The sequence below is a fragment of the Nelumbo lutea genome, chromosome 4 (genome assembly GCF_056320005.1).
Source record: "Nelumbo lutea isolate HS-2025 chromosome 4, American lotus-T2T, whole genome shotgun sequence".
Taxonomy (NCBI): domain Eukaryota; kingdom Viridiplantae; phylum Streptophyta; class Magnoliopsida; order Proteales; family Nelumbonaceae; genus Nelumbo; species Nelumbo lutea.
Window position 1 is genome coordinate 47387034 of NC_142687.1, and position 144179 is coordinate 47531212.

General features: G+C 36.2%; 3 protein-coding genes across 11 annotated transcripts in view; 1 reads left to right on the forward strand and 2 right to left on the reverse strand.

Annotated features, from left to right (window-relative positions):
• Positions 1 to 4041, reverse strand: part of LOC148855611 (nucleoporin protein Ndc1-Nup protein) — a 15974-nt gene extending 11933 nt beyond the window's left edge. The window contains exon 1 of one of the 2 annotated variants that reach the window (XM_088982106.1): positions 3363 to 4041. In XM_088982106.1, the coding sequence (XP_088838232.1) occupies positions 3363 to 3902 (540 nt within the window). In that variant the 5' untranslated portion in view covers positions 3903 to 4041. The remainder of the gene's footprint in view (positions 1 to 3362) is intronic. The other variant, XM_088982105.1, reaches the window with a different exon arrangement.
• Positions 4042 to 25471: 21430 nt separating this feature from the next.
• On the forward strand, positions 25472 to 119294 carry LOC148855612 (uncharacterized). Of its 8 annotated transcripts, none has more exons than XM_088941635.1 (15): positions 25472 to 25670; positions 37322 to 37745; positions 37857 to 38001; positions 53199 to 53320; positions 58050 to 58589; positions 60147 to 60785; positions 60860 to 61187; positions 90131 to 90386; positions 90500 to 90716; positions 91637 to 91989; positions 92192 to 92701; positions 102983 to 104150; positions 104232 to 104582; positions 104666 to 104903; positions 114787 to 117259. In XM_088941635.1, the coding sequence occupies exons 5-15, from the start codon at positions 58296 to 58298 to the stop codon at positions 117093 to 117095; spliced, it is 6663 nt and encodes a 2220-aa protein (XP_088797761.1). In that variant the 5' UTR covers positions 25472 to 25670; positions 37322 to 37745; positions 37857 to 38001; positions 53199 to 53320; positions 58050 to 58295; the 3' UTR covers positions 117096 to 117259. The 8 variants fall into 8 exon arrangements, with proteins under 8 accessions (XP_088797761.1, XP_088797765.1, XP_088797760.1 ...); XM_088941634.1 differs by lacking the exon at positions 53199 to 53320 and having other exon boundaries at positions 25483 to 25670; positions 102983 to 103037; positions 103242 to 104150; XM_088941638.1 differs by lacking the exon at positions 53199 to 53320 and having other exon boundaries at positions 25483 to 25670; positions 60147 to 60245; positions 60717 to 60785.
• A 13022-nt stretch (positions 119295 to 132316) lies between these two features.
• The window catches only part of PFD6 (prefoldin 6), a 12237-nt gene continuing 374 nt past the window's right edge, over positions 132317 to 144179 (reverse strand). The window contains exons 3-5 of the mRNA XM_088982594.1: positions 144007 to 144131; positions 143821 to 143881; positions 132317 to 132673 (exon numbers count right to left, since the gene is read on the reverse strand). Of these exons, the coding sequence (XP_088838720.1) occupies positions 132617 to 132673; positions 143821 to 143881; positions 144007 to 144131 (243 nt within the window). The 3' untranslated portion in view covers positions 132317 to 132616. The remainder of the gene's footprint in view (positions 132674 to 143820; positions 143882 to 144006; positions 144132 to 144179) is intronic.

Genomic DNA, 144179 nt, shown 5'->3' on the forward strand with positions numbered 1-144179 from the left:
TTGCCATTTTTTCTTCGATTTATAGCAAATTTGTTTGGTCTGAGCAGTGTAGGTGAAATTGGTTTTGTTTGGGTGTAGGGTTTTTCTTTCTTCTCAAGAGTGATTTCTCGTTAGTCATACTCGTTACCTTTCTTGTAATTTTCTTTTTCTTTTAATAAGATTTATATTTTGCTAACAACAAAAATTACAACCTTCTTTAATTGATAATTTGATATGAAATTTTTCTATTATTAATAGTGTTAGTATTATTTTGAAACTATTGAAACTGATATATTTGAAATACTATTGTCTTAGATATGATGATTTCCAATATTTTGAGAGGAAAAATAATATTCATAATGAAGAGAAGTGCTATTTTTTAATAAAATAATATGCATGCTGAATGGTATATAAAACTAGGTAAGTAGAAAAAAAAATTGTTCTTAATTTAATGGGATTCTTTTTTTTTGATAAATTAATTTAATGAAATTCTTATCAAATAGGCATTGCTTAGGTGCTCCATTATTGCCTAGATGCCTTGACAACTGTCATAGATCAAGATATAATATAAGTTGAGATATGGTCTGATTGAACTCCACAAAGCCCCTATATCATCCCCAACAGTCTAGACATATCCATCAATCAAAAAAAAAAGTCTAGACATATCTTCAATGGCTCAACTAGATGTTTAAACAAGGATTTACAGCTCAATGAAAGAAGACACTTTTTCAACTTAGTCAATGAAATGGAGTTGCACTCAGGATCCATCTACTCCAATTTTAAATTGCTTGAATGCTTAATGACATGGATGCCAAGAATTCAGTTGTCTACAAGTATTCAGCATGTCAACCTCTAAAATCATGCCAAAAGAATACTCTAACAAATAATATTTAATTATAGATAATATAATAATACAGAAATTAAAAAAAAAAAAAACAAAGTGTTATATTCCTTATCTGACATATCTTTTCTCATAATATCTTATCCATAAATGCAAATTCCTGAGTTTTTTCTCTACTTTAACCACATTGAGAAGCCACAGGAAGCATTGTGCCAACTACCAAGTTCCAAGCATTGACAGAGTTCCAGGCTCAAGGCATCCTTGTAACACCAAGCCTTAGGATCAATTTTAGCAATCATCTCTAGAAATGAGTTTAAATAGAACAAATTTTTGTTGGATTGAAAAAAAAAGGAATGAGTCACCACTACTTTTGACCAGTTCAAAAGTCAATTCAAGGACAACAAATAACTTTAACAAAGCATGATTGCACACCCTCATGAATAATGAAAGGCAGATCTTAGGGTCCATTTGGTTCGCAGTTGGAATTGGAATCAAAATGCTTCAGAATTGGAACCAGAATGGTCTATTCCCATAGTCTGTTTGGTTCAGAAAGGAATGGGAATGAAAATTGGAATCAGCAGGAATGAGATTTCATTCCCAAGGGAGGGGGAAGGAATGGCCATTCCATCAAATGGGGGAATGTCATTCCACCAAGAATGGGAATGGGATTCCAATTCCGCCCAGCCAAACAGTTGGAATCGGAATAGCCCATTCCGATTCCGATTCCAATTCCAGACCCTTATTCCCACAAACCAAGCAGGGCCTTATTATTCAATTAGTAGTCCAAAAGAGAGCACTATTGATGCTTTAGATGTAAAGGAGAGGGCTATTTTTTGTTCTATTAGGGGGATATGGGTATGCTATCAATAGTTATTTCTTTTAAAATCTTGTTTGGGGTGAGGGTAGAGATGTGGGTGGAGGCTACTGTATACTAAAAGGTATATTGTGGTAAGAGATATATAGAGTTTTAGAGACATATAGAGAGAGGGAAAGATTAGAGTGGGTCTGATACTGTCAAAAAGATGGATGCCAGTGTGTTTTGACGAGTATGGATGATGTACGACGGAGTGAGGATCCTACAAATTTCAGATCTTGTGGTAGACTTTGTGGGGGTGCCGGGGTGGAGGGGGGCTCTGGGTGATTAAGGATGAAGAATGGGGGTGGAAAAGCAAATAGACAGTTTTATATCCATCAGTAAAAGAAGAAGAAAAAGGTGAGAGAGAGGGGAGGCGAGTAGCCCGTCCCCCCCTGAATACCTTCATTAAACATGATACTCTAACCAATGGAGCTTTAACATGCTTGTTGAAGCACTTTAGGTTTTTCTTATGTTTTCATTTTCAAAAGTGGCACCTCACATCATTCAAGCATGCATCTTACATTGTGCCTTCCATTTCAGGCTCTAGATCATTGCACTTTAGTTGTGTTTTTTTTTCTCTTTGCTTCATGGGGCTACACAACGGAGGGTAGTCCCCTTAACCCCGCAACCCTGGTGGCAGCGGGATTTGATCCCAGGTCTCTACACTGACGAGTCAGAGATCATACCAACTGAGCCACCATCAGTTGGTACTGTAGTATTTTTTAAATTTTAAAACATTGATTCTACCTAACTCTACATCCTTTACAAACTTCCTGTCCCTAAAATCCTAACTTCCTTCACTCTGTAATACTGTTTTAAGGTCTTATAAAGAATAGTTTCACAACAGTAGCTCATCATCATCATCTAAGCCATATCCCAAGTATATGGGTTTGGTTACAAGAATCCTGTTTCAGTTTCACAACAGTACCTGCATTCCTTGAAATTCCAGATCTAAACTTTTTTTCTTACTTAAATCTCATCAATTTGTACAAAAATTAAGAATTGATAAAACATAAAGATGGTTGCAAGACCAAAACAATGGGCTATCAGTCCCATTCCCTCCCCCCTTTTCCTTTTACTCTTACAGTAGCTAGCTTAACTTTGGATCCCCTACTATCCCCAATACAACTGTTGTCCATTAAACCTTTCTTTAGCCAGATCATCTGCCGTAGCATTTGCAGATCTTAGTATCCAACTGAAGATATGTGCAGAACCCTTTCCAATGCTCTCATCACCCTCAAGATATTCCAGCCCCCAAACTTGATATCATAGTAAAACTAAATCCTGCTAGTAAGACCCTAACTATTGAATCAATCAAAAACAAGAGTAGATATTGAATATTGATAGGGCCAGACCATAGAGTAGTTGCCCAACATCATTTACATCATGCACTTATTGGATAAAAATCTTTTTTTGTCAGTCTTATGGGATGAAATTCTCCCTTGGAACATTCTCTATAATTCCCTTCAAACCTCTATTGAAAGCAAGTCAGTAAGTGTAAATCAGTAGAACAACACTCAGGTGACAATATGTAGCGAAAATGTATTTGACAACCCTCAGCGGGAATGTGAGGGATAAACAAACTAAACGAGCATTTCTTCACAAAATGTACAGACTATAGTTCTAACAATGGTTCTACTTCTACAAACAAAACAAATTAACAGCCACTGCTAGAAAGGTTCTCACCTGAATAATTGGAAATCTTAAGAACCACCGCTGCTTATAAATATAAAAAACTCCATAAATAAATCCAAGAGCTAAACCTCTCAACCCTAACCCGAATAATGGCAGTTCACTAATCGCCTCTGAGTTCCCGCACAAACAAACCACCGACAGGAATCCCGATGCACTAGAGGCCATCACCAAGAGAATAAAACTTAGCCATGTTCTCACCCGGCGACGGAAACTGGGGGAAGAAAGCTCCGGCGACCCGCCGCCGACGACCCAGTTGAGAATGAAGCGGACGAGTCCAAGGCCAAGTTCGGGGAGCGAAACGGGGCGATCGGGTTGGGGAGAGGAGACGATGAAGAGAGATGAAGAGAAGAGGAGGAGAGAGAAGTGGAAGACGATGAAGAACAGAATGCTAAGGAAAGAGGGCGAGAAGGGGTTTCTAGTGAAAAGGGATAGGAGAAAGATCTTGCAGAAGAGAAAAATTAAGGTTGAGTGGATCGATTGCCATATCAGAAACCCTAGGAATCGATTCTTAACGATTTCCGAAGAAGACATAATTATCAGAAGAGATATAGAGTTCAGAGAGGGGGAGTGGGAAAGAAAATGAAAGAGGGTTTAATAGAGATTTTGGAGGAGGCGGGAATATGAACTGTTGAGTTGAGTTGAGTTGGAACGGAACGGAACGGACTGCCACATAAAGCATAAAAGGATAATTTCTATATTAACACCCTGCATTTTGGATGAATGACACTTTGCCCCCTCCGAGTTTTGTTATGGTTGGGTTGAGGCCAAGACAAGGTATCCGTTTGGGAGGGCTTCTTCGTTGGTCGATTGGACCGTGGTTGTTTTTGTTGAACACCTACACCTGTAATTTCGGACGAGTTATTTGGAGTAGCTTCAATTCGTTGTCGTTTTTTTTTTTGGGCCTTTGGAGCACACTAATATTAACTTTTTACATTTTCACCACACAACTTTTATGAATTCTGCATGGGGCCAGCTTCGAAATGCGAAAAGTTGTGTTCGTAAAGCCCTCCCAAATGGGCACACGGCTTCTGCTGTTCCGAGCTACGCTAGGCCTCCCATGAATATAATAAAGTTGTGTTTGGCACTGCATCGTAACTGTAACACAAATACGGTTGTCAACGGGTTGGGGTCTGGGATGGGACCAGTTAGAACCAGAACCAAATCGGAACTAATAGAGTCTCTGATATTTTCAGACCCATAACCGAATCGATCACTTCTCAGTACACTTGGGTCTGATCCGATCCGATTATAATATATATTATGTATATAGTTCGGGTCGAATTCAGGATAAGATTGAACCAGTTCCAAATCAATAATAATCAGGACACTCCATTTTGTGGGAATGGCCATTCCCTGCCCTTCTCTTAGGAATAGGGGTGGATTCGAGTCGAGCCGAGTCAGATAGTACTAGGCTTGAGCTCGGCTCGAGACTATTCTATAAGGCTCGAGCTTGGTTCGAGCCAAAACCTTGAACTTGAGTTTGAGTCAAGAGTTCATAAGCTAGAGCTCAGCTCCGCTCAGCTCGTTTTATATTTTATAAAAATATTTAAAAAATATTTTATAAAAATAAAAATTATACATAATTTTTTTTATATTTAAAAAATTAAGAATTATAATAATTAATAATTATAATTTTTTTAATATATATATATATATATATTCGAGTCGGCTCACGAGCCGAGCTCGGCTAAAATCCCATTTTTGCTTATTTTAATTTCCATTCTCATTCCTATTTGAACCAAACAAACTATAGGAATGAACCTTTCTAATTCCAATTCTCGAGGATTTTGATTCTGATTCCAACTGTAAACCAAACGGACCCTTATTTCCATCAATAGCCAATGCCATTTGCAGCTACGAGTGTGGAACTATAACCATTTAGCCACAACTGATCGTTCTTTTTCTTACACCACAGCTACACTCAATTATAACAAAGCTTTGCTACCCCGAACTACCTCCCTCCTCTACCACACTTCGTGTGAGACTCTTGTATGAATTTCTAAAATAACTCTCCATCTTTGACTTTGTTCAAGCCTTTTTGTTTCACTCGAATTGTAATTGACAACACATAAACTTCTCTAAATTGTTTTTGTCACCACTTCCATCTGGCATTTTGAAAAGAACGAGGGGATTGTAACCGTAGTTACTAGTTACAAAGCAAAAGGTGAAAACAGAGAAACAGAAATAAATAAATAGATAGGTCTTTAACCCTTTATTTCAAAAATGCATATATGCACTTCAAATGAAAATATCCTTGCTCCGATAAAATGGATTTCATCAACAAATTACATCCATGGATCTTCTTCCACTCATAACATCTTATAAAGTTAATTCACAAAGCTATATTCCATCTAAGGATTAAAGTATCGGTATTATGTATCATATTGAATAATTTGAATATGGATACATTTTGAAAACACATAAATATGGACAAACTATACAAACCCCTTGAAACATTAGGAAACAAAGAAAATCCCATAGATAAAATAAAGGTAAATTACTGAAACATCTCTTAAAGTTTACAGTCATTGCTAAAACCTCCCTTGATGTTTCATAATGGCAACCACCTCCCTAAGTTTTCTAACATAGTTGCAAGTAAACCCCTTTCATTAGAATCCTCTAACAAAGACACGAAAATGCCCAAAATACCCATACAATTACTTTTGATCACATATTTGTTTTTCAAATTTGCCTTTCACTTGCTGATGTGTCATTCACGCAACAACAACAATTAAACGAAATCAAGGGAGAAAATCACATTTGAGAATTTGTTTTTTTAAAAAAAAAAAAAAAACATTTTTGCAATGATTAACTCCAAGACTCAGACTCAGGAAAGGAGGGATTTATTGAATCATTAAATTGTTAAATTGGCAATTCTTGAATCACTAAGGTGGTGTGGCACATTGAAATTTGAAAAAAAGTTGACTTCTTTCTGAGATGTCATATAGTTGCATAGTTTGGTTTGCTAACCAAAATCAACAGATTTTGACAAATTTTTAGTTTTGGGAAAAACTGAAACCAGTCACCTGACCGGTTCCTGGTTTTCCAGTCCGGCTTTGAAAACCATGTATAGTTGTCATAAGCCAAATCCCTTCAAACGCCTAGCCATCTTGCATCTCTACCCAAAAAAACAGATGAAATGAAACACTTGTAGATCGAGGAACACATGTGAAATGAAATGCTTGTGAAACGCCATGGCATCAAACATCCACCTTTTTATCCTTTTCAAAATTGATTTATTTTTCAAGCTCGCCTTCCATAGCAATTAAATCCCAAATCCTTGTGATCTCTTTTAAAAACCTTGCCTCAATGTTTTTCAAATTTGTCATGTAACTTGAACTTGTACGCTACCCCCAACCTTGCCTTTTCATTGTGAAGAGTTGAAGACAAGCCTTTGCATCAAATGAATAAAAATAAAACTATGAGGAAGTATTCGTCAGACGCAAAACACCAACCCTTGGTTCTTTGAATGCCGAAAGGTAGCTACAACTTTAAATTCTTATTTTTTATTATCGTTCATAAAATTTGTATTATTTTCTCTATAAAAATTAGCCTCAAATTGGTTTGATGGGTGTACTTGCATATTGCAATAACTTTGAAAAATATAACATATTTTAATAGCCCCATAGAGTTATTAATGTTTGCATTGTCGCCAAACAGGGCCCTCTTATCTTCATTAATACAAGTGGCAATCCCCCACCTACCATGCGTTTGTTAATGGTTCCCTTTGATTCGGAGGCCCTCTTATCCCATTTCTGTATGAGATAGAGAAGAAAAGGAAGGAAAAAAACTACATTTCATTTTAAGCCACTACAACAAGGTAAAGGCAGAGTAAAATGTCATTGATTTTCTTTTTGAGGCTACTGCAATAAGGTAAAGGTAGAATAAAATATGCTTATGTTCCCCCTTCTGTTCAAAACCCCATATTTCTCATAAAGGGTAATTTTGGTAATTAGAGAAATTTAGCTACTGACAACAAGCCTATTTTTCATTTAAGGGAAATTTTGTCATTTAAAAACACATAATTAATGATAACAGCAAATTATATCAACTTTTAAATGCTGAACTAACAAAGGGGTCTACTTGCTGAACTTCAAGGGAGGTTTTAGCAATGATCCGAAACTTTGATGGAATGGGCCATGTCAGACCTAGGGTTTTAGGTCAATGGGCCGACACAACACAATATGACTGAGTGGGTTGTGTCGCCCTAGGTCCGCGTGCCAGTATGACCTCTCATATATAATTCTTTTTTATTTTATTATACTGATTTATTTAATTATTATATATATAAACAGTTGTATACATCAAAATTCATATAAAATAAAAAATTTATTGTATTTTCAATTTTTTTAAAAGACCACTTATAGTTTGGCTCGGTCCACGAACCGACCTAGCCCAAGCTTGGCCCATGGAATGAATCAGCATAGCACGGGGGCTATGGGTCGTGCTTGGCCAACCCCCCAAATTATCACAAGGGAAGGAGGCACAACCCATAGGCTAGTACAGTCATACCATGTCGGCCCAACATGGCCCGATTTACACCTCTATTTATAATAGTAATATTGATTACTAAGAATAGTAATATTTTATGGTATTTTTTTAATTATTCACACAAATAGTTCATAATTTTTTTTAAATTTTATAATTAATATTTAAAAACTATTAATAAATTTATAATTAGAGTTAATAATTCTTAAATTATGAATTAATAAATTTTATAATTCCTATTTTATAAAAATATTACAATTATTAATAGTTACAATAGTTAATTTAAAAAATCAATTTAATTATTCATGAAATAATTAATAATTTTTAAATTAAAATAATAATAATAATAATAATCAAATTAATTGTTATTGGTACTTAATTAATTTGTTGTTAATATATCACTAATTAATTAATCATGAATTATTATTATATCACTAAGATTAATTACTAAAAATAGTAATATATTTTGGTATTAAATTTTGGCTATTTTTAATAAATCAAGGATATAAATAATAGATTTTAAGTGAATTTTGGTATTTTTCAATTAGTTATGAAAATAATTAATTAATTTTGGTAAATTATTAGTAAATTTTCGACAATATTAGTAATTAATCCCACAAATATTACTAAAATGAAAATTATTAATTATTAAAAATAGTAATACTGTTTGGGAATTTTTAATTAATCACAAAAATAGTTAATTTATTTTGGAATGAGTTATAATGAAATTATTAATTACAAATAATAGGTGATATGCCATTTAAAGTAAATGGGTCTGATTAATAAAAACAAAAATATACCTCATCCAATAAACATCACCACTTTAGTTAAATTGATGGAATATGCCATTTTCAATTGCAAAACCTTATTTTGGATGTCTCCAATTGTAGGACCTTGCTAGTTAAGGATTTGAATGAACTTGGATCCATCTTATCTTTAAAGAATCCTAGTTTCCACTCTCTTCGTTCCTTAATAGCTTTTCCATTTTTTTTTTTTTTCATTTGAAATATATTAAAACCTACCAACTCCCTTCTTTCCATCCTTTTAGATAATCTTTGTTACTAGTAATGATTATCGGTGATAACAAGCTCTCTCTACCGCTGGAAGCCTCTCTAAGCATCATTTCCTTAAGAGTGAGTACCTCTACTTCTAGAAGACTACTCCTCATGATTTTCTTATCTAATCCAGCACCACCGAAAGAAGGGTTCCTTATTAGAAGAGTCTTCCTTGCTTACAAGCTATAAACATTGTCAAATCCTATATATATCATCAACTAAATACTGCTAAAATGAAGATGTCAACAAAAAGCCTTCTTACCTTCAATCGTAGTGGTGATGGGAGCAATCACTAGAGAGAGCATTGTTCCTATGCCTTTAGGGTCCAGTGGTCCTATGGATAAGGGAGAATGTAGAGGCAGATGGAAGATTGATTTAACATGGATGGAGGATGGTATAGAAGAAAGAGGCGAAGAGCAAAGTGGCTTGGAAAACAAAGAAAGATATTGATGATAGCCTGGTAGGGTTTAATCCTGGGAGAAAAGGTCCCTCTAGCAAGGTCCTATGATTCACATTTAAGGTTCTTTTAGGTTTCAATCAATCGCCATTGTTTCCAGAACCTCTTAAACGCTATGGGTGCTTTGATTCACATCCTTCTTGGTTTTGTCCATGGTCTCCTCCACTGAGATAGTAAAACAAGTGCTTGAGTTTGACTTTTCTACTCAAGTTTGTCTTTGTATAGTGGTTTTCTTGTCTACTTCCCATGTGTACTACATAGAGAAAGTCAGAGAGATAAAGGGATTGAAAGACCAATTTCAGGAATGCTGGGACAATGGAGAAAGAAAGAGCAAGAAGGAGTTGTTTCTTGTCTATGTCCCATAAACTGCATATCATGAAAACATAACAATACAAAATATTTGGTAGAGTTTTTTCCTCAAACCATGTGAAACCTATAAGAACAAAAAAATAGTTACTCCATAAGACAAAATGGAATGTTGATGCAAATTGCATTGCATTGCGTAAAAAAATCTACGTGTTATGAAAATATATTTCATTTTGTAAAGTTTGAATATTAATAGCAAATAGAAAATCTTAAAAAAAAAAGTAAAATAAGTTTGACTACAATATAAACATTTTTAATTTGAATTACATACGCAAACATCAATATTCCTCACATTATTCAAATTAAAACAATATGAATCCAGAATACTTTGAGAGGCAAAATAAATTAGTAGCAACAAACTTAAATCAACACTTGGTGCAAATAAGACACGTTACCAGAATTTAGTGAAATTAGGCATTTAACCAAATTCCTTAATAACCCAGATGCACTTATATCACATATCTCACATGCTATAACATACTAGTTCTAATGGTTTTGTATGTTTTGGCCATACACCTTTACCTAAATTTTCACAAGTACTCTAAAGAATTTGAATTCTCTAAAGTGTGCACTACAATTACATGTATCATCTAGAAGGGCTATGAATTCTCTAAAGCCTCATTCACTTTTAGAAAGTTGTATACTTGGGTAAGTATTTCCTAGTAAACAGTTACTCGGATAAGTGTATTTACTTACGTTATTTTATTTTCTAGGTAAAAGAGACTAAAGATTTTCTCCATAAAAGGACATTATTAAAAGGGGAAATTTTGTCCCAACCAGGTGTTGTCATCATTCCCTAAGGTGGGTACCACTTACCGAGCTAGGAGATGGGTACCACTTACTCGTAGACACCACATAAATCTAAAAAAAAAGAACATATGTTTCTTAGTCAATGGGAACCAAAATCTCATTAACCAACTTTCCTCCTCTCAAAATCCAAAAAACGAAAAACCCCCAACGCTATGCTTGGTTTGAAGAAAAAGTAGGGAAAGGAAGGTAAATGTAGGGAAACCTATACAATATATGTAAAGGTTTCCCTTTCTTTCCTTACTTTTTCCTTCAAACCAAACATAACCTAAGAGTAAAACCTCCATTCTTTTAGTGTTGCATTTAATGGTGTTTACATCATTGGGATACACACTAATAGAACATAAAACATGATAGTACTCTATCAAATTCATAATAATGGCTTGTTTTTAACCATTGGGTTACCTTTACTATTCATTTATTTATAAAGTTTGTAAAAAACATTTAGGCATATATCTAATATTTTATATTAATCACATCAAATAAAAATAGGTGTGATAAATAATAGTTATTGTTATTGACGTTGGAAATAAAATATAAAATTTAAAACTAATGGAAAAATTAAATTGTTTTCCTAGTGGTGTATCAACAATTCAACCTTTTGAGTTATATGTGTCAACCCTTGATTTCATAATAAAATATAAAAGTTTAAAAATCATAAAAACACAAAAAAAAATATGAAAAAAATAGAAACTTTATAGAAAACATTTGGACACATTTCCAATATTTTATATTAACCATATGAAAAACTAGAGACGAAAGCAACAATTGTTTTTAAGTTTTTGTTGATGATGGAAATAAAATACAAAATTTAAAACAAACTCAAATCTGAAGTTGTTTTCTTGTTTGGTGGTAGATCATCAATTCGACCTTTCACGTCATATGCATCAACTTGTAATGTCACAATTAAACAATAAGAATTAAAAAAACATAAAAATACTATATATATATTATGTAAGAAAATATGCATGTCAAAGAATAATTGTTTTTATTGAGGATGGAAATAAAATACAACTTTAAAACCAACCAAAATGGAGTTGTTTTCTTGTTTAGTGGTGAGTCAACAATTCAATCTTTTGGATTAAATGTGTCAACCCTTGATGTTATAATTAAATAATAAAAGTTAAAAAAAAAGATGAAAACACACAAAAGTATTAAAAATACAAAAAAAAAATGGTAGGAATTTGGTGCATCTTGAATATCATATATTCATTATATTGACCAAACATAATTGTAACAAATAAGATTAAGTTTTATAGACATGAAAAGAAATATATATATATAATAATTGTAGAACATTTTGGAAACACATTATCTACTATCATCATCATTGTCAAAAATTGTGACGTGCAAAGCACATGTACATTTACTACTAGTGTATTAAAAATGGGATCGGGTTATTTTAGATGCAATTAAATTATTCTAAGTGCAATATTAAATCCAACATAATGAAAAACTAATAGGAATATCAAGAAAATGATAGGAGGGTCATGGGCTTCTTGAAATGTTACTCCATCCTCATAGCACGTCTATACATGTTGCTCTTGAACCTTTTGAGCAATTCTTTAGGGTTCTTGCTAGTGGTTCTCCCAAATGCTTTATGCTATGCTAGCTCATGTTGGGGGTTACTTCCCATTTATAGTTTGTTGTAAATTCCTTTCCTGCAATCATGCGTTTGGGGTTAGATTGGACTCATCCTTTAGCTTTAAAACACATAGGAGGCCCTGCAAGTGGTTGGCAACAAATACACACACACACACACGCACACTAAAATAAGGATGTCTATCTTTTTTCTCCTTTTTTTTCGTTTTTCATTTTTTATTTCACGTCAATTTTGAAGCAACCAATTAAAGACTCCCCTTTTCTCCTTAAAAATCCTTTATCTTCCTCTCTCTCTTGCTCTCATTCCCAATAATCTAAATGATCCCCTCTCATAAATTTTATCCTAAACTATCTCCCCTACCTACAACCTTCTAAAATATCTATAGACCTGTCCCACATTGACATGCCCAATAAACTATATTATAGCATCTCTTTCCCATCCCTCTCTCTCTTATTCTCCAACTATTTATATCTCTATATCTCTCTACTTTCTAAATACATGCATTTAAGTTTTCACCAATGTATTAAAATATCAATGTTTAAATTAAATTGTTTTTGCAAAATAGTTTAAGTCAAAACTTAAACATTGAAGTAAGATGAGTAAAAAATATCTAAAATGCTAGTAAGAGAAAAAAAATAATCAAGAAAATAACAAAACTAAAGTAATAAAATTTAATAACTATAATTATAAATAATATTTTCATTTTGTCCTTATAGAATTTAATAATTAATTATAATAATTTTATAGTTATAAATTAATAAAATTTAATTTCAATTTAAAAATGGATAACATAAAAGAAAATTTAAAATAAATTATTATTTTTTAATTTAACAATAATAATTGATAAAATTAATTACAATAATATTATAATTAATTTATAATGACAAATTCTAACACTATTAAAATTTTTAAATAGTAATAAACTTAGAATAATATCATAACTTAAATTATGCATTAATAACAATTTACTAAATAAATTGAAATTTAATAAGAGTAAAATTATTAATTTAAATTCTATTTTAAAATTATAAAAAAAAAAACAAATATAAGAACATGGGCTCAGTATGGATTTGACTCCATCCTACCTAGGCCCCTCATTTTGCCATATCATCAGGATCTTAGTCTCTAGCCACGTTACCCTATCTCCAATTTTACTACTGTAACAAAGGCAAAAACTTTCTAAACATTAAATGTATAGGATAATGAAAATAAATAAAATAATCAATTTATTTAGATATTTATGTAACTAATTATTCATTAATACATAATTTTTTTAAATTAATTTATTCATATCAATAATTATTAAACAATCAATAATTAATGAAGCATTAATGACTAATGACATTTTACTTAAAATTTTGGATATTTAAATATTAATTATTATTATTATTATTATTATTATTATTATTATTATTATTATATGAAACTAATTATATAAATTTGATAGTTATTACCTAAAAATTTAGGTAATTTTCAGATAATTATTTACTTTTAAATTTTCAGAAAATTAATTTTTAGCAAGTTTTAGTAATTTCCAATAATTGTCATGTAATTTCAGAAAATTATTGATTTTGAAAATTAATTTTGGTAATAAAATTTATTTATTGATATTATCATTTAAATTGGCTTTTAGTAGTGATTAAATATTAGATTGAAAACTTATTTCGGACTTTTAACTATATTTATAATTTCATTAGCTTTATAAAAAAATTAATATTCTTGAAAATTATTAAATTAGAAAATTTTAGCAATTTCCATAATTAATTAGTGGTAATTTACATTGGTTTTGAGCAATTAATAAACTGCAAAATTATTAAGGAACTTTGATATTGATTATTTACATTTGGTAATTTTTAATAATTTCCATAGTTATTGGTAATTTCCATTGGTTTTTGGTATTTATTGGGAAATTTTGAGTTAGTGATTTCCATAAACTAATTTTCATATTTTTGGTTATTTAATTTAGTTAAATTTAATTAAAAAAATCTACTTTACTGATTCTTTATATGTTTAGTAATTAATTATTCATTAATTCATTTTTTTGAAAATTAATTTATTCATATCAATTAAGAAATTTATTCATAAATTTTTGAAAAGTAATTTATTCTTTTCAATATTTGTACTAAGGATGTTTACAATATTCAAGTTTTTCTTTCTATTTTTATTTTTCTATTGTGCAAACAATAATAAATAAATATTCTTTATTAATTTAATCATCCCCTACCAAAGTATCAACTAGTTGGTTGGCAAGGTCTCCCATTGGTTAAAGTGGAGACGTTGGATCGAGTTGAGATTGCACTAGGGTTGGGGGCTTTATGGGTTTGGGGGATGATCCCTTGGATGTATAGCCCCATATGGAACAATATTAAGCCTTTTGTATACTTTGACTCCTGCAAAATAAAGAAATTTGGAGACTGAATATTAATCGAGCTGAATATTAATAGCCCCATATGGAACAATATTAAGCCTTTTGTATAAACCACCTAGAGACTGAATAGAGTAAAACACTCCAAATTTGGAGAAACTTTAGTCTGGCCAAATATTAATCGGCCATGGTCAGCCACATTCTTACAAAAAGAAAGGGACTCTCTGTCCCTTACCTACTCCAAATTTGAATTTTTTACTTCAAATTGCATTATGAGGGTTGGGGTTGTATTAATTCAACACACCCAGCTTTGGGCCATTAAACTACAGGATTCCAACTTGAATTCTCTGATTGGTCTAACAGGTGTGCCCTCAGATTATATTGTCATAAAAAATATTGATCCTTATACCATTGTTCTTTGGTTAACTTGTCTATCCAACGACTTGGTTTTATTAAGTTGCCAGGTAAAAAAATTCTCTTCATTACTTGTCCACTACCATGATTAAATACTTACTATTTGAGAAGTACTTAGGGATGAAAAGAAAAATTTTAATTAACAAATTGCCCATATTCAAAAGAGAATACAAATTAAATGAAAATGTGTGCTTTATATTATTGTTGTTTTTTTTTTAATTAAAGGGAGAAAAATACTACAAAATAGAAAAAAATTAAAAAGGAGAAGAACCATCTCCTCAAGAAGAAGGGGGAGATTCATAAAATATGTGGTTATCCGCTTACATGATTCAGGGAGAATTTGATTAATGTGGACTTAAGGCTCAGTTTGGAAGGAGTATAAATGCAAATATGTACAGTGCAAATACCTTTGACATGTGAAGGCAAATGCTATATAGTTAGCATTTACATATATTAAAGAATTGGGAATTTTGGTCCATATGAATATTAAATTAAAAGTAAAACGAAATTAATGGAACCATCATATATATATATATATATATATATATATATATATATATATATATATATATATATATATTAATAGGAAATGGGTGCCCCTCTGTGCAAGAACTATAATTTATTCGTGCGAGTAGATCCCATGTGAGAAAAATCCAGATCCATAGTAAGAGCAGTATTTCCCTTTAACTACTGCCATTACCGATTATAAATAATTATTGTTATTTAATTCCTGTAATTTATTTTACTGATTATTACAGTAATTTAATAAGTACATCTATTTATTTTAATAATTTCTTATTATTACAGTAATTTAATAAATATATAATTAGTGAGTATAATTAATAATTACTGTTATTATAAATATTGTTAATAACTAGATATTTACTTTAACTTTACTTTAAATTAAAATTATAAATACTGTCAATAAATTTAGTAACCCATTTTTAATAATTAGTGATTGTTACAATAGTTTAATAAAGATTTAATTAGTGATTATAATTAATAATTACTGTTATTATAAATATTGTTAATAAATAGGCATTTACTTTAATTTTACTTTAAATTAAAATTACAAATACTATTATTAATAAATACTGTTAATAAATTTAGTAATTATTGTTATATTAAAAATAATTAAAAATATTTTTAAAAGTATTGTTATTGATTATTTTATAAAATATTATAATTATTGACTATTACTGATAAATACTATTAATTTAATTTAATTTTGGTAATTATTAATTTAATGAATATTGTCAATAAATCCTATTCATAAATTTAATAATTATTGTTATATTCAAAATAACTAAATAATATTATCAAAACTATCATTAATGATTATTTAATAAAATATTATAATTACTTACTATTATTAATAAATGTTGTTAATAACATTTTGACAACTGATGGTTCGACCGTTTGGTTCAAATGGATGGCCCATTTTGACAACAAAAATTACAAGAAAAAAATTACAAAACCAATATGGTCACCAGTTCTCAGGTTGACGATTCGATCATCTAGTTCGAATGGATGGTCCACTCTGACAACAAAAATTATAGGCAAAAAATTGAGTGTGTGAAATCCATTAAGTAGTATCATATGTGTTATGCCATTCGAACATGTGACTCATACAACCTGAAAATGGAACCGTTCTGGCCACCGACTTTTGGGTCAACGGTTCGATCGTTTGGTTCAAACAAACGACCTGCTTAGACAACAAAAAATTATAAGCAAAAATTACATAACCATTTTGGCCACCTGTTTTCGGTTCAATGGTTCGACCGTCCAGTTTGTTAGGATGACCCATTATGACAACAAAAATTGCAAGCAAAATATTGAGTGTGTGAGGTCTATTAAGCAGTATTAAATGTGTTACGTCATTCGAGTGTGTGATTATACGACCCAAAAATGGAATCGTTCTAGCCACCAGTTTTTGGATCAATAGTTCGATTGTCCAGTTCAAATGGATGGCCCATTTTAACAAAAAAAAAACAATAAAAAATGGCCAAAAACTATTGAACGGGTCAACGGGTTAATGGTTCAACCACTCAGGTCAATGGGTCATTGACTGATTCAACAATTTTTGGCTAATGACCGAGATTGGGGTAAAACCAAACTGGTTGCCTAGACGGTTCACAATTAAAAATAAAAAATAAATGGACATCTCATTCTAACAACAAAAATTACAAGCAAAAAAACTATTGAACCAGTCAACAGTTCGACTATCCGGGTCAATGGGTCATTGATCGATTCAACGATTTTTTGCCAGGGATTGAGATTAGGATAAAACGGAATCAGTTGCCTAGATGGTTCCCAATTAAAAAATAAAAAAAAAGAAATGGCCAAAAACTATTGAACATGTCAACGGGTTGATGATTCGATCGCTCGGGTCAATTGGCCATTGGCTGATTCAACGGTTTTTTGCCAAGGACCAGGATTGGGGTAAAACGGAACTGTTTTCCTGGATGATTCCCAGGCCAAAATGCCCATCTGTCTAGGTCAACGACGGTTTGAAAACCTTGGTTTTTATGCTTTTGGATTTTCACTATTCAAAGGTTTCTTCTACTATGGGCTTTATTCGAGTGTGTGCAGAACATTCCTTTTTTTTTCATTTTTTGCTTTTGTTTTTCTTTTTTGTGTTTGATATTCTTCTTCAAGATCCTCCAAAACGGTCTACGGTTTATCACCATTTTATTTCTTCCCTTTGTTTTTTTTAGGGTTTTCTTGTGCAATTTTTTTATTTATTTTTAATTTTCTTACAAGACAATCTACTTTGTCTCTTTCTTTGATTGCATGTATGTTTAACTCCGTCTCAAAGTGGAACTTTAGACTCGATTTTCTAGTTTTTTCCTTCGTTTTTCCAATTTGGTGAATTTACCGCCAAATTTTTTTATGTGTTTAAGGTCACTTTAGATTTATCTTTTAAGGTTTTGGAATCATTTGCAATGTCCACCCTTCCCGTAACTATGACTACAAAGTTATTTCATCTAATTATTAACACCTATGAGAAACGACCTTGAAACAGAACCATTCTAGTCACCAATTTCCAAGGCGATGGTTCGATTGTCCAATTCGAATGGATGGTCCATTCTGATAACAAAAATTAAAAATAATTAAAAATAAAAAATGGCCAAAAACTGTTGAATGGGTTAACGGGTCGACAGTTAAACTACCTAGGCCAATGGGTCGTTGACTGATTCAACGATTTTTGCCAGGGACCAGGTTTAGGGTAAAATGGAACCAGTTGCCTAAACAATCCTACCGTCCGGGTCAACTAGGAGTTCTTGGTATGAAACAAATGACAACTATGAAATAAAACTCAGAACTATCACTATATGATCCTATTCTTCTATATGAGATGCTTTGCTGAATCAAAATTTAAAAAACAAACACATGATGATCTCTTTCAAGTATTTATATGAGTTTCAAGACTTGAGTACTTATATATAATTGCAAGTTTCTTATTAAGAAACCATTGTATGTAGCAAATAACAAAATTACAATTCCATTTTAACCCCTACAAAGCAAGGCCCCTCCGCTAGTATATTATGATTTCAGTAAGAACTTTCATTCAATATCTAGTGACATGCTAATAGCAACTATTTGTGTATTACCATAAATGTGATATAGGAAATGTTCATGTGCAATTTGGAAGAACAAACAAAGAATTTGAGAAAAAGCTATATCAAACAAACATAATGTGGCAAAAAATCAACTAGTACATCTTCAAGTTTTTTAAGTCATTATTAAAAGATCAAATAGAAAAATTTGTGGGTGTGTGTGCATGTGTATGATATTAAGGGTCATTTATTAGAAGACCCCCAATATGTTGAGAGAGTAAAGCTCAAAATCCTCCCCCTAAAATTGAAGCTATGCCTTTTTGTTAATTTGAAACAAGATGTAGCAGAATAAGGCATAGTTAGTAGATTCAATAGTTGATTAAAAATATATTCTCAATGATTAACCTAACTATTAAATATAAATTTGTAACTATAAGATAAATAAACTATAACATAGCTAAGGCAATAGAGTTTAGCAATTAAATTAATATATAACAATAATAAGCACAAATAACTACTTAAGTAAATATCAATTGAAAATAAATGAAACAAAAAAATGAACAAGTTGTTGAGAGGTTGGTGGTAATGTAGTTAAATAAAGAAGGTAACTACAAAAAATAAATGGTAGGTGCGTGTAGATAAATAGAAATACAAATGGAATGATAGCTGCTGAAATGAATGTGCCTGAAAAGGTAGCTAAAGAGAGAGGACTAGGCATAAATGGAATAGTTGAGAAATGAACCAACTATTCAAAATCAACTTGAGATTCAAGTACTTATGAGTTGTTTCTAGAATATAAAGGACAAGTAACTACTTAAATGTAAATAACACAATTGAATAATAAATAGAACAACAAAAGTAAAAACTATATAAGGTAAAACAGTTACTAATATTGTTAACAATTGGGGAAGTTAGTAAGCAACTAAAGTTCAAACTATAGAACCACAAATTAGTGCAAATAATAAAAAAAATAAAACAACTCCATTTTGCAGATCAAGATGGCGTTTGGTATGTCTTTTGTTTATTTAAAAAACGGTGCCATCCCATCGTCATGTAGGCATTTGTCCCAAAGTGCTTTTGGTAAGTCTATTTATCAAATAAACATTTATCTTGGTTTTTATGTAAGTCAACTGTTAAAGGAAGCTTCATTTAATGTTTTCCCCAACACAAGGTGTTTATTTACTATTCTAATTATGTGGCACTTATTGGCATCTAATGGTGCCTAATTGTCAAACAACAATAGATAAACATTTATCAACCAAATGTTCTCGATTTTGAAGATAAATTAAGTACAAATGTTTTTCAAACAAACGGAATTCATACCAAATGTCACCTTAATATGGTTATTAGTTAGTAAGCAACTACTAATATGTTTCGCAATTACTATTATGGTTAGCAATTGCACTATGAAATTTGTATCTTGTAGATCTAAAGAAAAGAAAATAAAGTGCAAACTTGCAAAATAATTAGATGTAAAAGTTTTGTAGTTATCCAGAGATGTTAGTAAAATTAGCAACAAATAAACTACAAAGACTTGAAGCTAGATAAGAAAGATAAAGGAAATAACCACACACACACAGGACATACAAGATTTATAAAGGTTTGGTATAAACCCCTACCTATGTCCCCTACCTCATGCCATCCTTGAAGATTTCTATTAACTAGCTAAACTTTATGTGTCCTAGCAAAGCCCCTACAACCAACAAGACTTTCAAGTGCCTAAATTAACATTTCCAACAGGAATTGTAGACGCATGCAATACCCTACACAGCATGGCTTCTAGATGCTTGCAAATACCCTATGTAGCAGGGCTTACATATGCTTACCTTCACAGTTGGGCTTTACTTCGGTGCAAATAAAACCTTAATGATTGTCAATCTTGAACACGTACCTACACTTAAGACAAAATTGATATAACCCAAGGAAAGTTACAACAAAAAGCCTTTCAATAAGAAAAAATAGAAATACAATGCTCAAACTACTTAGTTACAAAAGCTTCCTTAGATGCTCAGCCTAGTAAAGAGATATATAATAAATGGATGAGACTCTACAAGCTCAATAATTTCTCATTTTTTTCACCTCTGGAATTATTGAAATTCAAGAATCTCTTCAAAAACGACTATTGCTAATTTGCTTTCTTTGAAAAACAACTAAGCATATGTATAAGGAAAGTACAATGGGTTTTTCTCACAATTCCTCTTGCTTGCTTTGAATCAAGTTAAACACCTCTAACACCTCTATTTATAGAAGATCTAAGAACAAGTGACCATTTTTGTCCATTCAAGGGTTTTCCATTATTGGAAATGATTCAAATTTTCACTAGCTTTGTAAAAAGCTTTCCAAATATGGCAATAGCCATTTGAGCCTTAAAATGGTTAAATTTTTTAAAATAGTCATTTTGGTAATCGGCTACATGATGAAGAAAGGAATTTTTTTCTCTTTCACTTAACTAGTTCCTTCAGTCAGTTAATTGATATCAATTGGAACTCGGTTTGTCTAGGTTAGTTGGCTATGTATTTTTTGGGCAATCTACTATCTCTCTTACATAAGGCATTTTTATGCCTTGACTATCTCCATTAGTCAACTTTGTCTTTCTAGGGCAATTGACTATGCCTTTTGGGGTTTTTGACTATGTGTCTCAATCCTTACAAGACATGTGTTTTAGACAGACCAATACTTAGAAACCTTGGAAATGATTATCCAAGAGTTTAAGTTTAGCAAAGCCAATGTACCATACCTATTCTAACCATTGGTCTCTAAGGATGCCCAACATGAGTCAATTTTGTTGGGCATCATAGCGAGTGCATCAAAATCCTAAAAGATTGACACAATTTGAATACAATTTAATGTAGTCTTCTTCCTTAATGAGTTGTTATAGTGGTTTTGCCATGCTTTAATGTTGTTACAAAAGCCTCATTTAGAGAAATTTGGTCATGATGATCAAGTAAAACTTCCACTTCTTCATCTTTGGTAGCATTCTTCTTTTACACAATTTAGGCTCAAAGAAGCTTATTTGATATAGTTGCACAATTAATCCCTCTATTAGTACTCTCAACAAGTTTGTTATCATAAAAACGCATAGGGTTAACACTTAGTTTCACAAATGGGAAGGAGTGGATTAGTTGGAGACAATGTTGTACACACCAGGCTAGGGTAACCTATCATAAGTGAATACACCAGTGCTCATTGTAAGCCCCACATGTACTGAATACCAGCGCATTCAGCCAAGACAGGTAGCCTAACCCTTTGTGTACAATCTTGTTTCCAACATAACCGGACTCAGATAGGAATGGCAATGGTGCGGGGCACCCCCTCTTTGTCCTCTCCCCATAGCCAAAATCCCCTACCTTGTCCCCAATGGTGGGACAGGTTCAGGTTTTGGCACCTTTCCCTTGTTAGGGATAAGGAATTCCCAAATTTTTCCCACCCCCAAAGAAACTACCTAAACAATACAACAAATTCTAGGGGTATTTTAGATAGGGTAAATTTCTTAAACTATCCTTATGGTTTAGCTAATTGACTAAGTATACCCCTACTATTTGACTTGTCTAATGTTACCCATACTGTTTTGGAAAATTACCATTGCCATTAAAATATTGATGGAATGGCTGAAATGTCAGTTTTGACCTTGAGTCAAATTAGAAGCTCCTCAGGTTCTTCTTCACCTTCCTCAATCTAGTTTTCGCCACCCAGGTAGGAATGGCAGTGGAGAAGGGTGGGGTTGGGTTTTGCTTGCCCCACACCTAACCTTGAATTCAAATTCCACACCCCGTACCTGCCTCGAACTCCAATGGGGCTAAAAATCCTAACCTCATTCCTATCCCCACGGGGAACGAGGATCCCTAATTTTGCCCCGCCCTGCCCCGGTAATTCTTACTTGCATACTTATTAACTTTTTTATTTTTATTTTTTTTAAACCTACCTAGAATTATTTTATATTGTGTAATATGATATAGTATAATATAATATATATTAGAATATACTAATAGTTATATGTTATATAATATTGTCAAGGTGGAGCCGGGGTCCGAGGTGGGGTGGACAAATACCATCCCCGACCCTAGAGTTTCAGGTTTTCTCCAAACCCAAATTAGCAATAAAAAACCCGCCTCCAATTTGAGGCGAGACGGGTCAAATTGCCATCTCTACGCCTAGTCTTCATTGATCAAAATCACTCCCGCCGCTGCAAATGGTAAATAGTGAATATATATACTAAGTAACAATAGTACCCTCTCTTCTACAGGCATCATCTCTGTTTTCCCTCGTTTTATTGGTGTGATGCATATAATACGTATGTGGCAGAGTAACTATATTTGGAAATATATTTTTTCTGCTCTTCTGCATCTTTGCATGACTCACTGGCTCCTCTGATAACACAAGCCCAAATGCGACAAAATGAAAACAAAATGGGATTAAATTTTGAAGCACCATTTCAAGGATGGTCACCGGTATGAACGCCCAGAAGTGCTAGTAATCTCTTTTGGGAATTCGCTATTCAGTCTTACTGAATCAATATTTGATGTGAGCTTTTGGCTTTTGATATTGATATATCTAGTTTTTGTCTATTGGTTGTTTTTTATCTCAATCGTCTTTGCTTTTTGTTATCAGAAGCTTGAAGAAATTGAGATAGAAGAAAAATATTGCTGAAAAGGTATGAAGGGCAAATGCTATTGAATGAGATCCCTCATGTGGCATCTCTCCATCTTAAGTCCAGCGCCTCTCTGGCATATCCACTCGGTGCCAGGCCACCGCTCTTCCTAGTAAAAAAGGGGAAATATCACGCCGTCTTCAAGCTCACGACATCAGACAAAGCCGGCGGCGAGCTTACTTTGAACTCCCCTCTGTCTCTCTCTTTCATATTGACAAAAATGGAGTCAATTCCTTCAACTACCTTCGGAAGAGAAATAAAATTTAGATCCTCATAAGTTTTTTTTGGTAGGATATTGAAGTTAAAAGATTTGCAGGCTTCTTCCCCTTCCTCTCACCCGTGTTACCAATTGTTTGTGGTGTGGAGTCTCCAATGGCTCCTTTCATTTGACCGGAGGTGGAGGGGTCCACTGTTGCAGCGGCGGTGATGAAACATGAGAGAGAGAGAGAGAGAGAGGTCTGGAGGTGGAGGGGGGCATCTGCGCCACTAGTTAAGGACTAAGCTAGTTTGGTTTTCTATTGTTAAAAGAAAGAATCGATAAGGGTAAAATTGGGCTTTAAAAAATTATACGTCACGTGTATACAAATTTTGATGGACTATTAACCAATGCTAACAATAAGGGTTGAGCTAGTCAATTATCAAAAACAATAGGGGTAACATTAGACAATAACTAAACGGTATTCAAGAAATTTACCCTTTTAGATATAGGATTATGGGATTTGAGGAGATTTTATAAATGTGATTATGGCATCCTAGGTTTTTTTGGAATTTGAAGGAAATTTATGAGTATTTTAAAAATTGATATTAAATCTATGAATATTTTAATAATTTACCACCGAGTTCAAGGAATTATATGCAAACCCCATCACCGCCTCATCCTCAATTTGGGGCAAAAATGTTTTCTTCGTCCCTATTTAAGATCGAGGAAAACCCATCCCGTTCAGAGTAAGGCAAGGTGGGGTCCCAGTTTTATAGGGAAAATTGCCATCCCTATTCGTAGATATATTTAAACATTGCCTATAATTTTTATGTTAATAAAACACCCCTATGATTTGCAACATATTTACTTAATCAACCTTTCATTAAGAAGTGTCTGTTTTTCCATTGAAAATAGTAACATGATCACCAAAATTAGTAAAAATGTTCTAAGGGCAATGGGCTTATGATTGTTTATTCCAAAATTTCCCCTAATATTTCTTTGTACAAAAAATAAAATTAACCTAATAAAATCAAATATAATGGTTACTTATGTCTTATTAGAAGAAAAAATGATATTTTGATTTTTATTTTCTTTTGATTAAATTATTCAAACGAATATTAAGGTCAAAACTGTCATTTTCCATTATGAAATGGGTTGGGCTACCTATCCTGAGTGAACATGCCAGTGTTTAGTACAGATGGGCCCAGAGTACATGTTCACCCGTGATTAGTAGCCCAGCCTTATGTGTACAACCTTGTGTCCAGCTCATCGGGCGCTTGATAAGGGGTGTTTTAAAGGATCCTATATTAATTATAATTTTATATTTTTAAAGTTTTCAACTTTTTGTCCTACTTCCATCCCAAGTCTTCCCTAACCCCTATCTAGGGCTGTTCACGAGTCAGGTTGGGTCGGTTTACTGGCATTTTTCCAACCGATCTGACCTAGTCGGTTTACCTAGAAATTGAACTGAAACCGACCCATTACTAAGTAAAACCGACCCGGTCGGTTTGAATTGGTTTGGGTCAATTTTGTGAATGATTCTCTTGGAGTGAACGATAAAGGATTCAAGTCTAACAAAGCAAAGGATGGATGCCTGAAAATTAAAAATGATTTGATGGATTAAAACTAATATTTTATATATCAGAAATTTTATATATAATATGTATATTTTTTAAATAAAGCTGAAATATATATATTTCCACAAATATATATCTGAAATATATCATATATATATAATATCTGAAATATATTATATATATAATATATATTTAAGTCGGTTTGGGTCGGTTTATATTTTTTTGTAACCCAAAACTGACCTATACTGAAGAAAAACCGACGAACTCAGGTTGAATCGGACCAGGTTGATCGGTTTAGTCGGTTTGGGTCTTGTTATGAACAGCCCTATCTCTATCAATGTATATTGTGATCTCTCTTATCTTCTTATCCTATATATTTTTTCATTAATTCATATATATGAAAAGATGAGCATATATGCTTGTTTATACAGAAGGTCAAAAGTTACTTTTTCTTTTGCACTTTATTTTTCCTTCTTTATTTCCTTATACATCAAAAGCTCTCTCTCTCTTTCTCTCTCCTCATTTTATTAAAGTGGTACTCGAGAAACTTTCGATTATATTCTTCCTTTTTAATTTCCTTGAACCTTAAGTTTTCCCTCTCTCTCTCTCTCTCATGTACAGTACCTACAGAGCCTTGTTTTCAGTTTAAATGATGTATGAAAGTGGAATTGGAGGTGTGTTTGACGTTTGATTTAGAAAGAAAAGAAGAAGAGTGCAGGATTAATCGCTTTAATGCTTCTCCTTCAAGATACTAAATCAGGTCTACTACCTTCACCTCTTTGCTCCTTGGTTATTGAGATATAGAGGAAAATTGTTATGATTAGCATCAATTTATTTATTTTCTTTCCCTCTTCTTCTTCTGATCGATCAAGTGTCTATAATATTATTGGGCGACATGATTAGTCCTTTTAAATCTACTACTGGTTGTTTGCTTTGATGAGATGAAAACTCTGATAGTCAGGAATAAGTTACAGTTCTATATACCTTGATAAAACTGATGAAAGCGAGAAAAAGCTAATAATCAAATGAGAACAGTCAGTGACTCCTTAGTGGTGTCGAGGCTAATTCTATTAAATGCTAATGCAAATTTCTTGGGAAATTGAATAGAAATGATAAAGAAGAAAACTTCTCAGCAATCAGCTAGTTCGAATTTCCTGACTTTAATTTCTCCGGTAGGAGGCACTGTGCTTTTAATTTTATTTCAGTGAGTTCTCAGTTCTTTAATTGTTGAATTGATTAATTATTATTATATTTTAAATGTTGTGTTACATATTATTTTATTTAACCTGCGTCTCAAGTTAAATAATTTTTTTGTTAGAAACCAAACATAGCCTAAAGGATAAAATAATAGGTCGTTTCATTCAACCACTTCAGCAGCTTATTGCTTGACTTGGTGAAATGGAGCGAGTCTAGTTCGAATCTACTAAAAAAATTCAGTTGCGTCGAGCTTAGATAGTTTGATTGTTAATTGTTTTGTTGAATTTTAAGCTATAATATTGCATGCGAAATTAAATGTTTTCAACCTAACCCGCGTGATCAAAACAATCCGAAGGTGACAATTTTAATCCCTTCCCAAACTCCATAGTCATTACGGGTGAGGAAAAAACTAAAAAACTGAACCGATCAAAAAAACCGACAAAATTGAATTGAAAAATCGGTTAACCGAATTAATTGGTTTGATTTTGGTTCAATGTTTTTAAAAATCAAAGGTATTGATTTGGTTTTAGTTAATCATTATAGAAAATCAGTGGTTAACTTAACCGACCAATATACATATATTTCTATATTATATATATATATATATTATATTTTTATATTTTTTAGATATTATAAATTAATAAATATGCATTATATAAATATATATAGTTCTAATATGTAATATATCATTTATTATTTAAAATATAATATTTTATAAATATTTATAATTTTTTATAATATATTGTAAAAATTATAAAATCAAAAAACGACAAACTGCATCGGTCAACCGATTAACCGATTGGCTTCGGTTCAGTTTCGATTACCAGTTTTCCAAAAACCGATAATACCAGTTCAATTATAAAAAAAAATGGCCCATGATTTGATTAACCAAAGCACCAATCAGTCAAAACTGTTGAGTTGATCAAACACGTCAACAAACTTGATTGGACGATGGGCGTTACAGGTTAAAAATTAGTTATACTTTTTTGGTAATATCTACGATGCTAAAAAGGCATGATGCCGCAAGAACTTTGATTAATCAAATCAATCCCCTACGAATTTTGATAAGTAACATCTGATTATTACCACTTTTACACTAATGGACATGTTTTCAACTTGTCATTAACTCAGCTAGTTGAACCATTTGAACTATCACCTTGTTAATATTTTACATTTGGTTTTAGTAAAATCTAGAGGACAATCAAAAATTGTTTAGCCTATATGGTTGGACCATTGACCCATTAGACCTTGTGACTGGGTTACAGGTTGCACACTAAATGTATATGCAAATTTTGGGAGGCCATAACTTTATACTCTAATGCCCGATTGAGATAATTTTTCTTCTGATTTTAGATAACTTTTCAAGATATATATGTGCCCCGTTATTTTTCTAAAATACCCCTATTTGGCCTCAAAATGTAATTTTTTATTTTTATAAATAAAAAATAAAAAATATAAAATAATACATGTACTACATATAAAACATAATTATACATTTTTTTTATTGATAAAATACATGTTTATAAAAACCTATACACACAAACACACACACATGACACAATCTAACCTAGACGGTCAAACCAATGATGACCCACGACCCAAAGGCAAAAATGGTTCGACCTCTGAATTGGTTTTTAAAACATTGCTTGTTGATTGGTTACAAGTTTCAAACATTACTTTTTTTATTTGCAGGTTTAATTCTCTTAAAAACACCTATATCCATGCACATGTATTCATGTATATCGGGATATCTATAAAATTATTATCTTATATATGTAATAATAATTGTATCTATCTCTACCTATAGAGTACACACTTCCATGCCCATCCCCTTTGGTTCAACTTTTTTATACCTATAATACCCTTTTTATTTACACAAATGCCCACTTTATCTTTATAATTTGTTAATGATAGGTTTATATTCAAACTTCTATAGATTTAAAATAAAATACACTCGCTCTTTTATCTAATTTTTTATTATGTCACTTGTTTATGTCCGAATTAAGCCATTGGTTTCGCACATTCATATGCCTATAATACCCCTTCTATTTAAACAATTTTCTATCTTATACTTATACAACCTATTAATTCATTAATAAATGTATGTTGAATTATTTATATGATTTCCTATTCCATTTTTTGTTCCTTATTTACGTCTCAATTTCAACCTGTGATGCAAGGTGTTGAAAGCACCTTGGACCAATAATTTTGCCAAAAATGTCTTTTTTTATCTTAAATCTCAATTTTTAGAAATTTTAATTTATAAAAAAACTAAAACTAAGTTGAAATATAAGTTTAGCCTTATACCATATTAATGATCATTTCAATCACCTTTCAAAAATAATAGTTTTCATAGTGTATCTGAATATATTCATATATCTCTTTCCACCATATCCATGCATATGCAAAGGATAGCCCTATCTCATCCCATATCCATATCCAAGAGTACATAATACCAATATTTTGAACATTGCATCAAACCCCATAAATCCCCTAACTTGCACTTTGCATGACATGATTAAAGCTTTTGGACTATTCAAATCATTCTAATATATATAAGTTCTTTTATCAACGAATATTACTTTTATGTAAATATCCATGAGCTACTAAACAGAACAAGAGAAAAATTTAGAAACTAATAGGTAGGACAAAAGTAAGAGAAAAGAAGGATAATATAGTAATAAGATATTGAACAGTGAAAAGCAATAGAAGATAAATAAAATTAGGGTAAATTATAGATAAATACCCTATACTTTGGGGATAGTGACAGATAGGTACCTTGAACTTTTAATTGCAATACTTGAGTACCTTGAACTTTCAAAAATAGACACTTGAGTCCATCTGCCGATTAAATATTATAAAATGCAAAAAATACCCTTCTCATGTATTTTTGAGATTATTTTTAGGTAATCGAACGTCTCCCCACGATGACGTTCTAACATGGACAGAAAATAACAAATTCAAGTTTTTTTATGACGACATTCTCTAGTGATGATTTTGCTACGTAAAATGATCTCCAAAATACATGAGAAAGGTATTTTTCGACATTATGTTATGTTTGACTAGCGGAATACTATAAAATGGACCCAAGTGTCTAGTTTTAAGATTTCAGGGTACTTAAGTGTTGCAATTGAATGTTCATGATAGCTATTTGTCACCACTCCCGAAGTACAAGATACCTATCAGTAATTTAACCATAAGATTAATAGGGCTTAGTGATGAAGCTTTATGCCTCCTTCCTTGTTTACTTGGCTAATACATGAAAAGATTTTAATTTTTTTTTAAAAGACTATTACATGAGAAGATGGACTATTCCTTGTCACTTGAAAATTCAATGTGTATGTGAGCAAGGACAAGTTCAAGTTTTCTTCTTCTTCTTCTTCTTCTTCTTCTTCTTCTTCTTCTTCTTCTTCTTCTTCTTCTTCTTGTTTTTTTTTTTTTTCCTAAAAGGGGTGGTGTTCACAAAAGCTGAAGAGAATGATAAAATTTGCAAGATAAAGTGGTTGCTAGGGTCATTTTGGTCTTAGAAAAATAAGAAGCCCAGGATTCCAATGAGACAAAAGATTTTTATTTGGCTGTGTTTGGTTGCAATGCAAATTTATTTGCACTGATTCAAAACCATGACAGTGCAAATGATTTTAGTGCAAAGTATGATTTATTTTTATTTGAAATTTATCTTATTTTGTTTGATTGGAGTAGAAATGAAGTAAAACAAGACTTCAAGGAAAATAAAACAAAACCCAAACCAAAAGTAAATCAGAATTTACATTCTTTTCATTTGCACTTCCATGTATTTGTATTAATGCAAATAAAGTTGCACTGCAATCAAACACAGCCTATGTTGAGTTAAAGTTACTTGAAATTACATAGGGGGATTATATAGTTTTTGAGTGAAGTAAAATAATTATCAATTTCTAGGTTATAAGATTGGATTATTATGGTACATACGTACCATTGGACTGTGTGTCCTATGGTACCAAAATTGCTGAAGGATATATTTTTTAAGTAGTTAAACACAGTTCCATGACTAATTTTAGTGGGAGGGTCTCCATTTAGTTGAAATGATTGTAGGTGGGACATAATATTTTTTTTCTAAATTTTGTTGGTCTTCATAATTATAAAATGGGTCAGATTTAACTCATAGTAAAATGCAATTGTATGGGCTTTTGAGTCCAAAGGTCGAAGAGGTATATACATATTTTATATATGTATATGACATTCTCTATATCCCAGTAGGTCCTTTGAGGCAAAAATTATTCTCTTACAAACCATCATAAGCAAAACAAATTAATCTCCAGCAAACTGTTTTAAGAAAAACAATTTAGGGTCCGTTTGATTTATAGTTGGAATTCGAACCATAATTGAAATCCTTTAGAATCGGAATTGGAATGGTCCATTCTCATAGTATATTTGGTTTAGACAGGAATGGGAATGAGAATTAAAATCAGCAGTAATGAGATTTCATCCCCAAGAGAGGGGGAATGTCATTCCAGCAAGAATGGGAATGGGACTCCGATTCTACCCAACCAAATAGTTGGAATTGGAATAGCCCATTCCAATTCCGTTTCCATACCCCTATTCCTGCAAATCAAGCAGACCTTTATTCTCAAAAAATTGTCTTGAGAAAAGCTGTTTTTACTTGCTAACACGACCTAATATAATATATAGAAATAATAACTTTCTCAAGTGCTTTTCAAAGTATCTGTCCTCTTTTTTAAAAAAAAGGGAGAATGACTATTCATCCCACCTCATAATTCTTAGCCCCACTATACAGGTGGGATGAATCCTGACCATGGATTGATGCCAAACCCACGAACAGGGTGCGGTTTATAGGGTGACCCATTCAGGGGCCGAGCTTTTACTCTTCATTAACAGAAAATTTCCAGGCCTGAGCCCGAGCCCAAGCCCGAAGCCCGACCTAGGAGTCTAAGCACTGGTGCTTTGAGTTCGCCTCTGACAGTGAGAGAATGGTGCCTGAGTTCGTCGGTTCCTAAGAGTTTGAGAGTGAGAATGAAAACTAAGAAAGTGAGAAGATGGAAGATGAAAATGGTGCCGACCGGAGAGAGAGAGAGAGAGAGAGAGAGAGAGAGAGAGAGAGAGAGAGAGAGAGAGAGAGAGAGAGAGAGAGATGACCTAGCTCTAGTGGTGCCGACCGCCAGTGTCTGAGTTCGCAGAATGAAAACGATACGTCTGGGTTTATCGGTTCTGAGAGTCTAAGAGTGAGAAACTGAGAATGAGAAGAAGCGTGAGGAGATAGAAGATGAAACTGTGTCGGCTAGAGAGAGAGAGAGAGAGCTCACTACTAGATAGAGAGAGACAACCTAGTTATGGTAGTGTCGGATGTCTATGTCTGAGTTCGTAGAGTGATAATGGTGCGCCTGAGTTCGCTATTTTTGAGAGTCTAAGAGTGAGAAACTGAGAATGAGAAGAAAAGTGAGAAGAATTTAGGGTTGGGGTTAGGCAGTTTAGGAATTCAAGGTTTGAATTATATAAAAGTCAGGTCGGGTTGGGCCTTTTTGACAAATCCCGAGCCTGGCCTGGAAAAAATCGGGTCGGGCTTTTAGGCCCAAGGTCAAGCCCGCTGGCTAAAACTCAGGTTCAAATCCATCCGGGGGCTAGGTTGGCATGTCGTGCTACTTGGCCCATGAACAGGTCTAGGGGCTACTACTAGTAGACTATGGGGGCCTGTAATTTTAGAATTCTAAAGTGGGATGAAATGTAATTCGAAAAAATAACTTTGTCATAGGGTTCGAATCTCATTTATGAGAGCATTGCAATCCTTTTGATATTGATGTTTTGTCAAGAAAAGGGGTAAATTGCTAAGACTTACCTTGTACTTTCTAATAGTTGTGGTTCAATACCCTATTTTATACTAAAAGTATTGTACCATCCTTTGAACTTTCAGACAATGTTGCATCAACACCCCTCTAATTATCTTGAGTAGTTGAGCTAACAAAAGTGGGAAAAAAATAATGAAATACCCAATTTTGACATTTTGAATGGTACATTGGCTTCTAAATTTGCCCTTCCCTATTACACTAACAATAGAATTATAAAGTTTGTGCTTTCTCTACAATTTTTTTTTGTATCTATACTATATTATAAAATGATTAGGTCCCACGTTAGCAGCCATTTCCTTCTCTCGTTCCCCCTTCCTAGACCTTCCATATAGCCACATGGCACCCCTCATGTTTTCAATCACTTAACCAATCCCTCCTAAACTATCCCTCCCATGTAAAATTATTCATAAAACACCTCTTAATCTATATTGCCACGTGGCAACCCTCTCTTCTTCACTAGAGTTCCACTCCAACTCTCTCTCTCTCTCTCTCTCTCTCTCTCTCTCTCTCTCTCTCTCTTCTCTCTCTCTCTCTCTCTCTCTCTCTCTCTCTCTCATGTTAGTTACCCAACAGCTAAAACCCCTCCTATACAATCTCTCCCATATAAAATTCTTCCTAAAACACCTCTTAATCTATATTATGAACCATCTAAAAACCAAAAACTTGGGTCAATTAATTAATTAAATTAAATTGGGTAGTTAAATTAATTTGTGAAATATTTTTTATATTTTCAATAATTACTAATATTATTGAATATTATTTAGAAAATATCAACACCAAAACTATGATTTTTTGTAATTTTGGTAAATTGAAAATTTTAATTACTAATAATTACTTGTTGAAAATTACTGATTTTGGTAATTTAATTTCAGAATTTTTTGAAAATTAATTATTGAAATAAATAATTACTAAAAATTAATAATTAATTAAAATATTAATAAGTACAAACTTAATAATTAAAAATTATTATTAATTTTTAGCAATAAGTAGTTGTTGATATTTTCAGTAATTTTTGGTCAAATTATTAATATTTATTGATTTTGTAAATAATAATTAAAAAATCTTAGTAATTTTTTTAGTTTAAAATTAATTTCAATAAATATAAAATATTTATTATATTTTTAGTAAATTCGATATTTACCATAATTTTTTATAAATAATTAGTGATTTTGTTAGTGAAACTTAAATTATAAAACTTCCAAATTTTCAAATAAATATTTGGAAATTTTCAATAATTCCCATAAGTATCGAATACTCCATTTGTAATTACTATGATTTATGGAACTATATTTATGGGTTTGGGGGGTGTTATAGGTTAAGGGGATGACCCTAGGGTAGGAATGGCAATGGGCAGGGATCATACTCCCCATCCCGACCTTGAGTTTTAAATTAATCCCTATAAAAAATTTTAGCCTACATCCCTGATCTTCAATAGAGAGGGCTTCCACATGGAGACCCGAATCCTTAAATTTTTTAATTAAAAGTTTGTCTTTAGAAAAAGGTATTTTTTTAAAAGAAAGGAAAAGTTAAAATGCAAATAATATTTTAAATGTATTTGATATATATAATATAAAAATGCAAATAATATTTTAAATATATTTGATATATATAATATAAAAATATTATAAATAACATAAATAATATTATATATTTACTAAATTACATATACACATATATGTAATATTTATAATCGGGGTTGGGGTGAATTGTGGACTTAACTCCCCATCCCCAATCAGGTATTCTATTAATTCCATCCCCACCCTATTCTTGCTAAGACAATCTCCATCCTATTCCCGCCAAATCGGGGAGGCAGAGTATTTGGTAGGGATGGAGAAAATTGCCATCCCTACCCCTTGGTTGCGTAGCTCTATAGAACAATAAGTTTTAAGTCCAATTCCGTGCATTGCATGGGCCTACTATATATATGTATGTATTTTTATATATTTTCTATATTTTTTTGTTTTTTTATTTGAGAATTTGACCTTTTGCTGTAAATTTTATATTATTTTCTTAAACTTTTTTTTTTTTGTGTTTAAAGAAAAATATTGAATGTGGTGAATTTTCAAATCAAAGCGGGTGGGTTGAGGTCAAGTTTGGTAATTGCAATCACCTCTCTTTAACTTTTTGACATAGTTGAAAGTAGACCCTCTTTGTTAGAATAATCTAAATAGAGGTATGAAATATCCAAAAATACTAATGGAGTTACTTTTCATCAAAATTTATTTTCCCAATGTTCTCCTCGTATGAATCGCTAGCTCAAACCCTTATAGTCTCTTTTTTTGAAATTGATTTATTTTCCAAACTCACCCTTCATATAAATCGTTTGAAGGTAAAGCTACAACTTAAATTCGGTGTTTTTTTTGTTTTTAATAAAGTTTGTATTTTTTTTTCCATATAAACCAGCCTCTTGCATGGGTATTTTAGACATTTTTCATGCCTCTTATGAAGGATCCTTCCAAAGGGGGTCTACTTGCAACTATATCAACAAAGTTAGGGTTAGGAATGGCAAATTTCCCCATCCCCCATGGGGAGCTAACTTCCCTAATCCCATTGGGTTGGGGATGGGGATTGCCTTGGCGGGGTGGGGACGGGGACGGGGATGGAGATTAATAGGGATCCCTGGTCGATGTGAGGGTTGGGGATGGGGATTGAAGTCCTTGCCCAGCCCCGACCCTGATTATATATATTAAATATATATTATTTATATATATCAAAACATATTTGAAACATTACTTATATTTTAAAATTTTTATTTATTTTTAAGGAAATTTGTTTTTCAAAAATACTGCTAACTAAAATCATTTTGGGGATTTGGGTCCCCAACGGGCCAGCCCGGCCCGACCTAATATTAAAATTAAAGTGAGTAATGTGATTATGTCCATTTGAATAATTTTTTTTTGATTTAACAATGTAAAAATGTGTTTTAAAATATAAAATAAAGGGGAAAAACCATCTTGTAGGCCCATTGTTCATTTAAATAGGAAAAAAAACTATCTGATTTTTTAATTCTAATTTGAATAGGGAAATTTGTTTTTTTTTCTTAGGTCGGGCTTCGGGCTCGGGCTTGGGCCTAGCATATTTCCCTTAATGACAAATGAAAGCCCGGCCCGACCCATGAATAGGTCTACCAGGGATCAAGGACAAAGACGGGGATTAGTTTCAAAATCGGGGTCGAGGACGGGGAATATGATCTCGACCACGCTGCATTCCTATTTAAGGGAGCTAATTAAAATCACCAAACTTTAGGGGAGGTTTCAACAATGGTCAAAAACTTCATGGGAGATTTCATCAATTTACCCTTAAAAATAACATCAACGATTTCTCTTGATTGCTGGTTATTTTTTGATAATCAATTATCTTTTTTCTAGTTATTTTTGACTTATCAATAAAAAATAATTGTATTGAAATGGAGATGTTCAATGATAGTTTGCTAGGATAAATAATTTACTTCAATTTAAAAGATCACTAGTTTTTATGTTAAGTAATTAAGAAATTTAGATTTTATAATAAATATTATTTAATTTACTCAACAAATAAATATTATTTAAAAATCGATTTTGAGGTTGAGTAGTTTTGGTAATAGGTCACAGGTCAGCGGTTCAACTGTCCAGCTTGGACAAATCAAATCATGGCACACAATCCATCTGTATATGTATAATATGATATAATATAATTACATTTTGTATGTATATATTATTTTAGGTTCAATTTATACATTTTTTTAGTTTTTATTAATAAAATAATAAGTAGTTAAAATTTGACACAAAAAATAGTTTTTTTTTTTGTATAATAAGGTTGCAAAGGCCATCGAAAGTCCCAAAATAAGAAAGATTACCCTATAAGACAATTAAGCACAAAATATCCTCTAGAAGTTTTAAATACATTTCATGTTTTAACCGATGACTTATAGACTATATCAAAGGGGTTAATGGTTCAACCTCCTATGTTGAACAAGCTTTGACCAAATCAATGATTTCTGATAAAATAATAAGTTTTAAGAAGCCCAAAATTAGAAATATGGCTGAGCTATAGTTCGAATGTTTTAATCGTTTGAGTTAATGGCGAATTGAAAACATTGAATAAAACATTATAAAAACTATAACCCTTTTACATTCCATTTGAAATAATAAAAATTAATTAACTATAATAAAAATAATTAATTATTATTATTTGCAAAAAATCTTTTTATTAATATGATAAAAACAAATAAATTAATAAAATGTAATAAGATAAATTAAAACTAATATCATTTAAGATTTATATACAACTAATACAAAACTATCTAACAATTATTAGTTTTATAATTATTTTTTTTGAATGAACTTAAATTTTGTTGAAATATAAAAATGTAGTATAATTAAATAAATTTAATAATGATTATTAGAAATTTATTAAACTTAAATATAGTTTAATTAATTTAGAATCAACTCTAAATTCTATTTAAAAATAGGGAGAATTATAAAAACCACATTGACAATCCTACGAAGCTATGCTATATTTATTTGTTTTTGCCTTATCAAAACCTCCATATTGTTTTGAAAAAAGGCGCAGGTATTTTCCTTATGTTAGCATTCGAAATAGAAAATATTGATGTAATGCATTATTTTTTTTTGAATACTAAATTTATCCTTAACTAACTTCATTAAAAAACAATTATAAACCAAATATTTTTTGATAAAAAATATTTTTACCTAAAAATGATAAAAAATTACAAATTATATAATAATAAAATTAACAAAAATTTAGCATATAGATTTATCTAGAACATTGAAAATTAGTAGTGAAACTTGAATCGTGGTCGAATAAGATAAGGTGATGTTTGGTTCCATGGGTGTTCATTGAAAAAATGTTACTACATCAAAGGGCCGGCCACATAGATGTTGGCGTTTGTTACATATGAAACTACTATTCTGTTTCACTATTTATCAAATAAACATTCAAACACTATGAATTTTGTGAATAGGGCATTGGGAGAAACGCCAAATTTTCATTTCTCCCAACACCAATGGGTTGAAACAAAATACTAATGTGACATATTTTTATGAATGCTAACTTGAGATGGAAAACAATTAACATTTAATGTAATGCCCAATCAAACAATAAAAAACAAAAAACATATAAAATGAAGTTGTGCAAATAAAAATAAACGCCCACGAAACTAAACATACGGTAAATACAAAAAAAAAAAAAAAAAAAGATTTATCTGGACTTAGGTACGATTAATAGTTTCAAAATTTCCTTCATAAAACCCGTAAATCGCACGGTTTCGACCAGCTGCCATATGAGTAGCAAAATGAACGGAAATTTACGCCTATTGAGATTGACATGACCTATGGAACTTATCGACAGCGGTTTTATTTATTGAGATGAACAGGTGGCGAAGATACAGTGGCCTAAATCCAGCGGAGGCGTCGTCTCTGGGCTCGACCAAAGTGTATAGACTAAAGACTCTATGATCTACGTTGCTGTTGATACGTGCACGAAGGCTTTCATGCACGCGTGGAACAATTTAAACAATGAGTGAAGAAGCGGGAAATTGAAAAGCTACCAACGTCTACTCATGGTCACCTCACACTCACGGTCACAGTCTCGGTAGTTGTACCTTTTCGTGTTCCTTCCTCAATCCACATCTCGAATTCTATGATTGCAGTCTGCCGTATTGCAGTCTGCATATCCTCTTCTGTTTGAACTTCTCTATGCGTTTTCTGGGTGTTTTTGGTGACGCCGGTTGAGTTAGTGTGCGACTTCTCATCCTTCCACCATTAAATAAACTTCTTCTCGACTTTGTTTGGCGCTTTGTAAGAAATCCTTTTTCTTTTTTGGCTTTAATAATCTTATGTGAGGGTTTTTATAGTAAGAAGAATTGGTTTCATGGCTTCTGTGTTGTTTCCCTGTTGTTTGTTTGGTAGGATCTTTTGATATCTGGCTCATCGGTTGGATTGTCAGATTGAAAAGCTGGAGATGGATCAGGTGAAAAAGAAGGCAGAGCTTGTTGATATTATACTGAGTTGGCAAATAGAAGATATCCTAAATGAGAATCTTTTGAAAGATAAGGTTTGATTGATTCCTACTTGCTTTGATCTATTCTCTTTCTTCTTTTCGTTTTCAATGCAATTATTTCCTTGACTACTGCTTAATCAAATTATAAACTGTTGATAAGCATTGTGGAAACTCTCGTAGTCTTATATATGCTCATGAGAATTCATTGCAACTACTTGTGTGTTTTCTGGTTTCTTCATTGTAGGCGGCAATGCTTAACATGCAGAGATGGTTTTCTACAGCTTCTTATGCTGCAGTTGGTTACCCAAGTAATATTTTGTAGTGGAAAATGTTTGATTGGAGAAACAAATTGTTCATAAAAACAGCTTTTCTTATTTTTCTATTGTTTGGTAGCTACCAAGAAAAAAAAACGAACTCAAAAGACGAGAGGTCATGGTGGTCATGGCTTGGTCTTACATCAAACTTCCAAGTTTCCTTGTAAACAGGAATCTGATTTCCATAGTCATCTCTCTTCTGTGATATATTGATGTGTGGATCTCTCCTTTATAGAATCCATGAACCGGTTACCCTCTTCCATGGGATGCAATTATCTAAACTGTATATATCCTCTGTTTTCTCCTTTCTAGAGTCTCCCAACATGGTCACTCTCTTCTACGGGATGGATCATTCAGGACTACATCCTCTGGTCTCTCTCCTTTACAGAATCTTAGTCAACGTACTAGTCTACTAGATGTGAATTCCTTAGTTTTGAACCCTCAACGTACTAGTCTACGGGATGTGAATTCCGTAGTCAACGTACTGGACTACATCCAATGGTACACACGTCCCTTCGTAATTTCGGCCACTAATATCGCCCTTTAACTGCTTTTACTGTTTTGTCCCTTCCCAAGTGTCTTGTTAATCCACCCCCATGCAAATCCCTAATGATCTTTTCGCGGAGGGAAGTGCAAGGGATACATAGCTGTTCCCCTTTCATAAGGAACCCATCATAAATAAAGAAGTCTTCTGCTGGCTGTTTATTCACACATTTCTCCCATACCTGTTGGAAATCTTCATCCTGGGCATATAAGTCTTTTAGGCACTCAAAACCCACAATCTCCACACTGAGGGTCTTGATGAGAGCTACACGCCTTCTAATTGCATCGGTCACTTTATTTTGTTATCTTGTCTTACACACAATTTTATATGGGAACTTGTTTAGGAAAGCAGACCATCTGTCATGTAAATCACTTCTTAATTGCTTTTGCCTACTAAGATATTTTAGGGCCTGGTGGTCAGTATAGAGAACAATTTCTTTTGCATATAAATAGTGTTCCCATGTCTTCAAGGCTCTAATCACAACATAGAACTCCTTGTCATAAGTAGACCACTTTCTCTTGGCTTCACATAGTTTTTCACTGAAGAAAGCAATGAGTCTTTTCTCTCGGGACAATACAGCCCCTATGCCAACTCCACTAGCATCACATTCAATTTCAAATTATTTATTAAAGTCTGGCAAGGCAAGAACATGAGCAGAACATAAATTTTCTTTTATGAGAGCAAAACTTTGCTTTTGTTTTTCTCCCCATTGAAATTTACCCTTTTTCAAGTATTCAGTAATGGGAGCCATGATACTACTAAAATTCTTAATAAAGCGCCTATAGAAGGTTGCCAACCCGTGGAATCGCCTGACATCTGTGACAGTGGATGGGGTTGGCCACTCCCTAATGGCTTTCACTTTTTCCTCATTTACTTTCACACCCTCCTTGTTTATAATAAATCTCAAGAATAATAAATTATCCCTCCTTAATGTTTTCAGGACCTCCCTAATATGTCCCACATGCTCAGTGATAGATTTGTTGGTTTATCAGCCTCATGAAAGTACTGGGTGCGTTGGTTAGTCCAAAGGGCATGACTAACCACTCGAACAAGCCATCTCTAGTCTTGAAGGCTGTTTTCCATTCATCTTCAGGACGGATCCTGATCTGATGATATTCACTCCTGAGATCTATTTTTGAGAAAACTACAGCTCCGCTTAGCTGGCCGAGCATGTCGTACAACCTAGGAATGGGAAATTTGTACCCAATGGTAATCTTATTAATGGCCCTGCTGTCGACACACATTCTCCAACTGCATCCTTCTTAGGTGTAAGTAAGGCAGGTATTGCACAAGGACTCTTGCTGATTTGAATGTGTCTATTTTCCAATAATTATTCTACCTTTTCCCGTAGGATTTCATTCTCCTTAGGACTCATCCTGTAATGTGGGAGGTTAGGTAGATTAGCGCTTGGAACAAAGTCAATATGGTGCTGTATATCTCTCATGGGAGGGAGTTCATTTGGTAACTCTTCTGGAACTACATCATTGAATTCATCAAGTAGTCCCTGCACTTCCACTGGAATTTTACTTTCATCATTAACATTTTCTCCCTTTACATACTAAGAGATGTATCTCATGAGTATCCTTACATTCTTTAACAAATTCAGCATGATGATGGGTGATGGTAAGAAGATTCTTCTCATGTGCTTTTGGAGCCTTTGTAATATTTTTCTCAGCTGTGGGTAACAAAGTATAACGTGTACCTTCTTTTTCCAGTTGGTAGGTATTCTTCCTACCCATGTGCCTTGCATCTGTATCAAATTGCCAAGGCTTCCCTAACAAAATATGGCAAGCATCCATATCAACAATATCACAATAAACTTCATCTTGGTACTTACCGATAGAGAATGGTATCTTGCAGCGCTCCTCTACCCGTACGCCGCCTCCTTCCTTGATCCATCCAATTGTTTATGGGTTTGGATGTCTTTCAAGAGGTAGTTGTAACTTTTGTACCATATCCCTGCAAATAATATTTTCTTGACTGCCACTGTCAATGATTAAATTAAATAGTTTTCCTTTGACAATACACCTGGTACGAGACAACCTGTGCCTCTGAGAAGCATTTGAATTTTTCTGGGACAGCATTAATTTTCTGACAATACAGGTATATTCCTCATGTTCATATGGACCTTCTTCATCTTCCCCATCAGGTCCACAGTATACCTCCTCCTCAATATCCTCTTCCTCCTCCCTTTCGATCATATTAACTGCCTTCCTCCTGGGACAGTCATTGGACCTATGTCCAATCTCATTACATTTAAAACATTTAATAGGAGCATGTCTTGCATAAGGGTTACTGGGTTTAGGAGGGTTGGAAGGATTACCTCGAGTATGTCCTCCTTTAGTAGTCTTACCGGCATTACTTGTGCTTGTCGGGTGAGAAGATTGTACTGCCGGGATTGATTTGTTCCTGTCGACAGTTGTTGGTCTGTTGTCGCTTTTGCTGTACCGGCGGTAATTATCACTGCGTGCCTTGTCTTGGAACATTAATTCTGCTTTCAAGGCTAGGTTCTTTGCTTCGTGCACACTGAGAACCATTTGTACACCAATTTTATCTCGAATGGATGGTCTCAACCTGCTTAGATAACGGACTGCCTGCTGGTTATCACTTTCAGATAATTGATTTCTCTCAGCTAATCTCAAAAATTCAGATGTATATTCATTAACACTGCGAGAACCTTGAGCACACCTTTGATAAGATTCGAACATATATTGTTCATAGTCAGGAGGTAAAAATCTACCTTTGATTAATTGTTTCATGCGCCTCTAGGTTCGAACATGACCCCTTCCTTCTCTCATCCGGGTCTCTCTCATCCGTTCCCACCAAACAGATGCACCTCCCTTTAATCAGAAAGCTACTAGTTTTACCCTTCGATCCTCTTGTATCTCCATGTAATCAAAGAACCTATCGACTTCTGTGATCCAATCTAGAAGTCCCTCTATACCAAGATCTCCACTAAAAGTAGGAATATCTACATTGAGTTTAAATTCATCATTATTCCTACGGGGATTGAAATTACCTTGATTGTGCCAATTTCTACTGTTTCTGTTGTTGCCGGGAAGAACTGGAGCACCACCAAATTCGAAATCATCATCACTGTCATTGTCAAGAATTGGACGTCGGGACACAGTAACGACGGGTGGTCTGTTGTGGTTGTCTCCTTCGATCTGCTATGGATTTTCCCGGTTCCGTGGGACAACCTCCCGTAATAAGGTTTGCAGTTGCTCAGTCACCTCTGCCAATTGCCGTTCGATGTTACGTGTGGCTGTGTGCTGTTCTTCAATTGCTCTCCAAACAGTTGGGAACCCCTGATCTCCGTCACGGGGTGGGTTGCGACTGCTACCGTCTTGGTTGGCCATCTGACTGGGCGAATTTCCTACTCTGATACCACCTGACGCAGCGTGGAAGCAATGGAAACCGGAGCTGGCTATGCAAGCACCGGGCGTTCACTAGCACCTAGCGAATAACACCGATTTCTCTAGGAGAGAGAAAAGGTGGCGAAATCTAAAAGAAGAAAACTCAAGAAAATCTGAAAAATATGAAGTATGAATTGATTCATAATTCTGGGAAATAGCAGTACTTATAATACATTGAGAAATTGTAAAATAATTAGGAAAGAACATGAATCTTGATCTTGATCCTCTTGATTTGTCTTGATAAGGTCGAACCCTCTTGGAATTCTCGGGCTTGATCTTCCACCGTCCGATCTCCTTGGTAGTCTTCTATGCTTAAATCTAGGAGGTCTTTGGAAATCTTGATGATGCCTGGAGTCTTGCTAATCTTGATAGTCTTGGGAGTCTTGAGTTGTTCTTGCTTATCTTTCTTGGACTAATCTTGATAATCTTGGGTTCTTGGCTTTATCTTGACTTTTTGCCTTATCCTTATCCTAGAGCTGCTGCCCCTAGGGGTGAGATGGGCTTTCTTGTGATGGGCCTCCATCAACTTTTGAGTCAAGAATATCTATTGTGACCAGGGATCCATGTGATCCTTACTGTAATATGGACACATCAGCATTTTGAAAAAAAAATCTGTTGATGTGATGTTTTGAAAAAAAAATCTTTTAGTGAACCCTTATGAGTAAAAACAATTTGGCTGTGTTTGGTTTGAGCTTGATAGAAAATATCAAAGAAATAGAAAATTGAGGCAAATTTCTTAAGGAATTGCACAAAATTTGTCAAGTACTTTTCCTCAACTTTCTGTTTCTCTATTATTTTTATCAAACCAAACATAGCATTTGGGAGAAACCTTTCTCTGACATTTTCATATGAAAGGTCCCTGGTTTCACCAATTACCTTTTGGTCAGTGTAATTAAAGTATGAGTTACGGGCTAATCCATGTGAATTTGTTGAGAGAATTTAATGGAAGAGAAGCAAAACTATTTATGCATCTGTTATTCCATTTTAGAATCTAACTGAAACCTCTATTGGAGGAACGATGTACATAGAGGCTCTTTCAAGTTTCAACTTTGGTTCCAATTATGTTGTATGGTTGGACTTTGGAGAGTGCAATCTCTGATGGGCATTTTTTTGAAAGGTTTATTAAGGTATGATGATTGATGCCATCAGAGTAAATCGACTTAAGTCCAAAAAGGTCACAATTCATTTTGTGTTGTTTTTGCTATGTTTGAATAGTGCTTTTCTTCACATTTTGTTTTACTTCAGATGATCAGAGTAAATTGACTTCAGCCCAAAATGGTTGCAGTTCATTTTGTGTTGTTTTTGCTATATTTGAATAGTGTTTTGCTTCCTGTTTTGTTTTACTGCAAATGAAACACTAAAAAATAGGAAACTTCTGATATCTACCATTTTGACTCTAATTTATGTCCAACTTAAGGCAGCCTTGCTTCTACTTTTTTTCTTTTGGGAATCTATTGCCTTTGTGAGTTTCTGACCATGATTTTCTATTTTACTTGTGTTATTTCCTGATCAAAAAGACATCTTCCTGTTTTCACCTTTAACTGGGGTTGGTGAAACTGTTGAGAGATTAAACATTCTAAGAACTTAAAGTTATTCCTTTTGAACTCTGAAGACTTTAACTCTTGTTCCTTGGAAATGGTTAGTCCATTCAGTGCTAGCTTTACCATACATGCAGCTATTTTGAATGCTAGAATATTTCTATTTTCCAGCTTAATTTTTTTAATCTATTCATAGTATTATAGATTTTTTAAATGTTTCAAGTTTCAACAGTTCTTCACATGCATGGGCACTGTTATATTAGTCATTTTACCCTTCTATGCTTCGAAAATTGGGCTTTGGTGGTCCCTGAGCCCAACCTAACTGAAGGAAAATATTCATAGTAAACAAGTTTCTAGAAGAAAGAAACATAAAAATTTACCATTCACTGCAGCAGGCACTGTAAAGTCCACGGGTGTTCATCAAAAAGTGATGCGAGAACACCTTCTCTTTCAGGAGGACCATATATCTGAATCTCTTTCCCACCTGCTTGCACAACTTGACCAGCTTCCTCTGGACTGCTAAATGATGCAGGAACTAACTCAAGTCCTGCTGAAACTGCTGCTTCTATAATTGCCTTTCCCATTTTTCCAGTGCAGCCATTCACCTACAAAATTACACCAAAGAGTATGAGGCTAATTTACTATTCCACATGCAGCAAGGGAATATAGCACTGTTTATTCTTGAAAAGATATGGCTTGCTTTAACATTGTTTTTCCCAACAACGTAGATATCAAACAAAGATTTGGATGTTATACTATAGAAACTTAATAAGATTTAATAAATATTACGTGGTTCTTTTCATTGAAACCCAAAAATGAAAAAATTAAAGTAACATGATCCCCTGGAAAAGCAACAAACAACAGTAAAGATTCCTCTGGGTCATCAATCAGGAAAAAGAATATAAAGACATGACTTTATTGATATCAACAATAATGTCAGACTTCCTAGTGAACTATTATTTACCCAATTTAACATAGACAAACACAACTAATAATCCTACATGCATGCACATAAGATAATCCTCTGCCACAAAACGATACGTAAAGTTCAATAAAAAATGTACAATAACAAGAGGTTGTTATAAAATGCAAAAAGAAAAAAGCTATAAACTTTTCATCTCATGTTATAAAATGCAACAATCAAGACAATTATACAAATTGAATCAAATGAATCTAACCAACCAACCTTTTTCTCACATATTGCTGGAATCAGAGTAATTAATATAAACTCCAATAAATTAACAATAGTGAGAAATAAATCCTTAAAAAAATTAGAAATTGAAACAACTTACGAAGCATTTTTATTTCATCAGAAGCAGAACTATCGGAGTGGCAAAAAAACAGACAAACCTGGATCCCTCTGAGAACCTTGACGCGCTTCCTGACCTTGGGCGGTAGATTCTCCAGAAGATCGGGCTGCTGTCCCGCCAGATGCTGAAGCTTGTCCTGCACGAATCCAATAAACCCTAATAAGGAGAGCCAGAGGAAACCCTAAACTTAAAATATAGAATCCATACGGAAGCTTTAAACCCTAAAATAAAAGGGAAGGGTATTTAGTTTCAGGGTGAAGAGAGAGAGAGAGAGAGAGAGAGAGAGCAGTTTCACAATAAAAAATACAGTTATGCCTGAACAACGCTTGAATGGAGCTCTAAACCAATGATGAAGGTCAAGCGACATGAATTTCTTCTTCTTGTAGGCTTCTCTCAGAGCCGCTTTTTGTTTCTGAGAAATCAACGTCAAAACCTGTGCAATTGACAACCTTACCACCTTTATCTTGGATAGCTTGTTCGGTGCTCCTACAGTGACCTTAGCTACTCGAAGCAGCGCTAGCTCTGCTTTCAGATTGTTTAACTGATTCAAGAGCTTGGCCTTCGACTTTCCTCTGAGATCATGAACCTTGATCCTCGCCATTGCTGTGAGAGCGGCCTGCTATCTTCCCTCCTCCGTAGGTCTTCTAAAACCTAAAAACGGAACAGAATGATTGGTTTTGGACCGGCTCAAATCTGGTTCAAAATAACAAAGTCTCGTGCCAGGTGCCAAAGACCGCTGCCCAGTTATAGTTTTTCATTAATTTAGTTTTGCAAGCATTTAGCTCTCTCTAAGGCGGCAGACTTAAAGAGCGCCGACTCTAAACTGCCACCTTAGACTGTTTTTCTTGTAGTGTTAACCCAATGCAAAATTGAAGTTTTAAGTTGATCAGTAGTATTGACTTGTATGTAAGTATCCAAATAGATTTGTGTAATGTCCCTGTTATAGGGTTTGCCACAGTGAAAAGAAAGAGATTGATGCTGAAAAGAAAGAAAAGAAAGTTATCTTGCTTGCCCTGATTTTGTTGAGGCAAAAGTAAAGATTAATGCTGTAATGGAGGTGATGCAGTGTTAAGAACTGTCGTTTTTGCATAATCCCTACCCTTTTGGAAGGTGTTTCTGGAAGTTTTATGGGACTCTTAAGGGAGACATTGGGGGAGAAAAAAAAGGGAATGAAAGAGATATGAAGATGGAGAGAGATTCCATGAGACCAATTTTATATTTTTATCAAAATATCTCTGCCAGATGGAAAAAACAGGAGTTCTTGTCATGCTATTTTCTTTTTTCTACAAGTAAAATAAAATTAATTCTTCAGTGTGCAACATATGGTAGGTTGGGCCAAGCTTGAGGTTGAGGTTTAAGACTTAGGGTTGGGCTTGGGTTGATTTAAATGCAAAATTAAGCTTATGGGTTTAATTGTGAAACTAAAATTTTCTTACTTTTTTCTTGTTTTATTAATAAACATATATTAATTTTTATTAACTTTGTTTTTAAATAAAACTTTTGTTAATAAAATTATTAAAATGTTTTTTTATTAACTTATTATTTTTATCTATAATTTTTATTATATTATTAACTTTGTTAACTAATTTATTATGTTTAATTAGTTGGTTACCTAATAAATAAGCTTTAGTAATTAATCTTTTGAAATGAAATCTAAATGGATTTCAAATTGTAAGATTTAATTTTGGAACTAAAACTTTCTTACTTTTTTCTTGTTTCCATGGCATTGGCCCATAAGATTTAATTAATCTTTTGTATTATATAATCATTTTCTAGGTTAACTAAATTTGTAAGTTAATTTATGAAACTTATCAAATAATTTCCTACTTTAATTAATTAAAGTAAGTTAAGTGTTAGTTGCTAAACCAAATCTTACTAACTAGGGCCCTATTTTTATGGGAAAGTGGTGAAAATAGAGGGCTGTTGGAGATGATTTAGAAGTTCCTATAGATCAGGAGTATAAACGGGTCAGGCTCTAATGAAGGAAGAGGATAAAAAATAATAAGAATTAATAATTTAGGAGATAATAATGAGGGGAATTGGAGTATCTATTGGTTGTTGTAAAAATGACTTGGAATAAAAAATAAAAAAATTACAAAAAAAGAGAACAAACACTTCTCTTTCTCTCTCTTTCTATCTGTATGTGACATTTAGGCTAAATTTATTGAAAATTTCCCTAATGCTAGAGGAAAATTGAAGTACTCGCGACTCACAAAAAACCAGAATTTGGTACCTCTATCTAATCAAATTGGGTACAAAGTAAGACTTAGTTGTAGAATTCTATGGAACCAAAAACCAATAGTGGGTTAATCTTCTTGGATACATCAATATGGATATGGGAATAAGAAAGATGTATTTGGAAAGTAACAACAGTAAATGATCTATCAGATTATCAGTTTATTTGGGCCTTCTTTAATCACCAAGAAGGTGATCAAACCCTTTAGGATTATTTTTCTTATATGATGGACTTGTGTGCCCGTATTTATTTGCATTAGTCATGGATAAATTGACTAAACGTATTCAGGGGGAGGTTCTTTGGTGCATGTTTTTTGTTGACAACATTGTTTTAATTGATGAAATTAACAGAGTATTTAATGCAAAATTAAGCTTATGGGCCAATGCCTTGGAAACAAGAGGTTGTAAAGTATGTAAGATAAAAACAAAATATATGGCATGCAAATTTAATAACAATTTGAGTAATAAGAATCTATATCTTTTGGGTCAGTGGTTGGGGATGTACCCTAGGGAGGATGAAAAGGTTTGGCAGAAGGTAGTTACTAGCATTCATGGGTTCTCAGAGACTGGTTGGGATGCTCGTTTGATGCATAGAGCTACTCTTGCTACACCCTGGAAAGCCACATGCATGGTCTTCTCCCTTTGTTTCTCAATCATATTAGGTATGATTTGTCCTTTGGTTATAAGACAAAATTTTGGGAAGAGATTTGGATTAGGGAGTCTCCTTTGGAAGTCTTCTTTCCTTCTCTATATGCTTTATCCAACCTCAAAGAGAGACCTTTGTTTGATTTTCGTTCAACATTCTTCATCCTCTGGGCTGAACTGGACCTAGGTTTAAGGAGGAATTTTAGAGATTCTAAAATCTCCTGTGTCTAATCTTTTGAAACTGTTGGGTGGGATGGTCCTTGATGAATGTATTGGGGATGGCGATGCGTAGTCTTTCAATCCTAATGGTAGTTTATCTTAAAAAATCTGTAAAGAGACTGGGCCGAAAGGGCCCTAGTATCTTTTCTAGTAGTTTGTTTTTATTTATCTGTAAGCTAATGGGCTTGTTATTTCTTTTTGCTAGTTCTCCTTATGTTACTGCCTAGCTTGCCGCCCACTTAAGGGTATACTTGTAATTATGTTAATATTTAAGTTTAGTAAAAGGTCTAGAGAAGGGAGGGAAGAGACATTCGAACTCTTCTTCTTCTTCCTCCTCTTTTCCCCATCTTCTTTCTCTTGTATTGTTGTTCTCTTCTTTTCTTCCTTTTCCTCTTTAATTTTTCCAAGTTTACAGCAGTTTTAGAGGATTGGTATCAGAGCAAGCTTCTTTCTTCCTTCTTTTCTTCTTTGTCTTTTCCCATACACCCTTCAATTAAGAGAGTGTATGGAGAGATAGGTTCTCTTTAGTTCAGAGAATCTTTTGCCTAGTTGGTAGAGAGTTTGGATAGTTTAAATCTGGTCGGATATTGACAAGAAGTGGTGCTGTATGTTTCTGCCCAAAACCCTAGCCGATTAGAGATTTTCGAAGTTACAGGTAAAAGTGAAGCTTTGGGTGTGGCGCTCTATGCTTGGGAGGTGCCTTTTGACTTCTAATTGAGGGTGGTTCAGGTTTGGAAGAGATTGGGAAGCTCTGGTAGGAGGGGCTGCATCTTCTTTCTTTCTCCCCAGTAGCCAGGTGTGGTGAAACCCTAGTTTTCAAGCATCTAGGTACTGGTTTGACTTAACGTAAGTTTATAAATACCAAATTTATGGTTTTTTGATTTTTGTTTGATTATTGGAGCAATACAGAAGTGAGTTCAAGCAAGTGCCAGTTTTTGGGCTTGGCTCAGTAGATTCCGTTTTGACTAGTGTGATCACAATTAAACTAGATGGGACAAATTATCTTGCTTGGGCACAAACTATAAGGATTTATGTTTGTAATAGAGGAAAATTAGGGTACCTCCCAGGCAGTAAAGTGAAACTCGAAGAGATAGACCCTGAATTTGAGAAATGGATGCAGGAGAACTATACTGTCATAAGATGGTTGGTCAACTCTATGCAGCCTCATGTAAGTCAACACTATCTTTGGATGTCCTTATCCAAGGAGATCTGGGACAGTGTTACTGAAACTTATTCACAGAAGTTGAATGTGGCTAAGATCTACAAGCTGAAAAGTGATTTGAAGAACCTAAGACAGGGGGAGAAGAGTGTGGCAATCTACTATTCTACACTGAAATCCTTATGACAGGAAATTGATGTTATGGGGACAGTTGTATGGGTGAGTAACAATGATGCAGAAATGTTTAGGAAGTTGGTGGAAAGAAACAAGTTTTTTGAATTTCTTATTGGACTCAACCCTGAGTTTGACATCATTAGGCAAAATATTCTGGCCAAAGATGAGGCTACTCTTGCCAGGCATATGCTATGGTGAGTAGTGAGGAGTGTAGGCAGCAGATTCAGTTATAGAGTCCACCTATGAAACACTTAGCACATGTTGGAATAAAAACGAAGGGTTCAATTGAGATGAAGGAGCAGTTATGTGAATATGGCAAGAAACCGAGGCATACGAATGACTGTTGCTGGAAGCTTCATCTTGATCTTCCTGACCAGTTTAAGAATAACAACAATTTAAGAAGGGTAGTTAGACAGGAAAGCCTAAGACAACTAATATTGCCATAGTACCAGAAGGAGGAAGTAAGGCGAGTGAAGAGAAGTTAACCATTGAACAGTTGGCAACAATGAAGGCAGAATTTGAAAAGTATGAAAGTTGTTAAATCACTTGGGGGCTACTATTTCTACATCTCACTCTTCAGGCAATGCTTCATCATCATCAATATTTGCTCACTTGGGTATTCTTGCTTCTGCAAACCATGCTTCAGTTTCAGGTAATCATAATATTCCATGGATCATTGATTATGGTGCATGAAACCATATGACCAACTTGTCTAACATTTTCAGTTCATACCACATTCTCTCTGGTAAAGAGAAAATATCCTTTGCTGATGGGTCTCTTTCTCCCATTTTTGGCAAAGGAGATATAAAGACCTCTGACACCCTTTATTTATCCTCAGTCCTTTATGTCCCTAAATTTAATACAAATCTTTTATTTGTTAGTAGCTGAACTAAATCCACGAACTGTGGCATAACCTTCTTTCCCACTCATTGTGAACCTACAATCTTAAAGGATGATTGGAAATGGCCATGAGGCGAACGTAATATACTTGTTGGACACATCTGATAGAGCTCTTGGACCACCTCATGGAGTTGCCTTGGAGTCAGTCTTGTTAGAGTCTGTTGACAAAGTCATGTTATGTCACTTTCAGTTTTATCATTTGTCTTTTTCTGCTTTGAGTCATTTATTTCCGGACATGTTTAGGGGTCATTTGTCTTTTGTCAGCCTTGGCAGGATAAATCTCCCCATATCAATCCAACGACTGTGAAGATTCTAAACTAACACGAGCCTCATGTATGTCCAGTTTAAGGGTATCACACAGAAAACGTCATAATATCATGAATCAAATATGTATTTTATTCATTTACAATAAATGTCATAATGTACATCATGCTGATTGGAGCTAAGGGCATACACTGTCTAACAAGCTCATGGAGTTTCCGAATTGTTATGGCTGAAGAACTTGTTGATAGAAATGGGAGTGTAGATTGATACTCCAATGATATTATATTGTGATAATCAAGCAGCCATAAACATAGCCCACAATCCTGTTCAACATGGTTGTACAAAGCATATAGAGGTTGGTCAACTTTTCATTAGAGAAAGAGTTGCCAGTGGAGAGATTTGTTTACCTTTTGTGAGGTCTGAAGATCAATTGGCCGATTGCCTTACTAAAGGTGTCTCCAAATTGAAGATTGACAACAATTTGAACAAGCTGGGCATGACAAATATCTATTCTCAGCTTGAGGGGGAGTATTGAGAATGTAGTGCTGATGTGGATGCCTACTTAAGGGCAAACTTGTAAATTATGTAACTTAAAGGAAGTTTATTAAAAGATTAATGGGAGAAAGAGTAGATTATCGAACTCTTCCTTTCTTTCTCTGCTCTTGTTGTCTTCTTCCTTACTTTTTTTTGCTTTAATCTAAAATACTCTACTAATTTTATTGGTTTGAATCACCTCTTGGTATTAGAGAGGGTCTCCTTTTCGCTTTTCCCTTTTTTTTTCCCATACACTTTTTTTTTCTAATCGAAAGGTGTATGGGGAGATAAACTGTTGATTATTCAGAGATCTTGTTTGTATAGTTGGTAGACGGTTTGGAGAGTCAGAATTTGGCCGAAGATTGCCAAGAATGTGGGATTGTAGATTTTTTCCCAAAATCCTACCCAACTAGAGATTTTCCAGTTATGGGTTGAAGAGGTTGTTTGGGAGTGGCACTCAAGGCTTGGAGGGTTCCTTTTTTTCTCCAAAAGTGGGCGGCTGTAGTTGGAAGTGGTTTGGATAGCTCTGGTTTGAATGGCTAACTCTTTTCTCTCTCCCTGGAGGCCAAGTATGGTGAAACCCTAGTTCTGGGACTTTTGAGTGCTTGAATGACCTTAGTTAGGTTTATAAAGGTTGAAAACATTATTTTTTGATTTTCGTTTGATTGATGGAGTAATCTGGAAGTGAGGTGAAGCAGCTCCCGGTGTCAGGGGTTGGTTCTGTAGATTCCATTCTGATAGGAGTGACTACATTTAAACTTGACAGAACAAATTACCTTGCTTGGGCAGAATCTATTAAGATCCATGTTGGTAGTAGAGGTAAACTAGGGTTTCTAACGGGTAGTAAGGTGATACCGGAAGAGACTGATCCTACATATGAGAAATGGATGCAGGATAACTACACATTTATTGGGTAGTTGGTAAATTCTATGTAGTTCCTCATAAGTTGACACTATCTGTGTGATGGAGAGATACTCTCAGAAATTAAATGTTGCAAGGGCCTAAAATTTGAAGAGTGATGTGAAAAATTTAAAATAGGTGGAGAAGAGTGTGGTTGTCTATTATTCGATGTTGAAGTCACTATGGAAGGAGATAGATGTTATTGGAAGCATTTGTATGGGAAAACACCAAAGATGCAAAAATTTTAAGGAAATTTGTGGAAAGAAACAAGGTGTTTGAGTTGGGGGATTACAAATATGCAAAAACTCAATCCTGAATGATATTACAAGGAAGAATATCCTGGTCAAAGTGTCACTTGTTCAGGCATACTCCATGGTGAGTAGTGAAGAGAGAGCAGACGACAGGTACAACTACAGATTCCACCTCTTACAGAACATTTTGCACATATTAGAATAAAACCAAAGGGGCTAAATGAAAAAAAGGAGGTGATATGTGAATACTGCAAGAAGACTCAACAAAGGATTCTTGTTGGAAGTTTCATCCAGATCTTCTTTCTGAGAGGTTTTAGAACAACTTAAGTAGGGTGGTCAGTTTGGAAAGCCCAAGAATGCCAATGTTGCTACAGTATTTGAATGTGAAGAAAATTCTGTTGTGGACCAGCTAGCAGTAGTGAAGACAATTTGAGAGATATGGGAAGTTGATAAACTACTTGGAGTCTACTGTTGCATCTTCCTCCTTAGGCACCCCCTCTACATCCGCTTTTGCCCATTTAGGTATCCGCGCTTTTGCAAATCATGCTACAACCTTAGGTAATCGTAGAATTCCTTAGATCATAGATTTTGGTGCATTAGACCATATGACTAGCATACCCTACATTTTTTGTTCATACCAGCTTCTCTCGGGTAGAGAGAAGATTTCTCTTACCAGTGGGTCCTTTGCTCCCATCTCTGGCAATGGGAATATTAAAGCCTCTGACTCACTTGTATTATCCTCTACAATTCATGTTCCCAAAGTTAACACTAACCTTTTATCTGTTAGTAGTTTAACAAAATCATGGAATTGTAGCATAACCTTCTTTCCTACTTATTGTGTTTTTCAGGACCTGAAGTCTCAGAGGACGATTGGGAGTGGCCATGAGGCGAATGGGATATACTTGCTGGATGTCTCTAATCAAAGTCCTGGATTACCTATTGGAGTAGCTTTGGAGTCTGTTTTATCAGGGTAAGTTAATAAAGTCATGATATGTCATTTCATATTTGGTCATTTGTCTTTTTCAGTTTTGAGTCATTTGTTTCCAGAAATGTTTAAGGGAATATCCCTATTGAGTTTTCATTGTGAGTCATGTAAACTTGCAAAACATTGTAGGCAATCTTTTTTAGTGAGTAATAAAAGATTTGTTTCTCCTTTCCATATTGTGCATTCTAATGTATGGGGCAAATATTTCATTCTTTTCATTGATGATTCTACTCGTTACACCTGGATTTACCTTATGAAATACCGAGATGAAGTACCAAATATTGTACAAAAATTCATGAACTTATACTTACCCAGTTTAAAACTTGGATCAAAATATTCCGATCTGATAATGCAAAGGAATATTTTGAGAAGAGACTTTCCTCCTACTTTGATAACTTTAGAGTTATTCATCAGAGTTCCTATTCATACACTCCTCAACAAAATGGTGTGGCGGAAAGGAGAAACAGATATGCGGTTGAGGTTGCGAGGGGCCTCCTTTTTGCTTCCCATGTTCCTGTTAAGTTTTTGGGTGATGTCCTTACAACTACATACTTGATAAACCGAATGCCTTCTCGGGTTCTAGGGTTTAAAACTCCCTTTAGCTTGCTTTTCCTAAATGAAGATCTCTTCTCTCTTCTTCTCAGCGTGTTTGGGTGCACTTGCCATGTTCATGTTCACATTCATCAAAGACAAGTTTGAGCCTAAAGCACACAAGTGTGTCTGTTTGGGATATGCCTCTACACTGAAGGGTATTGCTATTTTGATCCGGTTCATGGCACTTGCTTTGTTTCTAGAGATGTCACATTTGTAGAGTCTGTTCCTTAGCTGAAGCGGAGGACAAGACAATGGCACATGGAGTTTCTGGACTTTTGTGGTTGAAATCACTTTTAGATGAATTTGGTATAGATTGTGAGAAGCCAATGGTGTTATATTGTGGCAATAAGGCGACTACAAAATTGCACAAAATCTTATTCAACATGACAAAACTAAGCACATTGAAGTTGATAGGCATTTTATATGAGAGAGAGTTGCCTCAAGAGAAGTTTGTCTACCATTTGTTGTTTCTGAAGACAGTTGGCTGATGTTTTGACAAAAGGTGTTCCTAAATGAAAGCTGGTTCATTATATAAGCAAGGTGGGCATGATGGATATCTATGCTTAGCTCGAGGGGGAGTGTAGAGAGGCTGGGTCGAATGGGCCCTAGCCCATTAGTGTCTTTCTTATTACTCTTTCTTGTTTTGTTTTCTTATTGGGCCATTAGCTCTTGTTTATGTTTGTAAGTATAGTGCTGATGTGGAAGCCTACTTAAGGGCAAGCTTCTAAATTATGTAACTTAAGCAAGTTTATTGAAAGATTAGTGGGAGAAAGAGGAGATTATCGAGCTCCTTCTTTCTTTCTCCTTTCTTCTCCAATCTTCCTTCTTCATCTTGTTGTCTTCTTCTTCTCCTTACTTTCTTTTGCTTTAATCTAAAATATTCTGCTAATTTTGTTGGTTTGAATCAAATCTCGATGTATTCAGGTCCAATACAAGTAGGTGGTTTAATTAGGGAAGAACTTTTGGCAGTAGTTTTTGGGGTTTAAAAGGCTAAAGCAATGGGGTTGAAAGGTTGATGATTGAAGGTGATTTGAAAGTGGTAGTTGGATGGTTATTCAAGGAAAAGAATGCGGTGTAGAAATTCAGAGATGAATTAAGACCGTTCCAATGGCTCTCAAAAGATATGCAAATACAAATCAGATGGGTACATGGATCTACAATCTGCTTGGCCAAACAAGGGGTAATAGACAGCAAATGTTTTGACCCTTTTGGGCTCATATGTGAAAAGGGTGGTGGGATGTGATTGTACTTTGCTCTTTATTGATTGTATGCACTATGCATAACCTCTTGTTATAGCTTTTTAGTCATTTAATGAATGAATTCCTTTCTTTGTTGCTGTTTAAAAAAGTAGAATAAAGAAAGTAGTACATTGGAGGAGAAAAGAGATTGCCGATCGGAGAGAATAACAGTCTCCCAATTGGCTAGACCTCTATCTATGTTAATCTGTGCGACTGAACCTAAATTAATATAGTAGCACCATTAGTAAAAGAAAGATTAATTGATAAATCTAGACCAAATTTAGTTAAAACAGTAAGTTAACTCTTATTTCATAAAAACAAAAAACTTTAGTTATAACAGTAGAATATTTGAAAGCCCATGTTCCAAGCAATCACATAACTATAAATATAAATGAAAAGAATGGAGAAACAGCTTGAAGGGTTATATGATTTATCATTTTATTATTTTTCCACTAAAAGACAATGCAATTAGCTATTCAGTTGAGCTACTCCAACTGTTATAAAAAATCCCCTTAGTTCAGACAAGACGTGGCCACTTGGGATCTTTGAAAAAAATAAAATTCATTATGCCTATGCGCATCCACTTGATGATCAAAATATTTCAAGTTTTTGGAGCTGTTGTAGTTTTGGTGCAAAACATTGAGGCAACCTTGCTACTGATGCTTTAGTATTCTAAAGAGCTGTGAATATGTTTTTGTTCTGGTATTTCATTAAAAAAGAACGGGATATAAAGTGGAGAGGAATAACTAGAAGTAACTAGAGAGAATTGATATGGAGAAGAGTGGCATTTTTCAACATAACTTGAGAATGTGGCCTCACTAACTAAGGATGAGAAAATGTGATCACAAGACCAAAAGGTGAGTCACACAGGCCACTTTGTCTTAAGGTTTGCAAGAGGTAAGAGGAGGGAGGATTTAGGCTAGGGAGGCTGGTTCTTAGGGATGGCCCTTTATTGGGGAAGTGGTTCTGGTGTTCCCTTTTGGATTCATAGTAACTTTGTCATATAGTAGCCAAAAGTATTTCATTACACCTATTTTTCTTATGCTGGTTTGACTTGGGACTTAGGATTGAAAATAGTTCGAGGGAACATGAACTTCACTTTCAGTAGACCTTGTGATTTCTGTAGATGACATTTTTCTTGATGCTTCTAGTCCTAATAGTATAATTTGTCTTTTGCAGTGATGTTTAGGTAAGTCCTCTTACCTCTATAACTTACTAATTTCCTTTGCTTTTTGTCCCTTTCATTTGGGAGTTGTTTTCCTATTTTCTTTTTCTTTTTTTAGGTGTAGGTGGACTCCACCTATAGAGGATGGAAAAGATCCCTTTGTTATCCATTACTTGAAGCGTGGAAAGTGCCATACATATGTCTTTGTTTCCTCCTCCTAGTACTCTAGCATGAATATGATGGTTATCATTTGGGAATCCAAGAACGTCAAATATGGGAGGTGCATTTAGGGATTTTAATGGGTGGATAATTGCAATATGCTTTGGACCTGTTAGAGTGGGCCTTCTTCAAGGACTCAATTGACTGCACCACTCCATACTCATTTTGATGTATGTATTTATGTACATTCTTTTTTCTAATCAATGTGACTTCTTTAGTTACCTTGAGTGTTTCTTGACTTTTCCTTGATTGAACTACACCTATTTTTGAATTTGACCTCTCTTTCATTAGTTCCTTTATTTTATGTTTTGACTTCATTTCTATCTTATTATCTGTTCAAAGCCTTTTTATTTCTTACTACTAAATTCTATCAATTAAACTCTATCTCAAAATTTTAATGGTACAAGAACGGATATTTTTAAAACAAACCCTAAAATGAGATCATTATTTTTGGTCCTGGTGGGAGGTCAGCGGTTTTACCATCTATATTGAATGGGCAAACTTGTGACAGCATAATTAAATAATAAAAATTTAAAAAGGGATAAAGTACAAAAAATTATCGATAAGTTGTAAACTTTTTAAAAAATTGGGCACATTTCTAATAGTTTATGTTATATTTTCTTCTTATGAAGGAGAACATGTGATAAATAATAACTTTTTTTTTAATGATGATAGAATGGAATATGAAAATATTAGAAAAAGAAGAGAATTAGTATCTAACCCATTTCCCGATGACCATGTCAATTTGATTAACTGGTTGGGTCATTGATGGGGTCAGATTGGTTAGCGGTTCAACTGGTCAAGTAATTGGGTTAGCAGTTGGGTAAAACATACCCAAGAATCTAGTTGGATGACAAGTTAATTAAGCTGACCATCCGGATGGTTGCTTGTCCTTGTTACGTGGGTTCGGACTAGGACAATGAAATTATTATTGTTGTTGTTATCTGAGATTGCCATGTGCAATGTAAGTGCACATTGTTTTAATCAAATGGTTGTCAGGAAGTAATATTGTATGGTGGAGAATGTTGGTTAGTCAAGAAGCAACCCACTGAGAAAATGAGTGTGGTAGAGATATGTATATTGAGATGGATCAGTGGAAAAACTAGAAAAGAGTGGAACAGAAATAAACACTTTTAATGGAAAGTAGCATACCTCTTTAGGTGATAATACGAGTGAAAGTAGATTAAGATGGTTTGGTGACATGGAAAGAAGACCATCTACAGCACTCGTAAAAGAAGTGATATGTTAGAAGATGAAGGGTCTAGAAGAGCTAGGGGAAGACCAAAAAGGGACATGGGTTGAAGTAGTAAGAAATGATTTATGGGCTCGCAAATTAAGAATGGGTATGGTACTGAATATAGTTGAGTTCACCTTGTTTCTTTTCTTGAATTTACTTGTATTCACTTCTCTTTGCCACATTGTCAATATTCTTTGTAGTAATGCTTCTGGTTGATTGATTTGACGATCCATATATCTAATACTTATCTTGATTTTGTAGGTGAAAGAAATTCCAACAAGATTTTCATCCATAAATCATTATCTAGAGTCGTTTCATTATCCCCTGGTTGAGGAGACAAGAGCGGAGCTGTGCTCATGTTTGGTTGCTATTGCTAGTGCTCCTTATGTGGGCATACATTTTAAGGAAGAAAATGATGTTTGGGAATTACAGTACGGTAGTGAACTGGGATTTTATTGTTCTGTCTCAGGGTCTGAGAAAAGGCTTTATGTCCCTGTAATTGGTGATATGATTCTTTTCTCTACTTCAGTGCCTGCAAATGTCTCAGAATTGATGTCAGGTTTATCAATTTCCCGTTTAGTGGTTGTTAGTGATGCTGGAAAAGGTGCCACTGGATACGTCAAAGCCAGGCTTGGTGTGCCTTGGAGCAATGGAACTAAATGCATTGGTAGTTCTTTTGTGGCAGTGTTCTTGATGAATGTTACAAACGCCAGCCATGTTTGGTATTCTTTGCAAGTGGATACTGGTGATTCATGTGCCAACTTAAACCTTTTGAAGAAGGCATTATGTTATGAGAATCTGGTAAATGTTTGTTTCCAATTTGTTGATAAAAACACCAACCTTCTTATCACATATTTTATTTATGTAGAATTTAGTTATTTATTTTTTTTCTTTCATAATCTTACTTAAATCATTCTTCCAGTTAACTCTTATCAGATCCACTGGTCTTACTTTTCTCTTTAATCCGTTTTATTGATTTTTAGATAAAACATAAAAACCTCCCTTGAGTTTTCTAACAATCATAAAAACCTCCCTTATGTTTTCACTTTAATAAAAACCTCCTCTATAATTTTGAAAAAAACATACAGTTACCTGCCTTCCATCATCGTTTGAGTTGAAAAATGATTATATAATACATTTATTTTTTGAAAATACCTTCTTTTCCCTTATATCTATCAACTTAAATATAAAATTACCAAAATACCCAAAACACTACTCATCTTCTTCGCCTAGTAAATGATAACCAGAGGTGGCGAAGAAAACCCAATAATAGGTCCTCCATCCTTCAATTCCCCGTCTCTCCACCTTTCTCTCTCCTCTCACTTTCTATTCTTTTCCAAACTACATTATATTATCCAAACCTTAAATAACAAACATACAAATCGAGAGTGATCTAACAAGTTCGAGACGAGTCTTAAGTAAAAAGGATGGGAAAAAACAAAATGTAGTGAACCAGCGAGTCTTAACTTAAATTTCTCATCTTGCGGAATCTCAACATTGCCATCAGTGATCTCCTTCTGCAGATCTTTCAGATTCTTACCATCGACCATACAACCGACGGAAACACTGGTGCTGAAATTTCCTTAGAGTTTTGGACAATTCTTTCGCCATTGATCTAGGCCTTGTAATCCTAGCAATCTTGATAACATCATCAACAGAAATTTTGCCTGGGTGCTTAATATTCTTGCGGTCCCGTTCAGTCTCTTTGAGGGCCTTGATAACAAGAGAGGCTGCCAACCTTCTTTCGTTCTGTACAGAGAGTTCCACAGCCATTCTTTCGTTGTCTCTTTGGCAATATCTTCTCTGACCTCCTTCGGAGAGAGGCCAGGTGGTCCAATCTTTGGAGCAAGTGAACTTGCCAAACCGACCTCACCACCAGTAACATGCTCATAGATGTTGGCGGCTCTGGTTTTCAGTTCTCGAGAAGAAAATGAACAGTGTTTTGGAGGGTATTTTAATATCTGAATTGATAGGCATAATGACAAAATAAGCATTTAAAAAAAATGAATACATTAGATCGGCATTTATCTCTAGGAAGGGTGGTAGTTGCTTGTTTTCTAGAAACTACAAGGGAGGTTATTGTTAAAATGAAAACATAGGGGAGGTTTTTATGATTGTCAGTAAATTCAGGGGATAGTTTTATATTTTAACCTTGACTTTTTTTTTTATACTGATGGTTTCTTTAAATTTCTATTTGGGAGACACACCTATTATGTTCAACATTTGAGGTCTCATGGTTCATCCACAGATATAACCCTTGATGGAGTGGAATCATGAGACCTGATTATTTTGCTGATTCCATATTGTTGGGATAAAGAACTGCTGAGTTGTATTGTTGACTTATATTTGTTGTTGCAGGTTGAGAAAGCATGCTCCTGTTCCTTTATGTTTGTTGAGGATTTTTTTGATGAGAAGTTACGTTTGAAGCTGCATTGCCTTGAGTTGAATGAGTCACAAGTCAGTACCATTCATTCTGTTATTTGTGCTATAAGGTGTAATCATTCATGTACTATACAAGAGATTTGTGGATTACCTGGCACAGGGAAGACTGAAGTTGTTTGCTTGATTTCGTTGATTGCCATGAGATTAAAATGTAAAGTACTTGTTTGTGCACCAAATTTATGTTCTCTTATGGAGATTGTTTCACGTTTCCGGAAGTTTGTTGGTGAATCTTCCAATATCTCTACTGCACATGGTATATCAGGATGTAACTTGACAGAATTTGTAGCATTTGTTGGTAAAAATAAGGAACAAGTGAACTTTACCGGTGACATTACTGATATTCATTTAAAGCAAGCCTGTCTTATTTTCTGCACAGCATCTACTTTATCCAGGTTGCATTTGTTGGGGCAAATCAGTTACTTGGATGTACTGGTTGTTGATAGAGCTGCTCAAATAAAAGAGTGTGAGTCAGTTGTTTCATTGCAGATTAAAGGCTTAAGACATGTTCTCCTTGCTGGAAATGATTACGAGTTACCATCTGCTGTTGTTAGCAAGGTAGGACTCTTGGCTCGTTCAGTTTTTCAAGTATATCTTCCACGTGTTAAATTGATTTTGATTTTGTTTGTCAGATTTCGGAAAGTGCTGGCTTTGGGAGAAGCCTTTTTAGAAGATTGGGATTTCTATGCCCTCCAAAACGACTTCTTGATATACAGTACAGGATGCATCCTTCTATAAGCTATTTCCCAAATGTGAAGTTTTTCAATGGACAAATTTTAAATGGTCAGAATGTTGTAGATAAAAGCTACGAGAAGCAATATCTCTTAGAGCACATCTATGGTTCATACTCGTTTCTAAATGTTGCTGATGGTAGAGAAGTTCCTGGTGAAAATGGTGATAACTGGAAAAATTTTGTGGAGGCAGCAGTCATCTGTAAGATTTTGATGAAAATTGATCAAGGCAAGTTATTCAGAGTTTTTAGTTTGTGATCAATTTTTTAAGTTCTCAGATATCTGCTTTTTTTGGGCATATTGGTAAATATAATAATAATAAAAAAACAAAATCAAAACCAGGGGGTGGCTTGACCCCAATCATCCATCAAACTAATATATGATGGTCCCATGAGAAGTCGGGAGATAGGTATTAGTCTTCTGCGTGCCAAAGATTTCCAAGCCAATCTGCTGCTTGGTTCCCTTCTCTCCATGTGCAATTACAAGTTTATAAAAAGTTGAATTTTAGCAATCTCTTCAATCATGTGGTAATCCTTTACGAAACTCTGGCATCTCTAGGGGGCATAGGGGGCATGATATCTTCTTTAAGCTTTCTCTTGCAACCTTTGAATTTCCTTGAATCATGATTTTCTGATCCCTTCTGGAGCTGAAGTTTTATGTGCTTTTTTGGTGGCCTGCATATCAGTTACAGTCATCGAGGATATTCCTGTCTTTCCTGCCTTTGCTACTTGGATTTTATGGTGGTTGTTTCTAGCCATATATCTGGCTAAAGGGGCTGTCTATTTTACCCATGCCCATTTTTCTCATTGCAGTTGATATTAGGTGCAAGATTGACATTTTAATATTCCATGGGGCCATACTGCTATATCAACTATTAGGGCTGGGTCCATTTCCCTGTTCTTTTAAAAGTTCTTATGTTCCTGTTTTTTGAAATAAACCAAAAAGGAGATGCAACCTTCCCCTAAAAATTCTGTACATGTTTATTCCTATTTAAATCTAGCATCCTTCTCCACCAAAGAATAAAAGTATTATCATCTCCTTCTGAGGTTTCTGCATACATAATGAACAATCAAGATCTGCAGTCGCTCCTCTGCATCTTCACAAAATCAACAGCCTTAATGTGGAGAAGTAATTGTTGATTGAGAAGCGTTGAAAATCCCACCTGCAATAATCTGAAATAAAAGAAAAGAAAAACAAGAGAGAAGAAGAATGAAGGATATGGAGGAGAGTAGTGATGGTGGAAGAAGATGGAAGAATGTCAAATAGAAGAGAGTAATTTGATCCACTCTTCAGCCCCAAACGATATCTTTTATTTTCTAACTGTAAAGATGAGGACAATTAAATGGTTACCCTAAGTAGGGAGGCCAGCAATAAAGATCAATAAAATTGGGAAAAACAGGCCCATAACTAAGGCCCACTACTAACAAACATCAGTCATAAACACAACTTAAAGGGAAAAAGAAACTAAGGTACATTTGGCCCATCATCGCATAACCTAAGAAACATAAAGAAACTAAGGCCCATTCGGCCCATCATCTACACTCTCCCTGAAGCTGAGCATAAATGTCAGTCATTGCCCAACCAGCTTACACAATGCAACACCCTTGGTCAAAACATCTGTTGACTGTAGCTCTGAGGCAATGAAAGGAAGGCAAACTACTCTTGAAGGTACCCATTTTCTTATAAAATGCTGGTCAACTTCAGTGTGCTTTGTCCTATCATGCTGAATTGGGTTGTAAGTTATGTTGATATGTTGGGCATGTCCTGGGATTTCAAATTTTTAATTTGGAAAACTTACTTTGATATGTATCTAGTAGTTCTTATTGCTGTTTGTATGTGGGTGATGCCCACCTGTTAGGTTGTGTGTAGTTACCTTTTGTCAGTGAAGGGGTATTTCGGTCTTTGTACCTGTTGAGAATGCTTATGTGTACTATTATGTTAGTTCGAGTGCCTCTTACTTAAATAAGGGCACTTATGTCTTTTTCAATTATATTAGTAATATAATAACAGGTATGGCCGAAACTAGGGTTGACTTTTCCCTAATTCGAATCAGACCTTTTCTCTTCTACTTCCTCTTTCTTCCTTCTTCTTTGCTCTCTTCCTTCTTGCTGTTACTTTATTTTTCAGCTAACAAACAAAACAGACTTCTAGGGTAGGCCGAACTTCAACATGGTATCAGAGCAACATTAAACAAATCAGACTTGCTAGAATTTTGTTTTCTGCGCATTCGAACTAGGGTTTCTCTTGGATTTCTTAGCCGTTGTTGGAGACTGGGAAAAGAGCTGAAAAGGAGTGATCGCCCTCTTCCTTTGGAGGTTTCTATGCCTCCGGTTGTGTCGTTGGTGATTGGTTGCTATGGTTTCTTAGCCCTCCCCTAATTAATGTAGGGTTGGTACATGTGGTGCAGTGGTGTTTCATTCCTTCGTGTGGTTGGCCTTCAGGCGATGAGGTAAGGAGATTTTTTTATGCATGTTTTCTGTTATGGAACACATGAGAGGTGTGGTATAGATCATATGATGGGTTTTCAGATTGCAGTACGCTAGGGTTTATACTCGTTTGTGTGTGATTCGAAGGGAAATAGTGTTTACTTAATGGTGAAACTTCTGGTAGCTGTGGAGTAGGGTTTGTAATGTTACAAGTGTGACTTTCAGCATTTATTATTGCTGAAATCAGTGTGCAGATTTCGGTGAAGTGTCTGTGTGCAGTGTGTAGTGTGTAGTGCTCAGGAGTTAGTGATAAGGGATTTCGGCAATGGCAGATAACAGTGATAGTAAACCTAGTGTGATGATATTACTGACTATTTGAATGTCCAAATGACCTTCATTCAACTGAATGGAGAGAATTATGTCCCTTGGGCCAAGTCTATAGAGGTTTTTTTGAAGGCGAAGAAGAAGGTAAAGCACCTAAGAGAGGAGAAACCCCCCACTAATTCTTAGAAGTACGAAGACTGGGAACAGGAAGATGCACATATCATCACATGGTTGTGGAACAGTATGGAACCCAGAATTAGTGTGAACTTCATGTTTCTTGACACAGCCAAAGAGGTGTGGGATCATGCTAAGAAATTGTATTCTGGTCAGGATAATACAACTAGTGTATATCAATTGTGTCAGGAATACTTCAATCTGCAACAGGGAAATCAGAGCCTTGAGGAGTAATATGCCAGTATGAGAAATATCGGTAATGAGTTAAATGTCTATTATCCTCTCATTTCTGATGTCAAAGTTCAACAGCAACAGAGAGAGCACTTGATGTGACTTGGTTTCTGGTGGGGCTGAAGTCTGAGTATGAACCAGTACGAGCCCAGATATTAGGAGGATTTGCCCTTCCATCTTTAGAGGTGGTGTTTGCTCGTCTTCGGAGGACTTCCATTGGATCTATGTAAAACTTTAATATCTCAGATAAACCAGCATTTGCAGTGTTGAGAGGTCGAGGTGGCAGAAGTGGGGCTCGAGGAGCCCAACCTGGCCGTGGTGGCAGTAGTGGTCCAGTGTATGGTCGGAGTGGTAGTGGTGGATCTACACATATCCGTAGTGGTGGTTGTACTGGAGGCAGAGATTCTGGGGGAGTTTGTGGTAGAGAACGTGGCTCGGGTCCACGGAGGTGTACTCATTGTGGTTTGGATGGATATACTATTAACTACTACTATGACTTACATGGTCCACCCTCGACGTGGGCCAACCATGCCATGACTAGTGACACCAGTTCCAACTTTAGACAAGAGAACCGGTCAGCTGACCAGATGCCTTCTACCCCTTCAGATGGTCCAGGCAAGGAGATGGTGAGTGTTTCTAGTGATGAGTATGAAAGCTTTGTTCAATCCACGTTGTAGCAGAACACTGCTACCTTTGCATACTCAGGTATGGCTTGTTTGGCATGCACACCCAACCCCTGGATTATTGACTCTGGAGCCTCCGATCACATGACGAGAACTCCAGGTGTGTTTTAATCTCTCACTCATTGCTCAACATCATAATCTGTTACCCTTGCTAATGGCTGCATATCATCTATCTGTGGTGTTGGTAATGTTGACCTAGACCCTGCATCTCTATCCTCTGTTTTATATGTACCTAAGCTTCCATTTAATCTTATGTCTGTTAGTAGGCTGATCAAGTCCCTTAATTGCTCCATTACATTTTACCCCTATATGTGTGTTTTTCAGGATCTCAAGACGGGGATGAAGATTAGTGGAGGGCATGAAGCCGGTGGACTGTATTATCTTGATGGTGGTGGAAGAACGTCAATGGCCCTTTAGTCATCTATTTATCCTCTCCAGTGGCATTGTAGATTTGGTCATTCTTCGCTGAAAGTGCTGAAGTCCTTGGTCCCTTCATTGAGTCAACTTTCTGTTCTACATTGTGAGTCATGTCAATTTGGGAAACACCATCGTGTCCCTTTAGTTCTAGGGTTGATAACCATGTGTCGAGTCCTTTTTCTTTAATTCATTCAAATATTTGGGGTCCTTATAAAGTGATGTCATACAATGGATACATATATTTTGTTATTTTTGTTGATGACTTTTAAAGAATGACGTGGCTCTATTTAATGAAAGGAATAAGTTAATTATTTGTCATCTTCTAGAAATTTTATGCTGAGATCCGCACTCAATTTGGTGTTCACATCAAAATTTTCCGTTCTAATAATGGCCGTGAACACTTGTCTTCATATTTTCAAAAATACTTAGACCAACATGGCATTAACCACCAAACTTCATGTACCTACACTCCACAACAAAATGGGGTTGCTGAGAGAAAGAACCGACATGTAGAAATGGCACGCTCACTCATGCACCACATGAATGTTCCCAAACCCTTTTGAAGTGATGCAATGTTCACTTCTTGTTTCTTAATTAATTGGATTCCACGTCTATTCTAGATGGTCGGTTCTCCTTTTAGTGTCTTGTTCCCCAACATGTCTCCATTTCCACTTTCTCCTCCGGTGTTTGGGTTTGTCTGTTTCGTCCATAATCTGGTTCCCGAGATTGACAAGTTAGATGCATGATCCCTTAAGTGTATCTTCCTTGGCTATTCCCGTACTCAGAAAGGGTACAAGTGTTACCATCACAGTTCTCTTCGTTCCTTGGTATGTGTTGATGTTACATTCTTCGAGTTTACTCCGTTCTTCATGGGGTCCGGTGATGCTGTTTCCTCCACATCACCTCCTCCTCTTCCCCTTCCTGTGGTTGATCCTCCTCCTTTGGTTCCAGTCGTGCCTCTGGTGCCACTGGTGCCTCCGGTGATGCTACATCCTTGCCTCCGGTGCCACCGTCCGTTGACTGTCCACCTATCCGTCACATGTATACACATCGCCCACCTGTACCGGCTGCGATTCCTCCGGCTTAATTACCGTCGATAGATCTAGCTATAGATCCGACACTAGCCTCCGGCCTTGATTTTCCTATTGCCTTACGGAAAGGTAAACGCACTAGCACCCTTCACCCTATTTCCAATTTTGTTTCACTTACTCTTCCCTCCGCCTCCCATTGCTAGTTCATCTCTTTGTTGTCCTCCGTGGTTGTTCCTAAGGATGTCCAGGAAGTCCTTACCTCTCTAGAGTGGTGTCGTGCTATGGAATAAGAGCTCTCTGCTCTCCATCATAATCACTTTTAGGACCTCACCACTCTTCCTCCTGGGAAGCAGGTTGTTGGTTGTGAGTGGTTGTATACCGTTAAGTATTTGCCAGATGGTCGTGTTGAGCGCCTAAAGGCGCGACTGGTTGCAAATGTGTACTCCCAAACCTATGGCATTGACTACATAGAGAAATTATCCCTAGTTGCTAAGATAGGATCAGTTCGTGTTGTCATCTCCCTTGCAGCTATGTATGATTGGCCTCTACATCAGCTAGATATCAAAAATGCCTTTTTGCATGGTGATTTGCTCGAGGAGGTCTACATGGAGCGACAACTAGGGTTTGTTGCTCAGGGGGAGGATGGTAAGGTATGTAGACTTAAGAAGGCTATATATGGACTTAAATAGTCCCCTCGAGCATGGTTTGGTAGGTTCAGTGAGGTGGTCAAGAAGTTTGGTATGAAACAGTGCCAAGTTGATCATTTTGTCTTTAGTCGTTAGTCTCCGGCAAGTAAAATACTATTCGTGGTGTATGTAGATGATATTGTTGTGACTGGGAATGATAAAATGGGCATTGATAGATTAAAGGCATTCCTACAGGAACACTTTCAGACTAAGGACCTTGGCAAATTGAAATACTTTTTGGGCATAGGGGTAGCAAGATCTAAGCATGTCATTAATTTGTGTCAAAGGAAATATGTGCTTGATTTACTAGAAGAAACAGGTTTGTTGGGTACTAAACAGACTGAGACACCTATGGAAACAAATACGAGGCTGAGCAGTGATATAGGTGAAGTATTTGAAGACCCTGGCAGATACCGACGACTTGTAGGCAAACTAAACTACATAACCATTATTCGGCCAGATATTTCATTTGCGGTTAGTGTGGTGAGTCAGTTCTTGCAAAAACATTTGGTCCAACATTGGAATGCAGTGCTAAGGATTGTGGGGTATTTGAAAGGAGCTCCTGGCCATGGTTTGCTGTACAAAAGTGGCGAAAAACTGGAAGTAGAAGGATACACTGATGCTGATTGGGCATGTTCTATGTCTGATAGATGGTCTACCACAGGCTATCGCACCTTTCTGGGGGGTAACCTGGTAACGTGGAAAAGTAAGATGCAAATAGTTGTGGCAAGTAGTGCAAAAGCTGAATATAGGGCCATGGCACATACTGCTTGTGAATTAGTGTGGCTAAGGAACCTTGTACAGGAGATAGGATATGACATCAATTCTCCACTGAAGCTCTATTGTGACAATCAGGCAGCGGTTCATATCTTTTCCAATTCGGTATTTCATGAAAGAACCAAGTACATTGAAGTTGATTGTCATTAGGTGTTGAATGGAGTGATAGAGACTGCATATGTTAATACGGGAGACCGGTTGGCAGATTTGTTTACAAAAGGTTCGAGTCGGGGGAGAGTGGACTACATATGTTACAAGCTGGGATTATATGATATATATACTCACCAGCTTGAGGGGGAGTGTTAGTGAAGGGGTATTTCGATCTTAGTTCGAGTGCCTCTTATTTAAATAAGGGCACTTATGTCTTTTCCAATTATATTAATAGTATAATAACAGGTCTGGCCAAAACTAGGGTTGACTTTTCCCTAATTCGAACCAGACCTTTTCTCTTCTTCTTCCTCTTTCTTCTTTCTTCTTTCTTCTTTCTTCTTTCCTCTCTTCCTCTTGCTGTTTATTTTATTTTTCAGCTAACAAACAAAACAGACTTGTAGGGCAGGCCGAACTTCAACACCATTCAAGTTAATGAAATTTTATTTTTACCATAAAAAGGACCATTACTAACACAACCCCTCAGGTTAGGGAGTATATATCGTATAACCCAACTTGCTTGTGATAAAAATCCGTCCTTGCCTTGCATGCCTTAGTGAATAGGTTAGCCAATTGATGTCTGACTTGACATAAGGAGTATCCACTTTACCACCTTGAACTTTCTCACTATTGTAATTCTAGTAGTATGTGCCACAGGGGCATTTCTTTCTGTCCTTATGATGAGCCATACTAATGCCCTAATATAAAAAAGAACTGAGTTTCAGCATCCTAGCTTTTTGAAGCCACTTTCTTTGTTTTTCTTTTTCTGTCTTCTTCCCTTCTCTTCTTGTTTCTACTTAGATAATATGGTATCATAACACTTTTTTGCTTGGGGATCACACAAAAGGAAGTTTGGAGTGCAAGAAATCTTTCTTCCACGTGTTTGTAGATCGTTGGATCCTTTTACTGCCAAATATGACTCTTGCATGCCAGTTATGATTGCATTTGGCTATTGCTGAATGTGTGTTTAGTATTTTTGATTGTTGCTTGAAGACTGTGTGACCATTGTTCGCAAAGTTGAAAGCTGTGGCCGAATCGGCTAGGTGTTTTAGGGTTTCCCTTGATAGTTTCCTTTTGTATCTGAAGGAATTTATTGTTCACTTTAATTTTTTTTTTGTAGACGTTTGTGCTTCTGGAACAGTTACAACCAAATTCTTTTTTGTTTTTGGAGTGTTTTCTTCTTTGAAAGTGAAGAATATCTGTAGAAGTTATCAACTATGGCTATTGAAGACTTGGCCACTTCTTGGATTTCTTCTTCATAGCCTATGCTGTGGTTGGGTGGACAGGTTGAAATTTTCCCCTTATTGTTGTTCATTCGAATTACATAGAATGGTCCAAGGGTATCACGTTGGTTATCATAGCTAGGGAAAGCTAGTTTCATCAATGGTGAGGTTAAAGAACCTAAGTATGGAATTGCGATGAGTGCTCTTAAGGGGAATGGTCCTAATAAAAAAGCACTAATTGCACATGGAAAGAAGTCTCACGTGCAATGAATGCTCCTTGGTGAGGTGCAGATGATTGCTCTTCTCATTTGTGTGTGTTTAAGCTTGTTTCTTTATATATTTTATATATGGATGTGTCCTTCAAGTGTGAGTTTTTCTGGCTTTCCTCTCCTCTAGGTGAGTAGAATAGAGGAGAAGAAGGTTCTACCTGTCCAATTTCCTTTTTTCACAAAGCTTGCTCCCTTTAATGTTTTGTTTTGTTTTGTTTTTTTGTTAAACTGTTGTCGGGAAGTGCATTGTTTTAAAACACAGAGGCGTGACACGAGGCATTCCACTACCTAGAGGCATGAGGTGTTGTTCAGAACATAAGAGGCATAAGCCTCCTTAAGAGGAGGGGGACGGGGGATGAGGAGGGAGGAGGAAGAAGATGAAGAAAAATCTCTTTTTTCTTTATTCTTAATAAAAATATTTTATATTAAGAAAAAATGAAGATGCAAAGCACTAGTTGAAAGGGGGTCTTGTTGTACTCAGGGCGTACGCCTCCCATGCCTTTTAAAACAATTGGGATAAAAGGATGTGGAGCAAACGGGCAACTTGAACTGTGCAGTCAACATCATTAGATTATTTATAGGCAGATCCCTCTTGGCTAGGTGCCTTTGTTCCCATTGATGTCCCTAATTGTATTTCAATTGATGATTATGTTGATGATGTTGACATTCCTTTTGCAAAAGGAAACGGTGTCGGGTCATGCCCTACTAAATATCCTAATGGTCATTACATATTCTATGAAAATCAAACCTTCCTTTTCTTCTTTGCTATGTACAATGTTTCTATTCCTTGAATTGTTGCAGAAGCTTTGTCACTTCTTAAATGGACAAACACAATTAAAGAAGAAATTAGTGCTATTCATAAAAATGGTATTTTGGAGTTGGTAGATCATCTTGATGGTAATGGTGTTAGATAGTTTTGCCCTTAGTTCTAATTAGATTGATGTATCTTTTGACATTTATTGTAAATGAATAAAGTACATAATTGATTTTTGTCATTGTGGTTTCTGTGTAATACCCTTAATATGGACATTTATGAGACTCGTGTTAGTTTAGAATCTTCACAACTATTGGATAGATCTGGGGAGATTTATTCTGTTAAGGCTGACACTAATGTACTGCCAAGTTGGTTAGGGTGGATTGTCTTAGCTATTAGGGTGAGACATGAGGTACATGTAGTGCGGGTTTTTTTGAAATCCTAAATTGGACCAAAATTTCAGTATTGCCCTGGACTTTGGAGATAGATGGGCAAATCTGGAATGTTAAACTGCAGATAAGGTAAGGGAATATCCTTATCATTTAAAGAGTCCAAATCGAAATAAAGACAATTGGTTGTAAATGGATCTATAAGAGGAAGAAGGGCTCTGATGGTAAAGTTGAGACCTACAAAGCTCGTCTTGTGGCGAAAGGGTACAATCAGAAAGGGGAAATCGATTGTGAGGAAACTTTTTCGCTTGTGGCAATGCTTAAATCCATTAGGATCTTGTTAGCTGTAGCAGCGTACTATGACTACGAGATTTGGCAAATGGATGTCAAAACCGGGTTACTGAATAGAGATCTTACTGAAGATATCTATATGCAGCAACAGCAAGGTTTCATAGCTGCAGGTCAGGAACACATGGTATGTAAACTTAACCGATCCATATATGGACTTAAGCAATCTTTTAGGAGTTGGAACATTCAGTTTGACTCTATCGTCAAACAATTTGACTTTGAGCAAAATCTGGATGAGCCATGTTTAGGAAGACCAGTGGGGATAAGGTTACGTTCTTGGTTTTGTATGTAGATGACATTCTACTCATAGGGAATGTTGTAAGAATGTTAATTACGGTGAAAGTGTGACTTTCACAGCAATTCTACTGCAAATTCCACAACCGAGGCTGAATACATTGCCGCAAGTGAAGCTGCCAAGGAAGCCGTTTGGATGAAGTTCATTTAGGAATTAGGAGTAGTTCCTCTCATCATTTCACCAATTCCATTGTTGTGTGACAACACTGGAGCCATTGCTCAGGCTAAGGAGCCATGAGCCCACTTTAAGTCGAAGCACATCGAGAGGAAGTACCATATATTGTGGGAGATAGTTGGAAGAGGGGACGCCCTGATTTAGAATGTAGCATCATCGGTAGTAGACCCATTAACTAAGCCACTGGCACGAAAAGTGTTTGAGAAACACGTGGAAGTATGGGACTCTGGCTTGTATCCGATTGGACTTAAGTGCAAGTGGGAGCTGTTAGATAGTTATGCCCTTAGCTCTAATCAGATTGATGTATCTTTTGACATTTATCGTAAATGAATAAAGTTCATAATTAATTCATGTCATTGTGGTGTGTTTTTGTGTAATATCCTTAAACTGGACACTTTTGAGACTCGTGTTAGTTTAGAATCTTCACAGTCGTTGGATAGATTTGGGGAGATTTATCCTGCCAAGGCTGACACTAATGTACCGTCAAGTTGGTTGGGGTGATTTGTCTCAGCTATCAGGGTGAGACTTGAGGTACATGTAGTGTGGGTTTTTTTGAAACCCTGAACCAGACCAAAATTCTAGTATTATCCTGGACATTGGAGATAGATGGGCAAAAGTAGAATGTTACACCCGACCCCTACACTCGATTATGGTACTGCATTAGGTGTCAGATTGGGATTTATTTGATATGCCAATCAGTGAGATCCTTAGAGGGGGTCAAAACCTGGGCATGTTGGGACAGACTGAGAATTCAAGTGGGTGATCATAGTGACAGGATCAACCCCTTTGTCAGACAAAGTGAATGATCGGGGAATGCACTTTCTAATGGAAAGATTTCAACCGTTGAAATTTGTTTTTGCAAAAATATATTTGGAGATATACATAGACATATATATATATATATATATATATTTGTGTGTGTGTGTGTGTGTGTGTGTGTGTGTGTGTGTGTGTGTGTGTGTATGCATGTATTATGGCAAAACGTTTGGAAAATGTTTTAATTCTCCGAATCCATGTGAGTAGAGAATGCAACACTGTTCTTTGTAGCCGAGGGAGAGGTTTAAGTATTTGATCATTATGGGTTGAGAGGTTTAAGTGTAAGAACATTGAGGGTATTAACTGATGGGATAATCTTGTATCCGCCCACGGTCCTTGGGTTTTCATAAGGTGGCTGGACCCAAAGACCATTTAGTGTAAATGTTGGGCCCATTAAGAGCTCATGGTAATGGAGTCAGGGGTTCACTGTGTCCTACAGTGAATTCGGCCAGGCCTTGTAACAAAGGCTGGGCTGAACCCATGTGGCTAATGTGTAGATCAATGTTTGAGTCCCATGCCATACAAAGAGAGCCAACTGGGTAGTAGGTTAAGAGGTTAAGTTGGCACATAAACTTAATGGGCCTAAAGCTCAATTTCAAAATGGGTTATTTAGGTTAGTTAAATAAGGGCGAATCTGGGTTTGGATCAGTAGATAAGAATAAGAGGATAAGTCTTATCCACTTAAAGAGTCGAGATCCAAATAAAGATTTGGATTAGGAAACTTCTAATTTGATTAGGATTAAGTTGATCGTAAACTACAGATAAGATAAGGGGTTATCCTTATTACTTAAAGAGTCCAGATCCAAATAAAGATTTGGATCGGGAAGCTCCTAATTAGATTAGGAGGTTGTCTCTTTAAGACTATAAATAAGAGAGCAAAGCGGACATGCAAAAGACACCAGACAAGACACAACAAATTGTAGAGTTCTTCCCTGTTTTGCCGCCCCTACCCAATTTGATCTCCACTTGTGGGAGTGATCAAGAATTATTCTTGATATTGCTTTTTGGCAGAAGAAGCAATTTGAAGTCATGTTCACCAGCCCTCTACTCCATTCTTGTTAAACAATTCGATTCTTGCTGAACAGTCGTTCTGTTGATCCTGCTTCACCTTACACTGTCATATTTAGTGGAAGCAGGTTTTGGTTTTCTCCTTGGGCGTGAACACCTCCATTGGGAGTTATTGCTACTCCGTATCAAGTATATTTTTCTCCTCCTTTTTGGTTTTAGATTTGGTCCGGTTTGGTTCAAGATTGATCATTGAAAATGCAGTTTTCTAAAATAGGGAAAGCGTTTCCAAGATGGGAGAGAGAGATTTTTGAAATTTTGCCCAACCTCCCTGCAGGGTTTGGCCATCCATATGATGGATCTCTCATCCCTTTCAAATGGACCAGTTGGGTGTAAATGGATGTTTCTTTTAGTGAAGCACAAAGTAGATGGGATGATGGAAAGATATAATGTTACATTGGTGGAAAAGGGGTATACATAGGTGTATGGAGTTGGTTATGTTAAGAGATTTGTTTTGGTGGCCAACATGAACTCCATCCGGATTCTTCTATCATTGGCTTTTAATTTAGATTGGGATATTCATCAATTAGATATAAAAAATGCCTTCTAAAATGGTGACCTACAAGAGGAAGTGTATATGATTTAGCCTCTCATATTCCAAGCTAAAGGTAGTGAGCATTAATTATGCAGTTTGTATGGGTTAAAGTAGTCGCCCAAAGCCTAGTTCTCCACGTTTCATCTAGCCTTACAATGGATGGGATTCAAGAAATTCTAGTTAGAGCACACCCTTTTTGTTATGAGGGATCAAGGGAAAGTTGCAACTTTAATAGTTTATGTTGATGACATTGTTATCATCGGAAGCTAGGACTTTGAGGTACAAATGTTGAAGGATTTAGGCACATAATTTGAACTAAAGGATCTAGGGCCCCTATATCATTGGAAGCTAGGACTTTGGAGCTTCTAAAACCTTCTCTTTTCTTCTCTCTTCTTCCCTTCTTCTCTTCTTGTTTTTACTTTGAGTCTAATTTTATGGTGTTTTGATTATCACAATAAAGATGCTTTGGGGATTGATATGGTAATCATATGTCTTTTAGTAGATGCTTTGTCCACATTTCACAAATAGTCGTTTTGATAATAAAATGAAAAAAAAAGAAAAATTATAAAAAGAAGAGAAGAAATTACAATTGGATGTGATGATTACTGAATAGTTCGCATTTGTTCAACGATAGTGTGGTTCATTGCCAAATACTCCACTTCTGCACTTGACTTGAGCAATGATGTTTTGTTTCTTACTCCTTTTAAGAGACAAGGTTCCTTCCAAGAAATATACAGTACCTTATTGTAGAGATCGAATCCAAAGGTGAACATGCCTACTTTGCATTAGAGAACACTTTGAGATATCACAGCACTTTGTAGATGGCTTCTAGACGAGGAGCTTTTGGAGAATACATAAATTTGCCAATGACACTAAATGCAAATGAAATGTTTGGCCTTGTAATAGTTAAATAGTTTAGTTTGCAACCAATCTCCTGTATTGACTTGGGTCATTATTCAACTCCTCTGATCAGAAACAACTTTTTTATTGGGATCCATTTGAGTTGTGATGGGTTTGGATCCGAACATCTCTGCTTCTATCTATATTTGGTTGTGACTGGATTAAATTTGAATTCTATTTGAGTACAGCCCTATCAGCACGGTTGTCAAGGCGTTTAGGTGATTCTGAGTGATATTTAGGTGCCTAGGCGATAATAGTTTTATAATATAAAGAACCAACTTTTCTCTAGTTCTTTAGTTTTATATCCCGTTCATCATGCATATTAATTGAAAAAAATAGCAATTCTCTTCATTTAAAAATATTAAATTTCATCAATTTCATTATTTTAAAAAAATATTACATCCACAATAAGTATTTAATGGAGCAATTTCATATAAAAAATTCAAGATGAAAGTAAAATAGGAAAAAAAGGATGCAGTTGCTGTTTTATTTAGTTTAAGAGAAAGTGAGTATAAAAAAGAAACCTTTGAACCCTCTCTATACTTGTATTCTTTCTTTCTTTCTTTTTCTCTCCTCAAAACCTTTTGATATTTTAATTTTTAATAGTAAAACATTAAAACAAAGTATAAATGATATGCAGTATACAATAGAATGTATTCACACATTAATAATATTTAGCAATATAAATGATATTGTAATAAGACGCCTGTCAAGGCATTTCCTAAGCGGGTGCCTAGTTGCTACAAGTCAAGGTGTTGGGTGAAGTGCCCAACCAAGGGTGCCTAGTCGACTAGGTGATGCCTTGACAACTAAGTCTATCAGTTACACAATGGCCAAGATTGAATAGCAGCAGCTGATAAAACAATATGGATTGAGTTCATCTTTGTCATGTGTTCAACAATGCCTACAACTGTACATAACTAAACCTGTATGTGTATAGCTTTAGCTACAAGCTGTGTGTTGTACCTGCCCACTATACATGAACTTAGCATTTATCTGTAAACAAAAGTTGGTATCCTAGGGGACTTTTTCCTCTAGGCAAGTTGACTAAGTGCTAGGCACTATTGCTCACTAGTGCATTAATTTCCTCTTGTATTTGTGCATATCTCATGGGTAGTTACAAAGCTTTTGTAGTACTATGAAGAATAGAGAAAAGAGAGCAAAGTAAAAATTCTATGGATGTCAGAATGAGGAATTCGAAACAATTCAGGAAAAGTAAAACTTATCACTAGGGTAGTTAGTGCTATGGTTGAACTTATGTATTGCTTTCCTGTGAGCAATGTGCAGATGTGAAACATCAAAGGAATCTTGAGAAACATATGGAATGAATGTGTCAATATTTGGATAATTTGTATTTGGTAAATCAAATCGATCAATGGAAATGCCAATAGAAGCCCCTAAATCTGACTCCTAATATAATATTGTAAAGTTTTTTGGATATCCAAAGATTATCAGCCATGTGTGGAGAGGAGTGATCTAGAAGAGGGATAAGAAATGAGACATAAGAAGATGAGAACCGCTCATCCATATAAGTCTCCCTCTCCTCCTAAAGAGAGGAAGTAGAAACGTAAGTGTTGGTTCGACTGTCTTAATTTGTATGTTTATCTTTGTTGGATCTTAAGTCATTAGTTATTGGGCCTAATCTTATTTAGTGTTTATTTGACTAGGTGCCCCATCACTAATCAGGGGCAGTCTGGTCTATTTATGTAACATTATGTAATGTTCTTATATATAATAGATTAGGGCTGGCTGAGAACAATTATGCCGCCCATCTCATATCTTCTTCTTCTTCTTCTCCTCTTATTCGACAACTCTATTTCAGCAAACATGGTATCAGAGCGCTAATCTTTCGACTGGTTATAGTAGCCGCCTCTTCTTCTACTCGCAGTTAACTCTCTCTCTTCTTTTTTTTGGTTTCTGCAAAGAAACCCTAGGGTTGGTTGTAGAACACAGCTGGACCTACATCTAGGGTTTCCCTTGGTTGTAGGGCCCAAGGGGAGTTAGACCCAGAGGCTGATGCCGTAATAGACGTAGTACAGCAGACTGTAACCATTCGGCTAAGATAGATCTGTGTAGAACAGATCTAGGAGGAAGGACTGGTCTCAGCAGTCCTAGAACTGTTCGTGGGTGAGGTTATAACCTGCGATAGCAGTGTTTAGCACACAGTAGAAGCCATCACAACAAGTTGCAGGCTGCGACAGCAATGATTAGAACATAGCAGAAGGTAGCACAACAAATTATAATCTGTGACTGCAGTTATTAGGGCACAATGTGCAGTGTAGTACTCGGTGTCTCAGCTCTGTATCGGGTTCTCAGGACTGAGTTTACAGTGCAACAAGTTCCGTAAGTGTGAAACAGTTCACTATATATTGTGTTTACAGTCTTGACATTTAGGAGTAGGAGAAGATGTCTTCCATATCCGGGGAGGTGTCTTCTAGAGATGTTAGGGCTTGTGGGAGGTCTCCTAATATGGAGAATCCAAATCTGCACAGCCTACAGATCACAAGTGTGTTGTTGGATGAGTACAATTTCAGAGAATGGTCTGTCTCAGCCATGCTTTTCATCACATCACGGGAACTCACTGGTTACTTGGACGGGCAGAAGAAGGAACCCGAAGGGGGGAGTGCTGAATATGCAGCTTGGCGCAAGGAGAATGCTACAGTTATGTCCTGGCTACTTGCCTCAATGACTCCAAGAGTAGCTAGGACTGTTCAACATTTCTCCACGGCTGCCAAGATATGGGAAAAAGTTTCTAAAACCTATGGGTAGAAAAAGAATAATGCCATAATTTACAGACTGAATCGAGACATTGCTGCCTTGAGGCAAGGAGATACAAGTGTTGCAACTTATTTTGCTACACTATAGGACTATGGGAAGAGTTAGATCATCACCTTATTTTTGATTGGGAGAATGCCAGAGACAAGGAAAAGCATGACAAACAAGTTGAAGAGGGTAGAGCATTTAAATTTCTGGCTGGCCTAGATCCTATATATGAGAGCATAAGGTCCCAAATTCTGGGAAGGGATGAAATGCTAGACTTACACCATGCTACTACCTTGTGAGGAATGAAGAGGTGAGAAGAAAAGAGATGCAGGTTGATACTCAAACTAAACTAGCTGAACAGTCTGTGGAACATTCGGCCCTAATCTCTACAAATCAAAGGGGAAACAAGCACTTTGACAAGAGACATCTGAAGTGCACCCACTGTGGAGGGGAAAGGCATGTGAAAGAGACCTATTGGGTTCTCCATCCGCATCTGAAGCCAGCTGCATTTAGGAAAGATAAGAAGCATCAGAAGGGTCAGTCTGCAAGTGTGAATCTGGCTACGGGTCACTGTGATGATGGCTCAAAACACTCATCCATAGTTACTTCCTCTTCCATGAGACAGACTACTTATTCCCTTGGAACTGGGTCCTTGGGTTTTACTGCCGATGAGGTAGAGGTACTTAGTAGGGCCCTAGCCAGGCTAAGGACCGATTCTCTTCCAATCTCCTCCTTTGCCAGATCAGGTATTGTCTCTGCCTTTAGTGCAATTAGTACTATTGATCCTGCCTCTTGGATTATTGATTCTGATGCAACTGACCACATGACACACATGTATTCTCTATTTTCTTCCTATCATTTAATGTCTGGCCAAGATAAAATGAGGGTTGCTGATGGTTCTTTCTCTACCATCTCTGGGAAAGGAGTGGTTGACCTAAGCAAGGACCTCTCACTCAAATCTGTCTTGCATGTTCCCAATCTTTCTTCAAATCTCTTATCTGTTTCAAAGCTTACCAAAAATTTGAATTGTAGCATAACCTTTTTTCCTACTCAATGTGTCTTTCAGGACAGATTGACATTAGCGAAGAGAACGATTGGGAGCGGTCATGAGTGTGGAGGTCTGTACTACCTTGATGCAGACATCAGTTCGGCCTTACAAACATCTACTACTAGTAGTCAGTTCATTGTGGAGTCAATAGCTAGGTTACACTTGTGGCATTCTAGGCTAGGTCATTTACCGTTTTCATCATTGGAAGTGTTGTTTCCAGAATTATTCAAAGGTGTTTCAAGTCAAGAGTTAGTTTGTAAAGTCTGTCAACTATCAAAGCAATGTAGAACAATTTATTCAAATTCGAATAATGAAATTCAAGCTTCTTTTGACTTAGTCCACTCTGTTTTATTGATCACTATTCTCGATTCACATGGATCTACTTATTAAAAGCACGAGAAGAAGTGCCGCGGGTAACCATGACATTTTGCAAAATGATTGAAACACAATTTGGCACGAAAATTGTTTATGTAGAATGCCATAAACAATTCTTTGAAAGGTCATTGAATCTGTTTATGGACGATGCCGAAATGATTCATCAGTCATCTTGTGCTAGTATCCCCCAACAGAATGGGGTTGCTGAGCGCAAGAATAAGCATCTATTGGAGACTGCTCGAGCCTTACTATTTCAGCACAAAGTTCCAAAAGACTAGTGGTCTCAAGCAATCCTTATTGCATCATATCTGATAAATCGAATGCCATCCAAGGTATTGGGTATGAAAAACTCATTTCTCTGTTCTTTGCCCTCATCTTCCTGACTTCTCTCTTCCACTGAGAGTCTTTGGTTGTGTATGCTTTATACATGTCAAGGATCCGAAGAAGATCAAATTGGATCATAGGGCTACAAAGGGTATCTTTTTGGGGTGCTCCCCTACTCAGATATGATCCAGTCACCAAGAAAAAATATGCCACAAAGGATGTGGTATTCTTTGAGTCTCAATCCTATTTTCATTCTTCCCAGAATCCTCTTCAGGGGGAGACTAGTGGGATGAAAGAGGATTCTTCTGTTCCCCCATTCTTGTACCTCTCTCTACCTCAGACCTTCCATCTTCTCCTTCCTGATCCACCAATTACTATTGATGTTGCAAATGTTACTGAAGACTTCAGCAGGCTACAAAGATATATCAGAATCACCTACAACAGTAGGAAGAAGGGCCCTCTAACTCATGACAGCAACCAATTGGACTCGGATCAACCTGTCTCAGAAAGTCAAGGTAATCCTATCAGTTCCACTGACTTGGATCTTCCTATTACCCTTCGTAAGTCTACCTGTTCTTGTACTATCAGACACCCCATTGCTGATTTTGTGTCTTACTCACATTTGTCTCCTCGTTAATGTTCTTTTATGTCTGCTCTCTCTTTTGTGCATGTTCCTATCAGGTATTCTGGGGCAGTATCTGACCCAAAATGGAAAGAGGCTATGGACGAAGAAATGAAGGCCCTAATGAAAGTAGGGACTTGGGAATTAGTGGATCTACCAGAAGGGAAAGGCACTGTTGGATGCAAGTGGGTGTTCACTGTGAAGCATAGGGAGGACAGGTCCATTGAAAGGTACAATGCTAGACTGGTAGCAAAAGGGTTTATTCAAAAAGAAGGGATTGACTACAAAGTAAACTTTGCTCCGGTGGGAAAACTCCACATAATCCGAGTTCTATTATCATTAGCTGCAAATTTCTCATGGGAGCTACATCAGTTGGACGTGAAGAATGCTTTCTTAAATGGTGACCTGCATGAAGAGGTATTCATGGATCCTTTACCAAGTTATGGGTTTGGCAAGAAGGTATGTAGACTGAGAAAAGCCTTATACGGCCTTAAGCAGTTCCCTCGAGCTTGGTTTGAGAAGCTATGTGGGGCCATGAAGAAAGGGGGTTACACTCAAAGTGGGGCAGATCATACCCTATTCATAAGGAAGAGAAATGGCAAACTTACAACACTTATTGTCTATGTGGATAATATGGTAATTACAGGGGATGATCAGGAAGAGATTAAAAGGCTAAAGGAGGTCTTGGCTGCTGAATTTGAGATCAAAGACCTGGGCCAACTGAGAAACTTTCTTGGGATTGAAGTTGCAAGATACAAAGAGGGCATCTATATATGTCAGCGGAAATACATCCTTGATCTTTTTCAAGAGACAGGCATGATGGGGTGTAGGCCAATAGATACACCAATAGAACAGAATCATGGTCTACAGGAGTCAGTAGGAGAGGACTACCTTGATAAGGAAAGATACTAAAAGCTGGTGGGGAAGTTGATTTACCTGTCCGTCACTCGCCCTTACATTGCTTATGCTGTACATGTTGTCAGTCAGTTCATGCACACTCCTAAAATCCCTCACATGAAAGCTGTGGAAAGGATCCTCAGATATTTGAAGTCTTGCCCGGGGAAAGGGATTCTGTTCAGGAAAAACAGTAAAATTGAAGTTGTAGGATATACTGATGTAGATTGGGCTGGCTTTATTGGGGATAGGGAGTCTACTTCTGGGTACTGCACCTTTGTTGGAGGAAATTTAGTTAGATGGAGGAATAAAAAACAGAATGTGATTGCTAGATCTAGTGCAGAGGCCGAATATCAAGCTATGGCTCATGGTGTTGCTGAACTTTTATGGCTTAAGATTCTGCTTGGTGAACTTGGAATAAAGATTGAGTGTCCTCTCAGGTTGTACTGTGACAACAAGGCTGCCATTAACATTGCAAATAACCCAATGCATCATGATAGAACGAAACATATTGAGATAGACCGTCACTTTGTTAGAGAAAGAATCGTCTAAGGAGAACTCTGCATCCCTTAAACTCCCTCCGAGATGCAGATTGTAGATGTTCTAACTAAAGGGCTAGCTATAGTGAAATTCTTGGACTTACTTGGCAAGCTAAACATGATTGACATCCATGCTTGGCTTGAGGAGTGTTGGTTCGGCTATCTTAATTTGTATGTTTATTTTTGTTGGATCTTAAGTCATTAGTTATTGGGCCTAATCTTATTTAGTGTTTATTTGACTAGGTGTCCCATCACTAATAAGGGGCATTCTGGTCTATTTATGTAACATTATGTAATGTTTTTATATATAATAGATTAGGGCTGGCTGAGAACAATTCTGCCGCCCATCTCATATCTTCTTCTTCTTCTCCTCTTATTTGACAGCTCAATTTCAGCAAACAGTAAGGTTGTGATTCAAAGATGAGAAGTCTCCATACGAGATATTTGTACCAGTCATAGAAAGATGAGAAGTCTCTATACGAGTCTCTAATACATGAATGATGCTCAAGGTGCGCCAAGTCTTATGTCCTATTGATTATGTGGTCCTTTTATGGTAGTTTATAAATGTTTATTGTTCTAGGGGTAGTTTTTGTCTTTTTACTCTCCTTTTATGTTCCACCTTTTTGTATCAGTGAAATGGCCTGCCACCCACTATTCTATTGGAGCCTTTTTCATGTCTCTCTCTTCCTTTCTCTTAACCTATGTTCTTGATTGAACTGACTGGGCCCTCTCGACTTCTTCCCCATCTTTCTTCTTATTTGATTGATGCCATCTTCAACAAGGAAGTTGTCAACATTGCCATAATCATGCTCAACACGAGGAAACCGAGCATGTCGCAGTTGATGAAAACTTTATTAGGGAGTGGGTTGAGATGGGAGACATTTCTACCCCTTTCATTACTTCCTCAGATCAATTGTTCGTTGTTCTCAGAAAAGGTGTAGGTGCTCCAAGACATATTGATCTTTGTAACAAATTAGGAATGATTGCCATGTATGACCCAACTTGATAGAGAGTGTTGATTATATGTCCTATTTTGGTAGTTTTTAAATGTTTTTTTTGTTCTAGGGACATTTCTATCTTTTTGCCCCCTTTAATGTTCTGCCTTCTTATGTCAATGGAAGGGGAGTGCTTTTTACATCTCTCTCTTCCTCTATTTTTTCTTAAGCTTTCTACTCAAAAAACATGTCTAGGATCAATGGGAGTATTAGGTGGCCTTACTCCTAACTTCCTTGTGTCCTTCAGTTTGGCGGATACTTCCTCTCTGAGATATAGGTATCGAGTCTGGATCTAGTTTACCTCAATTCCAAGAAAGTGTCGTAGCTCCCCTAGATCCTTGATTTCAAATTTTGAGGCTAAGAACTACTTAAGCTAAGAAATTCCACCTGTTTATTACTTTTCACCACAATATTATTGTGATAGAACAAGAATTGGAAGAAATTGATGTCTTTCAATTCAGAAAATAGTACATTTATATACAGCCTTGTAGATACTAAAACGGAAGAAAATCATACAGCATTGTAGATGCAAAAAAGGAAGAAAATCATACAGCATTGCAGATACAAAAAAGGAAGAAAATCATACAGCCTTGTAGATACTAAAATAGGAAGAAAATCAAAGAAAGAATAATTCCTATAATCATGCTATTCCTAGTTGGGCTAATACTACATATTTACAGCCTTTAATTTCGTAACAAATATAAGAAATCCGAGCTCCATTAAGAGCTTTTGTAAAGATATCTCCTAACTTCTCTCCAGTCTTCACATATGTTGTAGAGATCAAGTTTTGTTGAATTTTCTCACGAACGAAATGACATTCTATCTCAATATGTTTAGTTCGTTCATGAAAAACTGGATTCGAAGCAATATGAATCGCAACTTGATTATCGCACCATAACTTCGCTGGAACTGAGACTTAGACCGACCTCAGTTAAGAGTTGAGAAACCCACATAACCTCACACGAAGCTTGTGCCATTGCTCTATACTCAGATTTTGCACTAGATCGTGACACCACATTTTGCTTCTTACTCTTCCACGAAGCCAGATAACCACCAACAAAAACACAATAGCCAGTAGTGGACCTTCGATCAATCTTGGAACTTGCCCAGTCCACATCAGAAAAACACTCATAATTACTGTGACCATGATGCCGATACAGTATCCCCCATCCATGAGCTTCTTTCAAGTAACACAAGATTTGTTCTAAGGTTTCCCAATGATGCAATGTAGGAGAGGACATAAATTGATTTACAATACTAACTGAGTAAGCAATGTCAGGACGAGTCACTATGAAATAGTTCAACTTTCCAACTAATCTTCTATATCGTTCAGGATCATCAAAAGCATCTCCATCTTTTGTGAATTGCTGGTTAGGAAGCATTGGAGTACTGCATGGTTTGACTCTCAGTTTCCTAGTTTCTGTTAGCAGGTCTAAAACATACTTCCTCTGAGACAGGAAAATGCCTCTTTTACTCCTTGCCACCTTAATCCCCAATAAGTATTTTAGGTGCCCCAAATCTTTAGTATTGAATTGGCTCTGCAAGAAGGATTTAAGGATGAGATTCCCTTCGTGTCACTCCCATTGATAACAATATCGTCTACATATACAACAAGTAGAATGATGCCAAATGTGGATTGCTTATAGAAAGCAGTATGGTCAGATTTGCACTTTCTGATCCCAAACCTCTCTACTGCCTTACTGAATTTTCCAAACCAAGCTCAAGGACTCTGTTTTAGTCCATACAACGATTTTCGAAGATGACAAACTTTCCCAGACTCCCCTTGAGCAATAAACCCTGGTGGTTGCTCCATATAAACCTCCTCAAGAACTCCATGCAGGAAAGCATTTTTAATATCAAGCTGGTAAAGTGGCCAATCATATGTAGCTGCCAGAGAAGTAAATAATCGAACTGAAGTTAATTTTGCCACAGGGGAGAAAGTATCAGAATAGTCCACTCCATATGTCTGTGCATAGCCTTTGGCCACCAGGCGAGCCACTGATTCATCAGAATTAAATTTGATTGCAAAGACCCACTTGCATCCAACCGCTTTCCTACCAGTAGGTAAATTGATTAGATCCCAAGTACCATTCTCAGTCAAGGCATTCATTTCCTCAAGCATGGCATCATGCCACCCAGGATGGGATAAAACCTGGTGAACAGACTTGGGAATCCCTACAGAATCAAGCGAGGCAACAAGCGAACAAGAAGTAGAGGACAAACGATCATAGGTAACATAAGAGGAAATTGGACAAGTACAATGACGTTTACCTTTCTGACGAGCAATAGGTAGAGCAATTGGATAAGTACAATATCACTGTGCATTGGATCCGATGACGAAGAAGAGACCGGTGCCGGACTTGTCAAAGGAGGATTAGGTCGTCGAGAATAGATTTGAGTAATAGGTAGTTTTGGCTGAGAAGGTGGTGGTGGGGGTATTGGATCAACACTATCATCTGGACCGGTGACCTGATACACTAGTAGATCATCATCCTCTTGTGGACACACAGGTGTAGATGGAGCAGTAAAGAAAGGACGATGTTCATGGAATGTAAAATCAGCTGACACAAGATACCTGTTCAAGAGAGGAGAAAAACATCTGTACCCTTTTTGGAGACGAGAGTATCCCAGGAAGACACATTTTAATGACTTGGGGTCCAATTTGGAAACCTGCGGACGAACATCACGAACAAAACAAGAACATCCAAAGATACGAGGTTCAATAGGAAACACATATTTATTAGGAAACAAAATCTTATAAGGGATCTGATCATTTAGAACAGTGGAAGGCATGCGATTAATCAAAAAACACGCTGTAGAAACAGTATCAACCCAAAACTGTTTAGGAACATGTGTTTGAAATAAAAGAGCCCTGGCAGTTCCAAGAAAATGTCTATTTTTTCTCTCAGCCACTCCATTTTGAGATGGAGTATCAACACAAGATGATTGGTGGAGAATTCCATTCTGAGCCATGTAAGTCTGGAAGGAATCAGAGAAATATTCTTTGGCATTATCACTTCGCAATGTTTGTACAGACACATCAAACTGAGTTTTTATTTCAGCACAAAAGGTTTTAAAATGTGAAAGCAACTCAGAACGAGATTTCATTAAATAAAGCCAAGTCATACGAGAAAAATCATCCACAAAGGTAACAAAATATCGAAATCCAGTCTTAGACATAATAGGACAAGGTCCCCAAACATCTGAATGTACTAACTCAAAAGCATGACTAGCCCTTTTATTAATGCTAGAAACAGACGATAGACGATGATGTTTTGCAAACTGACAAGACTCACAATCTAAAGAAGATACATCATGAAACTGAGGAGATAACTTCTTTAACAAAGGTAAAGATGGATGCCCCAACCGACAATGAGCTTCAAGAGGAGATAAAGTACTAGAACAGGCAATGGTCTGAGGTTCCTGGGTATCCAAAATGTACAGACCTCCTGATTCTCGTCCATTACCAATAATCCTCTTGGTCATAAGATCCTGAAACAGACAATGATCAGGAAAGAATGAGATACAACAGTTAAGAGTACGAGTGAGTTTGCTAACAGATACCAAATTAAAAGAAAATTTTGGTAAACTCAATACGAATGACAAAGAAAGTGTTGGTATGGGATTGATAGTGCTAGAACCTAGGACAATAGTGCCATCTGCTAAGGTGATTGAAGAAGGAAAAGTGTGTGATTGGAAAATGGAAAAGAGATTAGGATTACGTGTCATATGATCTGTTGCACTAGAATCAATGACCCACTGAGAGGAAGAGGAAAGAAGACATGTATTGGTTTTACCTGACTCAGCAAGGGCATTGATGGACTGAGAGGTGTTCTTTAATGCCTCTTGATACTGGGAAAATTTGGCATACTCATCTGTAGAAATTGTAATGCTCTGATCTGACGATGGATTAGTAGCATCACTCGTAGTTACAACATGAGCTGACTGAGACCCAGAAGACTTTTGGTTTTTCTTTATCAATTTCTGGCAAGTCCTTTTAGTGTGTCCTGGTTCATGACAATAGTAGCATACTACTCCCCCTGTGGCCTGAGTTCCAGTATTCCGACCACTATTACTGCCACCTCTGCTACTATTCTGAGAACGAGACCGACCACTATTCTGACTGACAAGTGCACTAGGTTGTTGTATAGGTGAGGTATGGGAATCAGTATCTGTACGAAGGACCCTAGTAAAGACCTCTTTTAAAGTGGTAATCTCAGGATTAGACAGAATCTGTGACTTAGCACCATCAAATTGAGGATTAAGGCCAACCAGAAAACTCATAATAGCCATCTGTTCACGTTGAGTCTGCTGAACTTTGATATCAGTACTGAAAGGTGACAAGGCATTCAATTCCTCATAAGTGCGTTTGAAATTCATGAAATAGGTCTGAAGAGACTGATCCTGTTGTTCAGCCCGATATAATGTCTTGCAAGCATAAAAAATACGGGAAATATTTTCTTTACTAGAGAAAAGAAAAGCCAAATATTCCATTAGTTCTTTTACAAACTCACAGTTTGAGACATGACTGACATACTCATACTCAATAGAATTGTGGATTTGCAAAAACAATTGAGTGTCAATCCTTAGCCATTCAGTGCGGGTCTCATTAGTAGGAGGGTCCTTAGTTAGATGGTTGTCCTTAGAGATACTCCGTAAATACAAATGAACAGTCTTACTCTAGTCTAAATAATTAGTTCCGTTTAGTTTTTGTTCAGTGATTTTAGACAGAATGGGGATAACACTACGCATAGCCAAGTTCTTTTGTTCAACCACCATCATAAACACAGGAAAATAAACTTTTAACATCCAGCAAAGCCAATAAAACACACTTAAACAGAATCGGAAGCAGATGCAACACCCAAACAACAAGAAACCACAACTGGCAGCACTGAAATATCAACTATATAAAAAGAATAGAGAAGAAAGACTTTCTTGGTGGGCAAACAAACACCACAGGAGTAACACCGAGGCTGAGGCGATCGTCAGAAAAGAGGGGGTGAAGGTGGGTAGGCTGATCTGGGGACTCCGCTTCCATTGGTAGGGGCGGTGAGATGCAGATGTCACTTGGAATGGGTGACCTAGAGATCGCAGCTGCTGCTCACTTGGCCAACATAAAGAATTCAAAGCTGCTCACTTGGGCAGCAGATGGAAGAAAACCAGAAATTAGTTTCAGACTGGAATTGGTGTCTCCAGCTCTGATACCATGTGATAGAACAAGAATTGGAAGAAATTGATGTCTTTCAATTGAGAAAATAGTATATATATATATACAGCTTTGTAGATACTAAAAAGGAAGAAAATCATACAGCCTTGCAGATACAAAAAAGGAAGAAAATCATACAGCCTTGCAGATACAAAAAAGGAAGAAAATCATACAGCCTTGCAGATACAAAAAAGGAAGAAAATCATACAACCTTGTAGATGCCTAGTCTAGTTCTCTAAAGATAGTTTCATGCCATACAATGCCTTCCTAAGTTAACAAACCATATCATCTTGCTTCTCGAGATAAAACCCCGATAGCAACATTAATACAACTCATTTACATCACCATTCAGGAATGCATTTTTCACATCAAATTGCCATAATGACCAATTAAAATGAGCAACCAATGAAGCTAGAATGTGTTTAGATGGCATCTTTGCAACTGGAGAAAAGTTTCTCTATAATCAACTCCATAAGTTTGTGTTAAACCCTTTGCTACCAATCTGGCCTTATACCTTTCAATACTTCCATCTGACCTGTACTTCACTATGAAAACCCACTTACAACCAACATGTGTCTTCCCTCTATGTAAATCAACCACCTCCCATGTCTCATCTTGAACAAAGCATCGATTTCACCTTGCATACCTTCTCTCCACATAGGCATTTTCATAGCCTTGGTTACAGACTTGGGAATAGGAATAGAAGAAATAGAGGCCACAGGAGACATATCTAGGGTACAACTGATCATAAGAAATGTAAGAGGCTACACTATGTGTAGCAGAAGAAGATGAAACTTGTCTTTTTCCTTTCTAAGAGCTATAGGCAGGTCAAGGTCATAAATAGTAGCGGCAGGGACATTAGAAATAGGGAGAACAGTAGCACCTAGAGAATCAAAACTAAGAGTTTTCTGAAGAAGCTAAGGCACAACAGGAGTGTCACTAGAGCCTTTGTTCTCAAAGGAGACTTGAAGTGGGTATTCTTAACCTTTTTCTCTCATACATCTGTAGCTATCTCTCTAGAATAACTTCAAGAACAGGAACAGGAAATGGTATTTCAAGTTCTCTAAGATTACTCTCACCTTCCCTCTCGCCCTGGGTATAATAGGGTGTGGACTCATAAAAGGTGACATCCACAGAGACATGCCTCTTCCTTGTTATAGGATCATAACAATAGTATCGTTTTTGATTTTGTGCCTATCCCAAGAAAATACTTTTAATTGCCTTGGGATCAAATTTCGACTTGAGAGGACCAAGAATATGGACAAAGCAAGTGCACTCTAAAACATGTAAGGAAGTAACAAGGAGCTCATGACTGGAATGCAAAAGTCTAAAGGAAGTTTTAAAACCCAAAACCTGGAAAGGAACTCTGTTGATGAGATACACAACCGTATGGATTGCATCATCCCAATAAAAAATGGGTACACAATAACTAAACATATTAGTCTGGGACACTTCTAGTATATGTTGATTATTTCTCTCTGCCACCCCATTCTGTTGAGTATACACAAGAACTCTGATGAACAATACCATGATCCAACAACAATTATCCAAATAGGAGGTAAGATTCTTCTCAAAGTATTCCTTAGCATTATTAGATTGGAATACCTTGGTGTGTCTATAGAATTGTGTAATAACCATTTGGTGAAATTGTTTAACCAAAGCAGGAACCTCATCATGGGGTTTCTTAAGATAAACCCATGAATAGAGGGAGAAGTCATCAACAAAATAATAAGAAGTATTTATATCCACCCAAGCGAGGAATATAATATGGTCACCACACATCACAATGAAGAACAGGTTGACAGAAACCTTTAGAACTTCAAGAAATAGAGATTAGAATCTGCCAACCTCTGTCTTCTCCTAATAAGCAAATCTGGTCTAGTCAATTGACTCTAAGGTCACTAATAGACCCAAGAAAAATCAGATATAAATGGTGAGATCAATATTTAGCCCTTACCAAGAAGAATTCACCTGCTTCCGTGGTTCCACAGGCTTCTGGAACTTTTTCCAAGACTTTTTCTTGGGTAGCAACACTAACTTCTCCAAAAGTCACCAAACCAGGCACCAACTAAACTATCGATCCAGCCCAAAAACTATCTTATGCCGTCAGGTGGACTAAGATTGCATGAGAGAATGAAAAACAATAATCAAGACTTGTCTCCGATACCAAGTTGTTGATCACAACAGTTCAGATCACAAACTATACGTGAATGTCTGAGTTTTAGTAGTGAAGAAGAATAAATAGAGAGAAGAGAAAAGAAGAGATGGGAAATGTAGGTTGTGGAGACCAGATCATTGGGGTTGTTAGTGACCACTTAAAACTGAAGTGGTCATGTGACCACTTAAAACTATACAACATAAAGGTGAAATAACAATAGGGCCCAAGCCCAATATGAAAGGCAAAGATAAACATGAAATAATAAGGCCCAAATAGACTAGATTGTCAACACTCTTTTCTACAAACGCTAAATAGAGCAGAATGGTGGATCAGGATTCATGTAGCTGATCCCATATAGGTGGATGTTGGAACAACTGGACAAGGCTTTGTTGTGTTGAGTTGTTCTTTTTCCAAAATTCAGCTATAATGCTCGTTTCTGTGATAATCTGTGTTATCTTTCCTTTTTATTTGTTCATTACTTTAGTTACTTTTACTGTTTGTATTTATACTTAAGACTATCTTAAGTATTGTTATTCTACCAATTTTGCGTTCAAATTTCATGATTTCACCACCTGCTTGTACAGCTTGTGCATCTTCATGCCAGAGACCCAGTGTTGGAATATTGTCCCCATATGATGCACAAGTTCAGGCTATTCAGGACATGGTATCTAGCAGAATTGAGCGTAAATCTGATTTTTCCTTGTGGATGAAGGCTTTTCATAAAATTGAAAGCAGCGAGGAGGATGTGATAATAATTTCTATGGTAAGATGTAATAAGAATGGATATGTTGGGATACCTTCTGATCCTCATCTTACAAGTAATATTCTGACCAGGGCAAGGTATTGTATATTGATGATTTCATTGTTAAATTTTCTGCCTCTACTAGAGCATCTGCAATCAATTTTAGATATAGGTCTAGAATTTTATATTGTTTTGGTTTGTTGAATTGCAGGAAGTGCCTTTGGATTGTTGGAAATGAGTTAACTTTGGCTAGAGGTCCTTCCATCTGGAAAGACCTTGTGCTTGATGCGAAAGAACGTGGTTGTTTCTTCCAAGTTGGGGAGGATAGGCAATTGGCTGGAGTAATTTTAAATATCAAACAAGAGTTAAATCAGCTTGATGATTTGTTGAAAGATGACACTGCACTTTTCAAGAAAACAAAGTGGAAGGTTTGATATGTGGATACTAAAGACAGGTGGATTGTGTTTGGATTGGGGTGTAACTGGAAAAAGTGGGTGGAAAAGGTTTTGATCATTAGTTGCTTTCTACTTTCCATTGTTTTTCTATGAAAAAAGGAAGACATGGAGACTGGAAAGTAGCAGACATTTTCTGTCAAATTTATACCATTCTACTTCCATCCCCCAAATCCAAACAGAGCCTTTCATTTTTATGTATCAATAAATAGTATATTATGTATCTTCATTTTTACCTTTCATAGATGAGTTTGAAAGATTTGTTGCATTAAGCACTTGAGTCCTATCATCAATTAACTAATAGGACACTTTTTTTTTTATTAAAAAGATTTGTGCTATACCCTACTGGCAAACTAAAGTTGGAACAACATTTAGGCTGAGGAAACATCAAGTGATTTTCATGCACGGGGATCACTAAACTGACCAGTTATGTCTGTTGGCTTGTTGGTCCTTTTCCTCTTTAACTGTGTTGAATGGACTCTCCTAAATTGGCTGTGTCTGTGTTTGGATGAATGCAATTTGACATAAATGAATAGCTAATATACTGGCTGAATGCAAGTCTTTTATATCAAATGCTACCTGTTAATAAAGGCCTATTTTTGGGCCCCCTTTTGCAGGTATATGATCGATTTGAAAATATATTAACTATTGTAATAGTATAAGCATTTTCATAGATCTGTCTCGGAGGTCATGATTTATCATCTTTTCAAGTCAAGACTCCTGGACACATGTCATTACTTTTACTTCCATGACCTTGTCCATGGTGTTTCTTTGTGACATTTGTTCGTGCCTAACTAATTTCTTGTGTCTGATTTGCATATTCAACAACATGATTAATGTTGAATCTGTTAGTTTATAATAGTAATCCTTATTCTGATCTTACGGTCAATATGCAGATTTTATTCAGTGATAACTTCAAGAAGTCTTTCATTTCTTTGAGGACTCTGTTGTGCAAGCAACTAGTTATTGGGTTCTTGTTAAAGCTAGCAAATGGTTGGCGTCCAAAGCGCACATACCCATACCCTTTATGTCCATCATTGTCTAAGATTGTGAAGCTATACAGGGTGCATGGGTTATATGTTATCTGTACTACTGATACCATCAAATGTTCAAAGTTTATCCAGGTATTGAGGGTATGGGATGTCTTAGCACTTGTGGATATTCCAAAGCTTATGGATGAACTTGAAAACATGGTCTCATTGTGTACTGATAGTTACATAGAACTATGCAGCAAGGAGAAACATGAAGGGTATGCGTTATGGATATCTTAAATTATTTACTTCTTTTCTGCTTACAAGATGTGAATACTAGCCATGCAATTCTATCCAACCATGACATCAACTTGTTAAACTTTTGAATTTTTTACTAGAAAATTTTCTTTCTATTCCCATGAAAAACATAGATAACCATGCTACTAAATGCTTACACAGTTATTTTTGATACTGTTATAGGGATCTTGTTGTGCCAATGACTTGGAAAATATCTTCTGATTTTGTCAAGTATAAGGAGTCATCGTGCTCACAAGATTATTCCAGTCCCTCTGGGGGTTCAAATCGCATAAAAAGCTTAAAGTTTAGTGAAAGTTTGTTGCTGATGAAGTTCTATTCTTTATGTTCTGGTAATGTTAAATACATGCTAACTGCTTGTGACGGGAAAGAAATTGAACTTCCATTTGAATTAAGTAAGCTTGAGTCAGAGGTAATTAGGTTTCCAAGAAGTGCTTTTGTAGTAGGGAGGTCTGGAACGGGAAAGACTATTGTGTCAGTTATGAAACTGATTCATAGGGAACAACACCATGTTATTGCCTCTGATGGTTTTTCAAGCCCAGTTGATGAACCATATTGTTTTATGAGCTATGAGAATTTTGCAGCTCCTAAAACCAGTGCTCTACGCCAGATTTTTCTAACTGTCAATGCAAATCTTTGTTCGTCAGTGAAAGACTACATTACACGGCTTAGAAGGTCTGTTGCATCCCAAGTTCCTGACTTTTTCAAGATTGAGCACATGGCTATACCTTTATGTTAGCATTCTGTATGTAATGTTTTTTTTTAAAATATTTTATGTATGATATTGTGCTGCACTATATATCTCTGCTTAGTTAACTGTGTTTTAATGTAAGCTTTTACATTAAAACATATTGCATCCCGAGTTTCTGACTTTTTCAAGATTGAGAAAATGGCTATACCTTTATGTTAGCATTTTGTAATATGTTTTTTTGAAAATGTTTTATGTTTGATATTGTGCTGCACTATATATCTCTGCTTAGTTAACTGTGTTTTAACGTATACTTTTTACTCTTTTTTAAAAGGTGCACCTAGGCGCATTTTAATGTAGGTGCTTGCCTCTGTGCCAAGTTGTGTGCCTGAAGCCAGGCTCCATGCGGCCAGGAGAGTGCCTTGGTGATCTGTATAAATACTGTACCATTTTTTCTTTTACTTTTTATAGATAGATAGAGATAGAGAGAGAGAGAGAGAGAGAGAGAGAGAGAGAGACTTGGGAAAACCAGTCAACTTTTTTCGAGTTCAAGCTTAAAGGGGAAAGTCCATTAATTTGTTAAGGTATTTTCTTCCTTCTTGGGAAAACTAGTCAACTTTGTTTGAGTTCAAGCTTCAAGGGGAAAGTCCATTCATTTGTTCAGGTATTTTTTTCTCCCTCTTCTTTTCTTTCTTTTCTTTCCCCTTTGTTTTCACTCCAAAACAGGGGATCCCCTCCACTGTTACCTTTCGTTTTCTCTCCTAAAAAATTTCTTCCAAAACAGGGGCTTGGCCCCATTCTTGTTTTTTAATATTTTCTATATGCTTTCACCCAAAACAGGGGCTAAACGCCATCCCAACCATTGGTAGACCTTCCATGAATACAAGTAATCACATTATGTCATAAATTTCCAAAGCCATATTCCAAGTAGGACAAAAGTTACACTATTATGAAAAAGCAGGTAGTCTCATGATGCTTCAGTCGTGATCATTTTAGAAGATTATGGGGCTGATTTCATTTCCAACTAGAGAAAGACCACATACTAAGTATGGGGCAACTACATCTGTGTATCATTTGGTTTGAAATTTACTATTTAGCTATAAGAATTAAATTAGAAAATTAATATTGGTCTTATATCTTTGTAATTGACAATCTATTCTGACCTACTTTGTTTGAAACCCACTATTAATTTATGTTGTCTTTATTTTGATTTAAGAGATTAAATGAGGTCTTATTTGTAAACAACAACCCACTTTATTTGGTATTTACTATCTAATATTATCTATTTTGAGTTGTTTATTTTTAAAAGATAAATTAAGTTACGCTTCTAAAAAAATTAAATCTAGTTTGTAATTAATAAAGTATTTCGTCTAAAAGAATGAACCTCATACCATTAAAGGTCTTTATAGTTAATAAATCTTTATTTTATTTGAATTAAGAATGGGACTCACATCATTTTATGAGACCCACTATTTGTCTAGCATATTTGATTTGAATTCCTTTTCTAATTGTGAAGAAATTAAATCAGGTTTGTTTTGTAATTGGCTTATAGCAGACTACATTAAATTTTAAGTGGGCGAGCAGCTTGGCAGTTACATAAAGAAAGTAAAATTATAACAAATAACAGGCCCATTAAGTGAGGCCCATCAACATAAAATAAAAGATAAAATTAAGGATATCACATGGCTATTAGGGCCCATTTGGCCCAGTCTCTTTACACTCCCCCTCAAGTTGAGCATAGATGTCTGTCATGCCCAACTTGCTTATATAGTGTGTCAATTTCCCCCTGGGAACTCCCTTGGTCAAGATATCAGCCAGTTGCTCTTTTGATGTGATAAACAGTAAACAAACTTCTCCTGAAGAGACTCTTTCCCTTATGAAATACCTATCAACCTCAATGTGCTTAGTTCAGTCATGCTAAACAGGATTATGTGCAATGTTGATAGCAGCTTGGTTGTCACAATAGAGCATCATTGGTTTTTCGTAGTCCACCCCCAACTCCTCTAGAATAGACCGTAGCCATAGTAATTCTAACACACCATGAGCCATTGCCCTGTATTTTGCTCCAGTTGAAGATCTAGCAACTCCTCCAAGACATAATATTCCCAGCAACCTGAGCACAATAACCAGAGGTGGACCTTCTGTCATCAGTACATCCTGCCCAATTTGCATCAGTAAAGGCTTCCAACTTCATGTGACCATGCTTAGCAAATAGAATACCTTTCCTTGGAGTACTTTTCAAGTAGCACAAAACCCTTTTTGCAGCAGCTAGATGCGTATCCCTGGGAGAATGCATAAACTGACTGATAACACTTACTGCATAGGAAATATCTAGCCGAGTCATGCAAAGGTATAACAACTTCCCAAGCAGCTTTTGAAACACTCCTTTGTCAGACCAAGGTGCACCATCTGTGGCAGAAAGCTTATAATTAGGATTAATGGGAGTGGAGATGGGTTTAGCTCCAAGTTTACCAGTTTTAGCAAGAAGATCAAGGACATATTTGCGTTGACATATGAATATACCATCCTTAGATCGAGCAACTTCAATGCCCAAGAAATACCGAAGATCTCCCAAATCTTTGATTTCAAATTCAGAGTTGAGAAATGCTTTTAGGTTACTGGCCTCTTCAATGTCATTACCCGTGACCACAATATCAACATAAACAATCAAGAAGGTCACCAGAGAGCCATTTCTCTTCAAGAACAGTGTATGATCAGATTGTTTGAGACCATAAAGGGATTTGTGTAGTTTACACACCTTGCCTTTCATTTCTTTCCCATACACTCCTGGAGGTAGAGACATATAGGCCTTTTCATTCAATTCTCCACTCAAGAAATTATTTTTAACATCAAACTGGTGTAGGGGCTAGTCAAAAGTAGCTGTTAGAGAAAGTAAAACCCTGACTGAAGTCATCTTAGCTACAGGAGCAAATGTCTCCAGATAGTCAATGCCATACATTTGGGTGTAACCCTTAGCAACCAACTGAGCCTTAAACCTCTCAACATAGCCATCGGAGTGATATTTAATAGTAAACACCCATTTACAACCCACTGGTTTCTTCCCTTTCGGCAAGTCCACAATGTCCCAGGTATGATTCTTATGCAGTGCATCATGTTCAGTCATCATAGCATCCCTTCATTCAGCTTGAGATAAACCTTTCGGTACACACCTGGGTATCACATGGGAAGAAACAGAGGCAAGAAAAGAGTAGTAGGAAGGGGAGATAAGGTTGTAAGATAAGTGTTTGGATATACAATGGGCTGTACACTTTCGCTTTCCCTTGCGAAGAGCAATAGGAAGGTCAAGGTCTGGAACAGTCAGAGATGGGTCAGTAGAGGGCTGACCTGTTTCCTCAGGAATGGTGGGAGTGGCAAGATGCTCTTTTGAAGGAGTGGAAACAACCTGCACATGTCTGAATCTCTGCCTTTGGTACCAGCTTTGGAGAGCAGGAGCAAAAGTAGGAGGGGGAACAAGAACATCAGGGGTAGGTCCAGTGGAAGAGGTGGACACCCCATGATCAGAGTCACAAGGAATGGGAAGTGGAACAGCTGGAGACATAGCAAAGTACTCATCAGATTTCTCCCCCTCAGGAGGAATACTGAAGAAGGGAGTCAACTCTGCAAAGGTGACATCTCGAGAAACAAAGCGGGTGCCACGAACCGGATCAAAGCAACAATAACCCTTTTGTGTGGAAGGATATCCCAGAAACACGTACTTATGAGCCCTGGGTTCAAAATTGTACCTTTGGTGACTATGAATATGCACATAGCAAGTACACCCAAACACACAAAGAGGAAGAGAAAAGAGATCCTCATCCGGGAAGAGAAGACTAAAAGGGGTTTTAAAGCCAAGGACCTGGGAGGGCATACAGTTGATCAGAAAGGTAGCAGTAAGAACAACATCTCCCCAAAACATGGGATGCAAATAAAAGGGATCTGGCAACCTCAACCACATGCATGTTCTTTCTTTCCGCCACCCCATTTTGTTGTGGAGTGTAGGAACAAGAACTTTGATGAATAACCCCAAAAGTTTCAAGATAGGTGGAGAGGGTTCTCTCAAAATACTCCTTAGCATTGTTAGAGCGGAATATTTTGATACATGTATTAAATTGGGTGAGGATGAGTTCATGAAATTTTTTCACAATAGCTGGTTGGATTTCATGAGATAAATCCAAGTGTAACGTGAATAATCATCAATGAAAAGGATAAAGTACCTGTAACCCCCCATGGTTGGCATGTGATATGACCCCCACACATCAGAGTGAACAATATAGAAAGGAGAAAAAGATCTTTTATTGCTAATTGAATAGGAATGTCTACAATGCTTTGCCAACTCACATGATTCACAATGAAGACTCGATAAAGACATTCCTTTAAACATATCTGGGAATAGATGACTCAAAGCAGAAAAGGACAAGTGACCAAACTGAAAATGACATAATAAAATTTTGTTAACAGACTGACACGATTGACTCTAAGGCAACTCCATGAGGTGGTCCCAAAGCTTGATCTGGTGTGTCCAGCAAGTATATTCCGTTCACCTCATTGCCACTCCCAATCATCCTCTGAGACTGTAGGTCCTGAAAAACACAATGAGTGGGAAAGAAAGTTATGTTGCAATTCATTGACTTTGTTAAGCTACTAACAGATAAGAGGTTTGTGTTAAGCTTAGGGACATGAAGAACAGAAGATAAGAACAGGGTGTCAAAGGTCTTTATATCACCTTTACCGGAGATGAGGGCAAGGGACCCATCGGCAAGGGATATTTTCTCTTTCCCAGAGAGGAGGTGATTTGAGCAAAATAGGTTAGATAGGCTGGTCATATGGTCTGATGCACCGGAATCAATAATCTGAGGGATTTTACGATTACTTGAAGCAGAAGCATGATTCGCAGAAGCACGAGTACCTGAGTGAGCAAAAGCCGATGAAGATGATGTACTGTTGGAAAGGTGAGTTGAAGAAACCATAGCTTCCAGGTGATTTAGGAGCCTCCCATACTTCTCAAAATCCAGCTTCATTGCAGCCAACTGCTCAATAGTTTATTTTTCTTCGCTTTCCTTACTTCCCTGTTCAGGCACTGTAGCAACATTAGCAGTCTTGGATTTTCCCACTTGACTGCCCTTCTTAGGGTTATATTCTTAAATTTATCAGGAAGAAGTTCAGGATGAAGCTTCCAACATGTGTCCTTTGTATGTCGTGGTTTTTTGCAATATTCACACAATTTCTCTCTTTTCTCAGTAGGGCCCTTTGGTTTCATTCCCGCATGTGCAAAATGTTTTGTAGGACTCTGCAACTGCACCTGCAACCTACTCTCCTCACTACTTATCGTAGCATATGCCTGTGAAAGAGTAACCTCATCCCTGGCCAAAATGTTCTGTCTGATAATATCAAACTCAGGATTGAGTCCAATGAGAAACTCAAACACCCTATTTCTCTCCACTAGTTTTCTATACATTTCAACATCCTTTTTACTCTCCCATACCACAGTTTCTATAACATCAATTTCTTACCATAGGGACTTTAGTTTAGAGTAGTAGATTGCCACACTCTTCTCCCCCTGTCTCAAGTTATTCACATCACTTTTCAATTTGTATGCTCTGGCTACATTCAGTTTCTGTGGTCTCAGTTACACTGTCCCATATCTCTTTAGCCGAAGACATCCAGAGATAGTGCTGGCTTATATGAGGTTGCATAGAGTTGACTAACCATCCTATAATAATATAGTTCTCTTGCATCCATCTTTCAAATTCAGGGTTTGTTTCTTCGGGTTTCACTTTGCTGCTTGTGAGATACCTGAATTTTCCTTTACTACAAACATAGATTTTTATAGACTGTGCCCAAGCAAGATAGTTCGTCCCATCTAGCTTAATTGTGGTAACACCCGTCAAAATGGAATCTATTGAGCCGATCCAGAAGCTGGCCCCTACTTGAACTCACTTCTGTATGTTTCCATTAGTCAAACGAAAATCAAAGAACAGAAAATTTTGACTATGTAAACTTACTTGAAGTCAAACCAGAACTTGGGTGTTTGAAAAACTAGGGTTTTGCTCCGTTCAGTAGATGGGCGGGAGAGAGAAGACATTGCCGCACCACTAGAGTAACCCAAACTCTTCCGAACCTGAACCGCCCTCCTTTAGCAGTCACAAGACACCTTGCAAGCACAGAGCACCACACCCAAGCTTCACCTTTCCTGGTAACTTGAAAATCTCCAGTCGGCTAGGGTTTTGGGCAGCAGAAAAACAACAACACTTCTTGGCAAAATCTAGCAAGAACTAGACTCTCCAAACGCTTCTACCAACTAGGCAAGTGATTCTCTATACTATAAAGAACCTATCTCTTCATACACTCTCTTGATTTTAGAGTGTACAGGAACAAAGGAAAAAGAAAAAAGACGAACTGAACCTGCTCTGATACCAAGATGTAAATCAGTCCTCTAATATCAAGATTAAATTTAGTGATTAGTAGAATAGAACAGATCTGAATAACTGTATAAGAGAGGAAGATGGCGAAGAGAAGAGGTAAGAGAAGAAGAAGTCGAATTAATCACCCTTCTCCTCTAACCCTATTTTTTATTAATCTCTAAAAAATTGATGATGACAAGTATACCCTTAAGTGGGCGGCCAGCTTGGCAGTTACATAAAGAAAGTAAAATAAGAACAAATAAGAACAAATAACAGCTTGGCAGTTAAGTGAGGCCCATCAACATAAAATAAAAGATAAAATAAAGGATATCACATGAGAGGCTGTTAGGGCCCATTCGGCCCAGTCTCTTTACACACTATATATCTCTGCTTAGTTAACTGTGTTTTAACGTATACTTTTTACTCAGTGTTTTAAAAGGTGCACCTAGGCGCATTTTAATGTAGGTGGTTGCCTATGTGCCAAGTTGTGTGCCTGAAGCCAGGCGCCATGCGGCCAGGAGAGTGCCTTGGTGATCTGTATAAATACTGTATCATTTTTTCTTTTACTTTATATATATATATATATATATATATATAGAGAGAGAGAGAGAGAGAGAGAGAGAGAGAGAGAGAGAGAGAGTTGGGAAAACCAGTCAACTTTGTTAGAGTTCAAGCTTCAAGGGGAAAGTCCATTCATTTGTTAAGGTATTTTTTTTCTTCCTCTTTTTTCCTTTCTTTCTTACCTTCAACTCTTCCTTCCTTCTTTCCTTCTTTCAGTCTTCTTTTCTTTCCCCTTTGTTTTCACTCCAAAACAGGGGATCCCCCCCATTGTTACCTTTTGTTTTCTCTCCTAAAAATTTCTTCCAAAACAGGGGCTTGGCCCCATTCTTGTTTTTTAATATTTCCTATATGCTTTTACACCCAAAACAGGGGCTAAACGCCATCCCAACCATTGGTAGACCTTCCATGAATACAAGTAATCACATTATGTCATAAATTTCCAAAGCCATATTCCAAGTAGGACAAAAATTCTTAAACCATATCCCAATGTGACTATATGACATCTCATGTCCTCCCCAAGCTCCTGATGAAAATCCCTCGTTATTTTCTACAACCTTTTAGCAATCACAATAGGAACCTTGAAAATAGACATGTAATAAATTGAGAGGGTTTTTGGTGTGTATTTGATGAATGTGAGTCCACCACTTAAAGAGAGATAAGGTTGGAAAAAGAAGCAGTCATAGGTTTACCTCATGAGTGGAGATCAAGGCATTTAATAGGCCATTCCAGTGGGGAATAATCTAGCTTCAAAGCAATTCTTTTCATCTTATCCCTTTCCAAATGTACACTTGCTATTGATGGATTCACTACCTAGCTGGTTGATATCTCGGATGCCATTGCCTATGATGTCTAAGGATTAACTAGGTCAAACCATAGTCATTGTTAAAACTTTATCTATTTGTACACATCTCTAAAATGACCTTACCCAATGTTGGTCCTGGCTATTTGGGATTTTGGGCTGGATAAATTGGATATGGTCCCAACCGTTGGCATTTTCTCCAGGAAGTGTCCTCCCTTAGCCTTGAACCTATGTTCACACTTTCCAGCCCAAGATTTTATTGTTACACCAAGCAATGGCCCATTGTTTGTATTCCTCTATTTTTCGTAATAATATCATTTATGGGTGATTGTTTATAAGTAGGATTTGACATAATATAAAAGAAGACTGAAGTTCTTTTAGATATATATATATATATACCAGTAAGCGTTGCTTTGCACGTGGTAATTCTAGATGATGATCATGGTAGTAATAATGCATCTAAAAAATATCTATAAATGTGTATTTTTTTTTTATTTTTTTATTATTAATTAGATGCATATTGCAAAATCCAAATCTCATTACATAAACACCTTATCTAAATATGTGAAATCGTATCCAACTATGAAGTTTTATGTGTCATTGATAGGCCTACTGCATGGCTAGATTCTTCTTCTTGTAAGGTCTTATCTTTTTAGAATATCTTTTTTTAGTTAATTTGTAAAAGAAATGTAAGATTTAAATGGAGGCAATTGAATGAGGTGAAAAATAGTAGTTCAATTTACAATTTAAACCTTACAATTAATTAGAGTCTAAATTCAAAATTGAGTATTTTAGTAAAAAAAAGTTCCACAATTTTATTCATATTTTTAATTGTAGTGTAAATATAAAATTATAGATGGGTTAAATTTTTTCTATAATCTTTTTGTATTTCTATAATGTGATAGTTATATAATATTATTATTGTGCCTTCATGTTTTTTTTCAACATTTATGTATTTTTTTCTTTTTTGTACTTTTATATTATATTTATTTATTATTTGTTTATGACATTAAATGCTAACACATTTGACCCAAAAGTTAAACTATTGATCTTTGTCAAACAGTAAAATAATTTCATTTTTGGCCAGTTCTAAATTTTGTATTTCATTTTCATTATCAATAAAAATAGTTCTTGTTTATTACACTTATTTTTTTTTTAATTTGATTAATCACAATATCATAAATGTGTCTATTTTTTTCACATTTTTGTAAACTTCTACATTTATTTTGATTTTAAAAAATTTATTATATGACTTCATAGTTTGATCAATTTGATTCAGATGGTTGAATATTGATATAGATCTAGTTAGTAGCATTTATTAGTTAAAAATTAATTAAATATAGGATTTTGTAAGAGAAAATGAGAGAAAATGAGAGGAGATTAAATGAGATGGAAAGTGACAATTGATGTTACATTTTCAACCGTTACAATTAGAGATGTAATAAATAGACAAATATGGGCGTTGTAATAGCCATCAAAGGTTGGCATTAAAACTGTAATAAAATGATGCTTATACCCTTTCTCAAACAAAGAAATAGATGGTAATTTTAGTCCAAAAAATACTTCCTTTTTGCATTCACATCTTTGCATTCAGTTTTACGAAGGTGCCTTGCGCCACTAGTTTTCCAAAAACAACACCCTTTTTTGACCTCAAAATCCCAAATTTTAGCATTTTTTTAAACAAAATGGTTGGTTGGTTCAGTTTGGTTTCAATTTGGCACTTTGCAAAATCTGAAGGTAACAGTTCAGTTTCAATTAGTCATGGTTGTATTCTTTGTCCTAGGCCAATCCTGACCTGGACCTGCTTCAAGTCTTCACATAATGTGGGCAGGCCCATGCCAAGCAACTCCTTGGTCAAGCTAGCACGACACTATATAGAATTTGAATTTTTAAAGCAATATTATTAATTCATATGGTTATGGGTGGATTCCTGGCTGGGGCCCAGGCAGGCCTCAATACCGTTAATACCCTGTAAAAACCTGGCTTGGGCTCTGCTTTGCCCAGCTCATGGTTTCTCTCTATTTCTATTGCCTTGATGGTATCTTATTATCCTTATTTAGGGAAAATTTTCAGTTAAGAATAATACTTAACTTCTTGATGCAATGAGAATATTTCCTTTGCTTTTAAGAAAATATTTTGATTAAAGCTGGTCTGTAAATAATAGTTAATTTAATTTAACTAAACTGTGCCAAAAGCTTTAGGTGCACATATTTTGTCTGGAGGACTCTTTGAACCAAGTTATTGTCTGTTTTCTTTTCACTTTCTCATTTCATTAATCACCTTTTCGTCCTCACTTTGTTGTTCTTGAGTTCCTGTAGTTTTCATTAGGTGTGTGAGTGCCCCGTTTTAATCATATAGAAAGTTGACTTTGAAAGGCTTGCATAATGTATTTTTTGTGAATGGGTATGTTGTCTGTGCGTTTTGTATATGCAATCCTTCCTTTTTTTGTTAGCATTCATCAGAGTTCTGAGTTTAGTGTGTCATCTAGTTTTCTTGTTTGAATCCAGGCTTGTTACTGGTGATGAAATACAGGGGGACCTAAATGAGATAAAGATGCAAGAGGTTGGTGATGATTTATCTTTATTTTCTGATATTCCTCAAAGCTTCATTGATATTCCTGAGAGACATTTCCCCCTGGTTATTTCTTTGAGGAAATTCTTGTTAATGCTAGATGGTAGCATGCCGGCATCATATTTTGATAGATTTCATGATATAAAGGAGATATCTGATGATAAACGATCTTATTTGTCCCATGCATCACAACAGCTTATCAGAAGTAAGGAGGTTGATTTTGAACGCTTTTATACTTTATACTGGCCCAGTTTCAACATGAAGCTTACCACGAAACTGGATCCTGCTTTGGTGTTTACTCAAATTACTTCTTATATAAAGGGTGGACGTGGACTGGGTAAAACCTATCATCATGAAAAAATGGATGAAAATGATTACATCATGTTGTCTGAAATGCGAAGTTCTACTTTGTCCAAAGATGAAAGAGAGATGATATATAAGATTTTCCTTGATTATGAGAAAAGGAAACAGATGAATGGTGATTATGACATCTCTGATTTGGTGATTGACCTTCACCGTCGATTCAGAGTTGATGGGTATAAGGGTGCTATGGTGGACTTTGTTTATGTTGATGAGGTCCAGGATTTTACCTTGAATCAGATTTCTCTACTAAAATATATCTGTGCAAATGTCCAGGATGGATATCTTTTTTGTGGTGACACAGCACAAACCATCATGAAGGGTGTCAGCTTTAGGTTTCAGGAAATCAGGTCCATGTTTTACAGAGAGTTTCTTGGTGAGTCTGGTAAGTTGTCTGATCTCTTTGAGTTGACCCAAAATTTTCGCACACATGCTGGAATCTTGAATTTGGGACAGAGTATTCTGGAGTTGTTGTACCATTTCTTTCCATTATGCATTGATCGTTTGATTGTGGAAAGAAGCCCCATTTATGGAGAGACCCCTGCAATTATTGAATCAGCAAATGAAGATATCCTAGGGACTATGTTTGGGACTGGAGGAATCGGTAGCAATTGCCTACTTACATTTGGAGCAGAACAGGTCATTTTAGTTCGTGATGACTTAACCAAAAGGGAAGTTATTGATCAAATAGGAAACAATGCTCTTGTTTTGACCATTTTTGAGAGCAAGGGCTTGGAGTTTAAGGTGAGCAAAAGACTCCTTATGCATATTTATGCTTATTAATTTGTACATTTCAATGTTTCTTTTACCTCTATTTTCCCGCAGGACGTTTTGATATACAATTTTTTCAAGGGGTCTCCTTTGAAACAGCAATGGAGGGTAATTTATGAATTCATGGATGGTCAAGGCTTACTTGATGCTTCTTTGACTAAGTTTCCCTGTTTCAATGAAAATAAGCACATTACATTATGTTCTGAATTAAAGCTATTATATGTTGCAATTACTCGCACAAGAAATAGGCTGTGGATCTTTGAAAGTATGCCAGAATTCGCGAAACCATTGTTTGATTACTGGAAAACGAGGAATCTTGTCCAACAGAGGAAATGGGATTTATCCTTTATTTCTAGTATGCAAATTCTCTGTAAACCTGAGGAGTGGAAAATTAGAGGTCAGAAGGTATGGTTTGTGTAGATTGAGCCATATGTATTTAATCAAAATTATAAGTTTTAGCTTGTTAAACCACTATTTTTTTTTTGCAGTTTTTTAATGAGGGAAACTATCAGGCTGCAATATTGTGTTTTAAACATTCTGGAGATGTTTACCTGGAAAATTGGGCCAAAGCTGCATCTTTTCAAATGGATGGAGATCGTAAATTACATACAGATTTTCAAACAGCTCTTAATTTACTATCAAAGGCTTCTGAGATTTATGAGATGATTGGAAAATTTGAGTCATCAGCCATATGTTTTATGAAGTTAGGCTATTATGAAAAAGCAGGTAGTCTCATGATGCTTGGGTTAGTCTCATTCTGTACCTTTCACTTTTTTTACTATATGACCCTAATGGAAGGTGTCAGCCTTTTCCTTTTAGTTATTCATTTTAATAGTCGATTATACTTTATATAATGTAGCAATAATTTGTAGTTTTGTTTCTTATTATTCTTCTTGGATATGTTGGTTTTGGTAGTTGGAAAAATGTGTCCTTTAATAATGCTATGGTTTGTGCATTCTTGTGTGCGATTTTTAGAGAATGGAGTATGCTTAGTACTTTAATTATTAAAGTCAAACACGTTTAACTGCTAACCTATTCAACGGTGATGTCAGAAAACATGATACAATTTTAGCATTTTTAAAAGTAGTTGCTTCTTATGAATGTTGATATGAAGAAGTGTCTTTAGATATTAAATATTTACCTATTTATTTATTTATTTTATTTTCTCACTGTATATATTTTTTCTAACAAGTCTGAGAAAAGCATTTTTCTGTCTGTGCTTGAGAAAAGCAAGCATTCATTATGTACTAAGACTGAGTTTGATCCCAAGTAAGTCTACTTTCTATTCCATTTAAGTCTCAACATCCACATGCATTTCCTAGAGAAAGAAGCTTCACTAAAGCACCGAACCAAACCTTGATGATAACCCGATCTGATTCAGCCATCCCCCATATTCAAGGTTCTTGTTCATTCCAAAGATATAGTTTTAGAAATTCCCACTAAAAATCCTAGTTCTCAAAAGCTCATAATTTTGAGAGTTATCACTTTGTGCAAAACCTTCTCAAAATGATTCCAAATTCCAGCCGCTTATTTGCTTCACTTGCATAAACATTCGTCTAAAACAGTTTGAGAAAATCCCATTCCAGTCTAGTGATATTGATTTTTTTTCTATACTTTTTCCCTGGCCTCTCAACTCCATCCAGCTTCAGTAGAGACTTCAAGTACTTGTGGGGCATTGAAGTTGCATGTTGTTAGGTTGCTGAGAAATCACCAAATAAAAGATAAACATATAAAAACCAGTATAAGATCCAACCACCAAAACAGTCCAGCATCCATCACATCTAAAATTAAGAACCCCCAAAAGCAGCCCTTACATCTTCCATCTCATCAAACATGAGGACCCTAGCTCAACCATGCATCCAGCAGGACCATTGAAACAACCAACCCAACCCCCTCTTCTCCTACAACTTTAGTCGACAAACTTTACCCTTCAAACTGATACTACCACTGTGCTTAACTAGACTTACCTACCCCAACATTCTCCAACTCCATAAAATCTTTTCTGCCAATATCTTTGCCACACAAAAAGAAAAGTCCCATGATTTTGCTGATTTGTACCACTTCTTCCAATTCTAACTTCTTTTCTACTGTCTACGCATCTTGTTTGATCAAGGATTTAATCATCATTGCTCTTTTGCCCCTGCGAACCTTCCTCCTCGTTGTCCATAAAGCCCATCTTTCAACCAAGAGAAAACCTCAGACACATGTATCAGCTACCCTGACTTTGAACCTTTAGATCTTTTAAGAATCAGAACATTTTATTTTGAGCTACTTCCTCTTGCTCCCTTCTCACTCACTAGTTTTGGCCGTTCTTCTACCCAAATCTCTTCCAAAATTTCTTACTTTTTTGCATGGCGATGATCAAGATTACTGATGGATCTTGATTCTAAAGGAGTTTGAAGACATGCGTCACATAACTCTTGGACATTTTAGAAAACAATGGAGCTGATATTATTTCCAATTTTGATTTTCAATTTTAGAGAACGCAGGTAAAACATGTACATAGTTTATATTTTTAAAACAGCAATAAATCAAGTATGAAAGTGAAGAAGAATAGAGAAAGAGAGTTCAGATGAGAAAAGAATAGAGATGCAACAAAAAGTTCAAGCTGTCACCTCTTTAAATCTATTTTATCAAGTATAGTGCAATAGACAATGACCATTATATCCCTGGCCTTCCAATCCGTAAAAAGAGATAAGAAACACTGCAGTAAACAGCAATAAAATAAAATAAACATCTATAAAAGCAATATATAAATTTCTAGAAATAAAGGTCAATCAATCAACACTCCATTTCATGTTTTGTCAGTTTTTTGGCACAACAAAGATCAAGAGTACTGATTCAAAAGGTGCTACAAGGCTTCAGTCGTGATCATTTTAGAAGATTATGGGGCTGATTTCATTTCCAACTAGAGAATGACCACATACTAAGTATGGGGCAACTACATCTATGTATCATTTGGTTTGAAATTTACTATTTAGTATAAGAATTAAATTAGAAAATTAATATTGGTCTTATATCTTTGTAATTGACAATCTATTCTGACCTACTTTGTTTGAAACCCACTATTAATTTATGTTGTCTTTAATTTGATTTAAGAGATTAAATGAGGTCTTATTTGTAAACAACAACCCACTTTATTTGGTATTTACTATCTAATATTATCTATTTTGAGTTGTTTATTTTTAAAAGATAAATTAAGTTACGCTTCCAAAAAAAGTTAAATCAAGTTTGTAATTAATAAAGTATTTCATCTAAAAGAATGAAACTTGTTGGAATAATGTTAAAATAACTTAGTTGCAGATGTTAGGGCCTGTTTGGCTAATTAAAGTTTTTTTAATTTCGTTTTTTTATTTCTGTTATGTCTATTATTGTACTCAGGGGCACAAGGGTCTTTTGCCTTGTTATTTATGTCGCCCTATATATAGTAAAATAAACACTGGCACCGCTGGTACTGTTACATTGCAAACCTTCTCTCTTCTCTCCTCTCTTCTCTTCTCTCCTCTTCCACTTATCTCTGGCCAGCTACACTGTCAAGATGGTATCAGAGCGGGAATGTTGATTAAAAGAGAGTAGATCGATCAACCCTACTGTCAAGGGAAGATTGATCAACCCAAAGAACAAATCGAACAAACTAGCAGAAAAGAAATCTGATTCTGGACTACAGAATAGGTACGACTGGTACAGTTCTCCCTATTTTTTCTCTTCTTTACTCTCCTTGGTCATGTGCTGAGTGAAAACCCTATGAATCTGGGGCGGCTGAATGCTGTCGAACCTGTGTAACCCTAGTTTTCTTGGATCGTGTGATCCTGTTCATGTGTTAAGACAACTGTAGATCAATGTTGACCTGTCTTCTCAATGGTTTGAGTTGACTATTAGTAAGAAGGATCTCTCCTGCTGACTAGTGGCTGTTAAACATTTTGGAATTCTTGTAGGTGGGGATTGATAAAACCATACAGGTCTGAAATCTGCCGAATATTACCTCAGTTCTTTATCCGGAATTTGGTACTGTTTGTGCTCAATCTGGCTGGTAGACCCGAGTGTGTGGGTGTGAACTGAGTGGAGCATTGTTTTGTGGAGTAAGGAGGGGTCCTAATTCCGGTGTGTGGGACTGATTAACTGCTTGACCATGTCGATTGAGAATTCTGCTACTTTAGAGATCTCAGGGAGCCATAATGGAGTGAGTGGGGGAATGGATATGAGCTTTCCCATGGCTGTCATTCCCTTTGATGGTTTGAATTACCTTAAGTGGTCTACGGGGATAAAACTCTACATCACTGCTAGGGGGCGAATAGGATACGTCAATGGGAGAGTAAAAGAACTGAAGTATGGAAGTGCTGAGCATGATAGGTGGAACCAAGAGAACAGTATGGTGATGTCTTAGCTCTTGGTTTCAATGTTGCCACAAGTAAGGAAGACTTTTATGTGGGCTGAAACTGCTTGTGAGATATGGGAACAAGCGAAGTCCACTTATTCAGAACAGAGACACTATGCCAAGATATATCAACTACAAGCTGAATCTTCTATTTGCAAGCAGGGGGAGAGGAGTCTCTCGATGTACTTTTCTGATTTGGCATCAATATGGAAAGAACTTGATCACTATCAGAATGTGAATTGGAAGTGTGATGAAGATGCAAAGGCCTATAAGTCACTTGTATCACAGCAACGTGTGTTTGCCTTCCTCCTAGGGCTGAATTCGTCATATGAGTCCATCAGGGTACAGATCTTGGGTAGTAAAGACTTGCCATCAGTCCAGGAGGTGTATGTCTTGGTGCAGTTAGAAGAAAGCTGAAGAAGTGTGATGAATGATGTAGAAGGGGAGTTAGTTGCCCTAGCGGTCTTGGGAAATTCAGATAGAAATGTCGGAGGTGGCTTTAAAAGGGGTGACAGTCAGAAAAAATCAGAAGATAAAAGCAAGCTTTGGTGCACTCACTGCCAGAAGACACGACACACTAAAGATACATGCTAGGATATCCATGGAAAACCTAAATGGGCACAGATTTGGGTAAGAAGTCAGCACCGAATCAGGGCAAGAAACCAGGCCAGCAGAATAAAAAAAAAGTATAACTCAGCTAATATGGCATCGACAGAGACTAGTCCTTCCGTAACTCAGGAGAGACATCCCCGTTCTGACCCTAAGGAAGATATTATCAACTCCTTCTGTGAACATTTGGAATTGTATTGTAGGACTCTCCGCCAGGTGGATTCTGGGCCTACTCCTACCTCATTTGCGTCTACATCAGGTAATGCCACAGCCTTCCATGTGTCATCTCATACTACTGATTCACCTTGGATTATTGACTCCGGAGCCTCAAATCACATGACCGATAAGTCAAATTTGTTACAGACATATAACCTTCTCTCTGGGAGAGATAAGGTAAGGACTGGCTGATGGTTCTTTTTCTACCATAGCTGGCCGAGGCACCATATCTCTCCCACTTGGCCTTACTCTTCCTAATGTCCTGCATGTTCCGAAATTACTTATTAATTTGCTGTCCATTAGTAGTATTACTCACTCTTTGAACTGCTCAGTCACATTTTTTCCGTCTTCATGTGTGTTTCAGGATTTGACCTTGGGGAAGACGATTGGTAGAGGAAGCATGGTGGATGGTCTCTACGTGTTGGAGAATAATGCTGGTCTAGTGGCGACTGAGTCCACAAGTTCATCGAGTGAGAGTCAGGCCTATTTATGGCATAGTCGTTTATGTCATCTTTCTTTTGAGTTGTTAAGAGTTATGTTCCCAAAGTTGTTTGAGTCCTTGTCAGTGAGTCAGTTACAGTGTCAAACTTGTCAGTTGAGTAAGCATTGTAGAAGCTCTTTACCTTTAAGAAATAAAAGATCTGAATTTCCATTTCATATTATTTATTCTAATGTTTGGGACCCTGTTACTCTACCTACTGCGGCTGGCTATAAGTATTTTGTTATTTTGATTGATGATTATTCTCGATACACTTGGGTTTACCCTATGCGATCTCGAGATGAAGTGTCACAAATTGTGAAAGATTTTCAACGCATGGTGTTCACTAAGTTCCAAACGGAAATTCATATTTTCCAGTTGGACAATGCAAAGGAATATTTCCATTGTGATCTCACGAAGTTCTTTGCTTCGAGTGGGTCACTTCAGCGAAGCTCTTGTGCCAGGACACCCCAACAAAATGGTGTGGCTGAACGAAAAAATTGTCACCTTCTCGAAGTTGCTCGTGGCTTGCTGATTCATATGAATGTGCCAAAACAGTTCTGGATGGATGCAGTATTGTGTGTGACATATATCATCAATCGCATGCCCTCTCGACTACTAGAGTATAAGGCCCCACATTAGCTCTTGTTCCCTACAGCCCCGCTGTCTACCATTCCGATGCGTGTTTTTGGGTGTCATTGTTTTGTCCACAACCTGTCACCTACTCGTGGTAAACTTGACCCTCTAGCTATTTCATGTGTTTTTCTTGGTTACCTTTCATCTCATAAGGGGTATCGTTGCTATGATCCCATTGCCCGCAAATACTATGTTTCCATTGATGTCTCATTCTTTGAGAGTCAACTGTTCTTCTTGGTTTCTCCTTAGGGGGAGAGTAGGGTTGAGGAGAAATAGGCGACGACTCAGATTCAACTATCTCTTTTACCCAATCCTCCTCCGTTCTGGGTTTTTCATCGTCGCTATAAGAGTCAGCAGAGTTCAAGAGCCGTGGAGCCGGACACTATGTAACCAACATCATCGGATTCACCCGAGGCAGATCCGTCTCATCGGCCAGGTACACTTGCTCCCATTGCTGCTTTAAAAGTTGATTCACATGTCCCCAATGATCTTAATATTCCTATTGCTAAGAGAAAAGGTGTTAGATCTTGTACCACTAATCATCCTATCTCTAACTTTGTGTCCTATGAGCATGTTTCACCTTCGTACTGTGCCTTTCTCTCTTCTGTGGATAGTGTCCCCATCCCTAAGACCGTGGCAGAAGCTTTGTCAAAACCCGAATGGACAGATGCAATGCAGGAAGAAACTGATGCCTTACACAAAAATGGTACGTGGGAGTTGGTAGATCTTCCTGAGGGAGAGGAACCAATGGGGTGCAAGTGGGTGTTCACAATGAAACACAAAGCTGATGAAACTGTTGAAAGGTACAAGGCTAGACTAGTAGCAAGAGGCTTCACACAGGTATATGGAGTGGACTATGCAGAGACTTCTGCTCTAGTAGCGAAGATGAACTCCATCCGGATTCTCCTTCCTTGGCAGCAAATCTTGACTGGGATCTTCACCAATTGGACATCAAGAATGCCTTCTTGAATGGTGACTTGGAAGAGGAGGTGTACATGACCCAACCCCTAGGGTTCTGTGCCAAAGGCAGTGAACAAAAGGTGTGCTGGTTAAAAAGGTCCCTATATGGGTTGAAATAATCACCTCGGGCTTGGTTTAGTAAGTTCCATTTAGTAGTCCAACAGATGGGATTCAAACAATGCCAGTCAGATCATACCCTAGAGGAGGTGTACACTTGCTCCCATTGCTGCTTTAAAAGTTGATTCACATGTCCCCAATGATCTTAATATTCCTATTGCTAAGAGAAAAGGTGTTAGATCTTGTACCACTAATCATCCTATCTCTAACTTTGTGTCCTATGAGCATGTTTCACCTTCGTACTGTGCCTTTCTCTCTTCTGTGGATAGTGTCCCCATCCCTAAGATCGTGGCAGAAGCTTTGTCAAAACCCGAATGGACAGATGCAATGCAGGAAGAAACTGATGCCTTACACAAAAATGGTACGTGGGAGTTGGTAGATCTTCCTGAGGGGGAGGAACCAATGGGGTGCAAGTGGGTGTTCACAATGAAACACAAAGCTGATGAAACTGTTGAAAGGTACAAGGCTAGACTAGTAGCAAGAGGCTTCACACAGGTATATGGAGTGGACTATGCAGAGACTTCTGCTCTAGTAGCGAAGATGAACTCCATCCGGATTCTCCTTCCTTGGCAGCAAATCTTGACTGGGATCTTCAGCAATTGGACATCAAGAATGCCTTCTTGAATGGTGACTTGGAAGAGGAGGTGTACATGACCCAACCCCTAGGGTTCTGTGTCAATGGCAGTGAACAAAAGGTGTGCTGGTTAAAAAAGTCCCTATATGGGTTGAAACAATCACCTCGGGCTTGGTTTAGTAAGTTCCATTTAGTAGTCCAACAGATGGGATTCAAACAATGCTAGTTAGATCATACCCTATTTGTAAAAAGAGGTGAAGGTAAAATTGCAGCTCTATTTGTGTATGTGGATGACATAGTGATCACAGGAGATTGGGAGGCTGAAATCCAGAGACTAAAAAAATTCTTAGCCACTAAATTTGAGGTGAAGGATCTAGGCCCCTTACGATACTTTCTTGGAATTGAAGTTGCCCGCTCTCACAAAGGCATCTTTATTTCCCAACGGAAGTATGTACTAGATCTACTAGAAGATACAAGCAAGTTGGGGGGTAAAACTATCTGATTCACCTATTGAACCTAATCACCATCTGGGAGACAGTCAGGGAATGTTTTTGAAAGATGTAAAGATGTTCTAGAGACTCGTGGAGAGACTTTTGTATTTGTCTATGGCCAAGCCTGATATTGCCTATGCAGTGGATGTCCTTAGTCAATTCATGCACAGCCCTAGGACAACTCACTTTGAAGCTGTAGAGAAGATTTTGAGATATCTCAAGAAGTTTCCTGGAGCTGGTTTGTTGTTCCAGAAACATAGTCACTTAAAAGTGGAAGTATATACTGATGCAGATTGGGCAGGAGCAGTCAATGATCGAAAGTCTACCAGTGGTTATTGTGCCTTTGTAGGAGGAAACCTTGTCACATGGAGAAGCAAAAAACAAAGTGTGGTGGCTAGATCCAGTGCTGAAGCAGAGTATAGAGCGATGGATCATGGGGTTGTAGAAATCATGTGGATAAAAAATCTGTTAGGTGAACTGGGTTTTGCATTAAGCAATCCTACGTCACTCTACTGTGACAATAAAGTTGCCATCAATATTGCTGCTAATCTAGTTCTGCATGATAGGACGAAACACATTGAAGTGGACAAGCATTTTGTCAAAGAGAAACCTGAAAGTGGAGAAGTGTGCACACCATATGTCAGCTCGGAAGAGCAACTTGCAGATATCTTCACCAAAGGTCTTCATCATGTGCGGCACAAAGATTTGTGTGACAAGTTGGGCATGGTTGACATCTATGCTCCAACTTGAGGAGGAGTGTTGGAATAATGTTAAAATAACTTAGTTGCAGATGTTAGGGCCTGTTTGGCTAATTAAAGTTTTTTTTTTATTTCTGTTATGTTTGGTATTGTACTCAGGGGCACAACGGTCTTTTTCCTTGCTATTTCTGTCACCCTATATATAGTAAAATAAACACTAGCGCCGCTAGTACTGTTACATTGCAAACCTTCTCTCTTCTCTCCTCTCTTCTCTTCTCTCCTCTTCTCTCCTCTTCCACTTATTTCTGGCCGGCTACACTGTCAAGAAAACTCATACCATTAAAGGTCTTTATAGTTAATAAATCTTTATTTTATTTGAATTAAGAATGGGACTCACATTATTTTATGAGACCCGCTATTTATCTAGCATATCTGATTTGAATTCCTTTTCTAATTGTAAAGAAATTAAATCAGGTTTGTTTTGTAATTGGCTTATAGCAGACTACATTAGATTTGTAAGTGAATTAAGCTTCTCTAGCCAAAAAAGAGTTATGTCGATTAAACTTCAAATGTTACAAAGCTAATTGGCTTTAGTTAATGTTAATTATTTTATATTGTTGAATTAACTTTTGCCCTTCAAATCCATTTTATTGTTATTTATCATTAGCATTTTTTATTTTAACAATGTTTATTTAATTATCTTTTACTTTATTAATATTTAATGTTGCTTATTATTTAAACATTTTGTTATTTTTTAATCATCTAAGCATTTAACTAATCATTTTCAAATTTGTAAACCCATTCATTTAATTAATTTTTAATAATTTTATGTTTTTTAATAATTTTCCATTATTTAATGAAATAATGATTTTTAGATTAATTAATCTATATTCCAATTATTATTTTTTCCTCTCCTCTACTTAGTAGGGAATCAAGAGAGCTAGTGGAGTCATATTTAACATATATTAAATGGTAATAATCATCGATATAATACCACTGGGTCAGATCAAATATTATTGAAGCTGGGTTCGGTGTGTCAGTAGAGTTCTATTTATTTATTTTTTTGACATTCAGTAGAGTTTTATTTCTAATGGTCAGGGTTGGCCCTTATACATGATATGAAATTAGGTCAAAATTGTCCATTTCATTAATCTTCTCTGCCGCATTGTAGATGCACCTTAATTGGGTCAAATAGTAGAAAAGCTGGGTTCGGTGTGTAAGAGAAATGTGTGTGTGTGTGTGAGAGAGAGAGAGAGATGTCATAAATAAACAGCTAGAAAATATAAAATCAATCTCTCAACAAGGATAACAGCTTCACATTCAAGAATTTATTTTGTCTTGGGAATTTGAGTATTATTTCTGTTATCATATTATGAATTTTGTATACATGTTTCTTAGGAGTTTAACAAGTATTTGAATTGTTTGATATTACTTTATCATTTGTATTTTGGACAGCAAGGATTTATCTGGAGAAGTGCCAAGAACCCATGTATGAAGATGCTGGAGATTGTTTTATGTTAACTAGTTGTTGGTCAGATGCAGCTTTGTGTTATGCTCAAGGACAGTGTCTTTCAAAATGCATGACCTCCTGCCGAAAAGGTCGACTTGTTGAATTGGGATGGGAAATCCTAAAAGGGTGGCCGGGAATGGTGTCAATAGATGTTAAGGTTGACTACTTACAGTGCTGTATTGCAGATTGTCGTAAGTTCACAATTGTTGAATCAGTGGTGGAGTTTGTTGGGAAGTTTCCAGAAGATGGGTATCCCTTGCTGATTGAAACAGAAAACTATATAGATGCCTCCACCATAGAAAGAATGAGAGGAGAAATATTAGGTGAAGCTGATTTGTTGGGAAGAGCAAAACATTATGGAAAATCAACGAAACTGGTTCTTTTTTATGTTGTGACACAGATGCTTTGGTCAAGTGACAGCTTGGGCTGGCCATTGAAGCATTTTGTTGGACTTGATAAACATCTAGAGAAAGCAAAATCTCTTTCTCAAATGGTTTCAAGCACCTTTTATGAGTATGTTTGTTTTGAAGCCGAATTTCTTTTTGACCAGAGCTCTAGTTTTTCAAATAGTATTTTACATTTCAGAAGGGCTCAGAAGTTCAAAAATGTTAGCTCTGAAATTTTTGCTGCTCGTAGCATTCTTGAGGCATTGCTCAAGGAAGAGAAGTTTGAAGCTGACTCAAAAGGTGTCTTTAGAAAACAGATTGGGGTTCTAGAAAGTTCAATTTTCCAGTGTCGTGTTTCTATTCAGGTTTTAATGTTTTTTTGGAACTTTTGGAAGGGAAGAATGTTAAGCATGATTTCTTTCGTCAAATCACTTGGTTCCATCAATAAGAGCCAGTATGAAAGCTATGGTAACTTGTGTATGGAACACTTCGGTGTGATAAAGCTAGATGGTCTAGATATGTTTATTGCTGTTAATGGTGAAGCATCCTGGTTAAAAGGGAAAGATGAGGAAAATTTCTCTCAGTTAGGAAACAAGGTTTATATGAGTGGACTGGTTTTCAAATCCCTTGCTGAACGGGTTTTGAAATCTGAAATATGTTCTATGGCTGTTAGAGTATTTGAAAAACTGAAATGGCTACTTATGTATTCTAGGCCAAAGTTGTCTTTTATTCAGAGAGCTGTTCTTGCCCTCCAGCTCTATGGGATTTCAATCTTTCTTGTGGGATTTAATGTAGGGGTTGGTGGAAGCTTGGGTTTGTCAGAACAAGACCTACTTTCAGCCTTTTCCCCTCTATACTTTGAAAATTATATGATATCTGATCAAAGTGGAGCCAATCTTCAGGATAAAGATGCTGCTGTGAGGGCTTTGGGGACCATTCTTCATGAAAATCTCAAATACTTCAGAGATGGGTCCAGACCTACAAAGACCGGATGGGCATTACTTTTGGTACTTACATCAAAACAATTGATAGAAGAGCTGACATGGGAAGTACGTCATAACTCAGGATCAAATTCCCCCTGGCGAAAATTTTTTGAGCAGCTTGTTGATTACATGAGGAAGGGATATGAAGAACCTTCTTCGTTGGCAAGTACATTCTTGGATGCAGTGAAGCATGCAGATCCTCAGTGCCAGCTGCTTCTAATTGAATGTCTTCTTTTCTTAGGTTCGTCCTGTAAAATTGGAAGGGAGTGGTTCCTTACATCCAAAGTCACTTTGATTGATTCTGTTTTCTCTCAAGAATCTGAAGCTTATTGGTGTGCTCTATCAGCATTGCCTCAATGGTTTGATGCTCAATCCTTTAATTGTTTCTTTGACTTTATCTTGGCGGTTGTTGATGGACTTATGTCCCCTCGTTCTGATCATCGGCATCCAAGATTAAATTGGTATAAGAAATCAGAGTTGAAGTCTTTCCAGTTCCATCAGTCCTTGGTGCTGAGGCTAGTAACGGTAGCTGGTCTCATCTGCCTTAACTCGAAAGAGCATTTTAGCAAAGTCCAGGATCTGTTAAGAAATTGCTGTGGTCTTCTTTCAGTTTTGCCTCATCGGTTCCTTGTACAACTTTGGGGTGTGAAAAAAGGACGCACAAGGACAACTAAATGTTTTGCTCATGCATTTGCAAAAGCACTGGAAACTGTTGGCAATCAATTGGTGATTGTACACACTGGTAATTGGAACAATTCATTTATGCATATGAAGCCTTTAATTCGTGAATGCAATCTGTTTCAGCACAGGAAGGGAGGTAATAAAATACCTGTTATGGTTAAGGAGCGCCTTAATTTGGTTAAGTGTAAATATTTTCCAATCTGAAGCAGCTTGTATTCAGAGACTTGCACCAGAACCGTTTGTAAAGAATTAGTGTTTTATCATGGTCCAGTGGTCTCTATGATTGACTATGAATTTACATGTTTTCTGTTTACATGTTTACATGATGCAAGAATTTAATGAAAATCAAACCCATGTGTACTGCACAATTTTTTTTTTTTTTATTTTTCCAAGAGTTGAGCTCTGGATGGATTTGTTAAGCTCAATTTTGAATTTTGATGATGCAACAAGGAACCAAGTGTGTGCAATAGGTTTGGTTGTTCATGATAAATATTGGCAGAGCTCTTCGTTTTCCCCCGATGTCAGCTCTAGAAACAGAAGCTGTTGCTCTTCAGTTTAGTTTGGAGCTTGATCTTTCTTCTGAGTATGTTGAGGGGGATAATAAGGTCATACAGACTATTAGAAATGATCCCTCAAAGTGCTTCAAATCCATGGCTCTCATGTCGTTTGATCACTAATTGCAGAGTCTTGTTAGAAATGATCCCTCAAAGCTCAGTGAATTTTGTACCAGGTAGTGCCTATAAGGCTGCTGGCTTCTTAGCTAAGTATTGTTTAAATGTCCACAGGGCCTGGTCTGTGTGTTCCTCTCCTTTCTTGTCGGTTGTATTGCTTCTGGTTGCTTTTCTTAATGAAATTGCCTTATCAGGCTTTGAAAAAACAAAAGGTCCTTTCCTGCAAACACCCTGCAGCCCCTACCCAAAATGAAGCAAAAACAATTCACCCACCTATCAAAGGGAATGAAACAAACAGGTCCACAAAAGTTTACAAGGTAATAAAGAAAGAGGATTCTGACTTAGCTAAGAAAACTAATTGCAACTGGTTAATTTGGAAGAGTATGTTCGATTTCAAATTTCAGTGGTCAGTCAGCTTGGCAAGCCTGGGAACATAGGTTTGAGTCTGAGGATGGCTAATTTATGCGAAAAAATGCCAAAGGTTAGGACGGTACCCAGTCTATCTCCCTGAAGACCACTCATAACTGGGGCCAACGTTGGGTAATAACCTCAGGGTGAGTCCTAATTCTAGGTGGTGTTGCACATTCCATTACAGCCTATTTCTCATCATTTAGACTGTTACTTTGATCAGGTGTGGATAGGGATCCTATTCTGGGCTCATTATCAGGTGCAAGTTCATCAGCAGCAAATAGGACGTCTTTGGGTTCAATAATTCTGGGTCTTGGCACTTTGGCAGGAAAACAAGTCAAGTTGGTTTGGCAATGGTGGTGGCCCGGCTAACAAGAGGGAGAACGAATGGGAGTTTTCTTTTGCTAGAATTTATTAAATATTCAATGGACCCAAACCCTAACCCAGGCCCAATGTAGTTAAAAATCTTCATGTTGGCATCCTGATTTGCTGCCCTATATGCAACCGGAAAATAGTTGGAGTTGGAGGCATTTGCATACATGTGGGTTTAACCATATAGCCTATGAAGGCACACTTTGAGAAACAGAACTGTGGCTTGTTATTGTAAGGTCTTGAGGTATGGGTTGTTAATCATCATATTCAACTAAAACCATATGGATTGGTTACACGAATCCTGTTTTCATTTTGTTCAGCGTCATATCCATCATTAATTTAAGACTGTTTATCATTTCTTATTAATTCCATCCAAAATGTATGCTATACTTCATATAAAATGTGTGTTTTACATCTACTAATATGTGTGACATTGAATCAAGGACTGAAAATGATCATCCCTAGTTTCAATGTTGCATTAGAATATCCTACTTGAATGGGTCTGCTGGTGACTGTCGATGATGAGAAGTATAACGTACTTGATTATTGATAGTGATAGAGCTCAAGTCTATACCAAATTAAAACACAAAAGGAAGTTTGGAATCCAGAAGACATTGTGAATAATGTGGTAAAGCATTTATATACATTCTGTATGGGAGTTGAGTTTAGTGTATATCCATTGTTATGCTATTGGGTGGTTAATATTCAGATACTTCTTAGCTTAATTTTACATCTAATCCAATCCAATTCATTTGCAGCGATAAGTTATGTCTCTATGATAGTGGAGAAGCCAAACAAGTGTGCCACATCAGGACCCTTAATGCTACAGCTCCAAGCCCCCACCCCCCCAAATCAGATCTGTATTTAGGCCTCGTTCCTATTGTAAATGTTTAATCTAAAAAGGGTGATATTATTGAATGAATAATATTGTCCCATCACGTATTAACAAGTTTAAGGATGGGTAAGTGATTTATCCGAGCCTCTAATAGTGGAGAAGCCAAACAAGTGTGCCTCATCAGGACCATTAGTGCTACAGCTCCAAGCCCCCACCCCCCAAATCAGATCTGTATTTAGGCCTTGTTCCTATTGTTGTAAATGTTTAATCTAAAAAGGGTGATATTATTGAATCAATAATATTGTCCCATCATGTATTAACAGGTTTAAGGATGGGTAAGTGATCTATCCGAGCCTCTAAGAGGGTATTAAGTGTCCAGATAAATCAACCACTGGGGAATTTTTCTTGTTCGCAAGACCCACTAACAGGGTGAATTCCTATTGGGGATCAACCGCTAAGTGCTTACAGCTAACCAGCAGATTCTAACACTGAAGAAACATAAAATTGGGTGATTTGTGAATTACTCCTACCCTAAATTCTTTGCACACTGTTGCATTTCCATTTCCACATGATGGACATTAACCAAATGCATTTTATGACCATTTCTGCATAAATAGGTCTTTACTCTGTGGTGAATACAGCCTGGTTCTATTTTCTTCTCGGCACAAATAGATCTTTGCTCTCACATGTTCTCCAAGCTTAAATCATGCCTAATAAAAAGTAATTATTATTTTTTATTTCTTTCTTTATTTTAAAGTCTACATTCTACAAAGTGAAATCGAATTAAGTTTGTATCCAATCCAAGATCCCTAGAGCCTATATTTGACAAGTTTCAAATATAGTATCGATACTTATCGACCCATATACATATTGTGCTGATGGCTTACCGATATGCCCCTTTAGGGGTTGTATCGGGTTGCCACCGGTTCAGAGGGTAATCGGGCCTTAAACTGATACCTCTGAACCGGTTTAAAAAAAATAAAACTAAAAAAAAAAAAAATGTACTGACACAGGTCGATATGCCCTACCAGCGTATCAGCCCTTGGAACCTTGATATTTGATTGAATTTCATATTGAGTTAACCGAATTTCTGATTTAGGGATAGGGTTGAAAATTACAAATCTGAATTGATTTTGGGTTAGATTAGGGTTGATGCTCAAGGCAACCCAACTCAGCCCAAACGACACAAGCGTACTATCTTTGTATATATATGAATACTAGTAGCACCCTGTGCAGTGCACGGGCTTTGTTAAATTTGAAGGACTGTTGTGACATTTTCAAGTGGGCAAAGCCAAATTGGTTCCAAGTTCTAATCCAAACATTATTTCTGGATTATTATTGTTAGATAACCTTATATTAATTTTTCTATTATTGTTTATTATGTTTAGATAAAATTTTGTTACTTTTTATTATTCTAGATTGGATTTAAATGAAACATTATGCATATATACTTACTAGCACTTTTTAACTTGTTTTTTTTATGGACACTGTTTAACTTATTTTTTATTAATATTTATTTAATCTTTTCCAATTTATCCTAGTATTATTTGTTTGCTACTACTACTATATATCTAACTATTTTATTAATTTATTATATTAACTTGCAGAATTTAAGAATGGCAATGGAACAGGCTTAGAGCAGAGATCATACTTTTCATCACTATCCCCAATTTCTAAGTAACTCCCCATCCCTATTATTGATGAGTCCGCGTGGGTGCACTGGATGCGTGAACTCAAGAATAAAAATGCAATACGTTGGGTTTTGAACCTTTATAAATATTAACGGGTGTTCAGCCGTTAATCGAAGGAACCCGGTTGAATCACTCAAATATTTGAAGGATTTCATTCAAATTCCCTCAGTCCCTCCCATTTCCTCTGCTTCTCCCAGTTCCAGCCCTAACCTAGAAAATCATCCCACCGGCCACTCACATATACCGGTGTCCGTAAACATGGTCCACCAGTGGCGGCAAGAATTCCAACAGTTCTCTTCAGTCTCCCCAACAACTCTTCTTTCTTCTTCCTCTTCCCATCTTCTTCCAAGAACCATTACTCCTCACGCCAGCGGTCATCAGTCATCAGAACAAAGTTAATCTCCCCTAAGCCCTAGCCCCTGTTTCAATAGATTAAACACTCCTATTACCACATCCTTTCAAAAAGCCCCTGTTTTTGGTTAGAATTGAATTTCTCATAGTAGATTAAACTGTCCGTAATACTCAATTCCGACCAGCCCTTCGGATCTATGTGGTTTCCGATGTTAGATTGCACATGACGGGCGTTCCTATATTTTGGTTGGGGTCGATCCAGCCTTGTGCGGTCACCATGTTCTTTTGTGCAGTCATGGCTTTTCGAGCAATCAGTTTGCAGTTTTGGAACACCACGGCTGCATTACAAAAGATGAAATCAACAGCGCCGGTGATGTAACGGTCTCTATAGAATTGGCGGAGGGAATGCGCATAGAGGGTGTCCTGGTTTGCGTCGATGCGACAACGGTTTATGACGCATTGATCTACTCCAACTCTCAGCACCACCGCTTGATGTATCTGTGGTCTTGCCGTGTTTTGGAACCAGATGTCTTAAGCTATGAATCCATCGCCTAACGCAGCTGCAATTGGAAGATATAGATCACATTACCCTGCTGCCATCACTGTTCATGAGTGATTGAAAAAGAAACACCTGTACACATATCTTAGAAAATAGTTTTTTCACTTGAAAAATTATAGAAAATTTATTTTGAGTTTTTAAATATGAACTTATTTATACTCTTCAAAAATAAAGAGAAAGGTATGGAAGCTTGCTACTGCATAATGCATGTGCAAAGCTATCAAGGTCACAATTCCATTAAGTATGATCAAGAAACAGTATTCAAAGTTAACAGTCGTTAATTATTCAATGAGCATTTTCAGAACCATCACGAAAATTATCCAAGAAAGTTTCTTTAGAGAAAATCTGAGAAAAGATTTGCCTGTAATACAATACTCCAATAGCAAACTCAATAAATCTGAGTGAGTGTATGGGGGGAAGTGGTTCAACCAGGTTTCTTCAGCTAAGGGCTGAACACCCATTAATGTTACCAGAGATTCAAAAACCCGACGTATTCCAATAAAAATAGCGGGTTCACGCTGTCCAGAACACGGACTTGTTGGGGAGAAAAACGATTCATTGGCTCTTTGCCCACTTCTGTCAATTTGTAAAACTGGATTAACGCCTTCTCTTTCAATCATTTTTATCCAATGGTCATTTTAAACAATTTTTTAGTCTGTTTACAAAGAAATAAAAGTACTGGGCAACTAAATCGAAGCATTTTAACACTCAAAACAAAGTATCAGGCTCTGTAGACAGACATGTTAACGTCTTCCTGGATTGAATAGAAGTAATTGAAGCTACAACTTTGTGAAGAGTGGAAGGTTCTCATGCAAATGGTATGGCTAAGGTGTTTGCTAATAACACTAAATTAACAAAAATATTAGTGGTTCTTTTTTTGCCGAGGTTTAAACTTGTGCTAATTATTTATTGTTAACACTAAATTAACCAAAAAATTATACAAAATTTAAATTTCTATTTATTAAATGTTCATATTAATTGTTCTTAATTATTAATTAACAAAAAAATTAGTATCTTATTAATTAATAGTAATTTATTGTTTGCATAATAATAATTTATATTAATTTATTGTTAATTCGTGTAAAAACAGGATAAATTATAGTAAATTAGCACCAAATTAACAGAAAAAAGTTATTGTTAACACTAAATTAACAAAATATCAGACAGGAACAATAGGAAACATTCGACTAAATTCAAATGATGACAAAATATAATATTATAAAGTTAAAGTGCAATTTATATTATTAAGGTTGGGTTATTAACACCAATATGATGACAACAACATTTAGTCTCCCTTCACTTTTCCCAAGTATATTTTTCAGGTAAATGAAGCAATGACCATTTTAGTTATAAAAATCCATTATTAAAAGGGGTATTTTTATCCCATTCAAGTGTTGGCAGCTTTCCCGTCAGGTGAGAATGCTATCTACCCACCTAACAGCCAGATAAGTGATACCAGGAAACTGGGTTAGTTTTGGCTGTTGGGACCCAACAGCATAGGCTATTGAGACAGTTTATGGGCTGGGCACCTATTCATGCCCATGCTTTTGTTTTTAATCAAAATAAATTTAGATGTAATCACTAATTTACCCATTCTCATGATAAGGTGGCATTCCTAAAAATTCTCTCAACAGAATAGGTTGTTGGCCCCCAACAGCTAAGATTTTTCCTATGAAAATAAACTAATAAACTTTTCATGATCCCCATATAAATCTAGAAAAAAAAAGAAAAAAACATGATTTTCTTAGTCAGTAAGAATCAAAACTCCATTGATCAACTTTCCCCCTCTCAAAATCCAGAAAAAGAAGGCCCCCTTAATCATACAAAAAATTATTAGTATAATTAGCACCAAAATAACATCAAATTAATCTACCTTAATCATACTAAAAATGTATCGCTCAGCTGACTATGTATCTAAATAGGGTGAGGCATTTTATGTTATTAGATATGGGGTTTAGACGTCATATCGATGTAACCCTCGTTCTAAATTATATGTGGATCATCTTGTACCCATTTTCATTTTGTTCTTCAGCCGCAATAATGAGAACGGGTAGGAAGTCCAGGTCAAGGTTTTAAAATTGGACCGGACAGGGAACTGTTTTGGGTCCAGTTCCTGGGTTAAATGGTCTGACCGTCCGGTCTAAATAGACAGTCCATTCTAACATAAAAAATAAAAAATAAATAAAAAAACCCAAAGAAATGGCCAAAACCGTTCCCAAGTCGAACAGTTTGACAGTCCGACTGTTTGATTCAGCGATTCGCTGACCAAATCAATGGTTTTTGGCCAAAAAGCGGTTTTGGGGTTAAACAGAACTGGTTAGTTGACCGATTCCAAAATTTTCCAATCCGGGTTTGAAAACATTGGTCTAGGTCATTCAAGTAGGGGTGATCATGGGCTGGACCAGGCCAGATTTAGAACGAATGATACGTGCTTTAACCTAGGCCAGGGCCCGGCCCAGCCCTCACCCCGGGCTTAGTTTGCAAGCCCAAATCCACCCTTACATGGGTCCAAAATGGGCTTACGGGCTTTTCAAACCTAATGAGACATGAGTTTAGGCCTATGACATCCAATAATAAAAAAATTAATTATTTAATTTTTTATTTTAAATTAATCGAATTGTAATATATGCAACAAAAAAATAGCACTAGCCCATTGCCCAAGGTAAATTGGGCTTGGCTAAACTTTGGGCCTACATACAAAAAAAAAAATAAGGCATAGACCTCATTTAATTCTTATAGTTGATTTTGCTTGGCTTACCTATCTTTTTATAGATGAAGTCATGACCTCCATTTCCATTTTTGAGTGATGTGGGACTTAGACCAACACTAAATACTAAGTGCTACTATCAAGTGTTTTTTCAAATCCCACATAGTTTAGGCAATGAGAATGAAGGCCTTGCCTTCATCTATATAAGGCCTTGCCTAGGATGACAATTTACATACTTGAATTGGATCAAGTATTTATAAAATAATAATAAACATTTATATGTTAAAATTTAAAATTTTTATATCTTATATAAAATAATAAACATTTAGTATAAAATAAAATATGCTTGTATATGTATAACATATATAATATAAATAGTTGTATAACATATATAATAGTAATAATGTAAATTAAAAATTTAACTATTAATTAATAAATAGTTGTAATATTTAAGTTAAACTTTAATTTAAACTAAAAGTAAAACTCATAAGACTCTTTTACTTCAATAATATCAAGTTACTATATAGGCTATATGCATAGTTACCCACCAACTTCTTCTTTTGCCCATATGGGTTAATACTTAATAATTTTTTCAAGTTTATTATTTAGTTATTAATCATGAACTAATGCATAGTTACCTTACGACCGCCATGGCTTTCTTTGTAATCTCAAGATGGCTTCGTTCTGAGTCTCCCCATCTTTATCACTTAATAAAGTTCCTTTTATACAAAAAATCCTGTTATATGTGATTAACAAATTTAGTAGAAACAGTGCATGAGATGATACATGAATACATCAACATCAACACATATGATGAACTCCCACTCCCTTGATTGATTAATGCCTATCAATGATATGATCAATAAACCAAAGGGTAAGGCAGAAACTAATAAAAGGATCAAACCAATAACCAACAGGATGTTAAACAAACTGTCTAATAGTTTTGGCCGTTTTTTATTTTTTTTAATTTTTTTGTCAAAACGAGCTGTCCATTCGATTCAAATGATGAGACCAATTCGACCCGGGAATCAGACCCCTGACCGATTTATTGTCCAATTCAATTTTAAAAACCTTGAAAGTAGTATAGAAATCACATTTTCAACGGCATGAAACAGGAGCACAACAGTGGATAAATTGAAATCTGAGATCTCTCTATGTCGATGTGAATGGGTGTACTTGGGAATTGGGAAGTGTGTTTCAGCACTCCTATCATCATCACTTGGTTGCAGATCAATTGTTTAGACACAAACGAATGACTTTTGCAACTCCTTTAACTTTTGCAACTTGTAAACAAAGGCCTTCATGCAACTTGGAAACATATTACAGAGTCATAAACAACTCTGTATCAAAACTAAATAAAAAGATAGAAAACAAACCTTTTGGAATAGGAAAAATCTTTGTGTCACGTCTCTCGTTGTCCTCTAAACTTTCAAGTTCAAAATACGAAGGTGCATCTTCCTCATGGATTCGAGCTGTTTGGGTTCTTTTACAAAAACAGGGGAAGAAACTCTTGGTTTATAGATTGAAGTGCAAAGTTTAGGTATGATGTATGGTACTTTGGTAGATTAGAAGATAAGGAGGATGTGAAAAGAAGAAAAGATAGGTGCCTTTGAACAATCCGGATTTCATGCCCACAACTCTCTACCCACACTTTACTCGCCTTAAATTCCAAAGTTCAAGGAGAGAAGGAAGAAAACAATTTTGCAAAGTTTCCTGAACATCTAAAATAGCTGTTTTTGGGAAGCTTCTCAATATAATACGAATTTGATTTCAAATTGGAACTTGGCATGTGGCTTAATGGGTGGGCAGTTAGGGGAAGGGGGGAGGAAGGAGAAAGAATTATTGAGAGATCTAGGAAGAGGTGAGGGAGAAAGGAGAGAGTTTAAGGAGAAGGCAGGGAAGGAGGAATGGAAGAAGGGGAGGGTGATTGACGTGGACAACCTTGCTTTATATATATAGTATAGATTACGAAATTATGCATGAGGACACTCTCATACTCTCTCTCTCTGCTCTTAAATTCTCAATTTTATTCAATTTTTAACAAGAATAAGGCTTATTCAAGTATCTCATGTTTGCAATTTGAGAGGCTTAGAGGCTTCAACCATTGAAACCAAGTTAATATTCTCAACAAGTAATTCGGGTAAGTGCAATTAAATTAATTTTTATTCCTCTTGAAATCAATTCCCCAACATCAACATGTTCAATGTCAACGATGTTCAATCGCAACACGATAATGTTAGCACCGATATGGGTGCTACTAATATTGTTGGAGTTCCCACCCCTAGTACTACTATTAGGGGAAAGAAAAAGAATGGCACTAAGTTGACTAGCCTGGTTTGGAAAATATTTAAATTAGAGAAGATTGGGGGAAGGGAAAAAGATGTTGTTTGCCAAAAATGTAGGAGTGACTTTAACTACTATAGCAACAGTGGTACTGGCCACTTGGAGCAAACATTTGCACTCCCATGAGAAACAAGAAGAAGAAGAAGAAGAAAAAGGGAAAGAAAAATCACAAACACAAATTGGGCATAGGGTTCTCGGTACTTTTAAATATTCTCAAGAAAAAAATGAGGCAAAAGTTAACAAAATATATTGTACATGCTAAACAACCATTTTTATTAGATGAAGATACTAAGCTTTAAAAACTTTTACGTAATTTTGTAAATCCACAATTTAAAAAAGTTTCTAAAAGTACTATAACAATAGATGCTTTAAATTTTTTTTATTCATATAACAAAATTTAATTTCAATTTTATCAAATCTTAATTCTAGAATTGCAATTACTTCTGATATTTGGACCTCAAAATTTAATATATGTTATATTTGTGTTACCAAACATTTTATTGATGAAAATTAGCTTTTACAAAAATGAAATTTAAATTTTACTAGACTTGAATGGCCATATACTAGCCCAACATTTGCTACAAGTATTTTAAATACTTTATACTTATGGAATTGAAAATAAACTTTTTTCTATTAGCTTTGATAATGCTAGTAATAATGATTCAATAATAAATATTTTAAAATCTTGATTAAAACCATGTTTAAATGGTAAATTATTTTATATTAGATATACTTATCACATCTTAAACTTATGTATTTAGGATGCTTTAAGTATTATTATTTTTCATCATATTTCTAAAATTGTGGTTTAAATTATGAAAATTTTGTATTAGGTGTTCAACATAGATGAAATTCTATATATTTTATGTTAGAAAGTTGTATTTCTTACAAACAAATTCTTATTGATTTTAATAATGCAAAAATGTCACGTGATAATATTTGAGGAAGGCTAAGAAATGACAATTTGTATAAAAGATTTTTTACAAAAATTTTATGATGCAACTAATGAATTTTTGAGTGTTTATTGTCCAACTAGTTGTATTTTAGTTAATCAATTATTTATGATTAGTGAATGTTTTGCAAAATATAGAAGAAATTCAGAATTTAATAGTATTGTTGAAATAGTAGAAACTAAATTTAAAAAATATCGGAAGAACATTTCTCCTCTTTATTGCTTAACTACAATATTGGATCACAGGATTAGGAAAGATAGTTTAAATGTTTTACTTGAATCATATTGTGAAAATATGAATATTAAATTCGAAATCAAAAAGAAAAAATTATTAGTTTATTATTTGAAATGTATAACTTATATGAATATCAAATGATAGGGCATAAGAAATTTTCAACTTGTATATGTGCAACTTCCACTTTAAAATAACTAGTTCCATTAGTGGAAAAGAAAGATTTTGGTCTCTAATAAGTAGGAGGTAGAAATCTACCACCACTTCATCAACAAGCTTATTTACTGAACTTAATTTTTATTTACAAGCAAATTTTTCTAGTTTAAGTGATTCCTTCGACTTGGAGGAAATGAATAATTTTGATATTTTAGCTTGGTAGAGTGGACATGAAAAAATCATCCAATCCTTGCCACCATGGCACATGATCTACTAACCCCTCTAGTGTCTACAGTTCTAGGGTGCCAGACAATAAAAGAATCTACACGAATGATGAAAGTTTAGAGATGCCCATTTGCTTTAAAGATTGATTGGATAATGAGGATAGATTACAAGACAAAGGAGGGCATGATAATGCACCTGATGTTTCACCTGAAGCTGATGATCAAAGTCAAGGAGATGGAGATGCTGGTAGAACTTGAAGAAAAATGATCAAGTTAATATTTTTTGTATACTCAATAGTTGTGTAGCATTTTTTAAAATTATTGTAAATTTTGTTTTTATTTTTATTTAAATTATTTGTTACTTTTTCAATAATGTAATTTTTTATTTATAATTTATAATTGTATTATATTTTTTTATTTGTTATTCCATTTTCCATATTTCATTGATCTATTGACCATTATATTGTTCAAATTTAAATGAAATAAAATTCATATTTTTTCAATTTATTGTCTATTTTGCATTTTGTTGAGTGTTTTTTCATTTCTTTGTTAGAACTTTTATTTTCTAAAACAAAAAAAAAAAAATATAGTTTGGCCCTGTTCGACCCAACCCAAGGCCTAGCCCGTAGCCTAGCTTGGCACAGCCTGCAGCTCGCCCGACCCATGCCCTTGGCCTGGCATAGGCCCGCACAAGCTCGGGCCATGGGTTGTGCCGGGTCAACCCCTGGAAGTATCCCAAGGGAGGGAAGCACGGCCCGCCTTGGCCTGCAGGCCACTTGCGGGTCATGCCCTGCCAACCCAACATGACCCGATTTACACCTCTAGTTGGGATAAGGAATGGATGATGATGATGATGATGATGATGATGATGATGATATATTTTAAATTAAAATATTGTATTTCTATAACATATTGATTAATAATTTAATTCATAATAAATAAGTAAATAAAACATATTAATTATTTAAACAAATAGAATTATTTATATAAAAATATTAAATAAGTATGTAACAATTTTTGTTGAACTTTTGGTTAGATTTTGTGTTTTAAGATTCTATTGGTAAACTAATGGGTTTTCCCTAAACAAAATAGGAAAATATAAAAATTATAAAAATAATATATTTTATATGTGTTAAATGATATTCATGGTACTAAAATAATTTATGTTAGTAGATTGAAATATCTTCTATACTCTTGGTATTGTTGATTGTAATGTATCCCTTGTATAAACTATTAAAGTGTACATTTATTATATGTTTATATGTTAGTTGTAGTTATTTGAATATCCATGCATAACTAAAGCATATCTTGATATGATCTAAAATACTGATATTTTGTATCCCTTGTATCCTGATATGATATTTTGTAGTTATTTGAATATCCCTCGTATCCTGATATGATAGAAAATACTGATATTTTGAAACTTGCCTATACTCTTTGTAACCAATACTTTGAACCTTGTATGTATATCGGTACAGGTATAAGTCATATGACTGGTCATGCTTGTAGGAGCTTTCTTGAGGTAACAAGATGTACCGGAATGCCATTATTGCAGACCTAAGCTCTTGTCTCTAATTCAGAAGATGGTAAAGCTCTAAAAACTCTTTTCTAAGATGAGAGAACCAGGATTGATGTCTGATCATTCCATGAATTGCATTATAGAGCCTATGAGAAGCTGCATATTTTGGGAAAAAATGAAGCTTTCCATTCTCAATCTTTTCTTTTAGGTATTTGGTGATACATCAGGGTTGTTTGAGCAGTGCAGCACCACACTAATCCCCTGCACCCCAATTTGGTGGTAGTGGGATATGAATCCCCATCTCTATTGGAACAACTCAACTAATAATACTAATGAGGGGAGATTTGGCCCTCCAGTGACATCATGACACGTGGCATTTAAAAATAGTTGGATGACACCTCGGCACCATGAAGGCAATAACTTGCCTTGGCCAAAATGATGGAGTCCCACCTGGCGACCTACCTCCGCCGACCTGGCAACCTACCTCTAGAGACCTACTAAAGACCTGGAGACCTACCTCCAGAGACCTACTGGAAACCTAGCGACCTACCTCCAAATACCTACTGAAGACCTGGCGGCCTACCTCTAGAGACCTACTAGAGACCTGGAGACCCACCTCCGCCAACCTGGCAACCTACCTCCAGAGGCCTACTAGAGACCTGACGACCTACCTCCGGAGAGCTACTGGAGACCTGGTGACCTACCTCCACCGACCTGGCGACCTACTTCTGAAGACCTATTGGAGACCTGACGACCTACCTCTATCGACCTAGAGACCTACTGGAGACTTGGCGATCTACCTCCGAGTAACAGCATGACATGTGGCATCCAAGTTACACCTCGACATTGAGTAAGCAGATCACCCCAACAAGTTGGCTAGTAGCACCTCACCTATGTCCGACCTAAAGTACCTTGGCCTAGCCAACCTAAAGGGACCTCTCCTTAAGGAGCGACCTCCTTTGGAGATTGGTCGAGCTAAGTAGGGTATAAGTGACGACCTACAAGGCATGCTCGCCGACCTATTACATAGATCCGTTATCAAGACCAAGTTCTCTAGAGTAATAACGCTCGACAATTAGACCGACCTACCAACATCACCCGCATCAGAGTTGATCGGACGGACCTCAACTCTCTGTGCAGATTACGTAACCGGCGAAGATATTCTCCCAACTTAGCAGAAATGGCTCTTTAGGAATCTAGGACCCGTTACAAGAGGTCTCTAATCCCTCACACCTCTATTAAAAGGCATCATTTTCCTGAGAGAATGTATGCACAATTTAGTTCTCGCAGCTCTCTAGCTCTCTCACTTTTAGTTCTCTCAAAAATCTCCAATTCGTTGACTTAAACATTGGAGTACCTGCCCCAAATAAAGAAACCCAAGCACTCTAATATTGTTTCCCTGCAGGTCTCCTAGAAAATTACATAGCTCTCCATTATATAGCTCGACATTTGAACTATTTTCTAGTTTGGCCTTACTCAACTTAGCATCGGAGTCACCTTTCAGCAAGGAATTCTCCAACTCGGCTTCTGAGTCATCAACCAACAGGGAGCTACCAGATCGTTCATCATCAAATGCCAATTGAGCCATCCCTCCGTTCTCATATTGTCAAAACACTAGATGATTCCACCACTATTTTTGACACTGGGAACGCCCTTATCCAATGGATATGACAAATGTTCTCCATAACTAGTCAACAATTAGTTTAAAGTATGGACGATAGAGCGTATCGGTGCTTTTTATGTTTTATTTATTTTTTTTTCAAAACCAATTCAAAGGAATCAGTTTAAGTCCCAACTACCCTCTCAACCATGATTTGACCCAATACACCCCCTGTAGGGGCGTATTAAGAAGCCACCGGCACGATATGTATCGGCCTCGATACTTTGAACCTTGTCCATAACGCCGTAAACCAATCCAAGTCACCTTGTAGTTGCACATAAATCCTTATAACCTGATTTTCATAGAACTTAACTGAACATGAATCAGAAGGTGCTGACTGGCTCATTCTTGCTGGTCGTAGTGGAAGATTTGAAATCAGCTCCTGCCATGACCGAGGTTGGGGGACCTTACCCTCGTCATGTTGCCCCATGAAAATTCAACATGGATCGGAGTTGGAATGATGTATATCATGTAAGCGTACTTTTCTTGAGAATAAATGGCATACTAATTGTAGATTTTGACCCTGCACGGCTGCACTTTTTATTCTTTTTATTAAGATGATTCAAGCTTGTGCAGTCAATACCATCTACAGCACCACTGACAAGCTATCTGTTATAAGTTCAAGGGATGGAAGAGACAGGGACGAACCAAGAAATGACATGGACTTAAGCAGTGAAAACTGAGAAATGATTTTTTTTTTTTTTTTGGATAAGCAAGTAGTGAGAAATGATTCAAAGGCCCATAATTTTAGCAATGAATATAGCACTGAGCAGAACGAAATGGTTGAACACGATCCATGTAGATGCCATTACATTCAATTATCTAATGAAAATCACATCATATTAGAAAAAAAAGAAAAACAAAAAGAACCCAAAAAGTAACAGTGAAGAGAACTAGCCAGTATAGCCTGAGACTACATTGATGTTAACTTAAGAACAGGAGAGGCACTACTCTAGAAATAAAAAATTACTGTTGACCGAGGCACACGCTTGAGAAAATACGAGGGAGGAAAGAACAAAAATGAACACAGCCATGTAAAGGTCTGCTAAGCCTTTGCTTTTCCAGCTTGGAGAGCTTGAATTCTTTGTTGTACTTTCAGGACCTGAAAAGTGACGAGTTTTAGCATGTATGTTACTTGTACAAATAAAATCATTGGAAATATCAACATTTCATAGAAACAGCTTGAAACAAAATAATAAAGACACTGCAACTATACTTGTTTTTCCTTGTAACTGGCCAAAATAATTTATAAATACAAGAAAAACGAGAGTTAGCAAATCTGATTCTGTACTAAAAGGGAAAAGATGATATTTTCAAAACTTAGTTTCAACTGTGTACAATTCAGGCCAAGCTTCATCTATGTTATAACCTAGACAACGCTAGTTCTGTAAAGGTTGAGTTGGGTCAATGATAATGGAATAAGCACCATTAGTGGCCAATCATCACATCATGTTTCACAGAACCTAACTTGAGAACCATCACCTGGTCTTCTTGTATTTGATTATCTTGACGAAAGTAGACCTTTTCTGTTACTCTCCAAGATGCAACCTCAAAACATTCTGACTTCTAACTGAATCAGATCCTAAGTTTCTTTATGCTTCGATTCAATTCTCCTCCATAGGTCTCAAAACATACCTTAAGGACCCTCTATCATATTCAGATGTTAACCATATTTAGATCAATTTTGTCATTGTAAATTTTGCATCAAGGAGACCAGTGAGGTCCACCTCCCAATCATTTTAGTTTTGGTAAAAAACAGGGTTTAAATGATTTATTGATTTCTGACTTTGAAATAGTCCAGCACCAAGACATCCTTATCAATCAATATCAGCTGCAATCCTGTACAAAGCTGGAAAGACCTTCATCAAGGCTGTTGCTGCACCAGGAACCAACCATAATCCTATGATATGTGGATACCAATAAAAAAAATCCAATCATACCTAGATACCTGTATAAGGGTGTCGTATTGTGTCAGCTACTTCAATTTTTAGTGTACATTTTGTATCTAATACCAAATCAAGCAGTGTCCTTGTCACATCCTGGTAAGATAGCCAAAAGCTCATCCTTACCCCATATCCCACCTTATAATCAACTCCTCTAATGGAGGGATGACCTTTATCTATTCCTCTCTATGGAACCCATCTTGTTATGTTAAGTTTGTAAGAAGATTTTTTCTTTTTCTCTTTATCAGTTTGTTAGTAGCATTAATAATTGAGTGGTGAAGTGTTTTAGTTTGGTTAAAGGACAATCACAAATCCTAAGATTTAAATCCTATAATTTAATTCATGAATCTTCCAATTTATAAAATTCACACAACTCGAATCAATTTAATCAAGACTTAGGGAGTCTTCGTCAATGTGAATGGTTTTGTTTTCTAAAACCAAATATAGATCGTTTTCTATCTTGTGATTATTGTTTGAATCAGTGATTTAAAAGGTGCCTCAGGCGTGCCTAGGTGGACAGGTGAGGCACATTTGAGGGTAGCCACCTCACCCAGGTCCTAGGCACAACACTTCAAAAGGCACACACCTGGTGCGCCTAGGCATGCACCTGATGCGCCTTGCGCCTTGGCCCTGGTGTGGCACAAAGGTGGCTGGTAGAATCAGGAATGTAATATTTTTACATCACATTAGCTACTTGAAGTAATGCAATTGAGGAAAAAAGAGATTGTGGGCTTTACATGCTTGAAAATGTTTTACATGTTTGATTTTATTTTTAAATTCTCATTTGAATATGCTTTACATGTTATGTTTATGCATTTTAATTTTAGATAATAGGTCTTTTAAAACATTAATTTTAAATTTTAAGTCTATATTTCTTACTAATATTGTGCTTAATATTTTTTTTTTTGAATTTTTTGGCTTTTTTTAATATTCTGACTTTTTTTTATTTTTTAGCAATTTTTTGTATTTTTGCGCCTTGATTCAAAAAGGTGCACGCCTCACCTTGCACCTTACGCTTTTAAAACAATGGTTTGAATCCTAGAATTTGATTCATAAATCTTACAATGTATGCAACTCATGCAATTCAAATCAATTCGATCAAGACTTAAGGGGTGTTCGCCAATGTGAATGGTCTTGTTTTCTAAAACAAAAACAATTGCCATGTCAGCAAAAACTATACATTTTTTCTCATGTGGCTGTTGTTTTTTGTTTTAGAAAACAAAACCATTCACATTGGCAAATGGATCTGGATTTGCTCCAGACACCAACCTCACAGCACTTGCAGCCACACATTAGGAACATCTCCTGTACTCGCCACTCATGAGAGAATGTTCTCAGTGCACGGCTGCAACTTGCTGAGAGGTTGGTGTGAGGAGCAAATCCGAATTCTTGGCAAACACCTTCTCAGTTTTCTACTTTATCATTCATTTTTTCTTTTTTGTTTCTTTTAATTTTTTTCAAAAGAAATGCTTTTAAAGCCCTTGCTAGAAATGTTACACTTGGGCCCTAAGCGAGGCACGTACCTCAAAATGTGAGCAAGGGAAGCAAGTGAATTGAAGCAGAGTAGAACCCCCTGTTTGCTAATGTGGATGAATGATTGATTTTATAATGTGACCAAGCAAAGTGAGTAAACCAGAGTGGAGTAGAATCCTCTATTTGCTAATGTCATTCATTCATCCTAATAAAAGGTATTTTTAAAACATGATTAAAATCATAAAATCCTTTTTTTTTGTAATGATTAAGAACTTAAGACCCTAACATGGACTTGTTTGGCCTTGCCTCAAGGAACTTGGTTGGGGGTCCAGGGGCAGAGCCTGGTCCATCCACAAGGCTTGTAAAAAAAAAAAAGAGCAAAATGCACAGATTTTGAAAAAGCACATGCCTGGGCTGAAGCACAAGGCACACCAGGCACGCACCTCTTCAAAATGCTGTGTGCGGGGCCTAGGCTAGACACATATTAAATGCACCTAGTCGTGCCCCGAGATGCACCTTTTAAATCACTGACCCAACCAACCTCAAAATTCCACTATTCTATCATGTCCATCCTCCATATTATCTCCCTTTCTCTTTCCTCAAGCTTCTTAAGGATTCTTCTGGATGCCTCCTTCTCCCCCAATGTAGATGACACACACCCATCACCTTTTCTATCTCAACCTTTCTATCAATCATTTTACCCACCTCTACCTTTTTACCCGTTTTTCTTACCTCATTCATACATACCTCCTAATGTTCATCCCCTTTTGTTAACTCTTTAGATACCTCTCATTGCAAATGGGTGTGTGGAGGATTTGAAAAGGTTTGGAAGAAAAGCATTGATTTGTAATCTAGATATTGGAAAAGCCTACAATCTGGTTGTTTGGGAATTTTTGTTGCAAGTGCTTAAGCAATGTGGGATTGGGGAAGACTGGCACAAGTGGATAAAGGGCTTCTTACAACTTGTTATTACTCAATCTTGGTGAACTGGGCAGTTGTAGATTTCTTCCCTGCAATTAGAGGCCCAAGACAAGGAGACCCCCTTTCCCCCCTTGTTCTAGCTTATTGCTGGCGTGTTTAGTATATTGATATCTAGGGCAGATAGGCTGCATCTAATCAAAGAGTGTAGAGTTGGGAGGGATGAGGTGGTAACAACTCATCTTCAATTTGCAGATGATATCACCTTTTTCTATGATGGGGGAAACATGGAATCGATTAGGAATTTGAGATTCAGAGTGCAATTATATGAACAAATCTCTAATCTGAAAGTGAAATTTGAATAAAGCTGCATACCAGGGGTTAATTTGGAACGGAGACAGTTAAGGGAATATGCAAATATGGTAGGTTGCTCTATTTCACCTTGGCCAATGAAGTATCTTGGATTACCTTTTGGGACTAGCCCTAAGGATCTTTGTTTCTAGAATCCAATCTTAAAAAGATTCTCAAAGAGACTTGCCGCTTAAAAGAGGAATTGCATTGGAAGAATCACCCTAATCAAGTCCACATTGGCCAATCATCTGGTTTACTAACTGTCGGTTTTCAATTTCAAGGCTCCCAGAAAAGTGGGCAGGATAATAGAAAAAAAAATAATGAGAGAGTTTTTATGGGAGCTTGGGGAAAGGAAAAATGACCATTTAGTTAGTTGGGAGTTGATGCATAACAATGACGTTCAAGGGGAGCTAGGTGTTGGAAACATAGAGGAATTTAGCGTTGTTGGGTAAATGGTTATGGAGGCTTCAGGAAGAGAGGGATAAGCTATGGCATAAAGTAGTGGTCAGTATTCATGGACAGCAGGATAACGGATAGGATGCTGGAATAACTACAAGAGTTGCATAAGCTTCTCCTTGGGGGCAATCCATTTGGTTCTTACTGTGTTTCTCCCTTTAATCAGGTATGATGTGTAACATGTGTCTATGGTAAATAAAACTAAATTCTGGGAACACCTTTGGGTGGGTCAAGTTGTTCTGAAAGATTCTTTCCCTTCCCTTTTTAAACTTTCCTCTCTCAAATTGGGAGTTGGGAACACCTTTTTGCACTTCCCCTTCCCTTTTTTGGTGGATCAAGTTGTTTTGATCTCTAAATTCGTTATTCCTTCACCATTAAATTGGGAGTTGGGATTCAGAAGGGAAATACGGGATGCTGAACTTCCAAATGCGATTAGTTTGATTAAAATCCTTGAAGGTGTGTTCTTGGACCCTTCCCTTCCAAGTTTGATGAATGTATTCGGACCCCCTCCCCCTCAAGTTCCTTTTCATGTACCTCTCAAGAGGGTGCTGATCTCTAAAAATTCGTTATTCCTTCACGTACGGGATGCTGAACTTCCAAATGCGATCAGCTTGATTAAAATCCTTGAAGGTGTGTTCTTGGACCCTTCCAAGTCTGATGACTGTATTTGGACCGCCTCCCCCTCAGGTTCCTTTTCATGTACCTCTTTTTTCAAGACTCTTTCCCAACCAAGTTGTCGAGATGTCGCCTAGGCAACTAGGCACCCTTGGTTGGACGCCTCACCCAAACATGGCAACTAGGTGCCCTTCTCAGCAATTAGGCGCCTGCCTAGGTGACAAAAATGACAAGGCAGGTGCCTTTTATAATATCATTTATATTGCTGTATAATATTAATGTATGTGTTAATACATTTGATATTGAAGACTGGGGCACCTAGGCGCCTTTTATAATGTATGTGTTTATCATGGAAAAAGTAACACCTGTGGCTTGCTCCAGAAAAGGAGACCTAATTATTGCTTATCTCCTCATTGATGTGTTCTCTGCAAAGCAAATGGTGGCATCTACTATCACTTACTAATCTCCTGTCCATTTGTTACTTGCATTTAGGATTTATTTTTTGCTTTGTTTGGATGTAGGTGGAATATCCTAGCAAGCACATCAAGTCTATTTGCTTCCTCAACTTTGGAGTGGTCCAATAAGAGGGGTAGAGCCGTGTGGAGAAATGCAAGGGCTGCAGTCATTTGGACTATATGGGAAGAAAGAAACAGGATTACTTAAGGAGAAAAAGAGAAAAAGACAATCTATTATTGAATGCAAAACCATGAGAGTGGTTCAATGGCTGAAGACTCTTGATTTGCTCTCGATATTCTCGGCAGATGTTAGAAATTGGAAGTGGTGGGATCTTCACTAAGAAAACATAATAATATGAGGAGTTGGAAGCCACCAAAAAGAGGTTTCATATGGCAAAACTTATATTTTGATAGGAGCAGCAGAGGAAATTCAGGCCCTTCAGGTGTGGGAAGTATCTTTAAGAATTAAGCCAATCATGTCATCGCCCTTTTCTTGGGACCTATTGGCATTGGAAACTCAAACAGGCAGAGATAATGACTGTAATGAAGGGTGAGCAAAGACCAAAATCCATGAATGTTAACAAAATGATTATTGAAGGGGATTCACAAAGGTGATGGGGTGTCTGTATAATTGAGAAAATGCTCTATGGGTGTACAGAAATGAGCCAGAAAGGTTCATCTTGTTAATTGGGACCAAGTTTGTCTCCCTAAAGCTGAAGGTGGCCTAGGAATAAGGAAATTGAAGAATTTCAATACTGCCCTTTTGTGCAAGTGGATTTGGAGATTCTCGGCTGAGAGAAATGCTTGGTGGAGATCTCTCATTGCTGAAAACTATGGGGTTGATTGGAGAAACTGGAGAACTAGAGATCCCCCTCCTAATTGGGGCAATTCTCTGTGGAAAGGAATTATGAGGAACTTTCCTATTTTCGGGGAAGGGATTTCTGTAGTTGTGGGTAAAGGTGATAAAACAAATTTCTGGAAAGATAAATGGTGTTTAGAAAGCCCCCTTGCTGGTTCCTTCCCTCACCTTTTTAGATGTGCAGTTAATCAGGAGGCTACTGTGGCTGATTACTTCTCTTTGTTTGAGAATTCAGTTTCTTGGCCCCCTCTCTTAAGGAGAAATTTGTTTGATTGGGAGCTGGAAGAATTCTTGGAGCTGATGTCACTTCTTCTTAATCAGAAGATTGATGTGCTTGGAGAGAATATGTGATACTGGAAATGGAAGCCGGATGGGGCTTTTTCTGTGAAGTCCATGGCTGATAGCCTGATAAATTATGTAGTGTGGGGCTTTCTGAGTTCCCAGCTGCGCAGATTTGGAATCCTTTGAGTCCCTCAAAATCCAACTTTCTGGTTTGGACGATGGCCCTTGACAAATGTCTTTCCAGGTCTAATCTGTTGAGAAGAGACATTCCAATTCTGGATTCAAATTGTGTTCTTTGTGGGACTACTGCAGAAACTACAGAGCATTTATGTCTTCGTTGTCCGTTCTTTCAGATTTGGATGCATTTTCTTAAAGCTTTGGGTGCTAAATGGGTCTTGCCGAGATCAGTTAAGGAACACCTTTGTTGCCGGAAGTTGAAGGGTCTAAGTAAGAAAGGGAAGCTAATGTGGAAGACAATCCCAGCTGCTGTCCTGTTGTCCATTTGGGCTGAAAGGAATAGTAGAATTTTCTGTAATAGGTCTAAGGGTCTTGATGATGTAATTCAGAGAGCTGTGGGCAAGCTGACATCTTGGATTTCCATTTCTGGGGAATTCAGAGATCTTAGCATGCCCGTTTTGTATCAGTCTTGCTCCTGGTGGAGTTTGTAATCCTGGCTGCTTTTCAGACTGCCTTCTTGGGTCTGAATTGCAGTTTGCTTTTGCTTTCTCTGTGCTGAATAAATTTACTTTACCTCTTCCAAAAAAAAAAAAACTAATGGTATGGAAATGAGATATCAGTGGGTACAAAGGGAAGCAAATAACATGGCTGGTTCTTTAGCCAAACAAGGGATGAGGAGAGATCAAATGTTCTGGACATTGTTGTAAAAGCAAAAAGAGTCAATGGGTAGGAGATGAGAGATTTTATCTCCTATATGGTCTGTACATATGTACACTCTTTTCATTATTAATAAATAAGTGCTGTTATTTTTAATAAAAAAAGACTCTTCCCACACCCTCCCTAAATGAATTTTCCTTCCTTTCACTGAATTTCCAATTTTTCTGCTACAATGACTGAGAATTCCAAAAATCAGACTGTTCTGATTTTTGTTACCTGCTGAAATGCTTTAACAAGTTTTCATTATCTTTACTAACCTTGCCCTTGTAAACTCTTTTAGACATCTTACACACCCCAAAGACCCCCTTTTAGACAAACAAAAACTTTTGTGACAAACGAAATTATGATTCTTCAAACTTTTCACTTGTCTCAAATGTATTCAAGTTCTCTTACAGTCTTACTCCTAATCACATCTTTTTTTACTCCCAATCACATCTGCAGCATCTAAATCTGACTTCCCAGATGAACCACAACCCAAGCCAAGTAAGCCTTTTGCAAGACATTACACCTTTTCCCCCAAATCAATCCCCACCTTTCCAAGTTCAAAAAACAATTCCACAACAGCCCTGAAATTTAGACCTCTCATCACTTTCATTTTTTTCCGAATCATCTTCATTTTCAACCACATCAGGATATTGGGTTCCACATATGTCTTTTCAAATTGATCCAACTGCAATGACAGCAACATACGGCATCCTCCAATCCCCCCCCTCTTCATTACAAACTGCACCAATGTGGCAATATCCTGATTAACAATACGAGTCTAACCAACATCAAAAATAAATGATTCCAGTCCCACTATCAGGACTATCAGGGTTAACACCATTTAACCCTAACAAAAGATTATCATCAATGTCCACCATTTCCACATTATCAAACTACATCTACTGCCTAATAGAATATTAAATCTGGTAGGTGAGGCCTGAACCTATTCATTTCCATACCATCAGAATATCACATAAATAATTTTAGCTAACAGATCAGATCCATTTAACCCCAAGCAAATTCACTAATCCCAGATAAATCCTTAGTCAACTTCTGACCATTCATTTCTTCTATATGAACACAGATATCAATATGAAGAAGGTATATCACTAAAAACTAGGGCACCTTCATCCATCCGAGGCCCTGGTCCAATGATCCCAGTCCCAGTGCTACTATGGACCAACATGCCAACCCTGAAACCCTCCATCAGAAGCAGCTGACACCATATACACTTCAGAGATCACACAATGCTTCTCACCACCAACCTTAATATTATAGTCAGTCCCTGTATCTAGGGGTGAGCATTGTTCAGTTAAAATCGAAAAACTGGAAACTTCAGTTTCATTTTAGGTTTTGGTTTTCAGGATTAGAAATCCAGTTAACTGAAAAAACCAAATTAACCAATATTTATTTTATATATATACATATACATATACATACATATATATAATAACAAATATTATAATATGTATAATATAATGCATTGTTTCACCAATAGTCCAATACATATAATATTAATATATATACATATATTATAATATACATATATAATATATAATATGTATTAGTATAATATAAATGAAATTTTGTTTTAACCAAAAGTTTTGTTTTCAGTTTTTTTGGTTTTGGTTTTTTTTAAGTTTTACAAGTCCGGTTTTTAACTGAATAAGCCGAATGCTCAACCCTACCTGTATCCCTTTTATTCCTCATTTCAACAGGAGTTCCATTGGGACAATTGATGCTGACTCCTCAAAGCCTCTGTTAAGACTATTGCAATCGTCAATGGCCAAGCAACTCAGGTAAGAAATTAGGATCCGGAAGCTTGGAGCTATAGGCAGTCATTAAGAGAAATGAACACAATAGCCAAAGAAGTGAGAGCCACGCTTAAATGGGTTAGAAGAACATCAAATGGACTATCAGATTGTTTGGCAAAGCAAGGAGTTAATAGGGAACATCTTTTTTAGGCTGAATTGTAGATTGGCTTATTCTTGCAAAATTAAAAGGGTGGCAAGGGAAATCCCTAGCCTTGTTGTATTTCTTTTTTAATTTAATGAATGAATTTTCAGTTGCTGATAGAAATAAATGGCGAATCACCTTATCACCATCATCGGTGCATCCTTCCTCTTATTTAACCTCTCCTGCAAAGACTTTCTTAGATGGATGCAAATTGGTTCTAGACTGCAGCTACCTTGTCAAAATACACTCCTTGACCTCATGAATGGTTCTTTCCTTTGCCTGAAAAATTCAGGAATTTCTCTCTTCCTAAATAGTCCATAGGAGAGCTGCTTTTATACACTTTAACATAATTCTCCCTCTTCTCATGGTCCACACAAAGGTAAATGGAAAAAACAACAAATTTACCTCAGGTGGCAAGTTCCACCTGCACCCAAACAAATCAAATACCCAATTCCAAATGGCTGCAGCAGAGGGACAGGAAATCAATAAGTGGTAACAGTCCTCATTCTGTGCTTTGCACAAAGTACACTAGTTAGGGGATAAACACAAGAAAGGTCTTTTCTTCTGCAGGTTATCCATCGTATTGATTTTATCGTAGTAAAATTCCCAACAAAAGACAACTATTTTTGGGGGAATAGGCCTAGACCAAACTTCTTTAACTGGGAATGCCCAAGGAGAGGAACTAGAGCAAAGGAATTTAAAGAAAGATGCAAAAGTAAATGACCCTTTGGGAGTCAAAGACCAAATTCTCCTATCAGAATTGAGTGGGTCCAAGCAAACAGAATCAAGTAGCAATAAGAGCTCAGAAACTGATAAGGATTCATCATCCCTCAACCCTCTACAGAAGCAAAGGTCCCAATTTGCAGACAAAGGGGTATACGGGGACAAAAGAAAAGTAGACACCAGCTCTTTTTTATAAAGGGAAATAGAGAAGAGAGAGGGGAACAAGTCCTTGAGAGACAAATTTCCCACCAAAGTGTCTTCCCAGAAAAACATCCCCACCTTATGATCTGAATCATCCATGTTGTAATGTGATATCAATTTGTCATTTCAGTTGGATTAACTGAATTTGTGAAACTACCCTTCAGATTTAACTTGGATTAGAATTCCCACTTTGTTCATCTGATTTTCAACCCCAACCAAATGTCCACATGTTTCTCCAAAAATTTGCAAGTTGAATCATAAACCCCAAGGTTTCAATTTGAATCTTATGTCTGAATCTTTTGTGCAAAACTCTTACATTTTTGTTTGAATCCTATAATTTGATACATGAATCTTATAATTTATAAAATTCATGTGATACAAATCAATTTAATTAAGAATGAGCTCCCTACTTTTGAGGCTTTTGTATAGGAGCTGATTGTAAATGTTTTGTGCATGTTGATACATGCACTTTTTTTTGTACCTGGGTGAGGGCTTTTCGCTCTCCCTTCCTTTTTTTTATAGTACTACATCTTTTATTCATCTTTCAAAAAAATAAAAAACGAATAAGTTCCCTACTTTGGCATTTATTCTTTTTTAATCCAACAAAAAATAGGGGACATTTTTTAAAGCCCTTAATAGAAAATGATTTATTTAGGCTATTAAAAACCTTTTTAAAACGACATCAAATTTATTTTCCACAAAATGTAGGTTAAAAATCTATTTTATAGGTTAAAACCCCATTTATGTGGATTTTTTACTTTCAAATCAAAAAATGATAATATCGTCTTAAGCTTCCAGTGTACAAATGGTAAACTCTATTGTTTTAGGTAAATATATGGTATGTATGGATTAAAGGAGGGTAAAATAACTAATTTATATATATTTAGATATAGCACATCTATTTTTAACTTTTTGACAAGTTCATAAAAAATAGAAGTGACCTTACAATTACAGTACGATTTACAATCTGATTCAATCCAATTATCAGAAGATGCAGTCCCCCACTGGACTGAAACATGAAAGTGATCATGGGGCCAGATGAAAGAATTGAACCATGCTATTGATACCAATTCTCTACCAAAATTCCATTAGTTGAAAATAGACGCAATATCATTTCAGCGTAATATCAGATACTAACCGCATCCTTCTTGCTATTTTGTTTCTCTTCCAGATCTTGTAAAGTCCCATCAAGGCGTTTCCTAATAGATTTCAAACATAATGTTAACTCAACTTCTCAGTATCAACTATCAACAAAAACGTAGAACATAGAGATTCAGCATTCACTGTGACTTTGTTAAGATTTTGGGTAAAACGAGAAACATACAGTTCAGCAGAGATGTAATCGATTCGCTTGCGAACATTAGCTTTTGCCTCTGCCAAGTCCTGCTTAACGAGGACCGGCCCGATCAACTTGAACACATTGGCATCTTCATTCAATAGATCCAATTCCTATAGCCATAAAAACAAAATCAATCTAATGATTCAAAATTTATATAA

Coding starts and splice junctions, on each gene's coding strand:
- LOC148855612 (XM_088941633.1), top strand. CDS start 37,909: ATGGATCAGGTGAAAAAGAAGGCAGAGCTTGTTGATATTATACTGAGT. Junction 90,387..90,499: donor AATATTCTGACCAGGGCAAG/GTATTGTATATT, acceptor GTTGAATTGCAG/GAAGTGCCTTTGGATTGTTG. Junction 104,151..104,231: donor GCAAGGGCTTGGAGTTTAAG/GTGAGCAAAAGA, acceptor ATTTTCCCGCAG/GACGTTTTGATATACAATTT.